The 140494-nt window shown below is 54.6% G+C and overlaps 2 protein-coding genes across 8 annotated transcripts; both read left to right on the plus strand.

Annotated features, from left to right (window-relative positions):
• Window positions 1-25404: 25404 nt before the first annotated feature.
• On the plus strand, window positions 25405-56220 carry TPCN2 (two pore segment channel 2). Of its 7 annotated transcripts, none has more exons than XM_057727887.1 (25): window positions 25405-25572; window positions 29969-30033; window positions 30767-30843; window positions 31209-31386; window positions 32754-32867; window positions 35656-35762; window positions 36329-36401; window positions 37825-37924; window positions 38812-38877; window positions 39697-39761; window positions 40254-40354; window positions 40971-41052; window positions 41218-41304; window positions 45657-45776; window positions 45876-45935; window positions 47768-47896; window positions 48638-48687; window positions 49995-50094; window positions 51689-51760; window positions 52995-53068; window positions 53452-53533; window positions 53887-53969; window positions 54304-54385; window positions 54756-54850; window positions 55416-56220. In XM_057727887.1, the coding sequence occupies exons 1-25, from the start codon at window positions 25458-25460 to the stop codon at window positions 55492-55494; spliced, it is 2256 nt and encodes a 751-aa protein (XP_057583870.1). In that variant the 5' UTR covers window positions 25405-25457; the 3' UTR covers window positions 55495-56220. The 7 variants fall into 7 exon arrangements, with proteins under 7 accessions (XP_057583870.1, XP_057583871.1, XP_057583872.1 ...); XM_057727888.1 differs by having other exon boundaries at window positions 45696-45776; XM_057727889.1 differs by having other exon boundaries at window positions 55374-55501.
• Window positions 56221-111581: 55361 nt separating this feature from the next.
• Window positions 111582-111737, plus strand: SMIM38 (small integral membrane protein 38). Its single transcript, XM_057725820.1, has one exon. It carries the CDS (start codon window positions 111582-111584, stop codon window positions 111735-111737), a length of 156 nt encoding a protein of 51 aa, XP_057581803.1.
• The last annotated feature ends 28757 nt before the right edge of the window (window positions 111738-140494 follow it).

Below are 140494 nucleotides of genomic sequence, written 5' to 3' on the forward strand. Positions count from 1 at the left end.
AAGAAAGCTCTTTGTGACCCCAGAAACACCGTGTCCTTCATGCCCTCCCTCCCTCAATGAGGCTTAGGGTGACGTGGAGGTGGCTGGCCCAGTGCTGGCCACGTGAGATACTGTCCCTGCACTTCTGACCCTCACATTCTGTCCTCATGCCCTGAACAGCCACCGCCCTGCCATCAGGGGTCCTCCTCCACCCCTCCCAGGAGAAGAGAACTTTATTTTTAGTGGTCCTGTGCCGTGGGCCTCACAGGTGGACTCTGGTTTCACAACCGCCCCAGGCCCCCTACAAGGGTGCAGGCCAGGACCCTCCTCTGTGGGGCCCAGCGGCTGCCTGGATGGTGGGTCGGCCTCTCTGAGCCAGCAGGGAGGGCGCAGAGCTTCCCAGGCAGGCCCGCACATACCACAGAGCGCCTGCTGGGTGCCAGGCACTGTGCTCCGGGATAATGAACAGGCAGACGAGGGCTCTGCCCTCTGGGAGCTGCCATCAGCTGGGAGGCAGACCACAATCAGATGACCTGGGCATGTGTAAAAACCACAGCTGAACAGAAGGCAGGCACCAGGGCTAGGCACGCCAGGGAGATCAGGACAGCTTCCTGGAGGAGGTGATGATGGAGTTTGTGGGGGAAACTTGGGCAGGAGCAACTCAGATGAAAAGGGGAAGGAAGGCATCCCCAGCAGAGGAAACTGCATGAGCAAAGGCCCTGAGGCAGCAGGCGTGCTTCACCAGTGAATGGGGAGCTGAATGAGGCCGGGGGGAGGCAGAGAGGGTAGAGGCATGGGTGAGGCCCCCAAGCGGGCAGCTCTGAACGGCCCTTCTCAGTCCAGCATCTTGCCCTCTGTGTCTTGTTCTCACCTTTCTGCTGCGCTTTGTCCCCTCTGCTCAGGGGATAAGTGCAGTGAGGGTGACTGACAATTATGGCTACCACTTACTGTGTCCTCTGAGCCAGGGCTGTGTAAATGGAATCATTTCATCCTCACAGCACTGCCCATTTTGCACTTTCATTCATTGCATGTTTACTGGGCACCTACTATGTGCCAGGACTGTTCTAGATCCTGGGAATCCACCGAAGAATAAAACAGATAAAGATGCCTGCGTGCAAGGTGCCCAGATTCTGGAAATGAGGAAACTCAGGCCTGAGGAGCATCTCTATGTGTTGGACTCCTCCCCCCTCCAATTGCAGGATCCGAGCTGGAGGGCTGGGACCTCTCTGTGTCTACGTCTCCAGCACTGGGCACGGAGGCGTGGAGATGGGAGGGGAGCTCTGGAGCCCCGGGTTCTGGTCCTGCTCTGCCTCTGACAAACCGAGAGAAACTGAGCCTCTTTCCTAGTTGTACCGTGGAGGAGGGCAGTGGGATTTGATACCTTTGCTCTGTGTTCTGTCCTTACCTTCTACTCCAACTCTGATAGGCTGGTGCTTCTCTTTTCTCCACAGGTCTATTGAGATATACTTCACATACCAAACAATTCACCTCTTTAAAGTGTATGATTTGGGACATCCCTGGCAGTGGTCCAGTGGTTAAGACTCTGTCCTCCAAAGGCAGGGGGCAGGGTTTCGATCCCTGGTCGGGGATCTAAGATCCTGCATACTGCATCCTGCATGCTGGCCAAAAAGAAAACAAAACAGTGTACAATTCAGTGGTTTCAGTGTATTCAGAGAGTTTGCAACCATAACCGCAATCTAATTGTAGAATGTTGTTTCACCCCCTACTCATTAGCTGCCTCTCCATCCCCCCCAACCCAGTCCCTGATCATCACTCATCTAATTTCTGTCTCTACAGATTTACCTGTTCTGGACATTTCACAGAAATGGAATCACACAGGTCTTTTGTGTCTTGATTCTCTCACTCAGCATAAAATTTCCAAGGTTCATACATGTGAATTCACATATCAGTGCTGCATTCCTTTTTATGGTGATAGGCTGGTTCTTTGGGGTCTAGGGCCCCTCTCTCTGCTGTTTGTCTAAGATCCTCCAGGAGACAGGGCAGATGTGTGGATGGTCTGGGTTTCCCAGGTGAATTCCTGAGGCCCTTGGCTTTCAACCCTTGAGATAAAAAAGTCTCTCCAAGGTCTAGCTGGCTTTTCTGATGGGGAAGAGTGAGTAGGACACCTCCTCCCTTCCCTCTCTCTTCCTCCAGCCAGGCTGGAGCATCTGTGATGGAATGTGCATCTTGGGAATCTCTGCAGAAGCCTACATTCTCCTTTGTTCTGCCTGTGGAAGACTATTCATTTGTTCATTTATGCATCCACCCACTGTCCATCCATCCATCATCCATCTTACACCCATTATCCATTCATCATCCATCTTACATCCATCCATCTTACATCCACCCATCCATCCATCCATCATCCATCCAATATCCATCCATTCATTATCCATTATCCATCCACCATCCATCCGTTCATCCACCCATCCATCATCTATCCATCCATCCATCCATCCATCCATCCACCATCCATTATCCATCATCATCCGTCTTACATCCGTTCATCCACCCATCCATCATCCATCCAACCTCCATCCACCCATCATCCATCCATCGATCCACCCATCCATTAGCCATCTATCCATCATCCACCTTACATCCATCCATCCATCCTTCCATCCATTCATCCATCCCTCCATCCATCCATCATCCATTACCCATCCATCATTCATCCATCCATTTATCATCCATCATCCACCCATCATCCATCCATCCATTCATCATACATCCATCCTCCATCCAAAATCCATCAATCCACCCATCCATTAGCCATCTATCCATCATCCACCTTACATCCATCCATCCATCCTTCTATCCATCCATCCATCCCTCCATCCATCCATCATCCATTACCCATCCATCATTCATCCATCCATTTATCATCCATCATCCACCCATCATCCATCCATTCATCATCCATCCATCCATCCACCCATCCATCCTTTCATTCAATACATATTTACTGAACAACAACAATATTGGTGCTGGGGAAAGAATTGTGGAGGAATCAGACATGAAGGGAGAGAACAAGTGATAAATAGAAACAAATGAACACAAGAATTCCAACTGGAATCAGTGCAGTGAGGATAACAAATAGGTGTGGTGATAGAAAATTACATGGTAGGAGAAGAGAAGCTGTGATGTAGGCTGAATAATGGCTTCCTAAAGGTGCTGATGTCCTAATCCCAAGATCCTGAGACTATAGGAACTTACATGGCAAAAGAGACTTTGCAGATGTGTTGAAGTTAGGGGTCCTGAGATGGGGAGACTATCCGGGGTTATCTGGGTGGGCCCTCTATAATCACAAGGGTCCTTACAAGAGGGAAGCAGGAGGGGCAGCGTGAAATGTGATGATGGAAGATGATCAGGAGATCAGGCAGGGGATGTGAGGAGTGAAGAAAGAGGTTGGAGGCATGTGACAAAGGGGCCATGGGCCAAGGATGCAGTATCCTCTAGAAGCTAAAAAAGACAGGGAAATGGGTTGTCCCATAGGGACTCCAGCCCTGCCCACACCTTGATTTTTGGCTTCTGAGCTCTAGAACTAGAAGAGAATAAGTGTGTAGGAACTTCCCTGGTGCTCCCATTGCAGGGGAGACATGTTTGACCCCTGGGTGGGGAACTAAGATCCCACATGCCGTGCCACAGCCAAAAAAAAAAAAAAAAGAGAGAGAGAGAGAGAATAAATGTGTGTTGTCTTAAGCCACCAAGTTTGTGGTCATTTGTTATAGCAGCAATAGAAAACTAAGACAGAATGGTAGATAGGCCTTTTCAGCAAGGCCAGGCTGGAAACCCTTTCTGCTTGAGCTGAGGCCTGAGGAGGGAAAGAAGCAGAGCCAGCTACTCACTGAGTCCACAGGAATAGTCCAGGATAAGGAACAGCAGGTGCAAAGGCCCTGGGGTAGGAAAGGATGTGGTGTGTTAGAAGAACAGAAAGAGAGGCGAGAGTGCAGGAGTGGGAGGGTGTGTGTGATGAAGCTGGGAAGGTGGGCAGGGGCTCCAGCCCCCGCAGGCCCAGGGCCAGAGCCGCCTCCTGGAGCCTGAGATGGGATGTCCCAAGAGCAAGGCCTTGGCTGGTTTCCCATCTTCCTAGTTTTAGGCTGTCTGCCCAGCTTCCAATCCCTCACTTGCCTGCTGCCCAGACATTTCCCAACTGTGTCCACTTCTCTCCCTTCCCATGGCCACTACCCTGGAGCAGGCCCATGGTACCTCCTGCCCCGACTCCTTGCTGGCACCATGACCACCACACTGTCCCACTGTGCGTTCTGCTCACTCATCAGACTCCTTAATGTGGGTTACTCAGCCCGTGGGACAACTAGCATCACTGGCCTGCTGCCCTGCCCACCTTAAACTCTGCGGCCAGCCTTGATGCCAGCTCTGGTCCACCTCTGCTCACCTACACCCTTGTTCCCTTCCCTCCATGGCTGTGTCCTGGGAACAAACCCCAGTCATCACATCATTTGATCTGTGGCCGTTTCAGCATGGGATTGAAAAATAAAGAAACTTTTCAAAGGCCACATTTTCATTTTAAAAGTCCACCACGATCATTTCCAAAAGCCATGAACAATAATTCCTTAAAATCAACAAATAGCCAGTGTCCACATTTATTTATTTGTTTACTTGTTTATTTACAAGATTGCGTGTGTGAATCAGGATCCCACCAGATGCACTGTTGATATGCTTCTTTCCCCCTATTGTAAGTTATAGGTTCCCCGCAGCACCTCTCTCTGTCTCTGTCTCTCCTCTCTCTGACTTGGATCAGGAAACAGACACATCACCCTACCACGGAAATAAAGGGTCTCATACAGGAATGTGAGTGGGGCTGGGCCATGGACCTCTGGAAGGCTGGAATCAGAGGGTGGGAGAGGTGGTCACTAGTCACCAGGGTACTGGCCACTCACCCAACGGTGTGGGTGCAGCAGCTGGGGAAGCGCTGACCCAGTATCTCTCAGGGAGCAGGCAGTGCAGGGGCAGACAGTCCAGCCTAGCAGACCCGCCACCCCTTTAACGCTTCTTAACTTCTTGAGGGGCTACACGTTATTTATTCGGGAACGGATCCCAGGAAGCCCTACACAGAGTTGGGGGAGTGAGACAGGGAAGGAAAAGAATCCTGTGAATTGGCACCTTCCTGGCTTTGAGAGGAGGTCTGGTCCTCAGCTCACCAGTGCCCCAGCCTCCATCAGTGGGTCATTGTGACAATTGCAAGATGTAGGCAGGTACCCCAGGGAGGGTGGCTTGAGGGGGAGGAGACAGGCTGGGACCAGCAGTCGGGGGTGGGGGGTGCTGGTGTAAACCCACCCCCGATTTGGGGGGAACAGGAGGGAGGTAGGCAAGGGATGACATTCCACTAAGTACCGAGGTCACATCTGTGTTTCCACTGGGCCCGCTATTGGCGCGTGTGGATGCATAAGATAAAAATATGCCTTGATCCCCACATTGCATTAGTCACAGTTTTCCATGAAACTAGTGCAAAATTGCAGAGTTGTTCTCCGGTCTGAGGGCTCTGTTGTCTCCTGTTTGTGGGAGGCCATGTGTCCTAAACTTTCTGGCAGAAGTAGCTGTTTTCCAGATAAAACTCGGAATTGTTTAGGTCCTTGTACAGCTATTTGATCTGGAATTTCCCCCCTGAGGCCTGGGCAAGCTGAACAGATTACGCTGATTGGTATGTGTGTATATTTCAAGTCATTTCAAAAAAAAATTTTTTTTTAAATTCCAGGATCTTTTCAAATAAATGGTGCTTAAATACACCTAACAGAAAACTTGCCATTTTAACCATTTTTAAGTGTACAGTTCTGTGGCATGAAGTACTTTCACATTGTTGTGCAACCATCATCTCTATCCATCTTCAAAACTCTTTTTGTCTAGTAAAACTGGAACTCTGTCCCCATTAAACACTCACTCCCCATCCCCTCCCCCAGCCCCTGGCCCCCACCATCCTACTTTCTGTCTCTATCAATGTGACGACTCTAGAGACCTCATATAAGTGGAATTATATGGTATTTGTCTTTCTGTGACTGGCTTATTTCACTTAGTATAATGCCCTCAAGGTTCATCTGTGTGGGAGCATGTGTCAGAATTTCCTTCCTTTTTAAGGCTGAATGATATTCTATTGTACGGATGGACCACATTTTGTTTATCCATTCATCCACTGATGGACACTGGGGTTGCTTCTGTGTTTGGGTTGCAAATACCTGTTTGAGACCTTGCTTTCAGATCTTTTGGGGATATACCCAGAATTAGAATTGCTGAATCAGGGGATTTCCCTGGTGGCGCAGTGGTTAAGAAACCGCCTGCCAGTCCAGGGGACACGGGTTCAATCCCTGGACTGGGAAGATCCCATATGCTGCGGAGTAACTAAGCCATTGTGCCACAACTACTGAGGCTATGTTCTAGAGCCCTCGAGCCACAACTACTGAGCCCAAAAGCTGCAACTACTGAAGCCCGAGCACCGAGAGCCTGTGCTCTGCAACAAGAGAAGCCACAGCAATGAGAAGCCCGTGAACGAAGACCCAATGCAGCCTAAATAAATAAATAAATAAATAAATAAGGAATTGCTGGATCATACGGTCATCTACCTCTAATTTTTTTGAGGAACCATCATACTGTTTTCCATAGCAACTGCCTCATTATTTTTATTGGAGTATAATTGCTTTACAACGTTGTGTTAGTTTCTGCTGTACAAAGAAGTGAATCAGCTACACGTATACATATATCCCATCTTTCTTGGACCTCCCTCCTTGCCATCCCACCCATCTAGGTCATCACAGAGCACCGAGCTGAGCTCCCTGCGCTATACAGCAGGTTTCCATTAGTTATCTATTTTACACATGGTAGTGTATTTATGTCAAACCTAATCTCCCAGTTCATCCCAACTCCCTTCCCCCACTGTGTCCACATGTCCATTCATCTACATCTGTGTTTCTATTCCTGCCCTGGATTTAGGCTCATCTGTACTATTTTTCTAGATTCCACATATATGCGTTAATATACGATATTTGTTTTTCTCTTTCTGACTTACTTCACTCTGTATGACAGACTGTAGGTCCATCCACATCTCTACAAATGACCCAATTTCATTCCTTTTTATGGCTGAGTAATATTCCATTGTATATATGTGCCACATCTTTATCCATTTCTCTGTTGATGGGCATTTAGGTTGCTTCCATGTCCTGGCTATTGTAAATAGTGCTGCAATGAACATTGTGGTACATGTGTCCTTTTGAATTATGTTTTTCTCAAGGTATATGCCCAGTAGTGGGAATACTGGGTCATAGGGTAGTTTTTTTTTAGTTTTTTAAGGAACCTCCATACTGTTCTCCACAGTGGCTGTATCAACTTACATTCCCACCAACAGTGTAAAAGGGTTCCCTTTTCTCCACACCCTCTCCAGCATTTACTGTTTGTAGATTTTTTTTTTACTTTTTTTTTTTCTTTTTGGGGGGTACACCAGGTTCAATCAACTGTTTTTATACACATATCCCCGTATTCCCTCCCTTCCTTGACGCCCCCCCCTCGAGTCCCCCCCAACCTCCCTGCCCCAGTCCTCTAAGGCATCTTCCATCCTCGAGTTGGACTCCCTTTGTTATACAACAACTTCCCACTGACTATTTTACAGTTGGTAGTATATATATGTCTGTGCTACTCTCTCACTTCTTCTCAGTTTCCCCTTCACCCCCCGCCCCCTCCCATACCCCGAGTTCTCCAGTCCATTCTCTGTATCTGCTTCCTTGTTCTTGTCACTGAGTTCATCAGTACCATTTTTAGATTCCGTATATGTGAGTTAGCATACAATATTTGTCCTTCTCTTTCTGACTTACTTCACTCTGTATGACAGATTGTAGTTCTATCCACCTCATTACATATAGCTCCATCTCATCCCTTTTTATAGCTGAGTAATATTCCATTGTATATATATGCCACATCTTCTGTATCCATTCATTTGTTGATGGGCATTTTGGTTGCTTCCATGTCCTGGCTATTGTAAATAGTGCTGCAATAAACATTATGGTACAAGTTTCTTTTGGGATTATGGTTTTCTTTGGGTATATGCCCAGGAGTGGGATTACTGGATCATATGGTAATTCTATTGTTTGTAGATTTTTTGATGCTGGCCATTCTGACTGGTGTGAGGTGATACCTCATTGTAGTTTTGATTTTCATTTCTCTAATAATTAGTGATGTTGAGCATCTTTCCATGTGCCTCTTGGCCATCTGTATATCTTCTTTGGAGAAATGTCTATTTAGGTCTTTTGCTCATTTTTTGATTGGGTTTTTGTTCTTTTTGATATTGAGCTGCATGAGATGTTTGTGTATTTTGGAGATTAATCCTTTGTCTGTTGCTTGGTTTGTAAATATTTTCTCCCATTCTGAGGGTTGTCTTTTCGTCTTGTTTATGGTTTCCTTTGCTGTGCAAAAGCTTTTGAGTTTCATCACTTCCCATTTGCTTATTTTTGTTTTTACTTTCACTACTCTAGGCGTTGGGTCAAAAAAAGACCTTCCTGTGATTTATGTCAAAGAGTGTTCTTCCTATGTTTTCCTCTAAGAATTTTATAGTGTCTGGCCTTACATTTAGGTCTTTAATCCATCTAGAGTTTATTTTTGTGTATGGTGTTAAGTAGTGTTCTAACTTCACTCTTTTACATGTAGCTGTCTGGTTTTCCCAGCACCATATATTGAAGAGGCTGTCTTTTTTCCATTGTATATTCTTGCCTCCTTTGTCATAGATTAGGTGACCTAAGGTGCATGGATTTATCTATGGGCTTTCTATCCTGTACCACTTGTCTATATTTCTGTTTTTGTGCCAGTACCATACTGTCTTGATTACTGTAGGCTTGTAGTATAGTCTGAATTTAGGGAGCCTGATTCTCTCAGCTCTATCTTTCTCAAGATTGCTTTGGCTATTCGATGGTCTTTTGTGTTTCCACACAAATTGTAAAATTTTTTGTTCTAATTCTGTGAAAAATGCCATTGGTACTTTGATGGGGATTGCATTGAATCTGTGAGACCTTGCTTTCAGTTCTTTTGGGGATATACTCAATCATTTTACATTCCTACCAGCAGTGCACAAAGTTTCCAATTTCTCCACATCCTCACCCACATGGGTTATTTTCTATATTCTTTTCACAGTAGCCATCCTAGTGGGTGTGAGGGGGTCCCTTAGCTTAACTTTCAAATAAAGGAAACCAAAATATCTTTCTACCTAACATAACCCAATTGTCCCCTGTACAACTAAAGACACACTAACCCTCTCTCCAAAAAAAGGAGACACAAAGTCCCATCTCTGGGTGGTGTTTTCTTTTCTAGCTGAGCTACAATCTCCTATATCTTGTGACTTGAATATTAGATATTGGTTGAACCACTATTAACACACTTTATAGTTGATGAAATAAGAATCGGATGGGGAGAAAACACACAATAACAATGGTCCTTACTCCTGCAATTCCAACTAAGTGAATAAACCTTCTTTTTCCTCTATGTATTCTACACCATTCCCTTTGCCCCTGGCACCCATCCCAGCTTGTCCTGGTTCTTTGCCTGGTGGGGTTATTTGTACTTCATTCCTGAAAGATCCATGCCCTTTGTGTTTCTACCTCTTTTGGGTCACTGCAGTTTCCCCCAGAGTTGTGCTGCAGGACATGGGGGTTCTAAGGGGTGCCCCAGAGAATCTTCTGGATTCCAGGCATAAGCTCTCCACTGCGTTTCCCCTCGGAACCAGGACAAGTCATACCAGCTGGTACAGTAACCCCCTTCTTGGTCTCTTGGTTCAGAGCCTAGACTGTACCGTTGAAACAACAAAAAGTTTCATCACCCAGCCATCGAAAGGCCACCCCTTCATTAGAGATGCTTAGGATGGTGGGGAACATGGTGAGACAGAGGTGCCAGTGGGCTCAAGCCTGGTGATGCACTTCGTTTATGGATAAATGAGTTCCTTGGTGAGAAGCAAGGTTGTGGGGATGTAATAATGGCCAAAGAGATTCCTTATGTCCATGGATGGTGGTTTTGGCATAAGCCTTGCAGGCAGAGAAGGCAAGTTCATGTTTAAAGCAAGTGATTACTCTAGGAAAATCAAATCACTGCCCCTTCCATGATGGAAGTGGTCCAGTGAAATCAACCCACCACCAGGTGGCTGGCTGTCCCCCGGGGAGTGGTGTCCCCTGGGGGTACCTGGGCAATGGCTGAGCTGGATTGGCTTTGGTGCGGGGAAGCTTGTGCTGCTGAGCCCAGGCAAAGCTGGGTGGCTGGGAACACAGGCTGGCTGATGCCATCAGACGGGCCATCTTGTCCATCTGATGACAGAGAGCTTCCTCTCTGAAGCTGGCCCCTGGTGAGTGTTTATATGGGACACAAATCTCAATCTGGGTACCTTGCACCCACCCCGAGAGGTTCTTCCCCAGGCCTCTTCTCCTGACCTCCTGTGACCAATCGTCCAATCCTGTTCCCCTGTTCCTTTCTTTTCTTTCCTTTCCTTCCTTCCTTCCTTTCTTTCTTTTTTTCTCTCTCTCTTTCTCTTCCTTCCTTCCTTTCTTTCTTTCTTTCTTTCCTTCCTTCCTTCTTTCTTTCTTTCTTTCTTTCTTTCTTTCTTTCTTTCTTTCTTTCTTTCTTTCTTTCTTTCTTTCTTTCTTCTTTCTTCTTTCTTTCTTCCTTCCTTCCTTTCTTTCTCTCTCTCTCTCTCTCTTCCTTCCTTCCTTCCTTCCTTCCTTCCTTCCTTTCTTTCTTTCTTTCTTTCTTTCTTTCTTTCTTTCTTTCTTTCTTTCTTTCTTTCTTTCTTTCTTTCTTTCTTTCTTTCTTTCTTTCTTTCTTTCTTTCTTTCTTTCTTTCTTTCTTCCTTCCTCACCGTGTGGCATGCATAGTCTTAATTCCCTGACCAGGGATTGAACCTGTGCCCCCTGCAGTGGAAGTGTGAAGTCTTAACCACTGGGCCACCAGAGAGTTCCCCCAATCTTGTTCCTTTTGTGTCCCTGACCATCCATTAGGCCCTGCTGATGTGTCAGCGTAGACCCATATCTCTGACCCTCTCTCCTTCCAAGTAAAAGGAAAAACCAGGCGCATGTCTGAAATTCTGTCCCCAGACCTTTCAGGACCACCTCCTGGAGCTGCAGAGTTTCAACTGTCCACCCTCAGGCGATGCCAGCCTGTTGTGCAGGCCTGAAGTTTTTCTTCCTGTCAGCTGGTTTTAAGGAACTCCCGTAAGATCATTTGTGTGGATGGAGGGAGAGGGGCTGACACAGCAAAGAAGGTACCATGCGAGTCTAACATCTGCTCCTGCAGTGACCTGTGCCTCCAGTCTGGTCTGCTGTGTCTCACTTCCCCTTGACCGTGGAGTGCTGTGGTCAGCATCTCAGTGTCTAGCTTGCTGGGTTGGGTAACACCTAGTTCAGGAAGGGCAGCTCGGGTCGAAGGTAACTTTGCCACCCGTGTTCACACATTTGGTCTCTATTAGGGCCCAGCGGGAAGCCAGGAGCTGTTTTTTCAAAAGGAGAAACGTTCTTTTTCAGAAGATAATGTGCTTTGCTCCAAAATTCGAATGGTCTGTGATACCCCAGCAGGAGCCTGTCGAAGGCTTTCCACAGAATCCCCACTTCCCCAGACACCTCACGCTCCGTCAGCTCTGCTAGGTCATTTGGCCTGAGCAGCAGCATAGCTTTCACTGCAACCTGGATGCATCTCAGAGCCGTCTCTCGTCCTGGCATCATCTCTTGACACCTGCCTTACAGGTCACAGGCAGCCTTACAGGTAGGTCAGTCAGATGAGCACACTTTATGAAATGTATGTTGCGTCCAAAATCTAAAGGGGTCCACCAGGTACTGTGGGGCTTTCCTAGCAGTAGGAGCTGGCTGGTCTAGTGACTCATACTTTCTTTGGGCAGGGCTATCTCAAAACACCCCAGACCGCTGTCCTTCTAGAAATTTCACTGCCTATTGTGGGGATCACTTCCCACCCCCTGACATGTGTGCGTCTGACCAAGATTTCAGGAGAGTTTATGCTTCTGGTTCAGTGGGTCCAATCTGCCCGCGTCATCAGTACAGTGGCTCAGTTTGCTGTCCTGTGAATCTGATCTAGAGGGTTTTTTTTGCTTATTCCAATCAAGTAAGAGTCCACTTGGCTGTTCCTTTATGAGTTTGAACCACATTAAATACTATTTCAGGTCAAAAATGGTTGCCTAGCAGCAATTTTATGGGGTTAAACCAAACATTTCAGTCCCAGGTACGTCCTCAGCAATTAGCCACAGCCGGCGAGCTTCTCCGGTTATTCATGTTTCCACGATGGTAACTACACCCTCCTTGTCTCCTTGTCCCCTGCCGTGTTGCGATTCCTTCATCCTCATGGAATTTAAGAAGCCCCTTTCAAGGGCAGCATCTCCCAAGGTCATTCCTGGCCCGGAGAGAACAGCCATGAAGCCTTCCACACTCTGTGTCCCCTTCCTGCTGTATTTCTCAAACCTTTGGTGAAGGGCCCTCCTGGGGGCAAGGGCGAGTGGGTCATATATAAAAAATCCACTCCAATATTCCTATTTCCCCATGTCTTTGGAGACCTTTCTCTGCAACAGTGGTTCTCAGCCACGAAGGCTTTTGCTCCCAGCCCCGCCCCCTCCTGGGGACACTCAGCAATGTCTGGAGACATTTTTTGATGGTTACCACTGGGAGGGGTGTGTTACTAGCACCTAGTGGACCAGAGATGCTGCTAAGTCCCCCCAAAAGCCTCCCCCGCAACAAAGAATTATCTCACTCCCAATATCAAAAGTGCCAAAGTTGAAAAACTGTGGTCCACAGTATAGCAAGGAAGACCCCAAATCTCATCTCCATCTCAAATGGGCCACTGCTGAAAGTAATGGGTGCAGCCACTGTGGAAAACAGTATGGAGGTTTCTCAAAAAAATAAGAAATAAAAAAAAACCTACCATATGGCCCAAAAGTTTCACTCCTGGGAATATATCTGAAAAATTCAAAAAGATACATGTACCCCAATGTTCACAGCAGCACTATTTACAATAGCCAAGGTATAGAAGCAACCTAAGTATGCATCAGCATGAATAGATAAAGAAGATGTGGTGTGTATACATACAATGTGTGCTACTCAGCCATTAAAAAAAACAAAAATCCCCCAAAAACCAAAAGATGAAATGTCGCCATTTGCAGCAACATGGATGGACTTGGAGGGCATTTTATTAAGTGAAAGAAACCAGACAGAGAAAGACAAATACTGTATGATAGCTCTTATATGTGGAATCTTAAAAAATAGAAAAAACTAGTGAATAAAACAAAAAAGAAGCAGACTCACAGCTAGTGGTTGCTGGTGGGGAGAGGGTTGGGGGGAGGGGCAAGGTAGGGGATGGGGAGGGAAAAGGTTATCATGGGATTATACGAAATCATGTGTGTGAAAATTTTTTTTCGATTTAAAAAAATTTTTATTTATTTATTTGGTTGCGCTGAGTCTTAGTTGCCGCACGTGGGCTCCTTAGTTGGAGCATGTGGGATCTAGTTCCCTGACCAGGGATCGAACCCGGGCCCCCTGCATCAGGAGCACGGAGTCTTAACCACTGCGCCACCAGGAAAGTCCCTCAATTTTTAAAATTGAAGTATAGTTGATTTGCAATGTTGTTTCAATCTCCGCTGTGCAACCAAAGTGACTCAGTTACACACGTATATGCATTCTTTTAAAATATTCTTTTCTAATATGGTTTATCCCAGGAGATTGGATATAGTTCCAATAGTACATTAGAACCTTGTTGTGTATCCATTCTAAATGTAATAGTTTGCATCTACCAACCCCAAACTCCCAGTCCATCCCTCTTCCTCCCCCCTTCCCCCTTGGCAAGCACAAGTCTGTTCTCTACGTCTGTGAATCTGTTTCTGTTTTGTAGGTAGGTTCATTAGTGCCATATTTCAGATTCCACATATAAGTGATATCACATGGTATGTGTCTTTCTCTTCCTGACTTACTTCACTTAGTATGATCATCTCTAGTTGCATCCAAGTTGCTACAAATGGCATCACTTCGTTCTTTTTTATGGCTGAGTGTGTGCGTGAAATTTTGGAAAATTGTAAAGCACTATAGACTTTAAAGAACCTTTCAATTAAAAAAAAAGTTAAATTTTGATTTTGGGAGACAAAAAAGAAAAGGACCACCGCTGGGTCCAGACTTCAGTCAATGAAATGGTCATTCTGTCAGAGCCACGCCCAGCTCTGGGTTAACACTCGGAGTCTGGGGCAGGTGACTGCATCCACAGCAGAAAACATTGCATTTCTGCAACCTTAACAAACTAAAATCCCTTAAAAAAATTACATTTCTTCCACGCTGCTCTGGCACCCTCAGGGCCATTGCCGTGCTTATTTCTGAGGTTTCTGCCACCGGAAACTGGAAATACCTGTCATTCCTTGTGTTGTGTGCAGTACATCTTCCTGGGTCAGATTTTTTTTTTTTAATTTTAATTTTTGGCTGTGCCACGCAGCTTGCGGGATCTTAGCGCGGAGTCCTAACCAGTGGACCACCAGGGAACTCCCCTGGGTCAGATTTTATTCCCCTGCTCCTGCGATTTGAGTTCAGATCCAGAAGCAAGAGGTGCTGGCGGGTTCTAGAGGAGGCGTCTCCCTTAGCAGTGTTGGAGGAGGGGACTCAGAGGCTTCTACGGGCAAGAGAGGGTCTGAGGAATTTGGAGGTCCAGCCGCATGGCAGTCTTTCTAAATGGGATCCATTCCGATGTTCGGGGTTCCCTTCTTTCCCCATCAATGCCCTAACTTCACCCCAAGCAATCTGTGTGGCCATGATTTCAAATGGCTGTGCAGACTCCACGGGGTCAGAGTTTGGGTTTGGTTTTCTAACCCACCTCGACTCTGTGGTTACAAGAGATGTGGGCTTTTTAAGGGTTGTCATGGAGGTTTTCTGGTACTTTAATAACCTGGTCATGGGTTCAAGGTCCAGACTGCCCCAGCACCGTGTGACCTCACTGCTGCCCCCATGCGGTCACCGCAGATGGAAGCCTGCACTTCAGTTACTGGTTACTGATCTCGGATGGGACCACCACGCTTTGCAGTAAGAACTGTTGGCAACTGAAAGGTGGAGGGTCCTCAGTTCTCAGGACCATCAGAGCCCTGTTGACTTGCCTCTTCTCCTGCAGATGCTAATACCACGTGGCTCTCGCAGCTGTCTGGGATTCGTCCCCATCTGCTTGCCTGCCTTGGCCGCCTGGCCGCCTAGTTCCATGCTGGCTTTTACCCCTGAGTTTTTTCCCCCCCTTGTTTCTCATTGTTTGTTTTATTTTATTTAAAAAAAAATTTTAAGAACTTTTATTGAGATATAATTGACATAGAGTAAGCTGCATATATTTAAAGTATACAATTTGATATTATTTTCTTATTAGTAACGTATGCATTGCAATCCCAATCTCCCAATTCTGAGTTTTGTGTTTTGCTATCCCAGGTGCTCTGCCCATTTTTATAGGGGAATTTGGGGAGATCAAAAAAGGTACATCACTGTTCCATCTTCCTTTTGCAAAACTGCCTTCCTTCTCCAAAACTGCCTTCCTTCCTCCAAACTGCCTTCAAGCCCACTTGAAATAACATGAAATAGCAGCAGAAGCATCTGTTCTGAAAGTCCCAGGGTTGATGGCAGTTCAGGGTGGGCTGTTCAACAGAAAAAGCAGTGCCAAAGAGCAGAGCATGACACCCACGGGAACCTGGGCCTTTCCAGGCCCCTGTCACCAGACCGCAAGGCCCAGTGGAGAGAGCTGCAGGCTGGGCCACTGTGCACAGTCCTCGGTGCACTTGGCTGAGAGGGTGAGTGGGGCTGAGTTCCAGCTCATGCATGAGCCCCGGGTCCTGTCCTGGGGCTGCAGCCTCCACCCCGAGGAGGCATCTTATGTGCTGGGGGCTTCCCTGACCATAGGGAGGGCATGACTGCCTGTCTTTGAGGCCTCTTTCTGTGATGGGATTCCCTACAAGGGGTCTGCAAAGTGGCATCTTCCTGAGGTGGGGGGAGCTGTTGCCAAGGTGACTGCACACCCTCCTGGCTCTGAACTGCACCGAATCCCTCCAGCGGAAGTGCAGGGTTCCCTCCCCCTCGAGCTGGGCTGACCTAGGGCCAGCGACTCCCTAGCTGGTTAGATTCCTTTGACTGTCCCAGCTTTTCTTATCAATCTGCGCCCCATCCCTATGGCCCTTCCCCAGGTGAGGCTGCAGGTGGCACAGGTGACCTCCCCATCCTAGGTCGGCCCAGCTCGAGGGGCTCTTGGCACAGAGATCTCAGAGCTATGACCCTCCAGGAGGATTCCCCCAACTTTACAACCCCCATCCCAGGCAAGGGCTGCTCAGTTCCCTGGTTGGCGCAGGCCCTTTCCAACCTCTACATCTGTGCTTCTCTTTTCTCTCTACCTGCTGTTCCTTGGCAAACTCCCACCATCCTTCAGGGCCCGGTTCAAATGTCACCTACTCCAGGAAGGCTTCCCCATGAAGCCCTGCCAGGACCTGGCACACAGGAGACGCTTGATGAGAGATGAATGAGTCCAGTGTGGCTTCCAGAGCCAGCTCTGAAGGGTAGCAAATTTCCCTTGGCATCGCTCTCTGAGAGTTCCAGCTACTGGGACGTTGCCGGCTCTCTGAGGAGCCCACGTGTCCCTGAGTCATATGGGGACCTCCCCTCCGCCCCCCACAACAGACCTTGATCGTGGCCTGCCAGGTCGGCTGGCCTGGTTTAGATCTCTGGCAGGACTCGCCCTCCCCAGCCTGGATGACTACCTCCCCATCAGGTTTCCTGGTCCTGGAGGCCTCTCCCCTTGGGCCAGTCCGTACACCCCCCACCCCCGCCCCCGAGGAGCCTGAGCAGCTGGCCAGGCAGCAAGCTCAAGGTCTAGGCTGTTTCCAGGTGGCCTGGGGTCTGCTTTCGTCCCTGTGCCGCTGTCTTGCTCTCACCTTCCCTGTGGCTGGAGGCCGCCACCGGCTCAGCCCCTTTTCTGTGCTGTGGCCTTTTCTCTCTCTCCCTGGGGTTCATCATCTCAGGGCAAGGGTACCTTTAAGATACTGCAGGATACAAATGGCTGCGCTGGACCAAGGTGACCCCACCCACAGCTGCTCTTAGGGCTTGGGGATGAGAACATCTTTGTACTGGGTAACCCGTCGTTCTAAGGGATTCCCAGGGGGCATCTGGTCTCCTGGGGTGGGGGTCTGCTTCCTGCCCCCTCTAATCCACCCCGTCCACCCACCACATTTTAAAAGCGTAAATCCCATCGTGTTTCTCTCCCAAGATTGAGACCCTCCAGCTGCCTTCCCATTGTTCTCAGAATGTGCTCCCTCTCAGCTTGGATGCCAAACCCTATGGGGTCTGCTCCTGCCCCCTCACTCCACCTCGGCCCCCTCCACTCACGGCCCTAAGCCCGCTGTCACTCCCCCTACATGCCACACCCCCTCCTGCCCTGCCCCGTGGCCAACTCATCCTCATCCTTCAGACCTCAGTTAAAATGTCACCTCCTCCCAGAGGCCCTCCCTGACCATCTTTTGTAACGAGGATCCCTCTGTGTATGTTATTTAGTTTTTAAAAATTTTATTTATTCATTTTTTTGCCACGCCCCACAGCATGTGGGATCTTAGTTTCCCAACCAGGGATCAAACTTGTGCCCCCTGCAGCGGAAGTCCCTGTGTGTTTTTTAGAATCAAGATTTAATGAATTTGCTTACCAGAAAATTCACCTCTTTAAAGTATACATTTCAGTGATTTTTAGTATATTCACCAGGTTGTGCAACCGTCACCATTCTCTAATTTCAGAACACGCTCATCACCCACAAAAGAAACCTGGTACCCATTAGCAGTTGCTCCCATCTTCCCCTCCCCCAGGCCCTGGCAACCACCAGTTGCCTTCTGTCTCCGTGGATTTACCTCTTCTAGACATTTCGTATTAATAGAATCCTACAACACATGGCCTTTGTATTTGATTCTTCCACTTAGCATAATTACTGTCACGATTCAGCACCTCGTTCTTTTCCATGGCTCAGTAACATGCCCTGCCCCGCTGTCTGCCTCTGATCTGCTACATTTTGTTTACTCGTCCCTCACTCCCTCCATGCACAGGTCCAGAGTGTGCTTTATATTTCCCCACCGTGCTCTTCTCCCTTTTGGTCTCTTTGATGAGACACCGCCTCCGAGAGGGAGGGCCTGACTGCGTGCCCCTGGCTGTGCCTTGGTGCATGGCCGGGGCTGGGTGCACTGGGGTGCTTGGTGAATAAGTATGCATGGGATGGTCCGAGCTCCGCCTAGCCTCGTTGCATGGATGCTTTCGGTGCCGGCTGGTACGCTGTGGACCCACTGATCCAGGCCGGGCCAGCGGGGCCTTCCCGCCAGGGCCTGTGCCTTTCTGTGCTGGGAAACTCACCCCCTAGGAGCGGCCCCAGCCAATGGCCGTGTTGCAAGAGAGTTGGGAGAATACAGCTTCCTCGCCCCTAGGCGGCGAGGACACCTTGGAGTTTGTTCTCTGAGGTCCCCACGAGGACTGAGCCCAGTTACTGCTGGCTGATGGGGCATCTTCTACAGCTTCCTTCCCTTCCCTGATCTGCCTCTGGGATGGCCATCCCAACACACCGCCCAAACCCAGTTTCAGGCTCCCAGCCCAGGAGGTCACAGATATGCTTGCCGGACCTGGAAAGGCCCCAGGTTCCTCCCCAGCCTGACACGGCCCCCGCCTCTCCCAGGCTCTCACTCCGGCTCCCCACGGGCCTTCTCACCAGCAGGCACCCCAACCCCCAAGGCATCTGGGCTCTGCTCTCCAGCCCCCGTCCTGCAGACCCTTGTCACCCACAGCCCTTCCCTTGGCCACCACCCAAGCAGCTCAGTTCCCCATGCGACAGGCGATCGGTTCTCCCCAGATTCCTGTTGCTTGTGTCATGTGTGGGAGAACTCAAAACAGCCAGTGCAGCCTGTGCCCAGCCTGGGAAGGAGCTGGCTTTCCCAGGGGCTGGTCCCTAGGGCACAGACAAGGTCTTGCTCACCAGCGCCCCTGCTTTTGGCCCCGTGCTCGTCGATGTGCTCTCTTCCCAGGCTTGGGCAGGCTTGATGTTCAGTGTCCCTCACTTGCTGTGTGACTATGGACAAAGTGCATGGCCTCTCTGAGCCTCAGTTTCCCCAAGTGGAACAGAAGGATCGTGGCTTCGCTAATCTTGGTGGTCATTTCAAGACTGAAGCATGACAAGGGAATTGAGAATTCTTGGTGCTCTGAAAACACTGCGTTATGTTTCTCCCAGAGATGGTGTAGAAGGGAGGGAAGGGAAGAGCAGGAACAGCGTCTGAGGTCCCCTTGTGTATCCTTTGTCGCTGCAGATGGCTGTTGCCGCCATCATTATCCCCATTTTATGGAGGTGGAGACTGAGGCTCAGCAAGGGGGTGGGGCTGCCCGACCTCAGGAGGGTGGTTGTGGGCAGCGGTATGAATTCAGATCTGAATGATTCAAGGCCCATAATTTCCCCTTGTAACCATGAGGACGGGTGATTTACAATTTTCCCCCCATGGGCTTTTAGAAATCATTTGGAACTGTTACAGGGAGCACATTTTGTCTTACTCAATAGCACCTAGGACAGTTCCTGGTATGCAGTAGGCGCTCAATAGGTGCGTGGGCGAATGAGTGGCTGAATGAATTATACCATAAAGCTACATTTAGAAAGACCTCCATGTGGTCACTGCCTCTGCAGGTGGCAGGGGAGACCCAGCCCCATGGTAGGAATTGGCCTGATGCATCCAGGAGGGAAATGGACATGACCAAGCAGCGTCAGGAGCAGGCCCAGGGTGCTCGACCTCTGATGGTCATGGCCCCAGGCTGGGAGGACGTTTGGGCCCCTCTGGGGTCTCCTCTGCACCCCGGCAGCCTCACCAGGGAGGTTCCCTTATTCCCCTTTAAAACAACGTGGGAACGTGCCAACGTGGTTGGCACGTTGCCCAAAATAACAGGGCCTTTGGGAGCAGAGGGGGCATTTCTGTCATTCAAACCAAGTTTGGTGCGTCCTGCGGGCAGGTGTCTTGGGAGAGAAAGCCCTCTGTTGATGGTGCGAACCTCCAGCAGTGGCTCTGGTGCGACATGAAGGATGCTCGGGCTGAGCCAGTGTCCCCACCAAGAGGACGCCTTCCTCCACTGCAGGTTCTGGGGGATGCAGACGACAGGAGCAACGCTGGAAAGGCAGCTGCGAGGCGGAGGGGTGGGGTGGGGGGATTCCTCCTTCATTTACGGTATGTGTGGGGGAGCGGGTGGCCGGAGACAGGAGGATACTGGACCCTTATGAATCTCAGGTCTGTTTTCTTGCCTGGGGGCAGGGCAGGGAACGGAGTTAGTGCCAAAGATGGCCTTTCTTCTCTGCTTTGCAAACCAGCAGCTCTGTGACTGCCCCGTGGCTTCCTCTGTGTGGGCCTTATTTGTAGAAGGAAGCTGCAGCTTTCTGGCTTTGGAGGGGAATCCAAGTCCACGCCAAGGCTCAGCTTGGCCCTTCCCCAGGCCTGGTCTGCTGTGGCCTGTCCTCATGGGTGGTTTGACTTTCCAGTCTGCATCCCACCCTGAGTGGGTCCTGTGCTCCTGGACTCACGTGTGCTGGATCTGGTGACTCGTTCTAACCAACAGAACACAGCAGGAGTGATGGATGTGGCTTCCAAGATTAGGTTCTAGAGGACTAATTGAATTAGTCCTCTTATTTTTCTCACTTTCTTTTTCTGTTGAAGCTGGCTGCTCTGTTGTGAGCTGCCCTATGGAGAGGCCATGAGGGGAACTGAGACCCTTGGTCCGTCAGCCCGTGAGGAACTGAGCCCAGCCCACAGCTGCTGAGTGAGCCTGGCCCTTGGAGATGCCTGCAGCCTCTGCTACACCCTGATTGCAGCCTGTGAGAGACGCAGCGAGGCATCCAGCTAAGCTGCACTCATTCGGATTCCAGTCTGGGCAAAACTGGGAGACAACAAATGTCATTTTTTTAAAATTTGTTTCTTTCTTTATTATTGGCTGCATTGGGTCTTCATTGCTGTGTAGGCTTTCTCTAGTTGTGGCAAGCGGGGGCTACTCTTTGTTGCAGTGCATGGGCTTCTTATTGCAGTGGCTTCTCTGTTGCAGAGCGTGGGCTTTAGCACTTGGGCTTCAATAGTTGTGGCGCATGGGCTTAGTTTCTCCATGGCATGTGGGATCTTCACAGACCAGGGAGCGAACCTGGGTCCCCTGCATTGGCAGGTGGATTCTTAACTACTGCACCACCAGGGAAGTCCCCAAATGTCTTTTTAAAGCATGACATTTTTGGGGTTATTTGTTACGCAGCCATATATAACCAATACACAGATTTCATTGAATGTGTCTTAGGAAAAACATAAGCAGCAAGTGAAATTGGATTTGGGACATTTATTGCTTCCAATGACACTAAGCAGGGAAAAAGTAATCCATTTAAATCAATTTGCAGAGACCTATAACATAAAAAAAGTACAGATGGGTGTTGGATGGCAGAAATTGGGAGGAGGCAGATGAGGACCGAAGTTTCGTGAGCACCAAGATATTGATGGGATGGTCATCAACGCCACAGCAGGTGTCTGCAGTGTGAGGGGTAATTCTGGGTTGTGTCTGGGGGCAGCTGTGTACAGGGTGCAGCAAGGGCTGCCTCTTCCCGGGCTGAGTTCTGCTCTGCTCAGGGGATGGGGCTGCACAGATCACCCAGGTTACCACCCCCTTCCTGCCACCGCTCCCTGCCCCTCCCTGGCTCCTCCCCACATCACAGCCTGCAGGGCACAGCATCCCCATCATGGGAGGAATGGCTCTATGGCCTCTCCGCTGTAGCCCAGTGTCCAGTGGGTTGAGGGGACCGAGGATCTGCGAACCCTGGTTTGAGGGCAGCTTTTTTTTCTTAAATTTAATTTTATTAAAAAACTTTTTTCAGCTGCACCGTGTGGCTGGTGGGATCTTAGTTCCCCAACCAGGGACTGAACTTGTACCCTCGGCAGTGAGCGCGCAGAGTCCTAACCACTGCACCGCCAGGGACGTCTCTAGGGCATCTTCTAACTGTGGCAGAGTCACCTCCCTTCTGTGGGCTGAGGAGGAAGGACAGTAGGTCCACGGGAGGAAGAAGAGAAGGAGATGGGGGTCACACCCACTGTCACAGCCCGGGTTTCCTGCAGGTCTGCTTCCCAGTCTGGGCCGCCAGAAAGACCCACGGACAGAGCTGGTAGGAGGCCCGGTGACCTCATCCAACCTCAGCCACAGACAACAGGAGACGTTGGCAGAGCCTTTGTCACCTCTGGCCTCAGTTTCCCCATTGCACGGCCTTTTGGGGGGTGTGGTCAGAGCCCACTGAGTCTGTGTCCCTTCCTCCAAAGCCTGGGAAATGCTGTCACAGCATCCTCTTTCCCAGGTCCATCTGTCTCCTCCACTGGACCAGACAGGGAGCCCCAAGGGCCAGCTGCACGCCTCCCCACCCCATCACTGAGTGCCTCTCTCTGCCCAGCATCTGACGTGTGTCGCCTTGCTTGTATCCTGCCAACAGCCATGTGAAGCTGGGGTGATTCTCTCCCCACTTTACAGATGGGGAAGCAGGCTCAGAGAGGGGCGTGGCATGCCCAGGGCCTCAGGGCTGGGCCAGCCTAGCAGCAGAGTCAGAATGCTGGCGTCCCAAAGCCCCTGTTCTGTTCACTGCTGTATCCCAGCACCCAGATTAGTGTCTGGTGCGAGGTAGGTACTCAGTAAACACTTGCTGGACAGGACCGGCTGAGTGACGGCTCCTGGTCAACCTCACAGAGCCGCTGGAGCTGGAAGAGACAGCTTGCCCAAAGGCTGGACCTCAGCTGAGGTTACATGGCCGCTGGGGGTGGGGGTGGTGTATGTGCTCAGAGATTCCTGCGGGCCAGTGTGATCCCCTTAATGCCTCACGGCCGTCTTGGGTTTGTTATGATCCCATTTCACAGAAGAGGAAACTGAGGCACGCAGAGGGGCTGTGACGTGCCTGAGGTCACATTGATGCTGGGCTGGGGACTCTCTGGTTTCACTCCCAGGACAGCCCTGCTCCCTTGGCCCTGCTCCACCTCAGCCAGTGTCCCAGGCCCCAGGAGATCCACACATGGGACTGCCAGGCTGCCGTGAAGACCTGGCTACCCAGGGGGCCCTCCGCCAGCCCTTTCTCTCCTCACAGGCATCTCCAAGCGCGAAGCTGACTGACTTACTGAAAGCTAGTACTGGGCACGGCCCAGAGGCCATCTGTCTGCACCCCAGAGACAGTTTGGTTGTACCAGGGACACACACAGGCATCAGAGAAACCTTGTTTCTGTCCCCCCTTTTGTGAGAGCTCCTTCCGTTAACCTCCACCTGCATCCAAACCCGCCTGGCTTGACAGCCTAAAGTCCCTGTAAACGCTTACAAGGCACTGCATTCCACTCAGGCCTCGCGAGTTTGTACAAACATCAAAGGAATTCTTTAATTGAAATAAAGACAAGTTCTTGGGGGATGGGCAAAGAGCTGTGTGCATCTATTATTTCCTTTTTCAGGATAAAAATATCTTTTTCCCAGGTTTTAAAATGCATGCTGATTGTTTAAGGAAAAAACAAACCAAACCCAGGAACACATCCTATGATTTCTCTCTACCCTCCTGGGATAACCGCACTCTTCCCCTCCAGAGCTGTATCATCTTTTAAATACTTGCCAAGTGATGGGCTCAATGATGTCATTGTTATTTTAATTTGCACGGCTGTATTGTCATGAGGTGGAGCTTTGCTTCAAGCATTCATGATTCATATTTCTTCTTTTGTGAACTTCTGGTTCTTGGCCTTTGCCCCTTTCCCACCTATGGGGAATTCAACCTTTTTTCTTACTGAATTTTAAGTGCTCTGTGGGAGGCAGAATTTTAGGCCCCATGACTTCTCCCTCCCCATCATGCTTGTGGTTAGGGTTGCTTAGATGGCAAAAGAGATTTTGCAGATGTAATTAAGGGTACTAATCAGCTGATCTTAAAATAAAGAGATTATCCTGGATTATCTGATGTCTCCAGTGTAATCACATGAGCCCTAAAAAGCAAAGCGATGCTGCAGAGGGGGAGGTCAGAGGGACTGGAAGTACCTTGCTGCATCTTAAAGCATCTCATTCAAAGCATAGGAAGGATTCAGTGCTCTCTTCCTGGCTCTGATGATGGGAGTGGGCCATGAGCAAAGGAATGCAGTAGCCTCCAGGAGCTGAGAATGACCTCCAGCCAACATCCAGTAAGAAATGTGTACCTCGGTCCTAGCCCTGTTAGGGAAAATTGAAACCGCCCACCCTGGCCAGGCACCACAGTTGCATGAGTTATTTCACGACAGGAGGTCCTGGTAAGGAACACAGAACTAACAAGCCACCACCAACTGGAAGAATTCAGGAAAGGTCAAAAGGAGATGCCAGTCTATACATCCTACCAGCCTTCCAGAAGCCCCCTCTGGAATCCATCTTGGCTGAGCGATGTGTGCACCACCAGGAAGGACCCTGAGTCAGAGTGATTGGCCAGAGACCAACCGGAAACCCACCCCATCACCATAAAACCTGAGACTGCGAGCCCCATGGCAGAGCAGTCCCCCTGGGCTCCCTCACCTTCCTGCTCTCCACTCTGGGGGGCCCCTTCCCGGTGAAGTCTCTTGCTTTGTCGGCACATGCGTCTCCTTGGACAATTCATTTTTCGAGTGTTAGACAAGAGCTCCCTCTCAGGCCCTGGAAGGGGTCTCCCTTCCTGAAACAGCCCCATGGCAGTGAATCTGCCGACCACCTGGATGAACCTGGCCCTGGGAGGCTGAAACCTTGACTTTGGCCTTGCGAGGCCTTCAGATGAGAACCCGGCCAAGCTGCTGGACTTCTGACCTCCAGGATTTAAAGATAGTAAGTGGGAGTTGTTTTAAGCTAAATTTGTGGTCATACGTCACTGCAGCAATAGAAGAAAGCTCTTTACATATTGATGTTGGAAACACCTTTTATATACAGTGTAAATATTTTTTCAAATGTGTCCTTTGTCTTTATAAACTTTACCCTCAATTATATTTAACCTTCCTAATTTCATTAGAGGGTAAACCTAAGTTCCATTTGGGGGGGTGACCTTCGGGGGGCGGGGGTCACCCCCCAGGTACCCAAAACTCACATGCAAAACACAGATTCCTGGGCTCTGCCCCAAGAGAGAGTTTCTGATTCAGCGGGCCTGAGGGGGCCCAAGAATGTGCATTTCTAACCCATGCCCATGTGATGCTGACGGAGCTGGCCAGGGACCACCCTGGGGGACGCATTCCTCCCAGCCCTAGGAGGGTTCGCAGGGCCCCAAGCTGATGGAAGAAAGCGGAGCCAACCATCAGGGGGCGTGGTCGGACAAGTCCCGCCTCCACGAGCAAGATCTCCGTCCTCACTGGCTGGTAGGAAGGGGCGTTCCCTATGTCCCAGGGCTGCCCAGCCTCCTCCTGAACCCCAGGGGCGGGACGTTGCGCCTGCGCAGTGGAGCTCGGCGCTCGCGTCTAACACGTCTGCGGGGTCCCGACGGCGGGCAGCGACTCCATGGCGGACCCCCGGGAGGAAGCGGAGCCCCTCCTGAGCCGGACCCGCGGCGGCAGTAGTGGCCGCAACTGCCCGGCGGGCGCATCTGCCTGTCACAGCGTCCAAGTCGGCCCTGGTGAGCCGCGGCCTGCGGAGGGGCAGGCCCGCGCCGGGGGCTGGGCGCGTGGGGGTCCCCGCGGGCGCTCGGGCGCGCCGCCTTGCCCCTGCCGGGGTCCGAGCACGCCCACCTTCCCCCGCCAGCCCACCACAGGCACAGGGGCCGCCGTCCGGAGGGCGGGGCGGCTGCGCCCTGCGGACCCCGGCCCCTTTCCGGGCGCCGGCGTCAGCCAGACTCTGCGGGGTCGCGCGCTGTCCCCGATCGGCCGGGCCGAGACGTCCCCCAGCGCAGCCCGCTCGGTGGGCCGGGGGCCGCGTGCTTTCCGAGGGTCGCCTTGGTGACTCCTAGGAGGAGGCGCTTCCGTGTTCCCTGCTTCTGATGCGGGGAGGGGAAAGGGAGGCACAGAGAGGAGCGTCTCCTTATCCAACGTCACACAGCCAGGAAGTGGCCGAGGTGGGATTCGAACCCCAGCTGAGGATGAATCGTGAGGCTCCTCCTCCAGCGTTGGCTTGGGGCCGCCCTCCCCTGGCCGGGGCGGCTTCCTTCCTTCGCCCTCTGCAGCTCCCTCCTGCCCTTCCTGTTTATCCGCAGAGAGATTGCTGAATCCCAAGGAGGGCGGGGAGGGTGGAGTCCTTCGTCCCCGTCCGACCCCAGGGGCATTGGGTGCTGCGTTAGGGATGGAAGGACCTCTGCCTCGTTTTACAGAGGGGGAAACTGAGGCCCAGAGTGTCCAGGACCTGTCCAAGAACATAGCCCTGGGATCTGTCACAGCCTGCTGCAGGGTGCCCACACTGGGTGCTCCTTCCGGGGCCATCTTCCCATTCTGGGCTCACTTTCATCCTTTGTTGGGGAGGGGTCCATAGTGTGTGCCCATCCATGGGCAGGTCCCTGGCAGGAGACAGAAAACATGCGCACCCACCCATCTCAGAGGCCGTCCTGGGAAAGTTCTCCATCCATCCAGTGCCAGACCTCCTGGGGCCCTGGACGAGGAACATAGGACATGGTGGCATTCAGGGGATGCAGACTTTTTGTTGGGGAGTCTGGATGCCTTTCCGGTGCTGCCACTTCTGGGCTGTGTGACCTTGGCAGGTTGCCTAACCTTTCTGGGTCCCAGTAAAAGGGAGGTGGTCCTAAGGGCTGCCCTGGGCGGCATTGTGAGGATTCAGAGAGAGTCCAGGTGCCTGGCCAGGTGGCAGAGCTGGTGCGCATCTGTGTCGGTTGCCATTCTGGGCAGAGTACCATGGTCATTGCAGGTCCAGCCTGGCAGAGCGCACGGCTAGGCAGATGAGACCTGCACTATAGAGACGGCAGCCGGGGCAGGCAGTGTGGCTGATGAGGGGGGACTCTGGGGAGGGCTCTTTGCCCCGACGCCATGGCCTTGGTGAGGGCTTCTGAGAACATGGACAGGACACTCTGTGTTCTGGCCAGCCTGCACAGCCAGGCTCTGCAGACCCCCATTCAGTTTCTGCCCAGCTCCCATGAGGGGCTCCTGGATGGGGCCGGAGCTCAGGGTCTGCCTGTCCCACAGCCGGACTCTTCTACCAACAAGGGTGGGGGAAGGGTGCTCCTGGGTGCCCTGCAGACCCCAGTGGGCCTGGTGGTCAGGTCCCAACTCAGCCCCACCTCATGGGCCACGACCACAGGGTGGGGATAGTCGTTTTCTCTTCCTGTTCCTGGTCAGGGAATTACCCTCTTACTGGTTATGGAAAAGGCAGAGGACCAGAGATTGCTCTGCTATAGAAGGGGCTTTGAGAATAATAATAGCAGACGTTTATGAAGGGCTTACTGTACATAGTGCTTTAGCTACAGTAACCCATTCAGGCAGCACATGAGTCCTGTTGTGAAGGGCCTGCAGGAACTGAGGCCCACAGAGGTTAAGGGGCTTGCCCAGGGTCACACAGGCAGCTGGTTAGGACTCCACCCAGGGAGTGTAGTGGGGGGGCGGGGGGGCTGGAGCCAGAGGGGGAGGGGGTTTATTCTGGGATGTTGGGGAGGGGAGGCTTGGGGCAGGGGGACCAGTGCAGGGCTGATGTGTTTGAGCCCCCGTGTCCTCTGTGCTCTGACATGCTACCCGGGTGTGCCCAGTGCGGGTGCCGACAGGCGATCGCCACCTGGGCCAATGAGTCCCTAGATGGCCAAGCTGGGGCCCAGTGCTCCTGGTAGGGCTGACAGCCTGGGTGGGGGCGTGGAGGCTTTGGAGAGCTTGGCCTTGGTGGGGCCAAGTTCAGGATGAGTGGCATGGAAGGCCCAGGGTGGAGGAAGCAGCAGGGGAGGAGGTGAGTGCCAGGTGGGGGGGCAGAGTGTGGCCATTCGCCTGGAGCAGTGTGGACCCACAGAAAGCTGTGGTATGCGACCTGAGGATCTGTGACACAATCCCTCCGGCTGCTGCAGGAAGGCAAAGGGAGTCTTTCCTGGGGCTACAGTGCAGGGTGGGATGGCTTTCCTGAAGTTTGCAGTCTCAAGGGCCTTGAGGGCCAGGTGGCAGGAGTGAGCCCCGTCAGCCGCACCCAGTGCTGGTCCTGGAGTGAGCTCGGGGGCTCTGGCTGCCTGTCTCTGCTTATCCAGGAAGCTTGGGTCTCCTTGGGTCTCTCCAGGTTGAGTCCCATCTCTCACCCTGGGATATGGTGACATGGGGCCTCTTGTGGTCCCTCAGACCCCACACCCCCAACCCTCCCAGGCTCCCCTCGGCTGTTCATTCCTTTAGCTTTGTGGGCTGCTGCGTGCCGAGCCCTGCTGTCCTGGGCTCTGCGGGTACAGCAGGGAACAAAACAGTGCCTTCAGATCACAGCGTTCCCGGGATGCTTCCAGGGGAAGCAGGCGGTCACCACCCTCAGGGCCTCCTGGGAGAATGTTTAGGCCCCTTACGTGATTGTGGAGGTTGTCCCGGGGGGAAGCCGAGGCCCAGACGGAGGACAGTGCTGGTTCTGGGTGACACCACAAGCTGGTGGTAGAAGACAGGACAGAGTCCAATCTGCTGTCTCTGTCCAGGGTCCTCCAAGTCCTCGATTGTTCCCCGGGTTCTGCTGCAGCGGCCCTGAGGACAGTGGCAGCTGTGTCCTGGGGACTGCAGGCAGAGGGTGTGTTGGCAGAGCTCTGCCCAGGTGCCCAGCCTCCCCCGCCTCTGGCCTTCGCACCTCTGCACCTCTTGGTACTGGTTGAGGGTGGTTTGGGCAGCTGCTGGCCTCAAGGGACCAGATGTGAAAGTACAATCTTCAGTGGGAATGGTGACACAGCTCTTCACCTCGTCTCCAAGCCCCGGTCGGTCTGGGAGCTGCTGGGGGCTGCGTGCCGGCTCTGCTCCCCCAGGGGCCTGGGCTGCTCCCTCTCCGGGGCCTCTCTGGGGGGTCGTCTGTCATGTGAGCTGCGGCACCTCATGCCTGTCTCATCCCTTTGCGTCAGGCTTCTGTGCAAAGCCGCAGAGGTGCATGTGCCCATGATGCGGTGGGCAGAACCCAAGGCCAAGGTGACCGACCAGGTGTGCAGCTTGTGCTCCTTGACAGGCAGGGGCTGGGCTGCTGGGCCGAGGTCCCAGCCACCTGGCTTGTCCTGGAGGGCCCTCTTAGTTGGGGAGCCTGCCCTGGCCCACGGGGACCCCATCCCAACTTCCCTGGCCCCGAGGACCCAAGTCTCTGGTTGGTGAAGGGTCCCTCGGCTCCTGCCCTCGGGGTGGCGTGGCTGTGGTCGCCAGGCCCTGTGGGCCCGTGACACGAGCAGGGGACACGATGCCCTCAGAGGGTCCTTCTCAGTCCTCAGTATTTGACGGAGGGCCGCAGAGTGCCTCAGGCGTCTAGAGGTCAGCCTTCTGTGTCAGTGTTAAACCTGTGATCTTGTTTGGTAGAGGGTATGCAGGTCCCGCTGCCCCATCTTACAGTCGAGGAAGCTGGGGTGCAGCGTCCTGACAAAGGCCACCCGGAGGCCGGCGGTGGGACAGGGCAGAGGGTGGCTGTGAGCACGCTCTGTGTGCTGGGCCGGCCTAGGGGACCCTGCACTTGCATTGGGGGCCAAGCTGAGTGGCTTAGCAACCCCCATTTGACAGGGGAAGACGGGCGCCGTGAGCTTAAGCCCACCGCCCTTGGCCTCCAGCAGGTGGGGAGCCGGGGTCTGAGCCCCCAGAGCCTGGTTCCGTCTCGCTGGCTGCTTCAGGCCCTCCCCCACTCCACCCTGGGGGGCCGGCACCATCGGAGCTGCTCCTCCTCTGGGCCAGGAGCCCGTGCTCAGACCCTGCCCACTTTAGGCACCGCCCACATGGGGTCCTGTCCTGTGGATGCGCGCACACGCTCTGCCGGGCAAAAGGCATCTCGTTCCAGAGCCTGGGAAAGAACGCGGCCAGGTTCTTGCCTTGCTCTCAGGGGTTCTGCAGCGGGTGAGCACCCCCCGACCCCCTCCTCACCCTGCACCTCCCCTCTGCCCACAGGCGCCGCGGCCAGGCGGGATCTGTGCTTGGACCAGGCTGTGGTCTTCATTGAAGACGCCATACAGGTGGGCGGACCCTGCTCCCGCTGGCCGGGCCTGGGCTGGTCCCTGGGGCTCGTGGGGACTGGGTGATGGCTGCTCCACTGGCCCCTTCACTCCTGCTGTCCTGGGGCCAGGGCTACGGTTGCTGGATCATTGTACCTGTGATGGCTGGGCTTTGGGGCATGGTCCCCTCGAGTCCTCCTTAAGAAGACGTACTGGGCGCTCTTCTGGGTCCCTCGCCCCTCATTTCACTGATTCACCACCTGCCGAGGGCCTGTCTTATGCTGCCCTGTTCTCGGTCCCATGAAAGACGCCCTAGGGTGGCAGGACCTTCCCCCGCGTGCAGACGACCCTCAGGCTTAATTAAGGAAATGGATGGTGGAAGCCACCAATGCCCTATGTGGGGGATGAGGCTGGGGGCATCCTGCAGGGTGACAACAGCTGAGGTGGGGTGGGGTCAGCCTCACGCAGAGAAGGGGAGAGCCTCACAGCCGGACAGAGGCCGCAGCTGTACATCCAGTGAACAGGTGTCTGTCCACTACCGGCCCTGGGGTCTGGCCCTCGGGCGCCCTCCCTCTGCCGGGAAACCTTGCAGCTTGGGAGGGTCTGACCCTGCTGGGTCCTGACGAGCCCCTGGTGCCGTGCTGAGTGGAAGCGGGCCCACCTCAGGCCTGTTGTGGGTGAGAGGGGTGCCCTGCACGGGGCCGTTGGGCACAGAGGGGACCCTCACGTGCCCCTGTGTGACCTTCACTTCCAGTATCGCTCCATCAACCACCGCGTGGACGCCAGGTCGCTGTGGCTGTACCGGTGGTACTACTCCAGCCCGAGCCAGTGGTGAGAGCGCACGCGCGGCGCGGGCCCCCGCAGCCCGGCCTGAGGAGGGGGCTGGGCTGGGGTGCAGGCAGGCTCCCCGCCCCCTGGTAGACAAGGAGCCGCTGTCCTCACTGAGCAGAGCCCAGCTGGTTGACAGAAGGGTCCTCCGTGACAACCTTCCGGCCGGCCATGACGATTGAGTTTTGACCCGATGTGTGTTATCTGACCACACACGAGTGGCCACAGAGCAGGAGGTGTGGACTCCGGCCTTTGGACCCCTGGAGTCTGCCCCACTGCCTTCCAGGCATCTCCACTGCTGATCTGCTTTTCTGGCCCCAGACTGTGGCTGGTTCTTGCATTTTGACCAATTTTGGTCCCTTTTCCAGGATTCTGAGCCTCACCATTTTCTTGATCCTGGCTTTGGCTTTTATTGAGACCCCATCCTCGCTCACGAGCACCTCGGATGTGCGCTACCGCCCGGCGCCCTGGGAGCCGCCCTGCGGCCTGACCGAGGGCGTCGAGGCGCTCTGCCTGCTGGTCTTCGCGGCTGATGTCTCCATGAAGGTGAGGGGGCCGCACAGGTGCTGAGGTCGGGACCGCCCCCTCCCTGGCGGGTTGCTGCTTCCCAGGTCTATTTTTTGCGCTCCCCGAGCAAGCTGCCTATCCCGACTGTGCACTTTGACCCGCGGAGCAGAGGCCTGAGCTCCCTCTGGGACAGCTCTTCCCCCTCCCAGACCGTCCACGGGGGTGGGGGGGTGGGATGGGTGAGCCACTGGGGGTGTGCAGCCACGTGGGACCCTGGGGCGAGGCGGTCGAGGGCCCGGCAGTGCTGCTGTGGGGCGGGACCCCCACTGAAGAAGAGGGGACCGGGGGTCTCTCCGTGGCCCATGCTTCCGCCCTGACAGAGACGCCCAGAGAGGAGGAACGGGCTTGGGGTGGAGGGGCTGCTGCCTTGTGGCCATGGTACAGCTCTGGCTCCTAGGACGCGGGTCCTTCCAGAAGCTGGAGGTGGGCCCTGCCGTGCTCGCGTGGGCTGAGCTGTGTCAGGGCATCAGAGCCGTAGCGGCTTCCCAGTGAGATGTAGAGGGGGCCGCGGGCCACGCCTTCTGTCACTTCTAACAAACAACAGCAATTCCACCGCACCAGCCCTGGACCCACCTGCATGTCCATGGCTGGGTCGCGCCGGCCGCACCCTGTCTGCAGGGTGCCCCCTGCGTGGGGGGGTCAGCCTCCGTGGCCTGACCCCGAGGGGCGTGGGTGAGTGTCAGCGCGTGTGTGTGTGTGTGTGTGTGTGTGTGTGTGTGTGTGTGTGTGTGTGTGTGACTGAGGGCCCCAGGCGGTTTCTTATTTCTTCCTCTTTAGCCTATAATGTGGTTAGGAGATCTGGGGGTTTTTAAACTGGAACTGAAACCGGTGAGACGTTCTCGTTAGCCTTTTTTGAATGGTCTGTCCTTTTAGGAAGTCTCGGAGGCAGGGAGAGAGCACGTGGTTTTATCTGCAAGCCGTGACCTCTGGGGGTCAGTGATGGGAAAGGGCGGTTAGGTGAGGGCTGAACGGGTGACAAAATCCGCCTTCCCCGGGCACATCCCCCGCGCATCTGCTCAGGTTGCTGGTCTTTTCCGGAACGATTCCCGTGCACAGGCTGCAGGGGTGGTTGTATTGGCAGGATGGGCAGGGACCCTACCCCTTTCCCATGGGGTTGGAGCGCATCGGTGCCGAGCCCGAGGTCATGCGCTGCCCAGGGTCACGAGCAGGCTGGCTGGGGGCGTCGGCTTCCTGACCGTCGCTCAGCTTCCTGCTTCAAGTCACGCGGGGACCGCGCTGCTCGCGGAGGCCTCCCAGCCTCGCCCACGTGGATCTCTGGCTTCAGACCGGCTGCCTGGCCGGGGTCTGTGTGGCCACCCTCCAGCTCAGCCGTGTCCTTCTTGCAGAGCTACCTGGTTGGGGCCCAGTTCCGGAAGAACCCCTGGCTGCTGGCCTACCTCGTGGTGCTGGTTGTGTCTCTCGTGGACTGGATCGTGTCGCTGAGCCTCGTGTGTCAGGAGGTAGGTGGCGAGGTGGCTCCGGGCGGGGGGGTTGGGGCGGGGAGCTCTGGGGAGGGTGGGGGGGCCCAGCTGCCCAGGTGAATTGTGGGCGGGAGCCCTGAGGCCCTGCATCTGTCGGGACCACCTGCCCAGCTCTGCCTGCCCTCCGGAGCACGTCACTCACCCACAGGCCGGGGAGCCTTGCCCCGTCTTACAGGTGAAGACTCTGAGGCCTAGGGAAGGTGCGGGGCCCTGGGGGTGAGTTCCAGGGGGTCCTGATTCCTGCCTAAGCTGAGCCACGGGCTCTGCGAGGCCTGACCGTCAGAAATCCCGCGTCAGCCAGCAGCCCCCAGCCTCACTGACGGCAGCATCTGTTTACCCCGCGAATACCCAGCAGCACCGCCTCGTGATCTGATAGAGCAGAGCTGGGAGACGTTGGCTTGGGGACATCAGGGCCGGTCAGGGGCACAGAAGCCCATCAGGTGCCTCAGTTGAGAGGTTTTAACGTAGGGGCTCAGACAGGGCTTGAGTAACCAAGGCCGCGAGAAGGGGACCTGGCAGACGCAGAACGGCAGGCAGCAGCCCCCCGCCCCCCTAAACTGGGGCTGGAGGAGTCAAGGAAAGAGATTGGGGTTTTGGAAGCTGGACGCTCAGGGGAGGGGCTCCGAGAGCGGAGACCCTGGCCTCTGGGGAGGGGGTGCTGGCCCCTCCACGTGGCGCATCGATGAGGCTGGTTCTGGGGGTGCCCGAGGCAGGGGCGGCTGGATGTCCTGGGTGCCGCTGGCGGGAACAGCAAGTGGACAGAGGCCAGCAGGTCCCCCCCGCCTCCCGCCTCCCTCCCACTAGACGGGGCAGCTGAAGAAGGAGAGATGTCAGGGGCGGGCCCTGGCCCCGCTCATAGCAGGGCTGCAGGGTGGGTGGAGGGTGCCGTGCCCCCTGCAGCCCCCACGCTGCCTCCACATCCCTGCGGGAGCGCGACAGCACCCGCGTCTCCGTGAGAAGGCGCTGCCTCCTTCCGGCCGAGCAGGAGGCTCTCACCCCCTCCCCGGAAAGGGGACGGAGACCAGCCTGACCACCGCCGGCTCCGTTTCTCAGTGACGGTCACTGTGTCCATCTCATGACAGCTGAACGTCCTGTCACTTCAAGGCTGAATTGTGAACCCCACCCCATCAAGGGTCCTTACGTGAAATTAGGAGGCAGGGGGAGGGGAGAGAGGGTCATTACTATATACCAACACGTGTCTGTAACTTGCCAGGAAGACCCGCGTGGCTCCACAGGCCTTGTTTGGTTAGGGGTTGAAGACCCTAACTGCCCCCTGCCCCAGCCCCACGTGCCCTGGGTCCCCTCATACAGGGACCGAGACCTTCATTCCTGAGGGGCCTGAGTCCCTGGTGGTCCTCCTTTCTATTACTGGAGTTTTATGGTAATTTTTCGTGTTGGACACAGAGCTCCCGGCCCCTCGGGGCAGCCGTACCCCAGTCCACCCTGGGTGGTTGGAGGTCTTCGCCCCACTGGCCCCCGACCCTCTTTTCATGAACAGAGCGGCCGGCCCAGGGCCCCAGCTGAGGATGGGTGCAGCCCGGGCAGGCTGACTGAGTTCTTGGGAGACTCACTCTGGAGACATGCTGAGGGCCTACTGTGTGCTGGTGCAGGCGGGGCCTTGTTCCGTTGTGGGAGGGGCTGACGGCACCAGGTAGCACCAGATGTGTAATAGGGTCCCAAGCGAGGTGGGTGCTGAGAAAGCAGGGCGCCGGTGGGATGGAAGGGCCGGGTGGGAGCAGCCCGCTGAGCTGAGGTGGGGCTGTGGGTGCCGAGGGCGGCGGCCCGTGGAACGGGGAGGGCTGGGTGGGTGCCCTGGGCCTCCAGGCAGCCCTGGGGGGCTTGGGCAGGGAGGTGACCCCGTCAGCCTTATGTTTGTGAGACAAGATGTCCAGTAGGACGTGAATCTGGGGTTGAGAGCTTGGGTTGGAGATCGAATGTGGGGCAACCCTTGAAATCGCAAGGGCGGACGTGTTCCCTGGGGCGTGAGGCCAGGGAGAGGCAAGGAGGGGGCCCAGGGTGTCCAGCACATGGTCAGGCACAGAGGAGGTGGCCGGGGCACTGATCGGGGGAGAGGCAGCTGCCAGTCCAGGCGGGAGGATGCAGGAGGATGGGAGGCGATCTTGGGCTCAGAGGCCTGGCGGTCACTGCGGTGGATCCAGCGCCCTCAGACTGGAAGATGGATTGGTGGGGGCAGGAGTTGGAAACGGGTGAACAAAGGTACAAAATGTGTGTGTCCATGTGGGGGAGGGAGGAAGGGCCCTGAGGGGAGCCTCTGAGGGGCTAAGGTCCTGAGCACAGGGAGGACGGCTGTTCTGTTGTGACAGGAAGGAGGAGAGCAGGACGGGTGTGTGTTCACGTGTGTGTGTGTGTAGAGGTGCAAGGTTCCTGCTGGGTTTCTGTCTGTCTGTGTGAGTGGAGGGGCTGGGGGCTGCGGAGAGGAGTCCTGGAACGGCCCCCAGAGGGCAGGACAGCCGGCTTCACGGACAGGTGCCAGCTGCGGCCAGGGCAGGAGCGGGGTGCTCGAGAGGCACGGTGGCCGTCCCCCTTCCCTGTGCTGGCGGGTCTGGGGGGCTGGGGTCCCGGGCTGGGCCCCAGGAGGGAGGGGGGAGGGGGTTGAGGGCCTGTGAAGTCAAGGCTGGGAGCGCTGGGAGCCTGGGGACAGCGGGGCCATGGCTGTCCTTGTGTAGCGCGTCAGGCCTGCGGCCCAGGTGCTGGGTGCCCACCCTCGGTGGCCACGCTCAGGGTCCCGGGTCCTGGTCTCTTCTAGCCTGTGCGGGTGCGCCGGCTCCTGCGCCCCTTCTTCCTGATGCAGAACTCCTCCATGATGAAGAAGACGCTCAAGTGCATCAGGTGGTCGCTGCCGGAGATGGCCAGGTGGGCTCTGGTGCTGGGGGGACCTGGTGCCGGGGGTTCTGGTACCAGGTGGGCTCTGGTGCCGGGGGGCTCCGGTGCCGGTGGCGTCTGGTGCCAGGGGGCTGGCAGGGCGGGGCAGGGCTCCTGCTTGCTGCTGGGCGGACGGGGCTCCCCTCCCCTGGCCTGGGAGAGGCTGGCACGTGGGCGTTTGGGGGTCTCTGTCTCGCGCTCAGGGCAGCCCCTTAAGTGGCCTCGCTTTGAGCCCCGCCCCCTGCTCCATCCTGCGGACACTTCCCGCCCTGGCTGTGACCGCTCCCCCCCTCCCGCCCCTGTGACTCACGTGGGTGACCCCTCCGCGTCCCGCCCAGGTTGATGGACGTGGCCTTTCCCCTCTGAGAGTCCAGGGGTCTTTGGACGCTGCCCCTGGGGTGGCGCGTTTACACGAGCCGGGCGCCCCTGGGCGAGCGGGCGGCAGGTCCGGGGCGGAGCCGGGACCTGGCCCGGGGCCCGCTGCAGGGAGCCCCTGCGCGGCCAGTCAGCTGGCGCGGAGCCCCGCCTGCCCGGTGCTGAGCGCGCTCTCCCCGCAGTGTCGGGCTGCTGCTGGCCGTGCACCTGTGCCTCTTCACCACGTTCGGGATGCTGCTCTTCACCGGCGAGAAGGTACGCGCTCTCCGCCCTCTGCCGTGTTCCCAGCTGGGCGGGCGCCCCCGCTTAATCGGAGGGGGGTTCTCGGGCCCGCAGAGACAGGGACCGGGTTAGGCCACCCGCCCACCTCGTCACCAGGAGGTCCGTGGTGGCCCACCTGGACTCCAGGCGTCTTTCTTCGAGCGGCCACATCTGCCACCGTGTCCCTGCCGGGGCATCTGGCCCGGGCCTCCTGGGCTCCAGCTTCTCGGCTCTGCCTGGCCGTCTCTTCCTCCCCCTCCCAAGTCTGCTCTCTTGGGCCGGTCACCGACCCACCTTCTCTGCAGCCCGCTTCGATGGAGGCCCCTCCGACCGGTCATCAGGATGGCCTGTCTCCCTGCCCCTGCCCGCCTCTGCAGAGGGGACCTCCCACCGCTTCCTGCCCTCCCTGGCGGGGCCCCTCCCCTCCCGCCCCTCACTGCTGCCCGGCCCCCACAGCGGGTTGCTGTACAGAAGTGTCAGCCTTGGGGCCGGCGCTGCATCTGCCGGCCCGCGTTCTTTCCTCATGTCCTCAGGGTGGGACCGTCCTGCGCCTCTGTCCTGGCGCCTGGCCAGGGCTGGCCTGCAGTGAGTTTGAGGCAACCCTTGGGGGTTGTGGCTGTGCTGCCCGTGAGGGAAGATGAAGACTGTCCCTCGGACCCCTTGGGAGGAGTCCCCCTTCGTGTGTGCGTGCGTGTGCCTGTGCATCTGTGTGTATGTGTGTGTGTGCACATGTGTACGTGTCTGGGTGGTGGGGGCAGCTAGGCTGTGACATGGGACCAGCTAACAGAATCTCAGGCCCCGCGTGTCTGTGCGTCGACGCTGCTGTTTGCGGCGCCCAGGACCGGTGGGGTGGGCGAGGGTGCACTGGGCGTGGGGGCTGGGGTGGGCCTCTGACCTGGGAGCACGGAGGACTCCAGGGTGCCCGCTGGAGGGCTGGCCTTTGGGTGGCAGCCGGGAAGGTGGCTTTGCAAGGCTGCCTAAGGGGTCAGGCGGTTTTGTGTGTCTGGGCGCCGCACCTCCCACCTGCCCTGTGTGCAAGGCCCACGGCACAGCATGTGGCCGAGTCTGGCTGAGAGCGGGCTGGTTGGCCCCCACGTGGGCCCTGGGGGTCTAGGTTGCGATGCTCTCCGCCCGGCTGGCTGAGAGCTGTTCACCACGGCTCCGAACAGGCCTGCTCAGTGGCCGGTGTCCATGTGGGTGTGTGGCATCTCCGAACGCTGGCTCTTGGGCCAGGAGGTCCTGAGTTAGGTCCTGTCCGGCCTCAAGCTCAGAGCCGCTGGGAGGTGGTGGGGAGGTGCGGGTCCAGGGCTGTCGCGCCTCGGTGGCCGATCCTGGCTTGCTGGGTCTGGGGCCTGGGCTGTGGTGGCCTTTGGTGGCTTTGGGTGGCTCCTCAGCGCCGCCACGTCTGCTTCTGCAGGACGGCGGGCAGGACAAGGAGCGGCTGACCTACTTCCGCAACCTGCCCCAGGCGCTGACCTCCCTCCTGGTGCTGCTGACCACGGCCAACAACCCCGACGGTGGGCCAGGCGGGAGGGCGGTCCTGGCGGAGCCTGAGAGCCCGGCTCGGGGGGCGGGAGCCCCTGAAGCCTTTCTGTCAAGAGCTGGGGAATAAAAGAGTGACGTCGGGGCCCTCCCTCCTGCCTTCCTTCTTTTCTTTTTCCCTTTTTCTAATTCCCCTTCTCTCTCCTACTTTTTTCCTTTTTCTTCCCTTTTCTTTCCAGTTTTCGTTTTCTGTTCCCTCCTCCACTTCCCCTTGTCTTCCGACCCCTGGGAAGCTAGAGATGGACGGTGTTCTTTGTGTGGTGCTGACCTGAGCTGGGCTCAGCAGGGCCCCTGGTGGCCTCCTCTTTGAGGCCGCACTGCGTGTGAGAGGCCCTGGGGTCTCCGGTGGCCACGACACTCACTGTGTCACTTGCTGACGGGGCCGCTGTCTGCTTGGGCCGGGCGTGCGGCCAGGAGAGGGTGGCCACAGTCCTCTGGGGCTCAGCTGTGGCCTGGCCACCCTGGCTGGTGCCTTTCAGCCTGGGCTTGGGATGGTCACTGACCCTTCCAGAAGGGCAGCCACAGGCTTTCATACCTGGGGCTAGCTGCACCCGGGACCCCTGAGCACAGTCCCCACACGTCCTGGGAGTCCTCGAGTCACCCGAGGGAGAGCTGAACTTTGTCTGTGGGGAGTGGTCACGGGGAAACATAGAGGATGAGCAGCGTTGGAAGGTAGTGAGTTCCCCGTCCCCACGGGTGTGCAAGCAGAGTTGTGAGGAACAGAGTTGGACAGGAAGGCCACCCAGCTCTTCTAACGCAGGGCCCTCCTTTCCGTTGAGAAGACAGTGGTGTGAGATGATGAAGGGGATCAGACTGGACGCTGGGGTTGTGAGTGCATTTTATTTTCTCTAATTTCTTGCAGTGATGATTCCTGCATATTCCAAAAACCGGGCCTACGCCATCTTCTTCATAGCCTTCACCCTGATAGGTGAGTCCAGGCGTGTCTGCCCAGGTTATGTGGGGCAAGGTGCTGCCCCACGTGACAGATCCCGGAAACTCAGGGCTGGGTGTGCTTCCCAGGTCCCGTGGCTTCACCTCAATGTGGCCCCTGTGACCACACCTCGGTGTGACCCCTGACCCTGTGACCACACCTCGGTGTGACCCTGACCCTGTGGCCACACCTCAGTGTGACCCCGACCCCCTGACCACACCTTGGTGTGACCCCTGACCCCGTGACCACACCTCGGTGTGACCCTGACCCTGTGACCACACCTCGGTGTGACCCTGACCCCGTGACCACACCTTGATGTGACCCCGACCCCTTGACCACACCTTGATGTGACCCCGACCCTGTGGCCACACCTCGGTGTGACCCCTGACCCCGTGACCACACCTCGATGTGACCCGACCCCATGACCACACCTTGATGTGACCCCGACCCCGTGACCACACCTCAGTGTAACCCCTGACTCTGTGACCACACCTCGGTGTGACCCCGACCCTGTGACCACACCTTGGTGTGACCTCCCCAATCCTGTGGCTTCACCTCTCTGTGGCCCCTCCGTGGTTTTCATCCGTGAGCACCGATGACCTGTCCTCAGTGCCCCTGCCGGGCAGGCCGGGGGTGCCCCACCCGGGGACGAGGCCCCAGGCTCCAGGCCCCGCCCTGCCCTCCGGGCCCTTGCTCCTCGCGTCTCGCCTTCCCGCCATGCCCGTGTCACTCTCCGGGCCCCCGACGCTGCTGCTCCTTCCAGACTCTGCCCCCGCCCCCGTGGTCCCCACTCACCGAGGCCTTCTCCTCTCCAAGGGAGCTTGTTTCTGATGAACCTGCTGACGGCCATCATCTACAACCAGTTCCGGGGCTACCTGATGGTGAGCCCGGCTGCCCACCCTGCCCGGCTGTGCGCGGAGCTGCCCCCGGAGGCCCGGCAGGGAGCTGGCCGGCGGTGGGGGGGCCCCGGGCTGTGCGGGTGTGGATGTGGGTGGGAGGGCAGGTCCTCTGGGGTCCCGGCACTGCCCCCGGCTCCCTCTTGTGGGTGAGGCGGACTGGGCCCATCCTCCCTCTCTGTCCCCTGGGGGTGCTGTCCCCACAGCCACCCCGGGGCCCCTCCCCTGCCCCGCCTCCTCTAGAGGGAGCTGCAGACTTCTCGCGGTGACCCCAAACCCGCCATGTGGAGGGGCTGGGAACATGTGCTTCAGTGAATTACACAGCACGTGGCTGTCGGCAGGACCGGCCCTCGTCATCTGGGACTGTTCCCCTGATGCCCAAAGGGCTAGGGCTGCTCCCCGGGCTGAGGGTGGCTGGGTGGGCGGGGCCGCCGGGAGGGGGCTGAGCCGAGCCCCTCACAGCCATCCTCGTTTCAGAAGTCTCTCCAGACCTCACTGTTGCGGAGGCGGCTGGGGACCCGGGCTGCCTACAAGGTCCTCTCGTCCATGACAGCAGAGGGAGAAGCCCACCCTGAGGGGTGAGTGCCGGGACTCTGGCCCTCTTCCCGCGTCTGCTCTGGGAGGGGGTTTTCACGGGGTGAGGGGGAATGTTTCCTGAGCGCCTGCTCTGTGCCGAGCTGCCTGCTGGCAGTGGGTTGCAAGGCTCATTCGGAATCACAACGCTGCCGCATCCCTGGGCCCCAGGGTTTCTTTCCTTGGTCCTTGGGTCTGAGTTAACCTGTGTGTCCTCGTGACCCGCCGGAGATCCTGGGCTGGTGAGGGGCTGTGCACTCTGGCCTGTCCCACTCCGGGGGCGCCCTTCCCACACCCCCACGCTGTGACTTGGGTGTCAGGACAGGAAGGGCCTGGGACATGCGTCCACTCTGTTCCCTGGCTTGGAGGCGGGGTCACTGGGGAAGCTCCAGTCCCCACTGCTCCTTAGCCACTGGGCCTCTGTCGGATCACACCCCTTCCCAGCTTCCGCTGCTCCTCTCTAAGGTGGGCGATGAGGTCTCAGGAGTTTGGAGACAGGAGGACCATGACGTACTCCCTTGTGGAGGCCTTGTCGTTGCCTGGGGCTGCTCAGTGCAGAGGTTGCAGTGCCCGAGGGCACTGAGCTGGTTGGGCTCACTGGGGGTGGCGTTTTCCCCACAGAGTCGGGGTGAAGCCTCAGGACTTCCTGCAGGTGCTTCAAAAAGTCCAGCTGGACAGTGACCACAAACAGGCCATCACGGAGGTACCAGTCCCCTGCCCCCTGCTGCCTGTGCCTCTGGGCTCCGGAGGTCACGTGGGTGTCATTTCAGATCAGCCAGGCTGGCCCAGTCCTGGTGGGGCCGAAGGCAGCTTCCCCTCCTGCCCTCAGCCTGGCTGCCTGGCTGACCTGTGCTTTCCTGCTTTGCAGAAGCTGCATTCCTGCAGTGGGGACCTGCTGTCAGCCGATGAGTTTCAGAAACTCTTCGAAGAGTTTGACAAAAGGGTGATTAAAGAGGTAACTGGGGCCAGACCAGAATCACCTGCCCAGCGCCACCTGCCCAGCGCCAGGGCCACCTAGGGTTAGCAGGGAAGTCCTTGGTGTCTGTTGGCATTGGTCATCTGGGTCATGCTTAGTGACCAGTGCCAGGACTCACCTTCCCAGGGATTCTGGCCCCTAAGATGGTTCGTGGGAGCAGAGATGGTGTGGCTCTTGGAAACGGGAGATTTTGTTGACCTCGTGAAATTCAGACCACAGGGACTGTTGTCTTGACCCAGGGGAACTTTCCAAACTTTTTTTTCCATCTCCATGATAGACTTTTACCCTCTTCCCACGCATCCTAATCTGGGAGGTTCCTGAGTTTGTCCACAATTTTTGTCTGTTGTCCTTGACACTGATTTTTAAAGTTACCAGGCGGGCCTGAGCCTCCAGCTCAGCGCTGTGTCCATAAGACCCTGGACCACCTGCATTTTACGTAGCAGGTTCCTGGGGGTGGGTGGGGGGGAGGGGGTGGTCGAGGTGGGTGGCAGAGGTGCTGGGGGGCAGTCGAGCCCTTCACAGGCAGATTGTGGGGCAGTGGAGGGGGCTGCCACTCCAGCGCCTTGGCCTTGAGAGGGCCAAGCCAGACTCACATGGGGATTGGAGTGAAGATGTGGAATCAGACGTCTCCTGCTGATCGGACCCCTAGCAGCTCTGTGTCACTGTTGAGTCAGTCAGCTCACCTGCTGTAACAGATACCATGGCCTGGAGGTGCTTAAGTAACAGGGCTTATTCTCTCCCAGTCCTGGAGGCTGGAATCTGAGAACCAGATGTGGATGGGGCTGGTCCCTCCCGAGGCCTCTCTCCTCGGCGTGTAGATGGCCGTCTCCTCCCTGTGTCCTCACAGGGTCGTCCTTCTGTGTGTGTCTGTGTCCTGACCTCCTCTTCTCATAAGGGCACCAGTCCTATGGGATTGGGACCCACCCCAGTGACCTCATTTTAACTTAATCACCTCTTGAAAGACCCTGTTTCTGAATATAGTCCTGTGTGAGGTCCTGGGGATTAAGATCTCAAAATACAAATTTTGGGGGATACATCTTAGCCCACAACAAATGTCAGCTTCTCCAGGTCTTGTTGTGGTCAGCCTTGGTGGCCTCAGGCCCCTGTCAGAGATGATTTTCCTAAGAGCATGTTTTCCTGAGGTCTTTGCAGGTCACCTGGAGGCAAGCCCTGCTGGGCCTGGAGCTTCGCGTGCTGCGTATGGGGCCTGTCTGTTGTCAGCAGAATCCTCATTGCAGCACCCTGGGGCACAGGCGATGGTTATAGGGACACACAGGCGGACACTCTGTATGTTAACGCGCGTTGCACCTCTGCTTGGGAGGTGCAACGTGCCTGCTTCCAGGTGACTCGAAGGAATTGGTACATGCCATCAGATGCAGATTTTGTAGAAACTGCGGCAACATTCCTCAAACGGTAGAAAGTCGGGAAGCACCTCTCTAGATCATGGTCCTGGGGCAGGAGGTTTGCCGGGCCCAGGAGGCAGCTCTTGGCAGCTGCCGTGGGCTTGATTGGCTGTGATCCGGCCCTTCTCTGGGTGCAGAGTGACCTGGGCGGGAAGATGTCCAGGAAGGTGGGCTTCCTTCTCAGGGTTTGCTCTGTGGGGTCCACTGGGCCAGCCAAGCTCTCCCTGGGCACTTGCCTGCTGGCCCGTAGGATGCTGCTGGGTCCAGGTCTAAAACCGACTCTCCCTCCTTCTGGTGTCAGGATCTGATAATACCGAAGAGGAGATGCTGTGACTCAGGGATGGTCTAACACGCACCTGCAGGCCATGCCCCTGCCTGGGTTACACCCCTGCCTGGGCCACGCCCCTGCCCTGGCCACACCCTGGCTCGGGCCAAGCCTTTCCTACTGTGGTCCCCGGGATGTTCTCTCTTTACACAGCACCCTGGGTCTAAAGTCTAGAACTGTGGTTTGAGGTGGGAGTTTGGGTCCTAGAGGTTTGGGGAGCTGTGGTGTCCTTGCCTTGGCTTTATGACATCCTCTTGCCCCTGCATGCTGACTGTAGGGAGGCAGGCAGGTGCTTCAAGGATTGTTAGCACGTGGGGGCTTGTCCCAGGTGCCCTGGCAGGCTGTGATTTTGAAATCACTGCTGAAGAGAGGTGTTCTCCAGGCAAGCTGATATCAGGAAAACATGAGCCTTCCACGAGAACCCTCCTGTGTGTGGTCATCCCCTGTCCATCTGCCTGGCCTTGGTCCAGTTAGTTCATGCTAATCGGTTGCAGAGAAGGTACCCCGCCAGCTTCTGAAAGTCTGTTTCTCTTTTAATAAGAAGTTTTTTGGGTTAAGAACATAACAGTCATTCATTATAGATAGAGAAAAATAGAAAAACGCACCCAACTGTCCCCCTTTCCAGAGACAACCAGTGAAATCATTTCAAAGTTTGTTACCTCTCGATAACCAGGTAATATATGAAATTCATTCTTCTCGTAACCATTTAAACATAATGAATATTGCTGGAATCTCTCTTGGCCAGTTTATCGGTCTGGGTGGAAGCAGGAGACAGAAACCACACAGTGGGTTTAACGGGGCGTTTAACATTGAGAGGCGTGAGCTGTGATGAAAGAGTAACTAGAGCGTGAGGACACTCCGAGGTACCTGAGGGGTGAGGGAGATGCCCAAGGAAGAACAGGCGTGGGAGGGGGCCCCTTCCCCAAGGCCAGGGTTCAGAGTCCTTTGGAGAAGTTGCGGTCCAGCCCACAGGGTGACAGAGGCGTTTGCTGGTTTGCCCGGCCTGGAGCTGGTCTGCAGTCACTGGGCAAGCAGGAAGCCACCCTTTGGGGTGCAGCAGGTGTGTGTGGGGGTGCAGAGGGAATTGGGTACTGGTGTGGGCAGGCGGCCTTGGTGCCAGTTTCCACGTGGAGGACAGTGGGAAGATTGGGAACGTTCTTTCCTGGTCAGCTGTGGCTGTTGGTCACCAAGAGATGGTGCGTCTGAGTGTGGGGCTGGGTCAGAGCCCCTCGGGTGTCCTCACCCCACGTGAGATGTGGCTGTTGTGATGGAGGAGCTGAGTGTTTAGTTCGTTCATGTTTAATTTAATTAATTAATTAATTTATTGGCTGCGTTGGGTCTTCGTTGCTGCACACAGGCTTTCCCTAGTTGCGGCGAGTGGGGGCTACTCTTCATTGTGGCGCGTGGCTCCTCATTTTGGTGGCTTCTCTTGTTGTGGACCACAGGCTCTAGGCTCGCATAGTTGTGGCACATAGGCTCAGTAGTTGTGGCTCACAGGCTCTAGAGCACAGGCTCAGTAGTTGTGGCTCATGGGCTTAGTTGCTCCACGGCATGTGGGATCTTCCTGGACCAGGAATCGAACCCGGGTCCCCTGCATTGGCCGGCGAATTCTTAACCACTGCACCACCAGGGAAGTCTGTGATTTTTTTTTTTAATTTATTCACTTATTGGCTGTGTTGGGTCTTTGTTGCTGCATGAGGGCTTTCTCTAGTTGTGGCGAGTAGAGGCTACTCTTCATTGTGTTGTGGAGAGTGTGCGGGCTTCTCAGTACGGTGGCTTCTCTTGTGGAGCACGGGCTCTAGGCATGCGGGCTTCAGTAGCTGTGGCACATGGCCTCAGTAGTTGTGGGTCGCAGGCTCTAGAGAGCAGGCTCAGTAGTTGCAGCACATGGGCTTAGTTGCTCCGCAGCATGTGGGATCTTCCCGGACCAGGGATTGAACCCGTGTCTCCTGCACTGGCAGGTGGATTCTTAAACACTGCGCCACTCAGATTTAAATTTAAATCAAGTGGCCGCAGGCAGTGAGTGGCCCCTGTGTGGGATGGCGCAGGTGTGGTCGATCCTGTGCTGCCGTGACCGCCCTGCGCCTCTGTCCTTGTGCACACATGGCGGTGTCTCTGCGGGCGCCGAGCACGGGAGTGCTGGGTCTGACCAGTGTCCTCACGTTGGTATTTGTTGCCCAACTGCCCTCCTTTGAGCTCCACTCCAGCCCGGTCACAGTGTGTGAGTTACCTTCATTCTGTGCTCAGTTTTCATAGTTACTAGCATGTAATTTATACATGTATTTTCACATGACGCTTTGCATACCGTGGTGAACACTTGGCGTACATTAAAGATGGCCACGTGATTGTCCATCATGGGTTCCTTACAGCATCAGTGTCCATCTGGGTTATTTCCGCCTCTCTCGGTGTTAGAAAGACTGTGATGAACACCTTCGTGCATAAAACCATTACTGTGTTTGAGATGGTTTCCTTAGGCTGGAGAGCCTGGGAGAGGAGGTAAGGTAGGAAGAACTCAAATCCCAGAATAAGGGGGTTCGGGCATCATTGGGCCCCCGTGGCCACGACCGCCTCTGGCACATTTCTGAGCCTGTGTGTCCCCCCAGCACCCGCCGCGGCCTGAGTACCAGTCTCCGTTTCTGCAGAGCGCCCAGTTCCTCTTCGGCCACCACTACTTTGACTACCTGGGCAACCTCATGGCCCTGGGAAACCTCGTGACCATCTGTGTGAGTGCGGGTTTGCCCTGGCATCTCTCGCCCCCTGGCTCTCTCAGCTGCCCTTCCTCCCGGCGTCGGGGCTGAGCTGCCGCCGCTCCGGCTCCACAGGTGTTCCTGGTGCTAGACGCAGACGTGCTGCCCGAGGACCGCGACGACTTCTTGCTGGGGGTGAGCTCTCCAGCCGCGCAGCTGTCAGGCGTCCTCCGGGATGATGGGGAGTTGACGGGTGGAAGGCACAGCCTCCCCACCTGGGGTCCCGGGTCCCTGGGAGGCCGCGCTGTTCTAGTGCATCACAGGGATGCCCCAGGGGTCGGGGTGCCGGCAGTGGGAGGGGAGCTGGGAGAGGGGGCCGGACGGTGGACGGGGAGTCGTATAGCGAGAGACCCAACAGGGCAGCCGGGGCCACAGTGGGTGTGACCGCGGGGCTCCCTGGCCTGTCTGGCCTTGGGATTTGAGCTCTCTTGTCGGCTGTCTGTCAGCCTTTTATGGAATTGTGAATTCCTTTCCTAACATTCTAAGTTCTTGTGAAACTCCTTAGGAACTTAAAAACAATTTTTCTGTTTTGGATTTTAAGCAAAACAGCAGTAACCCCCCCAATATTACTTAATGTCAGACCTTGACAAAGCATGCATTTTAAAGTTTATTTTAATGAAACGAATGATATTATGAAAACCATTGAATGTTCTCTATATAAGGAAAGCTTGATGTGTCTAGTTGAAAAATGACAGATTGTATACATGAAACGTAAAGTAAAACTTAGAGCATCAAAATTGAAAAAAATGGCTTTTTGACCTGCTATTTGAAATTTCTGTATTTTACACTTAAAATCAAATTTTCTACTTTCCTAACTTTCTCCCCTGTCCCTCCCCACCCCGAATGTGTCAGGAAGGGTTCCGGCTCCTCTGGGTGAATAACGTATTGCAGAGGAGCTGGTCTTTCCTCCTGACAGATGTCAAGTTGGATACAGTCGACCTGTATTTTATCTTTTTTAACAATAGTTTTTTAAGCACCCAAGTCAGCTTGATTGTTTATAAGAGACTTCTGGTCAGATCAGTGCCACGTAGAATTCTTGGGGTAACTTTGCAGAATTCCATCATTTTATGCCCCTGGATAACTGCCCAAAACACAGGGTTAGCAATGTTCATTGTTCTAGTACTGGCTAAGAATACAGAATTTAGACTGGACACCAGGCAAGGTGACCGCGGCACTCCGCTGACCCCACCCCCCCACCCCCCACGGAGCCCCCTTTAAGGGAAGAGCTGCTCGATATTTTACTTACTGGCTTCAAAAAAGACAGTGACACCATAGCCTGAGACCAGCTTTGGTGATGAAGCCCCATAAACACATCCCCCCAGCATCTGGGAGGATGCCACTGAGAACCAGGAGTGTCTATCAGGGAGGGACACTGCCCGGTGTCCATAGGAGGTTGGACCGGAGGGGCCAGGTTGGAGGTGGAGACCCCCGAGGAGGCCAGGGGAGAGAGGCCTGGGGCGGGCTCCGGCGGTGGCCGTGGGGAGGGGGCGACGTGGCAGACCTGGACGGGGTGGTCGGGGGACCCCTGCCAGCGCATAAATGCCGTGGGGTCGGGAGACGTAGGGTCTGGGGGGTTGAGGGCCTGTCGGGTGGCCGGGGGAGTGTGGATTGGGGGTGCAGGTGTGCGAATTGTCGTTGAAGCTGTGTGTGGGGTGTAGGTCACCTGAGGAGAGGGTATGGAGCAGGAAGGGGCCCTGCAGGTGCTCGTGTCTGGGGGTGGGGGCTCGGGAAGAGCAGCCCAGAGGGGCCGAGGAGCAGCAGAGAAGTGGGAGGAGAGGGTCCCGTGGCCCTGGCAGGGGAGGGGGTGTCTGTGCTCCACGGCCAGCTCCTGTGGTGGGTTTCGCCATGTGCTGCGGGCGGGATCCTAGGGGCCGCATGGATCCCGTCAGGGCCCCGTCGCGGGTGGGGGAGGCCGGGGAGCCAGGTGGCACCGGGACCCAACGCTGGGCGCCGCTTCTCCCTTTCAGATTCTCAACTGCATCTTCATCCTGTACTACCTGCTGGAGATGCTGCTCAAGGTGTTCGCCCTGGGCCCGCAGGGGTACCTGGCCTACTCCAGCAACGTGTTCGACGGGCTCCTCACCATCGTCCTGCTGGTAAAGTCTGAGACGGGCTGAGGCACAGCCTCTCTGGCGGGTGGCGTGCGCTTGGCCCCAGCTGTGCGCGGGGTCCCTCAGCTGCCTCTGGGTGCCGGGGGGCCACGGGCACTGGGGCTCCTGCCTCTGGTGACAGAGGGGCTGCCTTCCCCCGGCTGAGCTGCTTGGCGGGCGGCTACGGGTGGCTGGTTTCTGCTGCGTCTGCACGTCGTCGGGTGGGGGAGCAGGCCGCCTCTCCCAATCCCCCAGGGAGGCCTGGAAGGTCCCCGCGGCCCCCGCCGGCCAGCCCAGCCCCACCGAGCACCGTGGGGCCTTGATGTGGGGGAGGGAGGGGCAGGAGGTCTCAGGCACTGGGTGTCTTGGGAGATCTTTCCCCAGAGCCTGGGGGAGTGAGGGCTCGCACCCAGTGTGTGTCACAGCAGTGATATTGGCGCGACACGTATTTGTCTTTGACGGATTAGATTCGTGGGCCCCCAGGAGCAGGAGGGAGACAGCTGACCAGGTAGCTCCTCCCGCGCCCAGAACTCGGCGGGCCCTTCCCGAGCCCTGCCTTTCGTGTGTGCAGCCCGACTCCTGAGGCCAGGGTGACTTTCTCAGCTGCAGGATGTCCCCACGTGGCACCAACTGTGGGGACAGGACCCCCATGGTCCTGATTTCTCCCCAGAACCCCCTTCTGGGACAGCGTGTTAGAGCCGCCAGTGAGCCTTGCCGTAGTGAGCTTCTTTTCTTTTGTGATTAAAGGTTTTGGAGATCTCAACCCTGGCTGTGTACCGCTTCCCACACCCGGGCTGGTATGTGACTGGAGGACCCAGGGAGGCCTGGCTAGCGCCCCGGGGAAGGGTGTGCGCCCGGCCTCTGCCGCTGGCACAGGCAGCTCTAGGACCACAGGCCTGACTGTCAGGGAAGCAGCTGCGGCTCCTGCCCCGCTGAGGCCCGCGGGGACAGGCCCCTTCTCGTCGCTCTTGGGGACTCTTAGTAGCCGCCTTCAGGAGGATAGGGTCCCCAGAGCTGGGAAGGGAAGCTGTGGAGGTGCCCCCTGCAGTGCACGGGCTCAGTGCCCTCAGGATGGAACCCGGGGGCCCAGGTGTGCTGGGGGCCCGAAGCAGGGCGACCCTGGAGCCCTGGAATAGGGCTGGGCCCTCCTCTGGCGGGAGGCCCTGTGACCCGGGGTCATCATCTCCCACTCTGGGTGTCATTTCACCTCCCTGGAAGATGGTAGGGATGGCCTGGGGCTCACTGCACACACACTGACCCCAGTTCTGGCCACGCAGAGGGACGGACATCTGGCCAGGGATCCCAGGGCGCCTCGCAGTGTGGCCTGGATCTTGCTGCCTGGAGCACAGCCGCCCTGGCAAATGCGTGCCGACTTCGGGCGGCCTGGGTGTCTCGGTCCCTCTGCTGAGGCTGCCTTCATCTTAGCGGAGCAGCTGGGAATTGCCCGAGACGGGGCTGGGGCAGGAAGGTTCCTGCTCCTTAGGGTCCCAGGAAGGGTCTGTGTCGGGGAAGGCGGGGGCTGTGTGGTCCTCCGCGGGGAGCTGCACCCTGGGAGCAGTGGGGCTGCTGTGCAGCTTGGGGCTGGCTCACCGTGTTTCTCAAGTGCGCTAAGAACCCGCATTGCACTTTTGGCGGGAGGTGGGAGGTGCGGGGTGGGGGAACATGTTGGGTGAGAATGGGTTTAAATTGAAATAGAAACGAGAGCCCAGTAAGGCCGTGAGGGACACCAAGGGGATGGGGTCAGGGCCCAGGGGATGGGTTCAGAGGATAGGGCACGGGCCGGGGGCCAGGTCCCTCCCAGCTCTGCTGGGTCCGGAGCTGGGCGGCTGGAACCTCAGTGTTCTCCCGTGTGAGACAGGGGTCGGGTAGCCCTGCACCCCTGGGGGGGGCTGTGCCCTGGAAGGCGTTGCCGTGCCCGCCCGGGGGCTGCGGGCGTGGGTGGCTCAGGCGCTGCCCTCTGGTCACGGTGGCGCCTTTCCGGTTGGTGTCAGCTGCTGGCACCCCGGCACTCCTGCTGCGCTCCCTGCGTTGCTGTCTCTGGACCACACGCCTCCTGTCTGCTCCTCGCCGGCCCCCCCCAACCCGACCCCCTGTGTCTCGGCAGGAAGCCGGAGATGCGGGGCCTGCTGTCGCTGTGGGACATGACGCGGCTGGTGAACCTGCTCATCGTCTTCCGCTTCCTGCGCATCATCCCCAGCATGAAGGTGCTGCCCGCGCCCGCGCCCCGGGAGCGGGTGCGCCTGGGGGGGTACCCGGGCTGGGCGCCGTCCCCCTGTCCCCGCCCCCTCCCTCCGCCGCCGGGTGCCGCTTGGGCTGGGGGCCCTCGGGGTGCGGTCCTGCCCTGCAGCATGGCCAGGCGAGGCTGGGGGCGGTTCCACGTGTGAGGGTGTCCCGCCCAGCTTTGTGGGTGAGGACAGGGAGGGGTGGGGCGGGACCCGGGTGAGGCCCCTCGGCCAGTCGCAGGGGTGGCCTCGGGCTCCTTGGGGCCCCTGGCCTTAGGAGCCTCTGTGCTCCCGAGTTTCTGAAAGGTCTTAGGCCGGGCTGCCGGCAGCTACCGGTGCTCGCTTCCAGGGCCCCCAGCACCGGGGTGGGGTGGCCTGTGACCCTCTCTGAGCCTCGGCTTCTCTGAATGTTCCCCCTGGGAGTGACACCAGCCTTGAGGAGAGGGGAGGCGGGGGTGGGGTGTTCAGGTCCAGCTTCCGTCCAGCACGGGGGGCAGAGCAGGCCTCTCCCATCTGCTTTCCTGAGCACCTCTTAGGAGAAAAGGAACCAAGGACATCTGACCCCTTTCTGAGTGTCTGGGTCCTTCCCCTGTGCACGTCCATCCTTCTCACCGAGCGGTGCACCTGGCCTGGCCGGGGATGACCTGTCACCCAGTGGTGTTTCCCATCTGAAGGTGGCTCGGGGGTCCTGGGTGCAGAGAGGGGCTGCTGCCCTGAGGTCCTCATACAGATACCTCCACACACACCTGTGTCGTGAGGCACGTGCAAACACTGTACACAGGCGTGTGGGCACACGCGCAGTTATACACACACACGCCTGTACATGTGCACACACCAACGCGTGGGTATATGTGTAACCACGCACACAGTTGTACACACACGTGTAACCACACATACACCAGTGCACATGCAATATACACTCACACAAGCACAACTAGATACACGTATACAGATAATCACGCACGTGTACATGCTCACACCCGCGTGATCAGCCGTACACACGTGTACATGCACATGTACACACATGCACACAGTCATGTGTGCACACGCGTACAGCGTGGCCCCTGCCTGCTAGCGTCCAGCGCTGTGTTCTCCTAACTTACCAGGTGGGGTGACCGGGCTGCTTGGAAAGCCCTTCTCCGAGGCTCAGGGTGGCTGGTAGCTGGGTTCCCGGTGGGGCCTCTGAGGCCCCATCTCAAACCCCATCCCCCGGGGCTGACGGCCACCTCCAGGCATTTCTTGGGAGCCTCCAGGCCAGGGAGGAGCGGACCCAGCCTTAGCGGGTCGGCAGGCAGTGTGGGCCGAGGCCCTGCACACTGTGGCTTTACCAAGGGTCTCGGAGCCCAGACCCACCTGAGGCTGGGTGTGTGGAGGTGTCTGCGTGGGTGGGCGTGTACAAGTGCCCGTGTGTATGGGTGGGCATGGGGGTATAAGCGTGTGTGGAAGTGCATGGGCGGCTGTGGGTGTGTGTCCAGGTGTGTGGGTTAGGAGTCCAGATCAGGGTCGGGTGATGGGCGGGTTGGTGTCACCTCAGTGGGACCAGGATGAATCGGGTCTGTGCTTTCTCCTGTCTCAGCTGATGGCTGTGGTGGCCAGTACCATCCTGGACCTGATCAAAAACATGCGGGCTTTCGGCGGGATCCTGCTGGTGAGTCTGGCTGCCTGCTCTCGGCTCTTGCGGGACCGGGGCCGGGCCGTTGGACAGGGAGCTGGGGCGCCACGGGAGGCTGGTGGACCCTGGAAGGAGGGTCTCTGTGTTAGGGCGGCACCAGGTGACCAGGGCCCAGGAAGCACAGGGCAGGGCAGGAAGCTGGAGAGAGGAGCTCGGGGCTGCTCTGGCTGGAGGGCTGCCCGACACCATCACTTCCCGTCCCAGACATCCTCTTGGTCACTTTGAATCCCTCCTGTGTGCTGGGCCACGGGCCACCCTGAGAAGATGAAAGATGTGAAAGGCACTGGGGCCCACAGGGACCCCAGTGGTGTTGGGTCAGCTGTCCTGGCTCAGGGATTTCAGGAACTCAAAGCCACTTTTGCTGAGAGAGCCGTGAAGTGCCCCCAGCACGGGGCCAGCCTTCCCCGCGGGGTGCTGTTGGCTCTGCCCTGTGGCCCAGCCAGGGCAGGGGCCTGTGAGCTGGGTGCCCAGGTGCTGCTCCAGGCACGAGGCCTGGCGGGCAGGAGAGAAGCTTACAGAGCCCTGCTGCTTTGATGCTGCCACCTGTGGCATTTTTGTCTTTTGTTTTGGACACGATGGGGCTCCCGTGGTGCTCTGGGCTGGGAGGCTAGAGGTAGGGGGGGCACCTTCCTTCCGGCTCTGCCCCCCCAGACCCCTGTTTGCACAGCGGAGGAAGCGGAAGCCCAGAGAGGGGCTGGGTTAGCCTGGGGTGTGCGTCTGTTCCCTGCCACCCCCGCCCGCCCCACCCCGCCATGCGCCTGGTATGTTGGGGGCAGGTCGGGCGTGGCCAGCAGCCCCTCCTCTGACTGTGGCGCAAGGCTGCCCAGTGGTGCGCGCGGACGCTTCCCGATGGGTGTGGGGAGAGTGGTGGGACTTCTCCCAGAGTGACCTGGCCTGCTCCCGGCTGCCTTGCCCTGGGACGCCTTCCCCTGGCCCCTGCTGCCCTGTTCTCAGTGGAACCCTTCCCCTGCCACACGAGCCCTGGAGGGGCAGCCAGCCTCATGTCTTCCCCTGGGCCCCCGGTTTATCCTGGGGCTCCCCCAGCAGCGCTCCTCCCCCTTCCCTTTGGGGCAGGTGCCTGGGAGCAGAGTCCCTGTGTTCCTGGGGAGGCTGGCGGTTGGGAATCCCTGTGGGTACGCGGCCCTCGCGGGCCTCAGCCTGGGTTTGTGGGGTCCCTGCGGGGTGCTGACGGCCCGGCCTGCCTCCCCAGGTGGTCTACTACGTCTTCGCCGTCATCGGCATCATCCTTTTCCAAGGCGTGGTCGTGGCTCCTGGAAATAGCAGGTAAGGTGGGGCCTCGAGGTGCAGAGAGAGCGCCTCTGGGGCGCTGGAGCCGCGGTGAGGCCTCGGAGGTGGGGCGGGGCTCAGCTCCCCAGGAGGGGCCCCCCGGTTCCTCTTTCTTCCTTGGCCTTACCCCACTTCTCCTCCCTCCTCCTTCTCCCCCGCCCCCCACCCCCAAGCCCTCTCTGTAACGTGCACTGAGGGTGTTTCCCGGGCCTGCTCAGAGCCCCCATCCCGTGCCCCTTTCTGGACCTGCAGGCCAGCCTGCACGCGGGCAGAGGGGGTGCCCAGGGCCAGGGCTGACCTGCGGGGCCGAGGGCCTTCCCCGCCCCGGGTGCGTGTCCCACCCCCGCCCCCACCCTGACCCAGGTTGTCGGCCCTCCCAGCCTGGCCCCTGACAACGGCTCCGCGCCCTGCGGGAGCTTTGAGCAGCTGGAGTACTGGGCCAACAACTTCGATGACTTCGCGGTGAGCCCTGCGCGCCCCGCCCCTTGGCACCCCTGCACCCGCCCCCCGCGGCCTCCTGGACCCCGTGTCTGTCCCCTCCCGCCCCTCGGCACCCCCGCGTCCCCTGCCCCATGTCGCCCCTGTGCCCACCCCCTGCGGCCTCCTGGACCCCGTGTCTGCCCTCTGTCCCTGGCACCCCCGTGCCCCCCGCCCCACAGCATCCCCATGCCCGCCCCCCGCGGCCTCCTGGACCCCGTGTCTGCCCTCCGTCCCTGGCACCCCTGTGCCCCCCGCCCCACAGCATCCCCCTGCGCCACAGCATCCCCACGCCCGCCCCCCGCGGCCTCCTGGACCCCGTGTCTGCCCCCCTGCAGGCCGCCCTGGTCACGCTGTGGAACGTGATGGTCGTGAACAACTGGCAGGTGTTCCTGGACGCCTTCCGGCGCTACGCGGGCCCGTGAGTGACCCGTCCCGGCGGCCCCTCCGGGGTGCGCGTCTGGTCTATACCTCCTGGGGATCACGGGGCACGTGGAAGAGCAGGTGGCTTCTGGGGGCTGTGATCGCGGGGCTCCTGGGATGAAGGGGCTCGGCCTGGAGCTTGGAGAGCTCACCGTGGCCCCGGTGTCGGGCCCAGGTCCGAGTGCCAGCTACCCCTCTTGCCAGCCGAGGTGGTCGGGCAGCTGGCCGAGAGCTCCTCAAGGCCAGGCTGGGCCAGCTGGAGGGCAGGTTCAGGAAAGCAGCCGGCTCGGCTCACGGGCGGCCCCCTGCAGCCTCCTTCTTCCTCTCTGCAGGTGGTCAAAGGTCTATTTTGTGTTGTGGTGGCTGGTGTCATCCGTCATCTGGGTCAACCTGTTTCTGGCTCTGATTCTGGAGGTAACAGAGACCCCTGTCCGGCCTGTTCTCAATTAGTGTTTCTGAGTTGCTGATGGAGGCCCACTGGAACTTGGTCCAAAGAGGCCGTGCTGGGTTCAGGTGACCCTGGATTCAGGCTCTGTCTTCTCTTAGGGCTGCTCATCCTGGCTGCAGGGGGACTTTTTGGAATGCTCCTGACCTTTGACCTGTGGGGGCGGGGCTGGAGGAAGGTCAGGCCTCTGCTCCTGTAGGAGCTGGTGGCCTTGGATCCCTGTGTCCAGAACAGGCTTCTCCGCTAGGCTGGCACTGGAGGGGTCAGTGTTGGGGAACAAGGCTGGTTCCACACAGAGCCCGTGCCTACTGGCCGCCCGTGCCCCCTCCCTCTTGCCAGAACTTCCTCCACAAGTGGGACCGCCGCAGTCACCTGCAGTCCCTCACAGGGGACCTGGCGGCCACCTCTGAGATGACTGTGGAGCTCTTGTTCAGGTGCGTGGAGGGGGAGGCGGGCCTGGGGGGGAGGGGCAGGGAGGTGGCGGGTGGGCGCCAGCCCGGGCACCCTGCCCCCTGTTGCTGAGGACCAAGCTGGGCCTGGGGTTGGGGGCTGCCGCTGCTCCTGCTGTGGGCCCAGAACTCTGTCGTGCTCTCTGGTGAGCGTATCTAGGAAAGCATCTTGAGGTTCCATTGGTGTCCAGGTGATTCTGGTGGTGGGTGTACACAGGTGGCCCGAGGAAACCTCACCCCTTTCTCCATGGTAACCTGGAGATTGTGCCTCTGCTGGTTGAGAGAAGTGATAGTCATCCCAGAGTCAGCCTAGCCCCGGGCGGCCAAACTGCCCTCCCTGAGCGTCTGCTGTGTTACAGCCATGTGGAGAGGGGTTCTCCTGGGCTTTGAGGGACACCACGTAAACATTCCAGAGTTGGACCTGATTCTGGGGGGGTGGTTCCGAGGAGCCCCTCGTCGCCTGCACTGACGAGGCTTCTGCATCAGTTCTGCTCACCTGCTCCTCCAGAGGTGCCAAGGGCTCCCGTCCATCCTCTCCCTGATCCCGCAGGGATGTCCTGGAGGAACCCACGGAGGAGGAGCTGATGGAGAAGCTCAGCCACCACCCGCACATGCAGCTGTGCCGGTGACATCCAGATGCCTTCCTGGCCGGGCAGTCATGCGGCCTTGGGACGCTGCCGGTCGGGGAGGAGGCGGCTGTGGTCCAGGGGAGAGGCTTTTCCCTTGGACAGAAGCACTGCGTGCGCTGAGGCTGGCACAGACACAGGCCCTGGTTTGCAGCCGAGCAGGACCACCTCCGCAGCCCCTCCGGCGCTGTCCACGCCACTTTCTTTTATAAGCTGCTTCCATGAGACTTACTTTTCCAAATACGGAAAGAGGGTGACTCCACAGGGACCTTTGAGACAGTGTGAAAAGGAGATGCAGCGGCTCTCCCCTCGTGCCCTGTGATTTCCGTAGTGCCTTCACTGCTGGTGGCCTTCAGGGACCAGTGGCCCACGTGAAGGCCGCACAGGCCAACCGGCAGCTTTCCAGGGCGTTAAGCTGAGGGTCCTAGTTTTACACGATAAGAGTCTGGAGTGTGTTTTACCATTTTATGCTTGTATGAGTGTGATTGGGTGTTTCTTTATGGATGAGAAGGCCAGTCATCTTCATCAATAAGTCCTGCAGAGAATGATGTTGTCATCCCTACTGGGACAGGACTCTGCTTCTCTGGAACGAGGCCGCCAGGTCTCAGCCTATCAGAAGCCACTGCTGTGGTTGGACCAGCCCGTGTGGTTCTTACTGTGTTTGCAAGATGCCTTTCAGCAACAACCATCAGAAAACTTTGAAAAAATAAAGGTTTATTACTTATGAGACCTGGAAATTACATAGCATACTTGGGGCCACACAGTAAAGTCTCGGGGAGAGAGAGACAGAGAGAGCGAACCTGGGGTTATGCTTTTGTTGGTTCCAGGGTTTGGGGGGCTCACTCTTTATTGCTGAATTTAAAACACAAGAGCAGGAATTTAAAGCCAAGGAAGAAAAACAAGTGGCCCAAATGGTCAGTCATCAGAATCAACCAAGATTTCTAAAACAAGCCTCAGTGGAGGAAGGAGGTCTGGCTCTTTGTCTCATCGAGTGGCTGGATAACTCAGGGGTGGCCCTACCTTGTGTGTCCTCAGGGTGTGTGACAGAGAGGGCTGGGGTGGGGAGGAGGGGAATGTGAGCGGGCCACGTTGCCACTTGGTCTACCATAGATCCAGACTGATAAATGGATTACTCATTTCAGGGGTCATTTCAAGTGGTTGGTGGTAGCTCCTGGCGGTTCTGTTGAGGGAGATTGGAATCTCCATGGGAAGGAGTGCCGGGATCTATTAGTGATGTCTGCTGTGGGCACCAAAGGGGAAGTCAGGGCACAGATGCTGACTCCACTGCAGGAAGTGGTCTCAATCTTCCCCAGCTCGTCTGGGAGATGGGATTAGAGGAAAGTTTAACTAAAAGAACTTCTAAAGAGTCACGAAATCCTACTGCTTGAGGTTTTCTAATGGCTGGTAATGTTTTGTGCATCCTAGCACATTGTGGTTTCTGATCCCAGAGTTTATCTGAAATTTTGGGCATTCACCCTACATTCCTTGGGTTTGGGGACTTTTGTGGGTAGACAGGCTTGCCCCCTGTGCAGGCTGCCTTCCTGGAAGGCTGGTTTTGGGTGGGGGGGCCCTCATGGAGCGTGGTGTAGAAATCCTTACCCAGCTTGCCTCAGCACAGCCCTGCTCCTCTGGGGACAAGGGTGTGGCCCGTCTGGCCAGCGGCTGTGCCTGCGGGCTGTTTCCACTCCACCCCAAGGTCTGAGCGCCATCTAGTGGCGGATTCAAGTTCAGTCGACCTGACCATGTAAGCTGGACCCCGTGATCCCCAGGGGATAGCTCATTGCTTTTCCCAGGCCCCCTGGAGGCCTGCTTCCTTGATGACCCACTCGTGATCCGAGGCTGGGAGCCCGGCCCCACTGGGCTTCAAGCTTGTCCACCCGGAGTGAGCCTGGTTCTCATGGGTGATGTGTGCTCTGCCCTGCCCTTGTGCAGGTCCCAGCTCTGAGGATCCACCTCAGAGGGCCTGCGTTCTATGTCTTGCGTGCAAAGAGGCCCCCTCTGGTTATGCTGTCTTGCGGCAGATAATTCCAGACAACCCACGCTGGGCTCTGGGAGGCAGTGCTGCTCAGAGGGGCTGGCTCTGCCCTTGGTGGGGTGGGGGGGGGGGGGCGACTGGAACTGGTGTTGGTGCCTGCTGTGCTGGTACCTTCTGACCACAAGCTGGGGGCACCCGTCCCTACATCGGTTCCCTGTGTTAAGTGATGTCAGCCTCCAAGCCTTTGTCCGAATGAGAGCTGGGGCTTGGCTGCTCATTAAGGGGGGCAGGGCTGATAGGGGTCACCTGGTTTGCAGTGTTCCCGGCGTCCTCTGTCCCAAGCCAGGTGCTCTGTGGCACTCAGGAGGATTCCATAGTTAAACTGGAGAAGATGCATTTGACGAAGAACGTGTTTGCATCTCTAAATACACCCTGCAGCCCTGGTGGGATCTCTTGCTGTTTCCTGTATTGCAGTGGCTCTGGTCACCCTGCAGCACTCTGGCTGGGCTTGAAGTGCAGGGGGCTCAGCCCTGCAGGACCCCGGAGTCATCCAGCACAGTGGCAGAAATTGAGGACACCTGGAGCTGGTGTATCTGCCCTGATGGAGGCGGGAAGAAGCAGGTGGGAGGCGGCTGTGGCTGAAGGAGCCCTGAGGGTCTGGGTTGGGGTGCGAGGAGGGGCCTGTGTCTCCAGGGACTGGGGAGCCATGGCCTGGGTGCCAGCAGGAAGCAGGATGGAGGCAGCTGGCTCGGTGGAGGGGCCAGGCCCAGGGGGAGGGGGGAAGGCACCCCTCCGGGAGCATGGCCAGAGCGGGAAAGCAGGCAGCAAAGGGGCACTGATGGGGCAGGGTGGTGTGGGTGACCGTGGCCTGGACCGTTCTGGGCTGCCCACACCAGAGAGAAGCAGGTCTTGGGTCCATGACTCCAATGGGTCGGAAGAGGGCAAGGCAGGGACCTAGGAGGCACCAAAGCCCCCCATCCCCTGGGAAGCCTGAGTCCTGTCCAGCTGGTGCATGCAGCCCCGACGTGGGGAGGGTCTCATTTCCTACCCTGCCCAGCTCAGGGCCACCAGCTGCTTGGAGCTGCTGTTGTGAGCTGGTCCCCAGCCCTGGTGCCATCTTCTAGGAAGGGCAGGGGCTGGCAGGGTTGTATACACAAGTGGGTGAGGTTCCTGTGATCCCATCTTGCTGATGGAGGTGCTGAGGTCACATCTATAGTCTCCCGGGACAGATGACCTCGACACTTTTGAAGGCCAGTGAGTGGTGGTCCCTCCCTTCTTGTTTCCATCTGTGTGGATTGTGGTTTCTTTTATTCAGTGGATTATAGTCTGTCACTGGACTTTATTTCATGCTCAAATCATCCTCATTTGGCCAGTGGGAAGCACTTTGTCTAGCTTTTATGTCCATTGGCTATGTCTCTACCATCCTTGGCTGTTTCTCTGCTTTCTGGAGTGAAAAGATGTTCCAGGCTCATCTTGTACCTTCTCTGCCCCAGCCCTGGAATGAGCCATTTCTCCAAGGACCCCTGTTCCGTTAGGTGAGAAGAGCATTAGGAACCAAGATGCGGATGTGAGGTGTGCTCACGGCTATTGAGGTGCTGCTGCACCCAGATTCCCTTGGTGGACAGAGCTAGGGAATCCGTGCATGCATCTGTCTGTCTGTCTGTCTATCATCTATCTATCTATCTATCTATCTATCTATCTATCTATCTATCTATCTATCGTCTATCTATGTAATCATCTATCTGTCTTTAGTATTGACCATTGTAAGATTATACCAGTACCTCTTATTTCAACCAATACTTCTGATTTCTCTTTCCATAGCTATAAGCCCTTTTCTCTGAATGATTTCCATTCTCCTTAATCTATGCACTCACTTGATCAATTTCCCTGTAAATAATCAGTCTCCCATTGCCACTGCCACCCCGTACCCACAGAGATATCCTCCTCACTCCTCTCGGGTGCTCTGTGGATGTCCTCTGACCAAAAACCTCCAGGAAAGAGCTTTCCACATGGGGAGATGGTACTATCAGGCCTTTCCAAATTAGGAACGGCACAATCTACATTTTACTACAGAAGCTGGCCAGCTCATTAATACCAAATAAATAAGTAAACAACATTAGAAGTGTAACTCTTTTAAATTTTTTTTAAAATTAATTTTTATTGGCGTATAGTTGCTTTACAACGTTGTGTTAGTTTCTACTCTACAGCAAAGTGAATCAGCTATATGTAAGTGTAACTCTGTTCACAAATGATTGTCTATATAGAAAAGTGAAAATTATTAAACATGGTAGGAATCCAGAAAAATGGCTTATAAGATTAGTTTACTGAAATTAACTGCTTTATAAACACTAGCAAAAAACTGTCCAAAGTTTATTTTAAAAGACACCATAAAATACTATTTAAATAAGAGTAAAATCTTCAAGGTCTTTAAAGATAAATTGAACAAGAGATGTTCAAGGTCTGTATAAGAAAACTATAGAATTTCATTAAAATCCACAATTGTAGGCTTGAACAGAGAATGTGTTGGTTTTCTATTGCTGTGTGTCAAATTGTCACATAGCAGCTTAGAACACCCCCCACTTACCAGCTCACAGCTCTGCAGGACAAAAGTCCAGGCACGGCTTAGCTGGGCCCTTAGTTCAAGATGTTGGCCAGGCTGCGCTCCTTCTAAATTCTCTGGGGAAGACCCGACTTCCATGCTTGCTCAGGTTGTGGGCTGAATTCAGTTCCTTGTGGTTGTAGGACTGAGATCCCTGCTTCCTTGCTGGCTGTCTGCCAGGGGCTGCTCTTAGGAACTAGAGGCTACCTGTGTTCACTGCCACGTGGCCCCCAAAATTAACAACAGAGACTTGCCTCAAATCGAATGCCCCTCACTCTTTGAATCTCTCCTTCAGGAAGAGCCCCCAGCCTTTTACAGGGTCACCTGATTAGGTAAGGCCCACCAGGATAATCTCCCTTTTTTCAAGTCAGTGATGCCACAGTACATCACCCAACCCCAGAGTAACTGTTGTGTCATAGTCATGGGTTTGCCCACACCCAATGGGAGGAGAGTGAACAAAGATGAGGGTCACTGGGTCATCTTAGAATTCTGCCCACCCCAGTTTTCCTATTCATAAGTAGAGAAAGTAGATATTGTAAAAATCTTCCCCAAATTAATCCATAGATTTGTTGTAATTTTAAACATAGAGGTGTTTCTTCAACAAAATTTGATAAGCTGATTGAAAAACTGACATGAAACTTACATGCAAAAATAGCTAAGTTACTTCTGTAGATACAGATGTGGTAACCAGGACAACATGGTTCTTGTACAGGGACAAGGGATGGATGGAACAGAATGCAGAGCCCAGAAACAGCCCCGCATGTACATGGAACTTTGATATAAAGCAGAGAATCATGGGGAGGGAATGGGTTATCCAGTAAATGCTGCAGGAAATTCCAGGCCACATGGAAAAGAATGAAATTAGGTCCTGATCTCACACCTAACATGAAAGTACATCCCAACTGGGTTATGGCCTTAGGTGTAAGGGGCAAACTTTAAAACATTTAGAAGACAATGCAGAAAAGAAAATATTGGTAAACTGGATACATTTTAATCAAAAACTTCTTTCCTTAAAAGGTGCCTCAAGGTAGGCAAGGCACAACCTGAGAGAAGATATTTGTAACAGATACAACTGATTAAGGACTTGTATGTAGACCACGTAAACAGCTCATGCAAATTAGCAAGGAAAAGACAAACACACCAATAAAGAAAATGGGCTTGAACTGGGTTTTCACAGAAAAGCAAACTCCCAAGTCCAGCAGGTATATGAAAAGATGCTTGATCTCACCAGTAATTAGTGACACAGAGTAAAACCACATTGCAATAATTTCACTGTCACTAGAAGGTCAAAATTGAACAAGCCTAACCAATTGAATGGTTAGAACTTTTTTATATACGTGGAGGAAGTTTAAATGGACACACTCTCTTTGGAAAACAATTTGGCTTTATTTATTGTAGTTGAGTATGACATACCTTATTTTCCTGCTAGGAACACACCCAAGAGAACCCCCTGCCCACATGTGCCAGGTGGTAAAATGTCCAAAAGAGCAAAGTCAGCCCAGCAGAGAGCTGGTTGCAACCTAGATGTCCCCAACAGAATGCATACACACCGAGGTTTATTCACGCAGTGGAATATCACACAGCAGTGAACATGGATGATCTCCAGTCACAAACAGCTACGTGACCGAGTCTTAGAAACACAATGTCGAGTGCACAAAGCAAGTTCCAGAAGACTCCATGTGGGATCATGTTATTTATAAAATTCAAAACCACGGTTAAACCCTATAGTGTGGGCACGCACACTTTGGCAGTGAGATTACTTAAAAGTGAAACACGGGGCAGCCTGTAATCTAGCAGAGGGGTCAGCGCTGGGGAGACGGGGGCAGAGTGAGAAGGACAATCTGGGTGATATGGGTATGTAATTAAACTTTATAATGGACACACACTTACATATAGTAAGTCCCTACAAACGAACCTTCAAGTTGCGAGCTTTCAAAGATGCGAATGTGCATGTGCATGTCCAATCATGTGTTCGTTCACGTGTCTGGTGTATATTGTTACGTGTGTGCATCCTCTACAAGTGGTTGTGCTTTTGTGTGCTTTACTGTACACTACTGTATAGAGTACAGCAGTACAGTATCTTTATTTCGAGCCCAGGATGCCTGGAAGCAAATGTAAAAGCAGCAGTGATATAGCCGATTGTGTTAGTTGGGTACCTAGGCTAACTTTGTTGGACTTACGAACAAATTGGACTTAACGAGCATGCTCTTGGAACAGAACTCGTTTGTATGCAGGGGAGTTACTGTATATTCTTTTGTACACACCAAAATATAATATGTTAAAGTATAATAACGGAAGAGCACAAGAGGAGGGGAGTTCAAGACACAGGGTACGGGCAGCTCCCCTAGGAAGTTTGCTGCCAAGGGGAGCAGAGAAATGGGAGCGATGGTCAGAGGGCAGTGGGGTCAAAGGAACATTGGTGATTTACGTGGGAGAGATTGTGTGGACTGCCGGGGAGAGTCCAGGGACACAGGAGTGACAAGGGGAGTGGCTGCAGCCTTGGCTTTGAGTATGGGACAGGCGTGGACCCCTGGATGAGGGCCGTGGGCAGCGGTGGGGGAGTGTGCGGGCTGGGGGGTTCTGTGCACCCTAGAGGCCACTGGCAGCATCTGCACGTGGGTTTGCTGCCAGCCCCTCAGGCCCAGGGTCCTTGCGGGAGCTAGTAACGGCCACCAAGGTCCTCTCCCAGGCTCCCTCTCACACGCCCCCCCGCCAACCCTGGCAGCTGGATGGGGTCCAGGCCCGCGGCCTGATCTGTCGCTGGAACCTTGGAGAGGAGCCCCAGCAAGCGGGTTTGGGCCTTTCATGTGGTGGCCTCTGAATCTTGTCTTTCACCCAAACGGCCAGGGTTTGGTTTCCTGCCTCTCTGATAATTGGTGGTTCTTATTAAAACGTTAGAACCATTCCTTGCTTAAAACAAAACAGTGGAAGGCAGGCACCCCACGCTGCTCCTAAAAACCAAAGAAGGGGGCGTGGGGCTTGCAACGCCCCTCACATCAAAGTGGCCAGCAGACGCTGTGTCCTCCGGGCCCTCGGATCACATCAGGCCGAGCTATTCTTCTGGGAAACACAGTCGGAGCCGCACCGGGGCGGCTGGCCGGCCCACACCTGCGGGGCCCGGGGGGCCTGCCTGCAGCCCCGGGTCTGACAGCAGTTGGCTAATCCGCCGCTGGGCCCTGCAACACCTGTCGCCAGGTGAGCCAGACCTGCCTGACCTGTGCCCCCCACCCCCCCCCCCGGCCTTTACTTTTTCATGGCAGTTAACGGGCACAAGATGTGCGGGGAAACGGGCACCACTGAGACCAGAATCCTCGGCCCAGGCTGGTCTTCAGCCGCGCCCGTTCCCGAAGCCTGGTGCTGGCCGAGGGCTGAGCGATGGGCAGGAGTCTCGGCCACCAGCTCTGCCTGCGGGAGCCTCAGGGTCCCCTGGAGGAGCACTTGTTCACACCAGACCTGCAGACCCCGCCCCCCACCCCGGCATCCGGGGTCTGGGAACCTGCGTTTCTAGTAGCTCCCAGATGGTGCTGCTGCTGGTCCAGAGACCACACGGAGAGAACTTCCCTCTCCTCCTCTTGTTTGCTTTTTACAGCAGGTACATATCGAGCGCCCATAGCTGCTGTTGGTGAATTTTTAAAAAGCAACCTTTTGGGAGGGGGCTGTTCCAGAAAGGACCCCTTTCTGGGTGGTCAGAATTGCTCAAACGGTCCCCTCTGGGCAGAGGAGTCTGAGAAAGATACCAGCTCAACAGGACGTGCATCTTGGTCAGCAGGGTCCAGGCAGACGGTGCTGCCCATCCTTGGCTCAGAGGCTGGGGTAAACCCACGACCGGCCGTGGAGAGCCGGCTGGACCCTGAGGGCCCTGCACAGTCTCGGGTGGGGCGGGGTGGGGAGGTGCAGGGACACCACAAAGGGCCCCTGGACGTGAAGCAGGGAGAGATAGGGTCCAGCCGCCCGCCCCCAGCTCCACAGTCCTGCGTTCTCCTCACTGTTCCCCCGGGACTCCCCTGCCTACAGTGGGGTGTTTCCACTCCCTCCTCTGCCTCCTCTGCAGTGCCTGGTGTGTCGCTGGTGCGGAGGCCAGCTCTGAGCCTCCTGGCAGCCTCTGGGAAAAAGGTTTCTGCCGGAGGAGGCAGTGGGCTTCTTGCTGGTGAGCCGGGTCCCTGACCAGGCCCAGGGGTGGTGGGCTGGGTGGAGCTGGACTGGGTCGGGGAGCAGCCCAGTACCCACTGACTCCCAGCCTCAAGCCAGACCCGTCTCCTGGGACGTGAGCCCCTACCCACAGCAGCCTCCCCGGCCTTGGTGCTGTCATCCGTGTGTTTCAGGGCTCATCGTGGGGGGTCCCTCAAGGTGAGGATGTCAAAGCACCTCCTTTCAAGTCTGTGAAGCGGCGCACACAGAAGGTGTCAGCATTTTATTTCCCTTAAGGGCACGCTCAGGAGAACAATAGTAACTGGTGATTAGTCACAATAAAACCCGGGGTTTGAGGGCTTACTCTCTGCGGGTGCTTTTCTGAGCACTTTACCCTGGCGCGCTTAATCCTTAGATGTCCCCGGCTGCGGCACCCCTGACAGGTGGGGAAGCTGAGGCAACAGAGAGGTTGGGTACCTTGCTCATGGCCACACAGCTGGTGACGGCACTGCCTCCTCTCCTGGCCCATCCCTCTGTGCCTCAGGGGGAGAATTTGTACAGCGAATGCTGCAGCATCAGATGTAACTTGCAGGACTAGGAGGGTTGTTATGACCCCATTGGGCTCTGCGTGTCACCATAGGAGGTGGGAGGTGGCACGAGTGACGAGGCGTGCTCCAGGGCGGTGGGCTCCTTGTGACTTTCTCCTGTCTTAGCCGCTATCCAAGGTAGCCCAGGGCACCCGGAATCTCAGCCGGAGTCTGTGGCCCGCCTGCCGCATGCCGTGATGCGTGGCTGGCCTTCCTGGGCACTGGTTCCTTCACTGGAAAAGGACGTGGGTGGGTGGCTGGAAGAATGACATCCAGGAAGCCCTCGTGCTGGCTCGGGTGCAGTATTTGCACTTCAGATATGTGCAGATAGCACTGCTGAGCTCCTTGTAGGTGGGGGTCATTGTCTCCGTCTTATGAGCGGGGAAACCGAGGCACAAGAGCTTCAGGGGCCCATGCCCACAGGTGGCAAGGCAGAGTGCGAGCCCAGGGCTGTCTCGGAGGCCAGGTGCTCTCACTCCGCTGTCCTCATGGCTGTGGCCATGAATTTCTCAGGGCGCCTGGGTTTCCAGCCCTTGGCTCAGTGACGGTGACCGTGGGTCTTAGTGGACCACTGGCTTCTCTGCCCTCGTGTCCTCAGCTGTCAACAGGCCACTTGGTGAGCACCTTGTCACCCCGAGCATGGCGGTGGCTGAGGCATGGAGGGGCTCTGGGTGGGCTCCACCTGGAAGGGCTGAACCATCCCCTGGGGATCCCCTCCCCCACCCCTCCCCCTGCCCAGTGCTGAGCACCCAGTGATACCAGGTGTTCAGGAGCAGACTCGGAGGCCCCCTCAGCCCCACCTGCACCACCTGGGGGCACAGCCCAGACCCCTGGGGTGGGTCACCGAGGCCAGTGGGCTCCCTCTGTCTGAAGGTTTCACCTGTTCCACCCGTGAGGCACATGCGCTCCCTTTCTCGCTTAGGAGAAAGACGGGGTCCAGCCCTGGACACAGGAGGGGTCTTGAGGCACACCTGGCACATGGTCACGTCAGCCTCTCCAAAATTTCACAGGTCCCCAACTCAAAACAAAAAGAAAGAGGACTTCCCTGGCGGTCCGGTGGTTAAGATTCCGCACTCCCACTGGAGGCACGCAGGTTCGATCCCTGGCCGGGGAAGATCCCGCATGCCGTGTGGTGTGGCCAAAAAAAAAAAAAAAAAAAGAGAAAAAGAAATGAAAAAGGAACAACAAACGAACAAACCAAAAGGAAACTAAAGCTCTGGCTCTGACGTTTCTGAAGTCCTCGTGGGTGTCCCACCATTCGAGGGAGGGGGCACGAAGGACCCTGTGTCCAAGGATGTGGGTGAACACGGGCCCCTGCCCCCTCCTTTCTCCCGCCCCACAGCGTCCCCTGCGTAAAGTGCACAGCAGAGGGCAGGCGGAGGGAGGAGGCTGGGGTCCTTCCAGCACAGGAGGATGAGGCCCTGCGTCCACCGGACACGCCCTGCGGGCGTGGCCGCAGCGCTGGTACGTGGCCCCTGCTTTCTTCCTCCCTGGCTCTTCCTTTCTGATTTGCAGATGGAGGTCCGGCCCCGCAGTGGGTCCTGGGGAGAGGACGTTTGAGGTGAAGGGCACGGCTTCCCGGGTGGGTGAAGGGGGCACGCGTTCAAAGCGGACTCCGTGGGGCTCTGCTGGGTCCCTCGTACCCACCTAGTGCCTCCTGTGACAGGCCCCGTGCCCGTCCTCAGGTATGACACTCACTGCTGGAGACCCTTGTCTTCCCAGGGGTCCTTTTGGACAGGTCTTCAAACAACTTCATGCCAGCATGCTCTTGCCCTCCTGCATCACCCACACCTGGCCCCGGGAAGCCTCAGGGGTTCCTGACCCCATTGACTGGAGGCTGGGGGCGCTGCTGGGCTGCTTTGGCATCAGCGCACAGTCCCCAGTCGTGGGGTACAGCCCTCCAGGTGACCCTGAGACCCGGTACAGGCTGTGGAGTTGGCAGATGCGGGGAGGGGTGCAGCACAGCCGTGCAAATCCTACCTCCTCCCCCTCTGGGCGCTTTCTCGTCTCAAGTGGACAAGCAGGCTTAAGAATCGGGGAGCTGGTTTTTATCTATTTTCTTTGTCGATTCTTTTTACATCCAAAGGGCTCTGACCTTGGGGTGTCACGCCTCTTGGGTGCAGGTAGAACTGTCAACTGTAGCGTTGCCTGCAGGTGTGTCTGCACAGATGCAAACCCGGAAATTCTCGGGCTGGTGGGGCTTTCCTCCGGATGGCGGGGATGTGAGAGAGGTTTAAAGAAAGAGCTGAACGCCCACCCTTCCCCCCATATCCCACCCCGATTGTGGAAAAAGTAGGTGCACGCTGCTTTAAAATGAACTAGAAGGTACTAGATTGGGCAGACGGTTAAAGTCTATAGCCCTTGTGGCGCCAGGGGCCCTTGGGCCACCTGTCAAAAATATAATCTAAAAAACACAGGGGTGCAAGGAAATGAGATTGAAAAGTTGTCAACAAAACAGCAACAGACCCACACGCGAGACAGAGCAAACACACAGCCTATTTCGAGATGTGGGCAACGGCTGCGAAGGTGCCTGTGATTTCTGCTCAGGACCGGCCGGGGGTCGCACTGTCACCCTGGTTGTGGCCCGTGTTCGTGTAGAAGGAAATGCCACAGTGTGGTTTGGTTTTTCACACCCACGTTCACAGGCCAGAACCGTGGTGGGACTCTTCCCTGTGGTTGCTGAATTAGGATGATGAAAGCAGCTTAGTTCTGATTTCGGCTGTGGCTGGGGGGTTGGCCCAACCCCTTCTGCCAGGAGGCCTCTCTGGTGCCCCCATCGGGATGAACCCCCTTCCCAGCTCCTACTGCCTTTTCTCTCTGTTCCTCCACTGACCCCACCCCCAAGTCACAGGTGGGTGTGGGCCTAGGAGTGAGACGTCTCAGGTCTCCTCAATCCCAGTAAGTAAAATGAATCCCAGTAAACATGGCCCCCAGTGCAACCCCAAGTGAGACTCTTGTGCACAGGAGTCTATGAGGCAGGAAGGGATGTTTTCTGGTATCATTTAGGTGGTCCCCAAACTCGAGCATATCTCAGGATGCCTGGAAGGCTTACAGAACATGGCTTGCTGGGTCCCACCCTGGTGTTTCTGAAGCAGCAGGTGTGGGGAGACTGGCTTGGAAATTTGCATTTCTAACCAGCTCCTGGGGGATGCTCTTGCTGCCGGCTCGGGGCAGGACTCTGGGGACCACTGGGGGTGCTGCCTTCCCTGGCTCTACTGTCGCGAAATCAATGGTGACCCTCCAAAACCTATGTCCGAGTCCTTACCCCGGTACCTGTGAATGTGAGCTTGTATGGAAATAGTCTCTGCAGATGTGATTATGTCCAGGATCTTGAGATGAGATCACCCTGGACAGAATGAGGTGTCTGTACAAGAAGAGGAGAGGAGGCAGAGACACACAGAGGAGAGGTCATCTGGCCATGGAAGCAGATGCTGGAGGGATGTGGCCACAAGCCCAGGAATGCCTGGAGCCCCTGGAAGCTGGAGGGGGCAGGAAGGACCCTTCCCTAGAGCCTTTGGGAGGAGCACCCAAAGCTCACGACAGGAGGAGCACCTGTTCATGACACCTTGTCACGGCTGCCCCGGGACACTCACGCAGCCCCTGACAATGTGCGAAGCAGCTGCAGCTTTTCTTTTTTGCTGAGCTTGTGGAGACCTTAGATCACAAGCTCCAGGCAGCCAGACCCATCCAGTGGGGCCCATGCTTAAGGGAAAAAAGCAAAACAGATGATGCTGTGTCCTGTTTCCTGCTGTTCTTAGTGAGGTGACCCTAAATAACTCCTGGGACACAACCAGGTCCAAGCAGCCTGGGTCTGGGGGTCTCCTAAGTGGTGGCCCTAAGGGTGAGCCTGGGTGAGCCGGGAAAAGGATGCACGCAGTGGCTTTCATGGGTTCAGGGACTGGGGACAATCCAAGCAGCCTGCCCGGAGCCCAAGGGTGCGGGTCCACAGGTCAGGCATGCGGCCGTGTGGTGGGGGCGGGCGTTCCAGCCACCCGTGGGCTACCGGCCATCCTGGTGTGGCCCCGTAAGCCACAGCGGTCTGGGGTACCTCCCAGGGAGCCCCCTGAGTAGGAGGTGTGCTCGGCCACAGCAGAGCACACGTGAGGATCTGGCTTGGAGGTCACACAGGCTAGGGCTTGACCCCAGCCCTGCAGAACCCCGCTCCGTGCCCGGGCCCCTTCTCTCCTCTGCCCTTAGTTGCCCGGTGTGTGAGATGGGATGGAAGGGCTTCCTGTGAGCCTGGAGAGGGGACCTTGTCAATCCACCAGACGGCGGCTGAGCTAGCTCAGGTGACAGGAAGTGCAGGTTCTTCCTGCTGCCCGTGCTGGCAGTGGGCTGGAGGCCCCACCGGTGATTTGCATACAGGTGAGGGCTGGAGACACAGGCCCCGGGCGTCCAGAGGCAGGGCCAGGTAGAGGGCCAGGTAGGACACACCTGGAGACGCTGCCTGGCACATACACAGTACCAGAGCTGGCCAGCAGAGAGCAGCAGAGCTCCAGCCACAGGGGTCCCTGGAGGCCTGGCCCGGACCGCCCCCCACCCCCCACCCCCCAACTCCAGCCCCAGGCTCTGCTCAGCCCAGAGGCAGGTACCCCACTCTGGAACTTCTCCCCTCCCTCCTCTACAAAGGGTGTCCCCCTCCCTCAGCCTTCCTGGCCCCAAGGCAGGTGCTGGGAACTTCCTCTGGCTGCCACTACCTCCATCAGGGCTCACTTGTCACAATTTTAACCGACCTGAGGGACACGAGGGGACTAGTGTGGTGGCAGTGATGCATCAGGGCCCGCGATAAACACAGGCTGAATTGCAGGCTATGGGATGGAGGGAACCTGGCCTGAAAGTGGGCAGATGGGTGGGCCGTCTGGAGGGCAGGGTGGTGGCCCAGGCGTCTGGCTGCAGGCACCCCTCTGGCTGGGTCTGGAGCGACCCTGGTGCCCGCCCTGCCTGCCGGCCACTGTAGAGACAGCCTGGAGCCCCGTCGCCCCGGTGGGGGCCCCTGAGGAATCCGCCTCTGCCGCCTGCAGGGAGCGTCTGGGTGCTGGGGTGGGCAGTGTGGGTCCCTCTGTCGTGGCTGGAAAGACGGTGCGCTTCTATGGATGCTCGGTTCACACGGGTTTCCCCAGGAACCTGGGTTTCAGGTGGCTCTCCCCCACCCGCCCTGGTGTCCCCAGGTCTCTTGGGGGTGACCCCTCCCCGCGGCGCCTCGAGCGTGTGCCCCGGGCCTATACACAAGCATCCCTCCCCAGCCTTCCCGCAGTCAGCCCCTCCCCCACCTTGACTTTGTGCGGCATCTCTTGTCTTCTGGTATATCTTTGGGGGGTATCTGTCTGCTGTTTGCCTTCCTTACTAGACTGTAAACTCCAGGAGGGCAATGACTTTACTGTATCTGCTGCCCAGTCCCGGGTACCTTACCCAGAATGCTGCCTGGCAGGCAGCGGGGGCTCTGTAAGTTGAGTATCTATTGACTGAATGAACAGAGAAGGAAAGAAGGGATGCCTGACCCTGTGCCCCACCCCCAGGGCTGCCCCATCCCGCTTCTGAGCACCGTGGGGCTGGGTGTGGCGGGGGGAAGGTGAGGTGAGAGGATAAAGCTCCCTCTCTGCACCCCGTTGTCCTTCCTGGGTCCCCCACTGTGCGGGGTGCAGCCACCTGGCCCAGGCGGGGTCAGGCAGGGCCAGGCGAAGAAGGGTCCCTGGTCGTCTGCCAGGGCTGCGTGTCCTGTGCTCAGATGTGGGGTCTGCTCGGCCTCTCACAGGAGAGGCTTGTTGTGCCCTGGGCCCAGGACTCCAGTCTGGCTCCTCTGGCCAGAGGTGCCAGGTCACAGGCGGCCCAGAGACCCCGTGGGGACTGACTGTCTCTGGCTCAACTCCTGTTCTTGCCCCCTGGAGTGAGGGCAGGGGCCCCGCGGGGTGGGCTCAGGCCCTGGAGGCGTGGCTCAGTGGTACCTAGGAGGCACCAGGATGTAGCTAGGACGACGGGCCAGGAGGAAACACGGGGACAGACCCCACTTCTTCTCCGTCCAGGGCCAGCCCCTACCCCTGAGGCTGGGCGAGGTTCTGGTTCCAGGACATCACCGAGGAGGGGAGTGAGAGGAGTCTGAGCTTGCAACCTTGGAAAAACGGTTAAATAAGCCTCTGGGGGCGGGTCCAACCTCAGAGCAGACCTGTACCTGCTGGGGGCACCTTTTTGCCCCCAGAGGCTCCTGTGTTCTCATTTCTGTCTCGTAGAGGAGGGAACTGCGGCTGAGAACATTCCAGACGCCCATCCCCCTTCCCCCTCAGCATCAACACCCTCACCCCCTGTGCCTGCCTGTCCGGCTGCGTCTGAAAACCAAAGTCTTACCCGCTTATTTCGGGGATTGTCCAGGGTTAAAGTTCACCCCAGTGAGACCGATTTCAGCTCAGAGTGAGGGGATGTTGTCACAGTCAGAGGAGTCTGGAGGGGTCGTGGGGTGACGGGCTTGAGGGAAACAGGCCGATTCCCTTCCGGGGGGGGGCAGGAGACCGCCCAATGCCGGGGCCCTGAGGAAGGTTCCACAGGCCAGGGAGTCCCCGCTCTGGGAACAATCTCACTCCAATCAGATGCCTTTGGCATTTTCTCGAGATGTGAGGAATGTGTTTGGGGGCGCTTGGAACTGGATGGTCTCATTTTCCACCGGTACATAGTCTCACCGTATAACTAAAGGGAAGTGGCTGCCTGAGCACATGGCCATGCAGATATGCAGGACAGAGCTCTGCCCCGGCCCGCCGTGTGGACTCCAGCCGGGGAGGGGCCTCCGGGCCGGATGCTGGGGGTGCGGGGTGGGGGCGGGGGTGAGGCCGCCCAGGCTGGAGAAGGGTCCCTCCTGGCCCCTGGCGGGAGGAGTGGCCATCCTTCGTGTTCCGGGACGCATGCTCCTCGGTGGAGAGTTCTGTCCAACACAGGTTTTATTGGCATTATTAACGGCGAAGGCCAACAGGATGAACTTGGGTGATTTTATAATCATCACCCACCCCTGGAGCTGACTTGTCCTGGAAGGGTGGCACGGGTGACGTCGGAGTGGGAAGTGCAGGGTTTCCCGGCATCACCCACACCCCAGAGTCTTTCCTCAGATGCTGGGCTGCTAGGACAGGGGCCACGCGGTGTCCGGGCCCACAGAGTCACCATTGGAAGATGAATGTGGGCAGTGTGACCACCAGGCTGCCAGCGCCCCCACCACGTGGTGAAAAGCAGGCATCTGTTTGCACCCAGCCTTCTCGTTCAGACACGGGGCCCCGTGGAGAGGAATTCACTTTCTGTCGGTTTCACGGGACCCCCTCGTGCCCACGTGGCCATCTTTCCTTCTCCATGCTGTCGCCACGTCAGCTGGCAGGGCCCCCCTCCCCTCTGGCTTCATACCCGCTCGCTCCAGGCCTCTCTGTCAAACAGCTAATGATCCCAAACGGAGCGGGGTCCTGGGGGAGATCCTGTTTGAAGGGGTCCGACTGTGGAGCTGATGGGACAGGGGATTTTGTGGGTCCGCAGGGCCCCACCCCTGTGTGGTCATCTAGATCAGAGGACCCTGACCTCGCCGGCTCCCTGGTGCCCTGTGGCTCACTCACCTGGCTCAGAGAAGCCGGGACAAGCAAGAGAGGGGCTTTTGATCTCAGGACAGCTGGCGGTCTTGCCAAGAGCCCCCAGACGGCTTCGCCTGGCTGGAGCCCAAGCCAGCCTCTCAAAGGGCATCTCCTTCGAGAGACGTTTGGGAAACACCTTTGACAAATGGCTTTGTGCAGAGGCCTGGAGGGCTGTGGACCCCGCCCCAGGGCTCCTCCTTGGCTACCAGCCTGGGTCCCGGGACGCAAGGCCATCTGGCATGTTCGGAACATGCGCCAGGCCCCGACATTCCTGCATGGCGGCCCCAGGGCCCCCCACCGCCCGCAGCCTCCGCCCATCTAGGCCAGCCGGAGCCTTCTGGAGCTTTAGTGCACTTGGGGTGGGAGGGGGCAGGCCTCCCCAGCAGTGACACCCTGGAAACACGCGTGACAATCAGAAGCCACGCTGCGCACCTGCCCCACGGCCACCTGCTCCGGGGCAGCGAGGCTCCGGCGGGGCCACTTATGGGCTCTTGGTGTCTGGGCCGCGGATGGGGCCTTAATTTATCTGTGTCCCGTTCACCCAGGCTGGTGGTCGTTAATAAGGCCACGTCGAAGGTTTCCTTGTAAGCTGGCTCTAAGGAAGCGTTTGCGCACGGGGCGCTTTCCCACAGCCCAGGGACGATGTGCTATCCCCTGCCAAGGATCACTCCTGCCATCCCCGACTTTCCTGTGACTGGAGGTGGGCCTGGAGCCCCGCCAGGCTGGCTCTGCCAAGTTGCCTCCAGTGATCATCATTGGGGTGCATTTGTTGAATCCCTGACGTGGGGAGAGGCCGGCGCTTGGCTGGCGGGAGCGGCCCGTGGCTGAGGGGCTGGCGCTTGGAGGCCCTGCTCTGCGAGCAGGGTCTGGGGGGACCACCGGCTGGTGGGTGGCGCGAGTGACCGTGGCCTTGTGAACCAGCCGCCCGGCTCCTGCTCCCAGCCCTTTGAAGCATTTCCAGGTCGCCCGGCTCAGTATGCCCAGTGCGGGGCTGTGCATTTCCAGTCTGTCCAGATCCGTGAAGCAAAACCCAGCTGTCCAGTTCCCTCGAGGCCCGCGGCCCGGCCGCCCAGGGAGGCCTCTGTGGGAAGAGCCTCTTGGAGCCTCCTACCTGCTCCCCCCACCTCACCCCCCGCTGCACGTGAACTCAGACCTCTTTCGCAGCGTCGTCCAGCCTGAGGCCACTCGGAGGCCACAGGTCCCGGGCCGGCCCTTGCCCACGAATGGTCAGGAAGGGGACAGTGACGGCATCTGGCTTCGGGGTGCCCAGCCACGGAAAGCCAGAAGGGGGTAGCAGCCAGCGGTGATGGGGTTTCCAGGGATCAGGGCCCCTGGGTGGCAGAAGGAGGACCCCATGGGTGGTTCAAAGGGTGGGTTGAGGCGGAGGGGAAGGAGGGGGCATGTGGCTGGGGCGGGGGCACCAGGAGGCCTGGGGGCCTGAGGCCCAGGGGGTGAGCTGCCGTCTCAGTGAGCTGACGGGTGGTGGGTGATACCTCGAGTGAGTGGGTTTCCGGGCAGGCAAGCCCCACGCGGTCTTGGAGTCGGAGAACTTTGAAGCAGGAAGAGCCTTTGGGGACCTCCGCCTCGGACCCCCGGTGTTGGGGAAGCCGAGACCTGGGGAGGCCGCACTGCTTGGGGAGGACCCCCAGCCCCCACGCTGAGAGCTCCTTTGGGGAGGGTCCTCAGGCCCCTCGCAGCGCGTGCCCCAGAGCCTGGGATACTGTGTTTGTGCTGGAACGTCAAGGTGGGCCCTGCCATGGACGCTGCAAGTGTCTGCTGAGCCCGGGGTTTGCTAAGCCCTCCACATCAGCACCGCACCCGCCTGGAATGCCGTGGTGAACACGGCAGGCGGGACCCCTGCCCGGACGCTGCTCTGGGCAACTCAGCCTCTTCCATGTCAGGTCGCTTTCATGGGATGGGTTTCTTGCAGCCCCCACTCCTCAGTGCTGTGGGAGGGTCACACCTGGCCGTGCGCACCTTCTCCACTGAGGCTTTTGTCCAGGATGTTTGTAGAGACCCTAGAAAGATGTATCTGAGTCCCCCTGCCCCCCAGGAACCTGTGAATGTGACCTTATTTGGAAAAGGGTCTCTGCAAATGTAACCAAGTTAAGAGATCACAGTATCCTCATACGAGACAGAAGAGGAGAGAACGCAGAGAGCGAGGAGCCCTGTGAAGAAGAGGTCGAGGCTGGAGGGACATAGCCACAGCCCAGGGATGCCCAGAGCCCCCAGAAACCCCCAGAAGTGGGAAGAGGCAGGAAGGACCCTCCCCTGGAGGGTGCACGGTCCTGCCCACACCTTGATCTCAGACTCTGTTCTCCAGGCCATGAGAGAACTGGTTTCTGCTGTTTCGAGCCCTGGTTTGTGGCCACTTGTTACTGCCGCCCGAGGACATGCGCACACTCCTTCTGCCTGACACGTGCCCCCTCACACACCTTTCAGGCCACAGCCTCGCCCCACTTCCTGAGAGAGGGACGCCTGCTGCCCTCTGAGTGCCCACTTAGGAGCCCCACCGCAACCTGTGACCAGACACTTTCCGATCACCGATCCATGTGGAGTCACTTACTGATCACTATTATTAGTTTGATTATTATTAGATGAATGAGTGAATGAACAACTACCTCCTCATCCATCCATCCACCCATCCACTCATCCACCCATCCACCCATCCATCCACCCATCCATCCATTCACCCACCTGTCAGTTCATTTAAGCATCACTCCATCCGTCCATTCAAACATCCATCCATCCAACCACTCATCCACTCATCCATCCAACCATCCATTCATCCATCCATCCATCCATCCACCCATCCATCTATCCATCCATCCCTCCATCCCTCCATCCCTCCTTCCCTCCTTCCCTCTGCATTCTATGGCAAGCAATCTTCTAGACACTGGGGGTACAGGACAGACCTGGTCCCTGCTCTCACCACTGCATGGTAGCCACAGACACTGAACAAATTATAACACAATAATAGTCGCACTAGAAATGGGAGGCTTGCCAGGAGGGAAGGTGCAGCTCCCACTGAGTGTATAACCACGCCATTGCCCCCTCTGTAGTCAGGGTGGGCTTCTCTGAGGAAGAGACCTATAAGTGGGACGAGTCGGGGAAACTGGTCAAGAGAGTGGAGCCGGGGGAAGAGAATGTGCAAAGCCTCTGAAGAAGGAAAGCCTTGGGGAGGTGGGAAGAACAGAGAGAAAACCAGCATGTAGCGGGGAGGGAAGTAGGGGAGCACCCCAGCCTCAGAGGGTAGGGGGGCATCTCCCGCATCTCCTGCTGCCGCTGACCCTCTCCTCAGAGTCCATCAACTGCTCTGGGGGCGCAGGCCACTCCAGGTCTCTTTCGCAGTCTTTGCTTTCTCAGAAGGTTACTTTGAAAGGGGACCTCAAGGTCAAGATGGGCACTTGGAAGCTTCAGATGCCAAAGCAGTTTCATTTGGGCCAAGTCAGCTGAAGGAGCACGTGGGCCTAAGTTTAGGCAAGTCTGTGCTGAACCGGGTTCACACGCTCAGAGCTCCCCTGTCTGTTAATGGTACAATCTGTTCAGACCTTTGGAACATTCCTCAGCTTTTATTTAATGTAGGAAGAATCATTTCTGGAATTAGCATATAAATTGGCACAAGTCAGCAGCTCTGCCGAAAGCCCTCTCCCCAGGTGTCGGCAGCAGAACCCGAGGCCCGAGAGGATGCACGCTGTCCAAGCCCACCGCTTCCCTTCGAGGGGCCGACACATGCTCCGTTTAAACGACTCCAGGCTGTCTCCCCAAATGACAGCCTGGGAAAGGATACGTGTCCCCAGAGCAGTGGCCACAGGGGTTAGGGGGTCTCGGTCAGTGAGGGGAGGTGTGAGCAGAGGGCGTGAGGAATCTTCTCCAGATAAGAGGTCTGCCCCCAGGGATGGCGCCCCGCGGCCTGCTTCTAGAACAAGGTTATCGAAAGGGGAGACCAAGAAACGTCCATTCCTTAGCTGTCATGTCTAGTCTGGTCGGGGGCCGATATTTTACACATTTTATAGCCCTATTAGTGCTCGGTCTTTTGGAGAGGATTGACCAGTTGATCATTAACTGTTTGCTACGTGTGGCATTCCAAATTCTGGTCCGAGATAGCCCAGTCCAGCGTGCCGATTCCACCAACCCATTGGGCCATGGCTGGGCGGGCCGGCCTTCCTGCCGTGGGCGGGGCAAATTCCCCTGATGCCAGGGGCTGGGGCCTTGGCTGTACCCTCCCCAGCTCCTGCGGGCTCCAGCATAAATGCCTAATTGTCCTTTGTGACAGTCCAGCTGCCCCGTGAACCCTCTGCCCCCCGTTGTCTGCACAAGGCTGTGAGCACCCACCCCGGGAAGGCACAGACAACCTGGTTCTAGTGGTCCCCACTTCTGCCCATGGCGTCCTGGACCATGATGGGGCTGGTGCCCTCTCTGCCAAAACTCAGCCTCCGGGCCTGGCCTGGGATACCGCTCTATCTTCCTTGTAGGTCGTTTTCGATGTTGTCTCCCTACAAAATAATGCCTGTCAAAGGGCAGCTTTGGTCATGTTGAAAGTCTCCCAAATCGGCTTCTTGAATACCAAGGTCGGGCGGCTTGGGGGGCTGCGAGTTAGGGGACCACACTCGTAATCAGATGCCCATTTCTTGTATTCACTGAATCGTCTAACAACCTTTCGGAAACAGCCTTTTCTCGCAGAATCCAAAGGTACTGCGAGACATTAAAAAAACGCGCTATAGTGAGCGAGGCCCCGAAGGACGCCAGCTGGTCTGCCAGCCCCACCTCCTAAGACATGCGCCCCACTCAGCTCCCCACTCTACCTTCCCTCCGGGGCTTGGGCCCCCACCCCCACCTCGTCTCCTTCTGGGGGCACCGTGACCTCCAGGGACACTCCTATAGGGTGGATTTCATCACTTACCCTGTGCTGAGAACTGTCCATGTTTCCACAGAATGAAAGTCTAAGAAAAGTCTCAACTCCTGGTTTGATCCCCAAAGGTCCTGCACAGCCTGCCCCCTCTTTTCCCTGTCTCATCCCCAGGGTGGCTCCGAGGACATCCCTGGACGTGGCATTGCCGTCCCTCCTCTGTTCCCACCTGGCCAAGCCAGACGCCCCTTCTTGGGGACGTCTGCTCTGGTGCCACGTCCTCCCGGCCCTTCACACCTGCAGCCCTGGACTCACCACGCCTTTGGCTCTTTCCACAGATCTTCCTGTTGTTTGGGGTCCCTGGTGTCCTTCTACTTCTGTGAGTTTCAGGGCTAGAGGCGGCTCTGAGCACTGCTGTTGAGAAGGGGCGAGCACGTGCATGGGAGGGGGCGTGCAGGGCCCCGTCCTCAGGCTCACGGCACAGACGGTGTGGACGGCACACACCCCCCTCCCACGGGAAGATGACCCCAAAGGCAGTGGTGCTGGGAGCTGAGCGTGCGCAGGGAGAGGCGGGCTGCGGAGGCCGAGAGCAAGGGCAAGGGAGCAGCCAGACCTGGGCTGTGTGACCTCGAGCAAGTTACCTAGCCTCTCTGTGCCTGGCTTTTCCCTCGTGGAAGCAGGAGATACAATAGCACTCCCGGAGAGGCTGGCAAGTCACTGGCCTGCCTGGCACCTGGTGAGTGCTCGGTGAATGGAGTTTGAAAGTGGTGGCCTGGGGAGGTAGAGGTGGGGTCCCAGATCAGGAGTGAAAAGACAAACCTGACGACCAGCAGGGGTGTTACAGGAAGACGCTGTTGCACTCCTCCTCGGCCCTCACATGGGAGAGGGAGGGACCCGTGTCAGGTGTGGGGGTCCCGTTTGGGTCTCCTCCCTTCTTTCTGGGTGACTTGGGGCCAGAGTCTGGCCCCTCTGGGTCTCTGTCCTCACTTTGCACGTGGGGGGCTGCCTCTGAGCTCTTGGGGTCTCCCTAGGAACTGCCCTTGGTGATGCAGCAGGGCCTTCTAGGGCCTCAGGCCGGGCAGTCCTCGGGCCACGCCCCCTCGGCCGCTTTGTGGCCACAGTAAAATCTGTGGGCATCCCTCATGACCTCCAGCTTCACCAGAACCAACGGCTCCGGTTACAGAAGCCTCCCTACCTGGAAACGTGGTCTCGGTCAAGAACCAGGGGTGCCAAGACAGACCCCAAACATCATTCTTTTTGTTGGCACCAAACTTTGGTTAAGAGATAAAACACCCTAAACAAAAAGGCTCATGTCAGAAGGGCCCTCAAACAGGATTTCCCACAATGGATTCGTGGGGCTGCTTTTCTGGTTTCCAACCTCAAAACATTGCGTTTAGTTAGAAACACATATTAATTACACAACCAAAATTCATATCTTGATGATTTATTTTTTTCACATTCTCACTGACAAGTGGAGTATATTTGTGACTGAGGACTTGTGGTCAAGGACAGTTCTGTCAACATGCACATGCTTGGCTTTCTTTGGGGGTGATTCAATGTGGGGATCCCCAGACATGAGACCCTGCGAGACCGTGGCAAAAAAAAAGCCAAACCAGAACAGAATAGAACAAAGTACTCTGTACAAGGCCTGGCTGTAGGAAGCGCACCTCCAGGTAACACTGGACGAGACTGGGACCAGCCCCGCTCTTGACAGACTGGACCGAGGGGCAGCTGGGCAGGTAGCCACGATTTGGAGAAAGTAGCGCCCGTCGCCTGTGTTTATTGAGCTCTTTTATCGGGAGGCCGAGCTGAGGGTGTTATCTTATTTGTGTATGTTATCTTGTTGAATTTAGAGGCTGCCAAACAGCCAGTCTGCTCCACAGTCCCCATGGATGCCTGTCACCTGGAGTCATAGTGAGCTGTCCCCCTGAAAAGTGAAAACTCCAGAGTATCACTGTGTGGATAATAAAGACCGTGGTTTCATATGCGCGGTTTCCCCGTTTTGTGACCGTGCCCCCTGAGGGTCGGCAGGTGGAGGAATTTGCCCAAGGTCATCGGTTGACTTCTAGGATTTAGTCTCGGGGTGGGCTCTGAAGCTGGCTGGGGCTGACTGTCCTGCCTGCCCTGTAACCTTGGCCCTCAAGTCCTTCCCAAACAAGGTGGGGGGGGCCTCTGAGGGCCCTGCTGCAGGAAGACTGCCAGGTGGGGTCCCCGCAGAGGCCCCACCTGCCTGGGATCCCATCCAGCGGCCAGCAGCCGGGGTCCCTGGAAGAATTCTGCCGAGAGAGAGCTTTTTCCCCTTGAAGGAATAAAAAGCACACACACACACATTCCTCCGAATCAGAGGTATGCCAAGGGGAGAGGGAGGGCAGGGCCCCTTGACCGGCTGGCCGCCAGCAGCCCGGGCACATGACAGCCCCGAAAGCTGCTGGCACCAACCCAGGCTGGGCGTTTGCAGTGGGCGGCGGTGCCAGGGGCAGGAGGGTGGCCTTTCACCAGCTTGGCACCTCGGCCATGTGACAGCCCCTCCTTCGGGGCAGGTCGGTGCAGCCCCGGGGCCTGCACGCTTGCCATTTCTGGCCGAGGGAGCTGGCGGAGGTGGTGTGAGAGAGGCGCTCACGGGCTGCATCACACTTAGGAGACAGGGACCCAAGTGCCTTTCAATGACCCCCACTGCTTAACCAGGAAAGGCACTTTACAGTTTCCCAAGACGGGCCATTTCTAGCTGCCCTATAGCTGCCCTGCCGAGGAGGCGTGGTCACTGTCTCCATGAAACGGATACACAAGAGCAGAGGAGGCTTTGGGATTGAGCTACCTCTTGGAGTCGCACAGTTTACTCTCTGGGCTCCACCCCGGGGCTGCGGTCTGGAGTCCTGGCCTTGATGACCGGGCTTCCAGGGCCTGGCGGTGCTGAGGTGTGTGCTTTGGTCTTTTAGAAATAATAAAAAAAGAGCAATGAGGCCACACACACACACACACACACATATATATATATAAAAGTTGGGAGACGTATGACTCTCCTGGGGCAGCCATACCAAGTGACCACACACTAGGTGGCTTAAAATAACAGAAATTGAGTCTCCCTGAAGTCAGAAATCAAGGTGTCGGTGGGGCCGCGCTCGCTCCGGAGGCCCTGGCGGAGGCTTCTCCCTGCCTCTTCAGCCCCTGATGGCTGCAGGTGTTCCAGGCCTTGTGGCCGCATCCCTTTAATCCCTGCCACCATCATCATGTACCCTCCCTTCTTCCCACGTCTTTGCTTCTGTCTCACATAAGGACACCTGCCACCGGATTCAGGACCTTCCAGGATGGTCTCACCTCAAGACCCTTAACTTCATTACATCGGCTGAGACTTTTTTTCCAAATAAGGTTACATTCATAGGTTCTGGGGTTAGGTCTCAGACCTACCTTTTCGGGGGCCACCGTTCAATCCACCACTGGAGATTTCACAAAGTAGTCTAGATTTCTTATTTCTTTTGAAACGAATTGGGGGAACTGCCCGGTATTCCTTGGCAGTGGGGGGCTGCCGGACAGCAGAAGTGCATGCCCTTTAGATGGGGCACATGCACCACCATGGCCTCCCCTCTCCCCTGACCCTGCCTGGGGTCCCTGATCTGGTCTAAGCAGCCCACTTCACAGCCAGGTAAACTGCGGGGGAGAAGGGGACGCGGAGGGGTCCTGTTCAGGGGTGGGTTGCTGCCAGGTCCCGGGATAAACACTGTGTCCAGACCGAGGATGCTGATTCTTAACCACGGGAGGTGGGTGAGCTGCAGGGGCCTTTCTTGTCCCACAGAGCCACTGCAGGGTCCTGTGGCCCTCTCTCTTCTTCTGTCCCAAGGCCAGCTGGTGTTAGGCTGGTAACCCCTCAGAATGACCAAATATGGGCCCATGTCTTTTGGGACCAGCAGCGGTTTACACTTACACTTTCTGTCTGCAGAGCTGAGGGACGCTCGCCCGCAGTGTTTCTGAGCTGCCTTAATTCGAGGGCCACGTGAGAGCATGCAGAAAGGGTTCATAACTGGAAAGCAGCACATGGGGGAAGAAACTGCTAGTACTGTTAATAATGATGGAATGTCTTCCTCTTAAGTTGTGTTTGAAGCATCTTTAGAAGCTTCCACTGAGTTTCCCCAGTTTTCGTGCACCTGTTGTGCTTGACCTTGAGCTGGGCAACAGATGAGGGGAGGGAGGAGTCAGGAGGGGTCTCTGCCTCTGGGCCTCTGCGGCGTTAGGGGACCCTGGAGCTGGTTGGCATGCGCTGCCCGAGAAGTGGAGGCTGCCGGGGTGGGAATGCAGGGTGGGCAGGGGCGGGGGCTCAGGGAATTAGGGGCAGCTTGTGTGCAGGGGCCGGGCAGGCGTGGAGCCTCCGATGGACAGTGCCTTGTGCAGGGACCACAGGGTACCTGTGGACCAGCTGCTGCTCAACCAAATGCCCAGAGAGAGGCGGGGGAGGCCTCAGGGCCTCCTTCCTCATTACGGCCTTAGGTCTTAGGCCAGCCATGCCTGTCTTCTAGACTCCATGGATCAGGCTGGAGGAGGACCTGACCTCTGGGTGTGGTAGGGGCTCGCTGATGCCTGTCCCAATATCACCTCTCCCCTTCCTTTTATTTATTTATTTATTTATTTTTAATTTTTTTTTTTTAACAATGCATTACTTTTATTTTGTTTTCCAGTTTTCTTTCTTGATATACATATCACTAAGTTGTCCATTTAGGTCTCTCCTTCCTTTTAGATATAGAAATCTAGTGGGGGATTTTGTGGCTCAGTTAATAGACTACATTTCCCAGCCTCTATTGCAGTCTGAGAAATGTATCAGCTAGCTTTTGCTGCATAACAAGCCACCCAAAACTTTGTGGCCAGAATGCTGAGGATGATTGATGCTTCTCTCCACATGCGCTCACCACCCAGAGCACTAGCCTAGGCCTGTTCAGTGTGGCAGAGGATTCCCAACACCAAGAGAGCAAGCCGGATGCACAAGCACTTTTTAAGCCTCTGCTTGCATCCTCCCCCTTGTCCCTTTGGACAAAACAAGACCCAGGGCCAAGGCCAGGTTCAAGAGTGGAGAAATAAAGTCAAACTGTTGTGCATACAGGAAAGCATGAACAAATTGGAGGTCATTACTGCCATGGTCTATCACTGAGTACGCGACTCAGTTCTGGCCAAGGAGGTCTAAGCAGAGTGTGTCTTCCAGGAAGTGTCCTTAAAGGGAGCAGGAACACCTCCCCCCCTCCCTCCATACTGTTGCTTGGAATGTGGACGTGAGAGCTGGAGCTCCTGCAGCCATGTTAGACTATGAGGATGAGAGCCATACATGGAGGCGGTGAATCAGTAAGTTGGAAGAAAACTGGGCTCCTGCTGACTCCTTGGAGCCCTGGACTGCATATCCCTGGACTTCTTTTACATGATAGGAAAGTTCTATGTGGTCAAATTTCATCCTAATTGATACATTTGGCAAAGGCTTCTGTCTCAGAACATGAGGTTCTGGGCAGGCTCTCCACACCCTGTGGGCGGTATAGGGATGAGCTCAAAGCAAATGAAGAGAGCAGGTCAGGTGCTTCTAAGGGGCTGAAAGAGCTAACCAAGGACTTCCTGGCAGACAATCTGGGGGAACATCTGGGTTTGTGCACTAGAGACTGGACCTAGGGAAGACTGGTGTTGAAGGCTGAGGGTCAGATGGGGAGGGTGCAGCCAGCACCACTGTGTGTTTGCACATTTCACACCCCAGCAACCCTCTGCAGTAGCTCTGTCATTATTCTGATTTTATGTTTGGAGTTGCTGGGGCCCTAGGAGACTCATACAAGGTCATGCCACCCAGCCGTGGAGCTAAGATTCAAAAACACAGAGCAAGACCTCAGAGCCCTGGCTCTGAGACTCTAGGACCTGGCTGCAGGTTGTAGGGGGGTGGGGCAGCCCGTCTGGAGCCACTGCACCAGCCATTCATTCCCTCCATTCATTCATTCAATCTCTCAACCCTATACACATTCGTTCATTCATTTGAATGCCTCCCACGGGCCAGGCACTGCTTCTTGTGCTGGGACAGCATGCATGGGATAGACTGAGTTCTGTCCTTGTGGCTACATTCTCACGGGACTGGGGACACATCTGTTAGCAAAGCCCTCACAGGAGCACTCAGCCCAGAAGCAGGGCCGGGGGAGGGCAGCCTAGCTGGGAGGGTCTGGGGGTCCCCCAGGGGCAGCGTGTCCCTAGGGAAAGCACATGGGATGGCTTTGCATCCCAGCAGCACCTTGTTAGCTGTGTGACCTTGAGCAAGCTTGCTGGACCCTCCAGGCCTCACTTTCCTCATCTGTACAGTGGGGACACTGGCTTGGGGCTGGTGTGAGGATGGACTGACCCTCAGGGGGTCCCCAGTCTTGTCTTGGCTTTCTCCTTAGGGTGGCACTAATTGGCTTCCAGCCGAGGGAGGAGGCCAGGAAGTGGCTCTGGCCATGTCCCTGTCACTTTCCCAGGTCCTACTATTGCTTGGCCAGTGGGCAGGGGTGAGAAAGTCCAAGGCTGGGTGGAAAACGGGCTAGGTGCACTGGCCAGGACCCTGAGGCTGGCCATGAGTGTGGTTCAGGGTCCAGCAGACATGCTCAAGGCCCCTCTGCTGCAGGGCCCTTGGTTGGGTGGCCACACACTCTTGCCCACTAGGTCCCTGGCATGCCGGGTGGGGTGGGAGGGTGAGGTGGGAGCTCCCTGAGCTGGCGGGGCTGCCGGCCCACCTTGGGGTCTTCTGATGGCTGAGGCCTAGGTTCCTGGCTGGCACGGGGCTGTGGGCACTGGGCTGCCCTTTGGAGGGCAGCTGCCAGGGGTCCCCTTCTGGCTGGGCTAGCACCATGGAGGGGGGTTTGCCTCCTGTACCCTGTGCTGGTCTCCTCAGCTGCTCTAGCCAAGTTCCAACAGACATTCATTCTCCCCGTCCTGGAGGCTGGAATCAGACCCAGGTGTGGACAGGGCTGGTTCCTCCTGAGGCCTCTCCCCTCCGTGTGTAGACAGCCATCTCCTCCCTGTGTTCTCACAGGGTTGTCCCGCTGTGTGTGTCTGTGTCCTGACCTCCTCTTCTTATAAGGACACCAGTCGCATTGATTTAGGGCCCACCCTAGTGACCCCGTTTTACCTTAATGACCTCTTTAAAAGCCCCATCTCCAAATGCAGTCACTTCTGAGGTCCTGGATACGAGGATTCTAACATGCAAATTTGGGGGAGGGGCACAATTCAACGAACTTGCCTTTCGGAGGGAGAGTGTCAGGATGCAGAAAGGGAGACACTTGCCCTGGAAACGTGGCCTGGAAGGCCTCCACCGGCCTCGCAGGCTGGGGGGGTGAGCTGCGTGCGGCCACCGCCGCCTCCACGCGCCCAGCATCACAAGTGCCGCCCAAGCTGGAGCCCCTCTGGGGCTGTGGGTCCCATGTATGGAAGTAGAGGGGCTAAAGCCAAGAGCAGAGGATTTCTCACATTGTGTCACTCCCACGTGCGGACTCACCAGATATTCCTGGAGCCCCCGCCACGTGCTTCTGCCACGTGCTGGGGGTGTGCTCAGCGACCCGGCAGGGGTCAGACCCGAGAGTGGGGCAGGGCCTGCCTGCAGGCTGGGGGATGCACAGTGGGCAGGCGGGGCCTTGGGAGCCGTGACTCCAGGTTCAGTCCCGGGCGGCTGCTTGCTGGCTCTGCACAAATGACAAATTCCTTAAGTCCCTTTGCCTCGGTTTCCTCATCTGTCCAGTGAGCCTTGCAGGGTCGGGCGAGGTGATGTGCTGAGGTCTCAGGATGTGACCTGCCCTCTGGGAGCTCAGTGGTGCATGAAGTGGCCGTTATCCAGTCTCCAGACCGCTGTGTAATGACATGGGGTTTTACCCAGCAAAGAGGTCTTTCACACTTACCTTCCTGACCCTCAAAGGAACGCTGTGGATGGACACCACTGCTTCATCGGTGGGGAGCCTGAGGCCTGGACAGGTGAAGCGGCTGGTCCAGGGCTGTGGGGCCTCTTCTCCAGGAGGCCAGGGGCTCGGCTGGCCTCCCTGGCACCGGCCTCTGCTGCGTCCTTGGGCCACAGGCACCTCCACCCCCTCCCTGGCTCCTGGTCTTGCCCATCTTGAACCCAAAGTGTTTCCCCCAGAGTGGCCACCTCTGGGCTTCTCCCCCGAGGTGTGGTGGCCCGTCCTCACAAGCACATCTCTGTCCTCCTTGGGGACATTCAGGGACAGTTGTGTCTCAGGCCCCCGTGCCCTGATCTTTCCCAGACCCCTTCACCCCCCATCCCCCCGCCAGCTTCTATCCATGTCCTTGGCTTCTTGTTCCAGCTCTGCCTGCTTCCTGCCCTTGGCCTTTGCTGGTCTTGGCCTTTGTCCCAAGTGGGGCAAAGTAGGCTGAGAGAGGTGTGGCCATAGCAGGAACCAAGAGGCAACTGGTGAGAGGTGTGTCCCCGCCCCGCCCCATTCATCTCAACCAAATCACCAAAGACCCCAGGGCTGGGTGGTGGTGAGGATGGCTGGCAATGCTCAGAGGGACATCCTTGGATCTGATGGTCCTTGGACTGTTCTTTGAGAAGGTGATTCCAAGGGCAGGAGAACTTGGAGTCAAGTGCAATGTGCCCAGGACACCAGAGGACACAGCCTCTGATTCTGCCAGGGCTTATGTGAGGGCAGGAGATCAGGGAAGACTCCCTGGAAGAGAAGGCTTTGAGGCTTTGAAGAGTAAGTAGGAGTTCACCAGAGAGACTAGAGTTGGGTTTAGGGAGCAGATGGAGGGGTCATTCCAGGGCCCTCTTGGAGCCCTGCAGAGGCAAAAGGACCATCAACCTGGTCAGCCCTGGACACTGCCCTCCCCAAAGCAGCCAGTGACTGTTTCTTCCCATCCGCAACTCCCCTCTTTGGGCCCATCTTCTCACTGGAGGGTCAGGGGAGGAGGGACAGTCCTCGGCTGTCCTCGAGCAGCATTGAGACACCTGGTCTTGTGTGGACTTGGGCATCCCCAGGGTACCTGTCTGCCCCGGATGCCTCCTCCTCCTCCTCCTGTGGCCTCTGGGGCCTCCAGGTGGCCCATCTAGGAGCACATGTGAAAAGTGAAACTCGAGATTCAGACCACAGGCACACAGGTGGCGTGTCAGTGTGCGAGTGTGTGCTTGTGTGTATGCACATGAGTGTGTGTGATTTGGTACAGGTGTGTCATGCCTGTGTGAGCACGTGTGTGAGTTTCTTCACGTGCGTGCATGTGGGCAAGTGTGTGTGTTGCTCACATGAGAACGCTCTGTAAATTGTAACAACGCTTGGTGCATGTCACGTCTATTGTTGCCAAAGCAATGAGGGTGGTCACTTGGAGGGCCTCGTGTGTGCCAGGTGCGTGTCAGCTGTCCTTTGGAAGCCTCATCACAGCCCTGTGCTGGAGGCACCATCCCCACTTTACAGATGGGGACACTGAGGCCTGCAGAGGTGAAGGATCGCAGCTGGGATTCAAAGCCCTGACTCCAGAATCTGCAGGCACTACAACTCAGAGCCCGTCTCCCCTTTGGAAGGTGGGTCTCTGGTTCAGCTCTTCCCCAGCCCCCCGCACCCCAACCCATAGAGGAGACCCGCCCCCCTCTGCATATCTACTCTCCCACGTCCTATGCTGGCCCCGAGGGGCTCCGAGGGGCTCCCAGGTGTGTTGGTGGTCAGGTGGATCCACATGCCTGCCAGGCCCAGCTCGCAGGCTCTGGCTCTGTCACATCCCCCTGCCGTGGCCTCGGGTAAGCTGGCCAGTTTGCACATCCATCCCCTAGATATTGTCAGGTGACTCTGGCAAAGCCCCTACCTGGTGCTGGGCACACAGAGGGCACAGTAATTCTTATCTCCCTTGACCGTGGGCCCAGGAAAGATTACTCTCCCTTTTTCCAGGTGGGGATGCTGAGGTTCAGACAGGCTTCCTTCGGTCACAGAGCCAGGCCTTTTTTTAAAAAATTAATTTATTGGCTGTGCTGGGTCTTCATTGCTGTGCATGGGCTTTCTCTTGTTGTGGTGAGTGAGGGCTACTCTTTGTTGCTGTGCGTGGGCTTCTCACTGCAGTGGCTTCTCTTGTTGAGGAACATGGGCTCTAGGCGCATGGGCTTCAGTAGTTGCGACACATGGGCTCAGTAGTTGTGACTCGCGGGCTCTAGAGCGCAAGCTCAGTAGCTGTGGTGCACGGGCTTAGTTGCTCCTCGGTATGTGGGACCTTCCTGGACCGGGGCTCGAACCCGTGTCCCCTGCATTGGCAGGTGGATTCTTAACCATCGCACCACCAGGGAAGTCCCCAGAGCCAGGTCTTGAAGCGGGTTTATCTGACCCTACATCTGGTAGGCCTCGTTCCGCGGACCAACGCTGCCTCTGAGGAGCCGGGCCTCCCAGGCAGTTATGATGCTGTGGATGAACAAAGTTCAGTTTACGTCGGAGGATGGCCGAGCCCGGGTGGCACTCGGCTGCCGAGAGCACCGTGCAGGGAGCTAATCCCCAGCCCGAGCCTCTAGTGACCTTGGGCAGTGCTGTCCCCTCCCAGGAGCTCGCGTCCTCCTTTGTGGCAGCTCAGACCGTATCTGGCTGGGCCCGGACGATGACGCCCGAGGGCTGGTTCCAGGCTGCTGTTTACCCCGGTTCTGCATGGAGGGTTTGACCTCGCGCCCGCTCCCCACCCACTGGCCCGCTGAGCCCGCCTCCTCTCGGCTCTGGCTGACTCACGGCTCTGCTATGAGTCCTGCAAACACTCCGGAACCCTCACCCTGCAGCAGGGCTCTCTGAGTTCGCGGATGACAGGGCAGTGCTCTGTACCCTGAGTAGAAGGCTTTTGGGTCCCCAGAGAAGCATCCATCACTCTCCCTGTGTCTTTCCATGGCGACAGCAGGCTCCTGTGCTCGTGACCTCAGAAATGCTGCTACTGCCTCTGGGTGTTCCGAGGAAGCTCTCCTTTGATCTTACCCAGACCGGTGGTGGGGCCGAGACCCCTGATGGAGCCAGAACCCCTGGGTCCCGTCCTCTATCTGCTCCTGTTGGCTCAGTGGCCTGGAGTGAATCAAGTCACCTTGACATCAGTGGTTGACAGAAATGATGGCCACAGAGCCCCGCCTGCAGACAAACCCTTCTGCAGTTCCCTCATCTAGACAGGCAGAGGAGGTATGCTCTGGTTGAACTTGTGGGGGGTGGACAGCAGAGCTGGGGCCCCAGAGTCACCATCAGTGGGAAACGCCCAGAGTTCTTCGAGATCACTCCCCATGCTGACCTTCTGTGCCCTGATCTAGCCCAGGGTCAAGGTTGGGCTCCAATAGGAATTTGGACCCTGGCTTTCCTGATCTCAGATTCTGCAAGCATTCCACCTGAAACATGAGATTGGATTAGAGGTCCCGACGACGGCTTGCTGTGTGACCTAGGGCAATTTACTTAATGTCTCTGGGCCCTGAGAGGGGAGCAACGGGACCTATCTTGTCAGGGTGCTGGGAGCGTTCAGGAGAGCTGGTCAGCCGTGTGCACTGAGCCTGGTTCTGGGCAAGGGCTCTGCTATTGTCCAATATTATTGCCTTTATAGGCGTCCTCATAAGGGACAGACCAGTAAAGGCTGGAAAGGCTGTGCTGAGCTCAGCACCGGGCTCCCTGCCTCCTTCTGCCTGCACCCTTGTGGTTTCCAGCAGCTTCCTTTTCTTCTCTCTGGACCAGTCCTGCCCAACAGAAATAGATTACAAAACTCTTATGTAGGCAACTTAAAAATTTTTAGTTGCCTCATTAAAAAAAGTAGGACGGAAACAGGTGAAATGCATTTGAATAACAATTTATTTAACCCAATCTATCCCAAATATTACTTCAACATATAATCAATATCAAAATTATTAACAACATATTTTGCATTCTTTTGTATGCACTTAATTCTCCAAAATCCTGTGTTATTTTTACATTCACAGCACATCTCAATTCAGATGCTCCCTGTTCAACATCCTGACAAAGCAGTCAAGTTGTGTTTAACAGAAAACCACGTTACGTTGCTTCAGTTTTCAAATTTAAATTAATTGAAGTGAAATAAAATTTAAGAACACATTTTGTCGGTCTCACCAGTCACGTTGTGTCTAACGGCCACAGAGGCTGCTGTATTAGTGGCGCTGGTGTGGACAGCATTTGTGTCCTCCCCTTACCTGTCCGGGTCCCCTTCTCTATGACCTGGGTGGCTGCTGGCTCACCTGAGATGCTCATCTATTGGAGGATAGGGTTTAGGGGACATTCTGGGGGTGATAAGATGGGCCCTACGCTATGTGGAAGGCAGGCAGGGGAGGGAACTTTGCCCTTTGGAGCCTGACCCACCTGCTGTGGTGCTGAGAACGCGTGGCTGGGCTGGAGTCTGGGTCCTTGAGCTGGTTGCATCCCCTCTCTGGGGCTTGACATCCCCTCAAGCTCTGCCTTTCCATCACCGGAGCCTGCAAGTCAGGAACTGCAGCCCTTCCTGGGAGGTGCACATACAAACGGCACTTAATAATGGCTTGGTGCATGAACAATGCAGGTGCTGGTGTCACTGGTTGAGCCACCCGGCACTGCCTTTTCTTTTTCCTGCCACAGAGGCTGACTGGCCTTCCTCAGGGATCCCCCTGCATCCGGGGTTCTGCATCCCACTCGTGGGTGGCGCTGACCAGACGCTGGGGCCTGGCTCTCCTTGTTCACAGGTTACCTCCATCATGCTGATGGCTTCCCTGGGGAGCAGGTGCTGCGTGGCACATGCTTTGTGGGTGGGAAGACCAGGGCACAGAGAGGTGAAGCAACTTGCCCAGAGGTGCAGAGTTAGCAAGCGACAGAAATGGGATTTGACCCTAGCCTGGCTGGCTCCTACCCTCCTGAGAACCACTGAATTGACGTCTCCTTTGACAGCCAAAATCCGGGTTCCGGTCCTGGCTCTGCAATCTCCCGAGGCTCTGGCCTTGGTTTCCCCAACTATACCATGCGTGGGTGGGACCTTCCGACGGTCAAGTTCCTTCCAGCCCCCAGAGTCTCTGCCTCACTTCTTACGGTTAATTTCCTAAGCGATTTGGCTTTGGTGATGGGGCTGAGGGAGGGCGCGACCAGGTGGGTGCGAAAACACATCACACAGCCCAGCGCCTGTCGGGGGAGAGGCCCTGCACAAGGCCTCCTGAAGGCCAGGCGGGGTGGCCCACCCTGCTGGATCCTGGAGCCCGGAGAAGCCCGCTCTGCATCTTGGCACCGAGGATGCACAGCTGCTAGGGGCTGGCCGCGTGCGGTCACTGGGCTGGCGCGGGCGGGCGGGTGGGCGGGGTGGGGTGGGGGGTGTGTGCTGAGGGCCCGCATCCATCACTGCCAGCGGCTCTCGCGGGTCCTGCCAAGTCGTGGTGGAACCGGGCCCAGGTGCCAGTGTGCTTGGTAACTGGATTGCTATTTGAAAAATTAAAGCGGTGTCAAGACAATCTCACCTCCTCATTTCATATCAGGAGCCTGGAGCCGGGCGGGTGGAGGCCTGAGCGAGGCTGTTTGTGCAGGGTGGTCAGTGGGAAGGTGCCCCGGGACGGAACAGATTACAGCAAAGAATATTATCCTCCCGGCACTTGGGAGGAGGGGGAGGCAAATAACCGGAGAGAACAGAAAACTAGGGCCGGGCCTGACCCCGCTCCAGCTGCTGAGACCAGGCGGCCCGGCGGGGCGCTTGTCTGGAACCTATGATGTGCTGGGCGCTGGGATTGGGGGCGGGGGGCAGATACTAAGGTGACGTCTCTGGGGGCACAGTGCCAGGGTGCAGGAAAATCTTCCAATTTCTTTTAAAATCAGAATGTAAAAAATGAGCCTCTAGGTTGAAGAAAATGTTTTCATATAGGTACTGGGTTGAATAATGTCTTTACAAAATTTGTGTCCGCCCAGAATTTCAGAATGGGATGTTATTTGGAAACAGGGTCTTTGCGGAGGTAATGGGTGAAGATGAGGTTATACTGGAGTAGGGTGGGCCCTGATCCAATGACTGGTGTCTTTATAAGAGGAGAAAACACACAGAAACACAGGAGCCCATGTGAGGTGGATGGAAGGGGTATAGCCACAAGCTCAGGGACCCCTGGAGCCCCCAGAAGCTGGGAGAGACGGGAAGGGTCCTCCCCCAGAGCCTTCAGAGGAAGCGAGGCCCTGCTGACACCTTGACTTTGGACTTCTGCCTTCCAGGCTGTGAGAGGATAAATCTCAGGTTTGCAGTAATTCCTTGTGGCAGCCCTAGAAAAGTAACGCAGTGTGTAATATTAATTTGCTTCTAGTCCAATGAAGTTGTAAACATAAATTATTATTTTTTAATGAAAGAAGGAACCCTTGAAAGCAAACATCGCTAAGGCCTATGAAAGTCTTAATTCAAGGTGGTAAGACTTGCCCTTCTTCCAGGAACTGGGGGCCATGCTAGGTGGCCATGGGGGCTCCTTGATTGAATGGACAGACGCGGAGCAGCGGTGAGGTTGAGGGGCAGAGGTGGGGCCCTGGAGGGAGAATCTTGGGTTCCTCTCTGCCTCTGCTGTTTCCTGACTGTGTGACCGTAGGGCAGGGGCGGGGCAGGGTGTGTGACTTCCCTAAACCTGTGCCCTTGTCTGTTAGCACCTACTTCAGAGGGTAAGGAGCTGTCTGACCCCCCGTCGCCACAGCCCATGGTCATCCTTCTGCTGAGCAGGGGTTTCAGAGTCCGGGGTGGTGGGGCCTGTGGCCGTGTCCACCCCCTGACCGTGGGAAGGAGCCAGGCATCAAAGAAGGCACATTCCTGCCCGGGGGGAGTGTTCCATCCAGGTTTGGAAAGAGCTGGCTTCCCTCCGTCGTGGGTCTGAATGCATGTCCTTCTGTCGAGCTTGGAGTCCCCGTCTCTGCAGGTTCTCACCTTACAGTCAGCTCAGTATGAGGCTGGTCCTCGGTGGAGGCCCAGGAGGCCACTCCTCCAGGGTGCTGTGCCTCCAGGGTTGAGGCCCCACACCTGCTAGCGGTGGGACCCAAGCATGGGGGCAAAGGCTGGTTGGACCACGACATGGACTGCGTGAGGCTCCAGGACCATCCCAGCCCTCAGGGTGGTTCAGAAAGGTCCCTACCCTGGGGTAACTTGGCGTCTCGGCACAGGCTGCCCGGCCTTCAAAGGGAGATGTCGGCCAGTCCCAGAGCCACCGGCCGTCCAGGCAGTGGGCTCTGGGCACAGGTGCAATTGCCGCATGCCAGGCCTACGTCGCTGCACTTTGTATGCATCATCGCCATTAAGCCGCTTGGAGAGACTGGGGTGTAGACAGGATCTCAATCCTCACCTTACAGAGTGGGAAACGGAGGTACAGAATGGATGGCTGCAGGTGGCAGGGCCAGGATGTGACGTCTGGGTGGAGGCCACTCAGAGGGAGCAGGGAAGGAGCAGCCCTCTCCCGCAGGTGTCTGGACCTGCCTGGACGTTGTGGAGCCTGCAGTGGCCCTGGGGCTCAGGGCTGCATTCCTGCCTCTAGGGGGGGCATTCTGAACGTGCTGTTGCCACAGCGTGGAGCCCTGAGCTGGGTATGCACAGGCTGATGTGCTTGGTGCCCGAGCTTCCTGACTCCCAGTACAGTGGGTCAGAACGGGGTGGGTGCAAGGCTTTAGCTCCTTCCTGCAGGCCCTTCCCCCATACTGAAAAATGCACCGATTCTCCGGTTTGGGAACGCAGCACCTCTCTCCTCTCCTGTGCCCTCTCCCTGGGGCCAACTCCCTCCTGGACAGGCCTGAGATGTGGTCCTGAGTCTCCTCCTTCCCTCCCTCCTCTAAATCCTAGCCCCCTCAGGACAGGGGGAATGCTGGCCTCCATCACTCCTGCGGCCTGATGGGTGGTTCTCAGGAGGAACAAGGCAGCCACATGCCCTGGTCTAGGACATGACCTTGGGGCCAGGAGATGCTGTGAGCTTCCTGAGGGCAGAGCCCCGCTCAGCATGTCTGGTGCCCCCCCAGCCCCTGTTCGTGCTCATGTCCTGGGGCCTTTTCTATTCTCAGCGTTGTTGTAGGAGGGGTGAGTGTTGATCGATGAGGTCGGTTCCCTCCTGATTCTGCTCCTATCCTTGTGAGTCTGGGTGCGTCTGTTCCCCAGAGGCCTCCCTCTGGAAAGCAGATGAAGGTGGCAGAGGGATTGGCAATCCTTGGGGTTGGCCCCAGGACGGCCTAGGTGGTCTGGGGTGTGGATGCTGCAGTCAGGCCTGCATGGAAGTCCCAACTCCATCACATCTGTGCTGGGTGATGCTGGGTGACTTCATTTCTCCAGGCCTCAGTTTCCTCATCTGTAAAATGGAGAGAACACAGGACCCATTGGATACCTGACCAGTGGGGACACTGCACATCGATTGTAGCATCTGCTACATAGGACGGGCTCCTCCTCTTCTTCCCACTTTATTAATTGCAGTGAGAGGATGTTGATTTTGGGATCAGAAGTTGTTGAGCTATAATTATCTTGCAGGAAGTGTTGACAGTTTGATGCCTTTTGATAAAGGTATTCAGGGCCTGCAACCACTGCCACAGTTAAGGCATGGACCTGTCCCATCACCCCCAAAGGTCCTTCCTGCTGGCCCTTTTCAGGCCACATCTTCCCCCACCCCTGGCTTTGGAAACCACAGATCTCATTTTTGTCCCTATGGTTTTGCATTTCCCAAGGTGTTTAAGTGGAGTCACACAGCATGCAGCCTCTGTGTCCGGCTCCACCACTTAGCCTAATGCATTTGAGATTCACCCATGTTGACGTGTGTGTCTGCAGTTAGCTCCTTCTTATGGCTGAACATTACATGATCAGAGCATAAACGTTGAGTCGTATGAACAGACTACAATTTGCATGTCCATCCACCAGGTAATGGACATTGGAGTTGTCTCCATGTGTGGCTGATATGAATAGAGCGGCCCTAAACACTTGGATCCAAGTCTCTGTGTGGACGTGCTTTCATTTCTCTTGAGTACGCACTAGAAGTGGAATGACTGGATTGTATGTTGAGTGTATATTTAACTTTATGAGAAACTAGCAAACTCTTTTCCAACATGGTGTCACCATTTTGCATCCCCACCAGCAATGTTCAAGAGTTCCAGGTGCTCTGCATCTTTGTCAACACTTGGTGTTGTCTGTTTAAAATTGTAGCCATTTGACTAAGTGTATAATCTTGTCTAATGATGCTGAGTGTCTCTTCATTCTCCATTCACTTATCTGCTGTCTCGTTTCCTTTACTGGTGAAACATCTATTCAAATTTTGCTCATTTAAAAAATTGGGCTGTTTTATTATTAAGCTGTAAAAATTCTTTCTGTATTCTGGATGTAAGACCTTTATCAGATATATATTTTCCAAATATTTTCTCCCAGACTGTGGCTTGTCTTTCTATTTTATTAACAGTGTTTTTGGAGAAGCAGAAGTTTTTACTCCCATGAAGTTCAATGTATAATTTTTAAAATTAGCTTTGTGGGTGTTTTTTCATCCTAGGAACTCTTTGCCTAACCCAAGTCACAAAGAGTTTCTTCTCTGCTTTCTTCTAGATGTTTTATAGCTGTAGGTTCTATGTTTCGATCTATGATCCATTTTGAGTTGAGCTTTGCCTGAGTTGACCTTTGTCTCTGGTGCCTCCCAGTGCTCATCTCACGTGGCCACCCAGCAGCTGGCCTGGCCTTTCCTGTCCTGGTTGCTTTTATCCACCTGGGTGGCTGTGGGCCGAGGCTGCTCTGACACCTTGATCACTGGATGCAAAGCCCTTGGGTCTCCCTGGGGCTGGCAGAGCCGGTGCCAACCTCTGCCCAGCCTGTTTATCCTCTGGACTGGGGCGTGGCCTCTTCCAGGGGACCCCAAACTGGACTTCTGTCCACTGCCCAGAAGACATAACTGCTAGGACTCTGCCTTCCTCTGCAGCTTGGGGCAGCTGCTGCCTCTGTGGCCCCAGAGTACCTCCACCCTCCTCCCTGTGACACCAGGGGCACCTTTCTCATCAGCGTGGTGATCTCAGCCACCTGGCCCAGACGTTGACATCTTTATCACACTCCACCAACTCTCTTCACCCTCGAGGGGTTACTGGCCCCATTTCTCAGATGGAGAAACTGAGTTTAAGGGGATTATGTTATTTGTCTAGGCTAGTGAGCGGCCAAGCTGGGAACTGAAGCAGAACTTGGTGGTTTCCCTTGATGCCATATTGCTTCCCCAGGTCCGTCCTCTCCATGTCAGGCTGTTGTGAACTCATCCACGTGGGTACCTGGGAATGATTTATCCAGAGTGTTGGCACATGGTTTTTTCAGGGTGAGGGTGCTGCCTCCCCTATCGTGTAAGCTTCTTCTGCTCAAGGATTTCTCATATGTTGTGTCTCCTCCCACAAAACGTGGCCTCATACGCCAAGGAGAATTTCACAAAGAGACACCTGTGTGTGAGAATCGACCTGTACTTGAGTCTTAAACATGACATCAACTCCCCACAAAGATCCTCAAGGTGGTGGGAGACCAGCCAGGCCGCTGATGGATTTGGGAATCGCACAATCCCTGTGCACAGTGCCTGGTATACAGTAGACACTAAATGTTTGCAGTGCAAACAAATGTACTTGGAGTCATTTACCCAGTAAATATCATCAATTATAACAGAACCCAATGGATCATGAAAATCAAGGTCAAGGCTGAGTATCGAAGACCAGTCAAGACTTGAGTGGTGTGTTTTCTGGGCGGTCCACTTTCTTGGGTTGGGATCTAGATGGGGCAAGACAAGAGCTGTTGGGGCTGGGCCTGGAAGTTGGGGACCTTCTGCCCACAGAAATGTCTTGAAACCTAGGCTGGCTTGGCCAACCCCCCTGCTCCACGGGAAATGACCCCAGGCTGAGCGGGGGAGCGAGCTGGCTCAGGGCCGTGGCCAAGGCTCTCCTCAATTGAGAGGTTTTGTTACCTAAAGATGGGATTGTGCTGGGACAGGGCATGCTCTTGGCGGTGACAAGGGACCTCCAGCAGGAACCGGCCAGGGGAGCGGGGGGTGGGGTGGACATCCATCCTGGGGACAGGGCTGAGACAGGCAGGGACTTGGGACCCTTTGCTGCAATGCTTGCACCTGGACAAACGTCTCCTGGAGCAACAGGATACAAAGAAACTGGAAGGGACTAAAAATAATTGCATGCATGGTAGTTGGGACAAATTATGGACAAAAAGATATAAAAAGACCCAAAACGCAATTGCCTCTTAGAAACAGCCGGCAGAAAAAGCAGGGTCCTGTGCCTGCTCCCTGCACGCAGCACCACCAAAGGGGTGGACAGGCCACCCAAGCCACCCCTCTGGCACCACACCTAGACCCACCCCTACCCTCACCCCACATAAGGAACAAGCTCGCCTCTCCTTGGGGAGTAAGCAAGGGAACCCGTTACTTGTTCTCGCTCCCCCCTGCTGCAGCAGGAGCCGCAGCAAAGCCTTGCCTGAGTTTTCCGTCTGGCCTCTTATCAATTTCTCTTGATTCAGGAGGCCAGGAACCCTGGTGGGTAACAGGGCAGGAGAACTCTTGGCCTCAGGTCCACAGGCAGGAGGCCCGCTGGCACCACTGTGTCTAATGCTCTCTGCAGAAAAAGCACCTTGATGACCTGCTTTGCTTTCTCTCGTGTTGGGATCATACAAAGTACCAGAGTTGGGGCTCCTCGAGTTGTGCTGGGGTGTTTGTCAGCTGTGTCCCTGTTGCTCCCCTCCCACCCCAAACATGGCCAGTGACCCGTGTCAAGGCTGGAGTTGTTAAAATTCCCGGAGTAAGGAGGACCCCGTCCTGGAAGGGAGAACAATTGTCTCGGGCCACCCAGCTCCCCAGGGCAGACCCTGCCATCAGCTGGGAAGGCCAGGGAGGCATGCGTGGCCGTGACAGAGGAGCCCATACATGCCGGGTGAACGCAACCTCGGTGCGATCTGGGCAAAGAGAGACCTGTGAACGCTGGGCCGACAGGACTGAGGAGAGGCTTAGGCTGCTGGCCTTCTGCTCTGGGAACAGGTTGAACGTCTGGCAGTGACCTGTCCCTCCCCAGCCCTGGGCAACAGGCAGGAGGCTGGGACACATCAGTTGGGCCAGCTGCTGGGGTCCTGGAGGGTCTGGGGACCGCTGCTCACCACAGGAACCCCAAGAAGAGGAAGAGTAGGGGACGCACCCGTGCGTGGGCTGTCCACGTGCCTGGCCAGGTGCTGGGACCTTTGCACAGGCAGTCTCACCAAATCTTCGAAATTAGGGTTTCTCCACTGTGGCACTGTTGATATTTGGGGTGAATTATTCTTTGCAGAGTGGAGGTGCGGGCGAGACGTCCTGTACATGTAGAATGTTGACTGGCATCCCTGACCTCCACCCACCAGATGCCAGTTACGAACCCCCAACTCAGTGTGAAAACCAGGATTGTCTCCACATAGCACCAAATACCCTGGGTGGGCACGTCACCCTTGGGAGAGACCCACTGCTTCAAATCACCCCCACTTTACAGAGGAGGAAACTGAGGCCCAAGAGCGGCCAGTGCCTTAAGCGCGACTAAAAAGGCCATGGGTGAGCAGGGCTTGATTGGCTCCAAGCCTCTCCCAGCTGGACCTTAGGCCCCAAGAGGTTGTTGCATCAGCTGTGCCTGGCAGAGCAGGTGCTCAGGAAATATTAGCACATGAATGATGAACACAGGCTTAGATGCTGGCCTGGCCTCACTTCCCCAACTCTGCCCCGCTTCCTCCTCCTCTCGCCTTCCTGGTGGCTTAGGGTCCAGGGTAGATGACATGGCCCTTGTCTCCGATGTGCTGTGGGGTGATATGGTACCTTTTCCCAGTCCTGGGGGCCTGGGGACTTCTGAGGTCTGATGCGGGGGCCAGTGCGTGTGCCGAGTGTATGCTGGCCGTGTGCGAGAGGCCAGACTTGATCCTGTGGGCCCGAGGGAGACAGAGTGGCCAAGAGGGGTCGCACAGACCTGTGTTCTCCTCCTGGATTCACTGATTAGGGAGGTGGTGCCACGTACCAGCTGTGGGGCATCTGGGGAGTTACATAGTCTCTCTAAGCCTTGGTTTTCTCATCTGCAAAATGGGGATAGCAATGCTGTATGAGGTTGTCGGGGAGATTTGGTGCGATAATGTGAGTTAGGTGCTTTGCAAAAGAACTTAGAAAATGGACAGTGCTTAGGGTTATCCTCGAAGGGTTTGGAGAGAGAGAATGTGTGTGTGTGCGTGTGTGTGGTGGTTCGTGTGCGTGTGGTGGATCGTGTGCATGGTGTTTTGGGAAGATGAACATGGCAGCATCACACAAAGAGACCGTAGGGGGACGACCCACCCACCAGGTGCCCAGGTTGCAAGGGTCGGGAATGAAGAAGAATCAGATGTGCTTGGTGATTGTTTAAAAATCAGCAGCAGTAACAGCAGCTCCGCCTGTGCGAGGCTGTCCAGCACCGTGTCTCTCAACAAGCCCATCTGAAGGATGAGGGGATGGATGTCGAGCCCAGTCGGAGGTGGTTCTTAGAGTGGTGTGGAGAGGTGCCAGATGGACGGGACCTTAGCGGGGCAGGAAGCATCCCCGGTGGCAGGTCCTGCCCTCCCTCCACTGGGACCTGCAGGTCTAAGCCTTGGTCTGTCCTCAGCTGGCACGTCCTCCAAAGAAGTAGCTGGGGACGGAGGGTCACTGCTCTGCCCGACCCTCTCCCCGCCTGCTGTGGGCAGCTTTGGGGGTGCAATGTCGCCCAGACTCCTCAGGCCCCCGTGACCTCCTGCCCACTCTTCCTCAGGCCCAGTAGGTTTGGGGTCACGAGCCCTGGTAGGTTTTGGGCTGATGCACTTGTGGGAAGAGACTCTCAGGGCCAGGTCGCCACCCAGGTGTTTGCTCAGCAGGAAATATCATGGGAAAGATGGGTTGCCCTGTCGAGGGTTATCTTAATCCCTGGTTTCCTTTGCTTCTCCAACTGGCTCTCCTCCCGCTCCTGAAACAAATCTTAGTGCACACCCCCCACCCCCAAACACACACACACAGAAACAAAGAGATTTTCGGACCCAGAAGGACCCTGGGCTTCATAGACTTTCCATTGTGACCAAAGGGGTTCATTTCCTGATAAAGGAAAACCATCCTCTGGACCTTATGCAACGCGGCTTGGCTGGGGAGCCCTCATTGTCCCGCGCCCCCAGCCACGGACCAGCATCTCAATGCGCTGATTTACTCAGAAACACGAGACACCTCATCCAGGCTTAGCCTCGCCGACGACGCATGAGTTCAGATTACGTGGTGAGAAGTGTCGGAAATGAGGTGGGGGCTGGTAGGGGGTAGGTGGGGGGGAAGCAAAACTCCTCTTGGCCGGCATCCTCACCAGTGATGGCCAGGTTCCCAAACTACCCTGGTGACTTGTCTCACGAAGCGTTTGTTCACATTTGTGACTGTATTCGTGCGAGCAGCCTTCCTGCGGCATCGCCCGCAGTCACACTACGTTCTGGGGAAAGATTCAGGATTCCTGACCTCCTGGCTGTCTTGGAATCCAGGGCCACGCGACACCATGCTTGCCAAAGGGATGTAAGCAGAAGTCAGCTAGGGCTCTCCTGGTCAGCATTCGCTTTCCTTGTACAGGCATCACCGCCTCCTCCTGGGCTCTTTACTTCTCCTTGGAGTTTGGGTTAAAGCAGTGGTGCCCAACCTTTTTGGCACCAGGGAATGGTGCCAAGGACAGTTTTTCCATGGACCAGGGTAGGGGGGATGGCTCAGGTGGTGATGCGAGTGACGGGGAGTGATGGGGGGCGGCAGATGAAGCTTCACTCGATGGCCCGCTGCTCACCTCCTGCTGTGTGGCTCGGTTCCTAACAGGCCTCAGACTGGTACCAGTCCGTGGCCTGGGGGTTGGGAGCCCCTGAGTTAAAGGCTGGAGGTGCAGCAGCCATCTTGGGCCATGAGGATGAGACCGCATCCTCAAGATGTTGGAGTCAGAGGCATTTGGACACTGGTGGCATGCTGTTCCAACCCTTGGTGGTGGAGAAAATTAAACCCCTTGGGTTAAGCCTTTGTAGGCAGTTTCAGACTCCCTCTGACTGATACATACAGTGTTTGGCGCATAGTAGATTCTCAATAAAAGACAAAACCACTCTTACCCTTTTTCAGGTCACTGAAGCCCAGAGAGAGGAAGTCGCTTGCAGTAACATGTCCAATAAGGGGTGACTGGCTCTTAGACCCAGCATACTGGGCGCTCAGACCAGCGCCTTTTCCAATGCTTCCTGCCTAAAACAGGACCTGGGTTCCCGTGTCCAGGGTTCTGGAACCATAGGGTCTGAATGGGGATTCAGGAGCCCTTTTACTCATCTTTAGCAAGTGTCACTGAGCAGGAGTTCTGTCATATAAAGTCACTGTAGACACTGAATGAGTGGATACTGAACCACTGACCCTGGGAGAGATACAGGGTTGGGTTCCCAAGAGCTTCTGCTCACAGCATTTGCATCTACCAATCAATACACAACTTGTTTGAAGTGTGTTTCTGTTTAAAGGCACCTGCTTTAATAGGTACACTATTGTTGATCGGTTAGCATGAAACTCATGGCCAAACAGGGCTGTAGCCCATGCCTGAATGAGTTTTACCTACAGCGTATTTTCTCCCTAAGGCACCTCGCAGCCTCCCCGCACTCAGCATCTCAGCACCAAGCCTGGGGGCTGTTTTAAACAGTGACATCGCCAACAAAAAGCACAAAAAATGCAAAAATGGGACACTAAGTATCACGCGGATGCTCATTTACAGTGTGAGAATGGGAACCGGAAGGCCGATAGTGGCTTTGCTGGACTTGGGCTGGGAACGTGTGTGTTGGGCAGCTCAGATGCTTCAATGCTCTGTACATGTCTGCACGTGCCCGTGAAAGTACTGGTTTTGTTGAGCATTGATTTTGGGGACACGAGGAAACTTCAGAGAGTAGGTGAATTTGCAAATACAGAATCCGTGGATAGTGAAGATGGGCTATACTTATCCAACGGACCTCAGCAGTGAAGAGGAGGAAGAAGTGGCAGCGTGGAGGCCAACACTGGATAGGGAGGTCAGCGGAGGTCTCTCTGAGAAGGAGCTGTTAAAGCCGGAACCTGAAGGTGGAGGAGGATTCAGTCCATAAGATCTGTGCAGGGTTCAGCAGTGCCTTTTCTCAAGGTCAGATTCAGAGTGGACACTGTTGCATTCAGCATAACCTCGGGAAAGTGAGATTTCATCTCTGCCTTTTATTTATTTATTTTGGCTTCACCACGTGGTATGTGGGATCTTAGTTCCTTGACCAGGGATTGAACCTGTGCCCCCTGCAATGGAAGCACAGAGTCTTAACCACTGGACCGTCAGGGAAGTCCCCTTCTGCCCTTTATTTTGAGCTGCTATTTGGCTGGTCTTTTCTCTCTTTATGTACTTTCTTTTAGGTTATTTTTCTTCTCATTTTATTTTCTCTTCCTTGACTATTTTGAAACTTACAGACTCAATTTCTACTCATTTAGCAGTGACCCTGAAGACTTTTACCAGGTGTAGCAGACTTTGAAGTGTCTAAGTTAATCAATATTTTATACTCCTTCCAAATGAAACAAGGTCTCAGAATACATCACCTCCCTTCTTAGTTACCTGCGATTGTGTCATATTTTATTTCTAATTTCAACTTCCCCAAGTTAGACCTGGTTTTTCTTGTTTTATGCAGTCAATGTTTGTTTAGATTTACCCAAATAGTTCCCATACACTTCGTTCATGATTTCCTCCTGCGTTTTGAATCTTCCTTCAGCGATTGTTTTCCTTTGGCTGAAATATATCCTCTGGGATCGTTTTTACTGGCAGTCTATTCGTGGCAAACATCTACATTTTCACTTACCTAAAAATAAATTGATGAACCTTTTCTTTCACGGTTTGTACCTTTTGTGTGTTGTTAAGATGGCCCTGCCCCGTGGCTATGAAAATGTTACTCTATATTGTTCTCTGGAAATTTTATAGGTTTGCCTCTCACATTGAGTTGTTAATCCACCTGGAGCTGATTTTTGTGTGAGGTGTGAGGTAGGGGTCTGTGGTGATCATTCATCAGTGTTCTCCACCTAATATTTACGGGTCTGAATATTTCAGGCGCATGGTGGGACTGCAGGTTGCCCCTGAGATGTGTATCAGGTATCTATGCTGTGTAACAAATCACCACCAACATGGCTTCAAGCAGCACCTGCTTATAAACTTACAGTTCTTTTAGGCAGAAGTCCAGGTGGGTTTGGGTGGGTTCTCTGTTCATGTTTGCATAAGAGAACGTGATATGGTGTCACCTGGAGGCTCTAGGGAGGAATCCTCTTCTCAGCTCACATGGTTGTTGACAGAATTCAGTTCTTTGCAGTTGTAGGATTGCATTTGCCCTGTTTTCTTACTGGCCATCAGCCAAGGGCCACTGTCTTTCTTGGCTCCTAGAGGCTGCCCTCAGGTCCTAGCCATGTGCCCCCTCTTACTCCCCACAATGTGGCAGCTCACTTCTTCAAAGCCAGCAGGAGCATCTCACTCTTCTCTGCTCTGACAGTCTTCTGGGGCATAACCTACCTGATTGTGGGAGCGACTATCCCATGATATTTCTGTTGGTCACAAACACGTGGCTTGCCTTGGCCAGTGACATGTAGGGAGTGTGGCATCTCTCCCATTGTGTGCCACTTCCTTAGAGAAGCTTTAAGAGCCATCTGTGCCATGTCATGTGATCCTCCCTCTGCCTCTGTAATTGGGGAATACTAATAGCATTGTGTCTTCCTTCCTTTCTTTTTTTTTAAAAATTAATTAATTAGTTAATTTTATTTCTGGCTGCATTGGGTCTTTGTTGCTGCACGGGCTTTCTCTAGTTGCAGCAAGCTGTGGCTACTCTTCATTGTGGTGTGCAGGCTTCTCATCATAGTGGCTTCCCTTGTTGTGGAGCACAGGCTCTAGGCACGCAGGCTCAGTAGTTGTGGCGCAAGGGCTTAGTTGCTCCATGGCATATGGAATCTTCCCGGACCAGGGCTTGAACCTGTGTCCCCTGCATTGGCAGGGGGATTCTTAACCACTGCACCACCAGGGAAGTCCCATGTCTTCCTTTCTAATATTCATGCTTTTAACTTATTTTCTTCTCTCACTGTCCCTCAGGGACTTTAGTACAATTGATCAATTTGGCAGCATTACATTTAGAACTTATGTTCATCAAGACCATAAAAAGCAGGAAAACACAAACTGCAAACTTAAGGGAGATATTGCAATGCATGGAACTGACAAAGAATTTGTATGAAGAAAAGAAATGATTTAATGTAGGTTTAATTATGATTCAGGTGTGGCAAGGCCAACAGACCAGGAGATGACTGCCATTGGAAAGACAGTTTGTTGCTCACAGATCCCAAGACAAGGTAACTACCACCCCATGGGGACCACATGGGGAAGCACCAGTGCTGGTTAGGAGGGGATAATATGGGCAAGAATCTTTATTGTGGGTTCCATGGGAAGGAACAGGTGAAACAGGGGCAGCATGCTGAGGATTGGCTAGGTGGAATGATTTCAGTGGGCTCTGGGGCACAAGGACTGTCCCTAGTTCCCTGGTACCTACCCTGGGGTGATTAGGGCAGGGGACAGTGGCCCTGAGTGTGAGAGCCTGGTAAAGGAGGTGGTTAGGTTTTAGGCTTTGCATGGTTAGCTTGTGCTTGAGAAGTGTGCTCATGGGTGAGTCATTTGCCTTCCCTAGAAATTGGCTAACCCTGGGAGTGGCAGTCCCTCCAGAGTCAGGAATCCTCAGATGTCAACGCATCAGAATGCAGGAAACAAAAGACATGGTTAATAGGGCAAAGAACACTTAAAAAATCAACAAGAAAGAGAAACAGCCCAGTAGGCAAAAGACTCAACTGTAACTTCACAGGAGAGGAAATCCGGTATGAGAAATAGAAGAAAATGTGCAGACTAAAACTATGATAAGACAAAAAAACCTTATAAAACAACAAGACACCATTTCTCATCCATTAGATGGGTAAATATTAAAAAGCGACTGCTGGGGGCTGGAACTTGGTGCCATGACTTTGGAAAACAAATAGGCATTTTTATCATGAAGTTAAAGATACGTGTTTCCTCTAACCAAGCGTATGCATTCACAGATATAGTCCCCAAAGAAACCTCTTGCATATGTCTTTATTTTAAACGTCTTTGGTTGAATGCATAACTTTAGGTAGTCATTTTACTCCAACACCTCGAAGATGTGATTCTACCACATTCCGCTTCCTCACTTTTGCTGGGAAGTCAGCTGTGGGTCTCATGTCTCTGCACCCCCACTTTGCCTCTCCAGCAGCTTCTAAGACGTCCTCTTCTGTAAAAACCATTCCTGATGTTCTGTAATTGATGGTTTGGGTTCTTGAAATCGTGAGTGGATCTCATGGCCAAAGTTGCTAACATCCATACTATCCCTGTGTTTTTGTGGGTGAGTGAGAGTCACATTACAAACCCTCCACAAAGCCCAACATCTGTTCTGCTTCCTACCCAATAGGGGACACCCCACTTAACTTCCTACCATTATAGTAATGAAGGCTCTCACCCCTGCTTTCCCCTCCCTCCTCCTGCCTCCTCACCATCCCTGATCCCTCCCCACATGGCCCTACCTGGTGTGATACACCCTCTTCTCCTCCTCTTTGGGAACAATAAATAATAAATAAATTCTTCTTAGAGGCAGTATTCTCTGTGTCTGCCATCTTAACACACCCGATTAAAACAAAATCCAGGTACATTTGAGTTCACTTGTCCTACCTTGGATTCTTTGGGACATCTGAATCTGTGGATTGAGGTCTTTCATCAGCTCTGAAATGTCTCAGCTATTTTCCCTTCAGATGTAGTCTTTATTCTGTCCTCTCCTTCTATGGTCTGCATGTCACCTCCCACTCTCTTCCTCAGTTATCACAGGGCAGACCAAGCAGAGCAGAGGGGGGCCCGTGAGCAGGGAGAGAGAGGACGTGGAAGAAGCTGCACACAGAGGTGCCTCACCTTGGACACTGTGTGGCCTCAGGTGGAGGGGACACCCAGCAGCTGTGCGTCCTGGCAGAGTTCCAGCCCATTTTCCATGGGCCAGCCCATGGCCAGGGGACACACCTGAACTATCCTATGGCCAGGGGACATGCCCAGACTAGTCCAAGGGGGAGGGGACATGCCTGGGCAGCCTCCTGTCCCCGATAACTGACACTGTCACCCATGGGTGACAAGGGAGACTTGGGAGGCATGTGGACACTAGCCCCTTGGGGGCTTGTGAGAGTGTGGTGTTTCTGACAGGATGGGCGATCCTCCCTGAGGCCACACACTGGGTGACAATGGGGCACCTTCTCGCTGCTCAGCCTAACTTTGAGAGCCCATGAGTGTCTCAAAGTCCCCACGCCTGCCGCCTCCCCCAACACGAGGCCTGTCCTGAGGGCCACACACTCACGTTCAAAAATCATCTTGCACCGCGGGCCTCCCAGATCCTTGTTCCCCATTGTTTCCCTATTTTTTAAAATTTAGAATCGAGAGAGAGAATCTAGGCCAGGTCACCCTTGGGAAACTGCTGAGATTTTTTTCCCTCCTACTCAGTACAATTCTTTTATCTTAAAAAAAATTAATACCATTAGGTCATCTCCCTCCCCTCCCCCTTCCTTTTTTTTTTTTAAATTTCTGGGAAAAATCTTCATTTTGTGTACTTCTCAAGCATCTTGACAATCTGTCTGAGACTAACGGCCAGATCACTTCCTTCCAGTCCCTCTCAAAATTCCTGCTGGTTTCATCTCTTGCAAATGCCTTAGTGCCTCAAAGCAAATCCCTCCCCACACTCTGTCGGTCCACCCCCCTCTCTGTGAAAAAGAAAGGGCCCCCGGCTCTCAGTGAGGTCCTTGGGCAACAGAGATACATCCCCCAGCGCCTTCAAAGGTGCCTCCTCTGGGCCGCACCAACCTCTGCCTATTAACTCTTTCAAAGAGCATTTGTCGGCGTGTGAAAGCTGTCTGGGTTCATTGATAAAAAAGGTATTGTTTTTATATTCTTTTTTAGTATGGTTTATTACAGGATATTGAATAACAGCTCCCTGTGTGATACATTAGGACTTTGTTGTTTATCCATTCTAAATGTAATTAGTTTGCATCCACCCCAAAAAGAATGTCTGTATGGGTAAAACTGAGTCACTTTGCTGTACAGCAGAGATTGACATGACATTGTAAATCAACTATACTTCGATTAAAAAAAAAAGATATTGTTTTTAGGGCTGTTTGGTATTAACAGGTTGTATCAGGGGATGGTCAGTATTTGAAAAGGGCTGAGTTCCTGTTCACCTACTTGTTGCCTTAAAAGATGAAATGACTGGGTAGAGACCCCTCCTTCCCACCCCCTCGCCAGACACTCTTCATTGAAGAGGCCGGCTGGCAGGATGCTACTTCTTCACAAACCCCAAAGAGTTAAGCCCCAGTGGTTAATACTCCTCTCTTAGGCCCCCGTGTTCCTTATTCTAATGTATGAGCTTTCATTCAGACTTGAGCAAGGCGTATGTACGTCTGGGGCTTTGCGACAGCTTGCCTCCTCTGGGTGACACGGACGGTCTCTGCTGAAATGTTTGTAAAAGCACAATTTTATAAACACTCAGGGCTCACCCAGACATAAGCATCTAGCATGCAGACACGTCTCTGCAGCCCCCGATCCCAGAGGGGTTCACTTTGTCCCTCCCCGGCCAAGGACTGAGGTGAGAAAACGAAGTAAGGTTATTAAGAATTCTGACAAGGTACGCTGAATAAATTGTGTTTTCTTTGTGAGCCTTAATCCGGTGTTGTATTGGCTTCTCGGACATGGCTAATTTATTTGGAATTTCATTCTGTTCCTGACAGCGTCCTTGACTAGCTATTTGATCACCCGGAGCAAAGTTACATACCAGCTTTCAACTGCTGGAAGGGCAGTGGCGGGATTTTTCTCAAGTGCGTTCTCCTGGGCCCGGCTTTATGTTTGCAGGAGGACGTCTCAAACGGTGGGGGCCGTCCCTTGTTAGGGAGAAAACCCGGCCCGCGCAGGGGTCTCCCTCAATGAGGAAGCTTTCCACTTTTCCCCACTCGTCCCACTGTTTGGGATTCTAAGCTGCTTTTGTGGCTCAGGGAGAAAGAAAATTAATTTTCTCCCCGTCTCCGAGTAGGGAGCATTTCAGTGGAGACCCGATTTGAAATGCACGTCCTGTTGATTTCACCGGCCCGCACCGGCTGGGTTTTGAGATGTAATATTCTCAGGGGAACAAATAAATCGATCACAGACCTCGTTAGGGTGTTAACTCCGGGGTCTCCATTGAGCATAGGAGCCTCCTGGATCTTTTGCTCCATCTTGGAGAAAATAGGAGTTGACATTCACTCTCTAACTCACACATGTATGCAATGTTTGCTTTGTTATTTATTTATTATTTTTTTTGGTAATAGCCTGTGTCTTGCTTTTGCCAAAAGAAGAAATGAATGATGATTTTCAATAAGACTTCAACACTTCAGAGAATCCCACTCTCAGCACTGTCGTAGCTGGTGGTCTGACAATTTTGTCAGAATCCAGTCTAATAAAACATGGGCTTCCTGTCATTTCATTTCTTGACACCAGCCTTGAAGACATTTCTACTGAGGGCCTTCTAAGTGCAGGAACTGTGCTCAGTTCTGGCGGATGTGGTGAGAGCTCACATTCTGAAAACACATACAAGATTTCAGAGGATGTTAGGTCTGTGATAAAAGTAACAAACAAAACTAACCAACCAAACACCCGGGTGAGTTGCCGGGTGGTGTCTGGGTGTGAGGACTCAGCTTTGCTCAGCGGGCCCAGCCTCTGAGTCGGGGAAGTCCACTGGGTCTTTATGACGTTTGAGTGGTGATTTTACCTCCTGCAAAATGCTCTGATCCCCGGCCTTGCTTGCGGAACATGGGGGAGGGGCTATTGTCCCATTTTACAGATGAGAAAGCTGAGGCCCAGAGCACTGTCAGCACACCCTGATGGAGACACAGCTTGTTTAGGGCCAGCAACTTGAGTGGGGCCCTTGGGGCTTGTTCCAGGGCTGTCACCCCCAGTGAGAGTGGGTCCCCGCTGGAGACAGAGCTGTGCCTCCACCCCCCTCCTGCATGGACCTCATCTGTGGGCTGGGGTCATCTGCTGGGCATTTTGTTAAGGGGACAATAAGGGAGGACTTGCCGGTTGCTGCTTCAATGCTAGGACATTGGGTGTGGGGAGATTCCCTGGCCATTGGCAGTCCTGAAAATAACCCAGGTCCCCAGTCCATCCTCAGCGACCCAGGTAGAAGCCTCTACCTGCTGGGCTTCGGAGTCATGGCAAATTCCAGCTCCCAGAGATGGGACTCTCATCTCTCCATGGGTTGCATTCCCAAGCAGGTGATTTAAGAGGAGGTGCACCCTGGGGAGACGGGAGGGAGGAGCTGAGAGGTGTGAGGAGAGCGGGAGGAGCGAGGGCAGAAGCCAAGGAGAGCTGTGACTTCAGGTACGTGCTAAGCTCACGGTGATCTCCACGGGGACTTCTGGGGGCTGTGTGACTTTTGAGTTTGTCCTGACCCCTGGCAGGGGAGCTGAGCTTTCATCTCCCCATGGTCAGTCCTTGGTGAAGGGCAGCCTGGGGGGATGTAAGCCCCTGGGTGCTGGGGCAGCTCCTATAGCCAGAGATGTCCCTGGAGAAGAGTCGGGAGCAAAGGGACAGGGGAGCTGTAGGCAGGGTGCATGGAGACAGGGAAGGAGTCCTGGGGGGCAGAGTGGAGCCCACCATAACTGCCAATTGTGGGGTGACTCGGTTTCTTCCCTGTGAGTGGGGCTCCCTAGCACCCACTCTACGGGAGGCTGTGGGAGCTGCAAGTTTATTATCCCCTTGTTACCTCACCTTGTGGGTGACGCCTTGTCCATCTAAGATCCCTTGCACCTGTGTGAGGAAGACCTTTCCCAAGAGAAGGCAGCCCCGGGCCAGCCGCACACTGTCTAGGGGAGGGGGGCTGTTCGCTTCCTCTCCTGAAGGGTGCTCTGACCTTGGCCTCCCCAACTCCAAGGGCCCCGGGGATGTCTGAGCAGGAAGGGGAGGTCTCCGTGACCCCGGAGAGTCTCCGTGCGTGGATGCCACGTGACCGGGGTGATGTTGACTTTGTGTGTCGACTGTGTGCTTGCAAACAGAAACGTTTATCCAAGGCCACCTTGTCCCGGCTGCCAGGTCAGGGGCTGCGGGGTGGGAGGCTGAGGACGGGAGGACGGGCCCTGCCCGGCATGTACCCCTACCTCTGGCTGCCCCAGATGCCCACTGGGAGACGCAGACTTTCCAGGTAAGTGAAACGTTGAGGAATTGGCCTCTTCTCCCTCCCTGTGCTTGGCCGCTGCCCGCCTGGGACCTTCGCTCCCCATGCAGGTGGGTTGTCAGCAAGGGGGGCCTTGTGAACACCCCTGGGAAATTCCTGCAATGTTCCAGAAGCTCTTATCCAGTCGCCACGTCCTGGGGGACATCTGTTTGACGACTGACTCCAGGTCGGGCTCCTATGATCTAAATTCCCACGTGGGTTTGAAGTGGTCTTCAATCCTCTGCGCAGGAAAAACAAGCCCAGCGCTGAACACTACCTGAGAGTCTACAGGTAACAGACGCGCTGGACACCTGGGCGGGCCACTGGCTGGTGGCTTTCTCTGTGGATGGAGGTGGAAAGGGGTGTTTTCCACCCCGAGGGCACAGTAGGACGCTGAGCACTTTTGAGATGGTCTTTGTCCTTCAGGGTGATGCCCGAGCTCCAGGGGTGAGGGCCGGGGGAGGGTGCAGGCGGGGTGCTTACCGTGGGTCTGGCCCACGGAGGGGTCCACACACGTTCCCTGGATCATTGCTGGGAAACAGGAGCAAAAGCCATCATCCCACTCCACTATCCACCTTATGCTGGGCTCCCTGTCAAAGCCTTTGCATTTACTCTTTAGCAAGAACCTTCCAGAAAGGCTGGGTGGGAGCACATTCTCATTTTGTAGATGAAGGAGAAATTCAGGAACTGGCTTCAGGTGGCCCGCAGCCCCGGAGGCCCCTCAGCTTTCTCCCGGGCTCAGGTACCTGGGGGTGGACCGTTTTCTGGTGAGACATCGGCTGGACTCCCGGGACCCGGCATCCTGGGACCTGGGGGCCTCCTGACCTCCAGCTTGCACTCCTTTGTGCTATGGGACCAGGGAATTGGGGTTGGAGGAGGGGCCCAGGCCATCTCTTCACCCACGGGAATCTTGGCTGTGAAAGGCCAGAGGTGAATGTGGGGGTGGGCAGAGTCTGCAGAGGTGTGCGTACCGTGGTGTGTGTACACACGAGTGTGTTATATGTGCAGGCGTGTGTGTGTTTGTGTGTGTATGCATGTTGTGTGGGGCTGGGGGCGGGCAGGAGCTGTTGTTTGCCCAGTGCGGCGGGGGGACATTTCTGAGGGTGTCCTCTCTGGGACAGGAAGGCAGCCAGTGATTCCATGCCCAGGCACTGTGCTGGTCCCGTGTGGACACTGTCCCTTAGTCCTCACCAACCGCCCTTCAAAGAACTGTCACTTGCCTCTCTTTCCAATAAGATTTGTGGCCCCAAGGATGAGCCGTTTGCCCGGCCGCTCAGCGAGTCCTCTGTGAGGCCCTGGCTTGAGGCCATGAGGGGTGTGAGGGGATGCCTGCAGGACTGACCTGTCAAGCCTGGGCCGCGGGTGTCCTCCAAGGCCTCTTGGTGGGCTGCTGGGGGGTTGTGGCGATCTGGGGGTCCATGCAGGGCCCCGGCCTTTGCCGGGTGATTAAGCAGCTTCCCCTCCTGGGCCGCCTGTGCGGCCCCCGCCCCCCAGCCTGCGCTGCCCACCCCCGCGGGCGGTGTGGGCCTTTGAGATGCTGGCGGCCGTGTGCTAATTGAGCCGGGCTGGGGTCGCCTGTGGGCTTGGAGCAGGACTGATCTTACCTTCTCTCCCCTCTCCATCCCTTTCATCCGCACAGCTCCCGCCTGCCCTCCCGCCGGGCTCCCCGGGCCCCTCCCACGGGGCCGCGGCCGCTGGACAGCACCGGCCTCCAGAAGTGATAGCTAATTGGGCAGAGAAAGGGCCCGATTGTCTGGCGGGGCCGGAAGAGCGGGCGTGGGCGGCTGAAAGCGCCCGGAGAAGGTGGCCAGCTTCGCCCAGCAGCTGCTGCCGGAGACGTTTGGAGATTACGTCAGTGCTGGGCAGGGGAGCCTCCCGCCCGGCCCGGACAATGCGGCCCTTGTCGGCCCCGCGCGCCGCCCGCTCGGGGTGAATGGCGCGGGGCCTCTTCTCCAAGGAGGCCGCTCGCCGTACCCGATCTGTCCTCTCCCACCAGGGAGGCCTCTTCCCATCCCACGTTGGGGCTCGGAGGGAACGGGGTCGGCCCCTTAGAGTGGGAGACCCCCGCCTGGACGGAGATCGTGGCCCAGGCTCCTGGCAGATCCGGGCCTGGAACCCGGGACTTGGCTGGTGTGCACACGGATCTGCGGCCCTGGGGGGGTGCCCGCCCGGGGGGGTGCCCGCCCTCAGCATGGCCTCCTGGCTGGGGGGGAGCACAGGCTCCGACCCGCTCGTGGTCCTACTGGTCATCATCCTGCTGGCACGCTTCGTTCTGTGGTCCTGCCTCAGGACCTACATCGATTACAGACTGGCCCGGCCGCAGCCCCGCAAACCCAAGGATGACTAGGGTCTCTGCCAGCCAGGGGTCCCGAGCTCCAGGCACTGAAGGACTTTCCCTCCAGGAGGGCGCTGTCCCAGAGATGGCCTGTCCTGGGGCTGAGGGTGGGCATGGGGAGGGGGGAGCGAAGCAGGGAAACCACCACCCACATCCCACCCATGGGGCAGCGATGGACCAACCCCACTTGGACTGACCAGGGCTGACCTGGTCACGTCCTACATTGGGGGATGGAGGGGCCCCCCTTCCTGTCTGTCCACCAGGTCTGGGGTCCCGTGTCATCAAAGTGAGTGATCCTGGGGGTGGGTCTTGCTTTAATACTTTCCCTGCTTCCAATTCTTTATAAATATGTTTGCAGGAAGAGGTGGGGGTGAGCCAGCGGGGTTGGGTGGGGAGGCGCTGCAAGGCCATATGTGACCACGTCACAAGCCAGTCCTGCCACCAAAAGCCACCGCCTGACTCAGTCTCCTGCAGGGATAAGTAAGCAGACAGTGCCTTGGTTTCCCCACAGCAGACCCCTGGGAGGGTGTCTCTGAGTTCAAGTCCAGCTCTGGTTGACAACAGGCAAACTCTCTTTCCCCATCTCTTAAATGGATGCAATAGTCCCTGCCCCCAGGGTCCTGAAGGTTATCAGGAGGGTTGGGTAAGGGAGGGGTTGAGCCTCCCTCCACCCCCGCAGTATGCAAACTGCAGGCCCTATGGAGGAGAACTTCATGGAGAAGCCACAGGTCCCAGGGCCTTCTGTTGCTTTGTGCTTTTAAGTGTGTGTCTGAGACACCCCCGAGAAGACGGGCAGGCAGGGAAACGACTGGAGCCCAAGAATCTGACACCCTCTGCGGCCCCTCCCATCACACCGGCCGGTTCCCACCAGACTTAAGGGGCAGCACGTGGTGGCTCTGTGCTTCTCAACCTGCTGGCAGATCTGAGCCGCCTGGGAGATTTTGGGAACACCAATGGCCAACCCCCCCAGACCGAGAAGCCTCAGCTGATTCAAGACATTCTTGGAAGTCTGGAGCTGGGTGACACCGTGAATTCCAAAAGGACTTGGGTCAATGTGGAGACTTAGGTGGCCGTTAGGGGGCTGGAGTTGCTGAGCTGGGCCCCCTTAGCTGGGAGCTGTCCGCTGAGCAGCATCCTGGCAGAAGGGACCACGGGCGTGATTCTTCCAGGCCTGGTGTGTGGCTGTCCTCTGGGCAGTTGTAATAGCCAGTGGCCGAGCAGAGCTGGTGGCCCCCTGTGGACAATTGGCCATGGGATGCTGAGGGCTCTTGATCTCTGGGTTGGGGAGGGGGTGTTCTCATTCTCTTTAGGGAAAATGTCATCCAATTTTCTTTAAAATGATCACATATGATTTTGCTGATCTCTCTAAGGGAGAGGAGTCACATTCGTTGTCACGAGCATGTGTTAGTGGAGGGAAAGTCCCACGACCTGAGAAACCCCTCTGTCCTGGACAAAGCAGCCCCTTGGATGGAGGGAGAAGTCAGATGTTCACGTGACACACTCAGGTCTGGCCCATTGCTGAGTGTGGGTGACCTGAGTGTGGGTGATCTGAGTGTAGCCTGCATGTGACCTGCCTGTCCACATGGTCATGTAGATTTGAGGTTCACCATTTGGCCCACGAGTTAGAATCCTGGGGCTCTCGTTGGAACTTGGGAGGGGACACACTCTCCCTTTGGGGTTGTCTAGCAGAGGGGATGGAGCCTGTGGTGGCCAACCTGGAACCATGGGAAAAGACAGGGTTCTACCAACATTATTTGAACCCCTTTCCAGTTGTATTGACCCATAGATTTCTCTTTTCTTTTCCTTTAGCCAGTTTACATTGATTTCTGTTACTTGCAACTGATGAAATTACTCGTCAGAACTTTGTCAACATTACTCAACAGATTACGAGCGCTCTGCATCTACTGTCTACAGCCTGCTGACATGTTCCTGACTCAGTGTAGGCACTCAAAACGCTGTGGCTGAGTCAATGGAGGCTGTGTCCTGCCCTGCTTAGGCAGTGGTTGCATTCAGCTGCAAGTAATAGATATGTAGACAAACACTGACTTAAGAGAATTTTTTTTTCTTTTTTTCTCCCGTTTTTCTTTTACATGTGGCAAGAAGTCTGGCATTTGGCATTCCCAGGTTGTGGTGTGGCAGCTCCATGATATTGTCAAGGACCTGGGCCCTTCCATATTTCTGCTCTGCCATCCTTAGCATGAAGCTTTGGTCTTCATGGTTACAAGAAGGCTGCAGCTACTCCAGGCATCTTGAGTGAGTTCCAGGCAGGAAGAGAAAGAAAAGGGCAATAGAGAGGGAGAAGTATCTATATCAGGGAAGCAAAGCTTCCCAGAAACCCTTAGGCTTATATGCCATATAAATTATGTCACATGGCATCCTTAGATGCTGAGACATGGTTCCTTGGCCATTCTTTATCATTGCAGTCTTTATCCAGGACACTATTTTGGGTATTGGTGTGTCTTATGTGGCATCCTTATGTGCCAGCTTTTCCCTTGTCTGCCTTTGAGAAATATCAACTCTGCTCAGCTGTCCTCAGCAGCTCCACCCTGGAGTCAGAGGGTGGAACTTCTGATGGTTCCTTGAGACTCCTAAGAATTTGTTCCAATAAGAAGGTCTAAGGACGAAAGGGACGTATTCCTTCTTAGAGGTATATGGAGATGATTCTTTATTCACACCTGCTAGCAATGGACACAGATTGTAGCACATGGAAGGTAGGGTGTGAATAGCTGATGGATAAGTGAATGACAGATGAGCAACAAAATGGATAAATGGAGGGGTAGTGCTAGTCATTAACTCAACAAGTGTCACTGGGGCCCACAACCTCACAACGTGGGAGGCACCATGGATACGATGTCAAGAGCAAAGTGCCTGCCCTTCAGGTAGCTTGCAGTCTGGGAGGCAAGTAATGGGCAGCTAGACTAGAAATGAGAATTAGACCTGCACAAGGCACACGAGGCTATGAATCACTAAGACTGTGGCTGGTGTAAATTAAGTTGTGCTATAAGTGTAAGACACACACCAGATTTTGAAGGCTTGGCACAGAAAATAATGTAAAATCTAATTAATAATGGTTTTCTATTGATTACACATTGAAATAATATTTTGGGCACCTTGGATAAATAAAACATTACAGTTAATCTCACCTGTTTCTTTTAGTGCATTTTAGTGTGGCTACTAGAAAATTTTAAATTACATATGTAGCTCACAGTATTTTTTTTTATATCACACAGCACTGCAGCAGACCTTTATAATGCAGTGAAAGTGCTATAGTAGGTGAGTGGATTGTGTGTTACAGGAACACAGAAGGGAGCTTCCTAGAGGAGGGCGTCTTAAGTGATAATGTAAATACAGCACAGTAGAACCTATGAGATGCAGCTAAAGCAATTCTTAGAGGAAAAGTTATAGTCTTAAAAATGCCTTTATTAATAAACTTGAAAGAATAAAAATTGATGAATTAAGCATATGACTCAAATTTTAAAAAGAACAATAGAAAAAGCTAAGAAAAACAGAAGGCAGAAATAAAGATGAGAGGAAATTAATATATTAACAGTGATAGAATTAAGTAATGTATCCAAGTCCTATATTTCATTTTTTAAAATTAATTAATTAATTAATTTTATTGGCTGTGTTGGGTCTTTTTTTTGCTGTGCGCAGGCTTTCTTTTTTCAGTTGCAGTGCATAGGGGCTACTCTTCGTTGTGGTGCGCGGGCTCCTCATTGCCGTGGCTTCTCTTGTTGTAGAGCATGGGCTCTAGGCATGTGGGCTTCAGTAGGTGCAGCACATGGGCTCAATGGTTGTGGCTCATGGGGCTCTAAAGCACAGGCTCAATAGTTGTGGCACATGGGCTTAGTTGCTCCGTGGCATGTGGGATCTTCCTGGAGCAGGATCAAACCCGTGTCCCCTGCATCGGCAGGTGGATTCTCAACCACTGCACCACCTAGGAAGCCACTATATTTCATTTAAAAAAAATTTCTTCTGCATTCCTTTTCTTCTTCCCCTTCTCCTCCTCCTTCCCCTTCTCCTTCTCCTTCCCCTTCTTCTCCTTCTGCTCCTTCCCCTTCTCCTCTTCCTCCCTCTTCTTCTTCTCCTTCTCCTCTTCTTCTTCTTCTTCTTCTTTTCTTCTTCTTCATGTTAAAATACATATGACATAAAATTTACCATCTTAGCCACTTTTCAATGTACAGTTCAGTGGTATTTTTGAGGGGAAGAAACTCAACAATAAAAGGGACACTATTAAACAACCCAATCAAGAAAAAAGGAGAAGAAAACACACACAAAATTAAAAAGTCTGAGGGGTAGGGGTGGGGAAGCAACTACAGAGACATGGAAAACTCAATTCCCTACATGTTCTGGTGTATGTGAAGGATTTTGAGAATTTGAAAACATAGGGAACACAATTTATAGAAAAATGACCCCCAAAGAGATGTAAAATCTACACAAATGGATTACCCTTGGAGAAACAGGAAGTTGTCCAAGTCTACCCTCCTTCAAAAAAAAAAACATAAAGGCCCAGAATGTTTCAGCATAAAGGCCCCTTATCACATCAAAAAAGAACAGGTGATACAACACTACTTAAACTGCCCTAACACATAAAAGAAGGACAGTTCCCAATTCTTTTTTATGTAGTAAACATTCATTGATAACCAAATCTGCCAAAGGTAGTACAGAAAGAGAAAATGCATACAAGTGTCACTTAGGAATATTGATGAAAAAATATAAACCATTGAATTAAGCATCACGTTAAAGGGATAGAACATGCTGACAAAGTGGAGAGGGTTCCAGGAATGCAAGGGTGGTTGAACATCAGAAAATCAGTTAATGTAATTTGCCATATTAATAGCCCCAAAGAGAAAAATATTTTGATAACTTCCTTAGATATAGTTCCAAAGGTATTTGGATAACATTCACATCCAATCTCAAACTCCGAATAAAAAAGAAATAGATAATGTGTGGATATGGTTTTAACTTGAAAAATTAGTTCTCTCTTTTTAAAAAAATTAATTAATTGATTGATTGATTGGCTGCGCTGGGCTCCCTTTGTTGCTGCGTGTGGGCTTTCTCTAGTTGCAGCGAGTGGGGACTACTCTGCATCGTGGTGCATGGGCTCCTCATTGCAGTGTCTTCTCTTGTTGCAGAGCACGGGCTCAATAGTTGTGGCATGTGGGCTCAGTAGTTGTGGCTCGTGGGCTCTAAAGCACAGGCTCAGTAGTTGTGGTGCACGGGCTTAGTTGCTCCGCAGCATGTGGGAACCTTCCTGGGCCAGGGATCGAATCCCTGTCCCCTGCGTTGGCAGGTGGATTCTTAACCACTGCGCCACCAGGGAAGCCCGCTAGTTCTCTCTTAATAGGGAGGACAGCATCACGATTAACAGGGAAATCCGGCAGTGTCTCTTTCAAAGCCTGGAGTCAGGACGAAGATGTTCACGATTGTCCTAATTTGTTCTGGAGGCATAGCCAGCACAATTACAAAGAGGAAGAAATCAGAGGTATGAGCACTGGAAAGGAGAGGACACGTCGTTATTTATAGTGAGATGGATGACTTTCTTATAAAAGGAGGAAAATCAATGAAAACAATTGATAACAGAATTCAGTAAAGTGGATGGGTCTGAACCAATATGCAGAAATCACATATGCAGCAGTTTATTGGGACACGTGATGGCATGAAAGACCCCATTTATGAGAGTAACGTAAAAACAAAATATCTAGGAGCAAATTTCATGACGTGTTAGCTGCTGTGGTGGTTATTTCCTTTTGTCTGTTTTACACTCACCTTGGGTGCCCTAGGTGAGATTTACTGCGGGCATGAGACCTGAGGCTGGCCGTCGGGAAGGAAGTGGCCGGGGCAGAGGAAGCTCAGACCTGACCCTCCATGCCTGTCTCTCTTGCTTCCTACCTCGATGCCCAGTGACCTGCAGGAGAAGCTGGCACCTTTGCCATGTTGCTGTCCACGCTTGTGGCCTGGGGCTTAGAGAAGCCAGGACCACCATGGCACCTGGGGCTGCACGTGGACCTGCACGGCACGAAATCTGATGGGTCATCTGGAGTGACTGGACGTTGCTACAGCTTAGCCAAGATGGCACAGGACACAGCCACCACCTTTTCGGGGGAAGGAGGGGTGCTTACAGGCAGGGTGGCTAATTGTCATAGGACTAAGGGATCTGAGGGATCCAGGGCACATGGGATTTCAGTGCTAAAACCAGGAGGTCTTGGGCACACTGGGCTGGCTGCTCATCCTATTTCTAAGACCTTCTGGGTAGTAAAGAATTAACCTACCCAAAGAGAGTCCTGGTCTTTGCCTTCAGCTTCTGGGAAGGGATTTCCAGGCCCTTGGAATGTTCTGCCTGCTAAGAGCATCTTTTTATCTGGGACCTGGGGGCCACATCAGACAGTCTAAGAATGTGGCTTGTGATGGGGACTTTGGGCCATGTGGTGTCTGCTCTACCTCTGGAGGGACTGGAGACTGAAGACGAGACGTGTGTGTGTGGTCCAGTGTGTCTGGGGGGTGGAGCCCAATGAAAACTCTGCAGACCAAGGCTCAGGGGGCCTCCCTGGTTGGCGACACTCTGAGGGTGTTGCTGGGAGGAGCTGGCACCATCCTTAACTCCATGGGGAAGGATGACCAGAGCTCCATGTATGGAACTTTTTCTGGACGCTGCCCCATGCATCTCTGCCCGTGGCTGATTTTAATCTGTATCCTTTTGCTGTAATAAACCGTAACTGTGAGTGTAATGGCTTTCAGTGAGTTTAGAATCTTTCTAACAAATGATGGAAACTGAGAATCGGGGACTCTGCAGTTGGGGTCAGAGGTGAGGGTGGTCTTGGGGGCTCATCCTTGCTCTTACATCTTCCTTCTCCTCCCTCCTCCTTGAAAAGTGCAGAAGGGCATCCGGTGAAAAGCGAGTCTGCCTCTCACCTCTGCCCAGCCATCTGACCCCTCCCGAAATGTAGCCCCTGTACCGGTTTCTTGTGTCTGGTCTGGAGCTATTCTGAGTGCTTTCCAGAAAATACAAATGTCTCCTCTTGCCTGTCGCCCCCTCTTCTGCCATAACTGATAACACAGCCCTCATACTCTTCTTAGTGTCCTGCATCAGTTTGTGAATTTTCTATTTTTTTTTTCTATAATGGGCATGTATTTGTTAAGAAAGAAATGAAGAAATGGGTGGGTTATACATATTGGAAAAGTAAAGCAAGGGGACCCTATGAGATGAGGGTCTGGGGGGCATTTAGGGAGAAGATGTTGCCTTGTGTGTTTAAGGGCAGGGCCAGTAGGATGAGTAGGGAAGGGGCACCTGGAGGCGGGGAGGCAGGGCAAAGGGGATGTGGTCCCTCTGTCTGTGCACACATGGCATCGCTAGAAATGCCCTCCCTACCTCCCGAGCAAAGGGCCTGGCAGCCTGGGAAGCAGGTAGTTCTTCTGACTCCACAGACTAAGAGGCGGGTTACCTGGCTCTTTCCCCAGAGGAGGGTTAGTGAGGAGGACACAGCCAGGTCCGGGCAGGAGCAGCTGGGCAGCCCCCTACGGCCCGTCTGTGTGTGGGGGGAACAGGACAGGGCGCTGCGACCTCGAGAAACAACTCCTCCATCCCCTCCTCATTCCTCCCAGGTGGGACGTGGCAGGTGCCACCCTCTGTCCAGCTGCCTCTCCTGCGAGTGAGTTCTGGGCATCCTGAGACCCGTTATTCTGAAGGGGCAGGTGGGTGCAAGTGATGGCCTCACCCTCAGCCAGGTGTTGGCCCCCCGGGTGCAACACAGCAGCCCAGCCTCTGCCCCCTTGCCTGCCTGGCTTGGCCTGAGAGCAGGCGCTTGGCCTCAGCCTGCTCCCCTGAGAGCAGCCCGTGGAGCCCCCGTGGTGGAGATGAGTCACTGGTTCTAAAAATAAAAAGAGTTAAGTCATGAAACAGCGTATTTCCTTTTTAAGCCAGATGTGTCTGCTGGGGGATCCCCAGCAGTTTGGGGCAGCGGCAGGGAGGGCCAGGAGCCCTCAGCAATCAGGCCATCGGGGGCTCTCTCTCGCTCACACCCACCCACAAGTATTAGCACCTGCACAGGCTTGGCACGCAGGTGGGATGGATGGATGAGGTGGTCCCTGCCTCAGTGGCTCTCGGTTTAGTGGGGAACATAGATGATGTGTGAATTAATGCCCATATTGGGCAGATGGTCCTAAGGGCTGTAATCGTGGGGCAGAGTGTCCTGGAGATACACACACAGGAAGAGGTGTTAATTCTCTCTCAGGGTCTGGGGGAGGCTTCCTGGAGGAGGTGTTGCCGGAAGTAAGACTTGGAGGATTCTGAGAGGCAGATAGGGGAGGAAAGGTGTTCTAGGCAGAAGGAACAATGTGAGCAAGGACTGGGAGGCTGGAATGCTCATAGCATGTTTAGGACCCTGATCACGGCTACTCAGATCACCTGGTTACACAGGCAGATTCCTGGGTGCCGCGGACAAGCTGGATTTAAATCTCTGAGAGTGGGGCCCAGAAATAGGGTTCACAAGCTACCCCAGGTGATTCTCGTGCTCCTCAAGGTTGAGATCCACTGGTCTGGGTGCTGGATGTTTACAGGAGGGAGTGAAGATGTACAGTGGCAAGGCAGGTTGGGTCCAAATTGTGAGGGCTTTGATGTTCACCTAGGAGTTAGGACTTTAGCGTACAGGCAGGAGGGGGCTTTCAAAGAAATGACGCTCCTGGATCTTTGCTTGAGGATGGTTCCTGGGAGCAATGAGGGGGATGGATTAAGGGGGTAGGAGGTCTGGGGAATGGGGAGGGGACAGAAGCTTGGACAGAGGTTAGGGGGTCCAGATCACCGAAGTGATATGGGAGGAAGGGTTGGGGGTCTGAGACACAGCAGGGGCAGGACTTGGGTCACTTTCCTCAGCCCTGGGGGGTTCAGGGAAAGCCCTATGATGGTCACCGGGGAAGCAGGTGAAGAGTTAGCAGTTATGGGGGATTATGTGCTTGCCATCATCCGAGGAGGAAGAGGAGAGGAAGGAGGAGGAGGAGGAAGAGGAGAAGGAAGAGGAGGAGGAGGAGGAGAGCTGAGTGTTGGACCACAGAAGTTAAGGGCAGAGGGTTTCTGGAGATGCCCAGTAGTCAAGGGCAAAGAACGGGGAAGGAAGACTGATGGGCGTTTGGGGAAATCCTTGGAGAAAACATCTGCCCCTGACACTGGAGCTGCCAGGAGGGATCAGAGGGCAGAGGTGTGGGAGGGAGCCTTGCACGGACCTGCCTGTAGGGAGACTATCATCCAGGGGTACATTCCAAGCCAGCGGTCGCCTGGGTTTGAATCCCGTATCTTCTCCTCTCCCCATGTGACCTGGGCACATGTTTTACCAGGACTAGGTTCCTATCTGCAAATTGGGGACAGGATAACCGTCTTCTGCAAAGCTCTCAGAGCAGAGCCCGTGCAGAGCCTGTCCACATCAGGTTGCAGGAGAGCCCAGAAGCTTCCCTGGGGCTGCAGGTATCAGTGTGTCAGATGGGACTTCTCTGGTTGTCTCAAGAATTTGGCTGAAGCCACCAAAGTTGATAAGGAGATAAGAGCCCTGCATTCTTGAGAGGCTCCTGGTCCTGTCTGAGTGGAAGAGCAGAGTGTCCCCAGCTGCCAACCCCGCTGCACACCTCCAGCCTAAGTGGGGCTGGAAAACGGGTGCCTGGGGGGTCATCAGTTAGTGGGGGCCACAGCATGGCAGATGATTCTGTCTCTCCTGGCCAAGCCAAGGTTGGGAGGTCCCCATAAAACTACTCAGAGCCTGGGGCGCCTGCGGGGAGCAAGGGGTGATGCTTTCTGTGACGTGAATCGTGGCTGAGGGTTGCTGGGGGCTCAGAACGTGGTGGGAGGGAGATGGCTTGGGGAGATTGGCCGGGATTCCCTGGACCTGGGGGGTCCCACATGAACGTAATCACTGGTTCCTGCCCCTCTCCTGTGAATTCAGGGGGTGGAGGCTGGCTGGAGCTGCCCCCAGGGCAGAATGAAGAGGGAGGCAGTGGGGTCACGTGCACAGACCCACTTAGGTATGGGTAAGTGCTGCAGAGACTGAATTTTCCCATAGGGTCCCAATCATTGCCCCCGTTGTCCTTACTGATAGGATCGCTGGTGCTCAGCTGAGCAGGGTCACCAGCTAGAGGCCACTTCCCCAGCTCTGCTTGTGGTAGGTGTGCCATGGGGTTGGGTTGTGGTCAACAGGATATGCGAGGAAGGGATGGATGTAGCCGTCAGCTACACCCTTGAAAAGGAAGCGATTCCCTTGGGTGTGGATGAGCAACGCGATGGAATGAACCCAGTTCCTTGGGCAGCCTCATGGCGTGGAGCCCCTGGCCCGCCTTGGACCACCCTCAAACTCTAGATTGTCACGAGAGAGATGAAAGTCTCTCTTGTGTGTGCTGTTGTACTTTGGGGCTCTCTGTTACAGCAGCTTTGCCTGTGCCTTGACTAATACAGCAGGGATGGCAACTTCCTCGTGGACCAGGGTAAAATGAAGAAGGCAGCGGGTAGAAGGCTGGAGCCATCCTGTGGGGACACGGCTCCTGCAAGCAGCCTTCCAGGGGAGATGACCCCCAGGACTTAGAGCCTGGGGGTGGAGATTTGGCAGGAGATGAGGAGGGCTGGGAGGTCACAAGAGGCCAGTGAGCCAGCATTCACTTGGGTCCCCAAAGAACCCACAGACAGTTCCAAGACGGTAGGCCAGCATCTTGTTCTTGCCACGTGGGGTGGATTATAATTGCCCCAACCAGGTGGAGATGTCTCTTCTGCCCCAGTCCTTCCTCCTAGACCCCAACACCTGGGGGCGGGGGGTGGAAGGGAGAGAAAAGGGACAGACTGAGGTCTGCCCGCCACCACTACCTGAGCCATGGGGCAGGGCTGAATTTGGGGGAGACAAGGTAAAAAAGTGTTGAACTAGTTGTGAGAACACAGAGTTGATCTGGACTTGACTGAATTCATTGATACCCCCAAGGTGAGTCTTTTTTTTTTAAGATTTTTATTGGGATATAATTGCTTTACACTGTTGTGTCAGTTTTTGCTGTACAACAAAATGAATCAGCTATATTTATACATATATCCCCATACCCCCTCCCTCCCACGACTCCTTCTCACTCTCCCTATCCCAGCCCTCTAAATCCTCACCCGTCATCAAATTGATCTCCCTGTGCTTTGTAGCAGCTTCCCATTAGCTATCTATTTTACATTTGGCAGTGTATATATGTCAATTCTACTCTGTCACTTCGTCCCAGCTTCCCTTTGGCCACCACTGCCCCCTCACCCCGTGTCCTCAAGTCCATTCTCTACACCTGCATCTTTATTCTTGCCCTGTCACTGGGTTCATCAGTACCATTTTTTTAGATTCCATATATATGAGTTAGCACATGATATTTGTTTTTCTCTTTCTGGCTTACTTCACTCTGTATGACAGACTCTAGGTCCATCCACCTCACTACAAATAACTCAATTTCATTCCTTTTTATGACTGAGTAATATTCCATTGTATATATGTGCCACATCTTCTTTATCCATTCATCTGTTGATGGGCATTTAGGTTGCTTCCATGTCCTGGCTATTGCAAACAGTGCTGCAGTGAACATTATGGTACATGTTTCTTTTTGGATTATGGTTTTCTCAGGGTGTATGCCCAGTAGTGGGATTGCTGGGTCATATGGTAGTTCTGTTTTTAGTTTTTTAAGGAACATCCATACTGTTTTCCTTAGTGGCTGTACCAATTTACATTCCCATCAACAGGGCAGGAGAGTTCCCTTTTCTCTGTACCCTCTCCCGCATTTATTGTTTTTAGATTTCCAAAGTGAGTCTTGATAACAAAATGAATCATAATTATGTTCTCATACAGGAAAATGACTGACAAGCTCTGGGGATCATACTCAAAACATCAGGAAGGGATGGCGAAGGAGACTCCACTGGGCATGTGTCAAGGTGTGGATAGAGGGAGACAAAGCTATTGCCTGTTCTGGGGCTCTTTGTTACATAGCTTGGCCCATATACTAACTGGTACACCCTTTCAGTAAACCTGCTACATTCAACCTCCTCATTCGTAAAATAGAGCTTGACTGCCTGGCCTAAAGCAAAGAGAGTCAGGAAGGGCCAGGATACACAGAAACCCTTTGTGCTGCCCTTTTCTCTAAGGCTTGCCTTCTCTTCACTCCCCTGTAAGCCTTCGAAGGCAGAACCCATGATGATGGCCTAACACATGCCCCATTTTCCTCCTCCTAAGAAGCATCTGCTGCCTGTCAGGAGAACAAACCCTTTGGACATCAGCTGTTCTTGTCATGACCTCAGAGGGACAGAAATTAGCAGGAGAATCAGAGAGAGACAGCCACCCTCTCCCACCCACTTCTTCCTCTCACCACTGATAGTGGGTGGGGGTAGCCTTGGCAGAAATACATGCTGGGATCTTCCGGATTTGGTGTGTGGGTGGGCAGCCTCACATTTTGGAATCTGTTTGGCAAAGCCTTGTGCTTTAGAGTTAGAAGCCAGCTGAGGTGGGCTTGTCCATTCCTGGAACCGCTGTGGGCTGGGGACAGGGGAGGACATTTCCTTAGAGCCCTGAGGTCTTGGATTGAGTGAGCTGTCTCTAGCTGATCCTACAGACGGCAGGCAGATGGACAATCCTAACATAGCCAATGGCAGGTTCTGCAAGATGCCTGTGGGAGCTGTCCCCCCCACTGGCTGTCTTCACCTACATCCCCGGGCCCCCCAAGGTATCTGGTGAGCACTCACCACGGCGGTGTGGACAGCTGTCTGATTGTGGTCTCACCCCACCCTGAGCATGTGCCTGACAGCCCACTCCCTCCCAGAGGATTGGCCAGGGCCCAGAAGAGAGGGGAAGAAAACACTTTGGTCCATCCCCAGCTCCCCGCACTTTGCTGGAAGAACATGCAATAGAGGAGTAACACACACCACAAACGAGAAATCAGGATCATGGGAAAATAGATGTTAAACAAGGAAGGTGAATCCAGGGACGAGGTGGGGGTAGGAAGCAGGCTGCCTCTGTGGTTGCTGTGGCCAAGCTACAAATTCCTGGCAGCCAAAGGGAGCAGGGAAAGAATTACAGGTTTAGAACTTGATGGCCCTTGGAGAAAACATACCACTTCTCAGGGACAGTAAATGTTCCCTAGCACTTATTTGTAAAAGAAATTTGTCACAAGGGTCTTCACCTAAAAATTACTGGGAGATTTGGTGATTGTATTAGCCAAGATTTTCCAGAGAAACAGAACCAACAGGGTGTGCATATGTGTAAAGAGATTTATTCTAAGGAACTGGCTCACATGATTACAGAGGCTGACAAGTACAAGCTTTCCAGGCTGGTGACCCAGAAGGCCTGATGTTCAGTTAGAGTCTGAAAACAGTCTGCTGTAGAACCAGGAAGAGCTGATGTTGTGGATGAAGTCTGAAGGCCGTCTGCTGGAGAAGGCTCTCTTGTTAAGAAGAGGGTGGACTTTTTGTTCTTGCCAGTGCTTCAACTGATTAGACGAGGCCCACCACACAGGGAGTGCAACTACAATTGAGTCTACCGACTTACATGTTAACCCCATCTAAAAACACCCTCCCAGAAACAACTGGAATAATGTTTGGCCAAATATCTGAACACCTGTGGTCCAGCCAAGTTGACACATAAAATTAACCATCCCGGTGACGGTCCGTGTTGCCCCATCTCTACAACAAGTGCAGCCATGGACTGATTAGGCAGGCCCACCGGATGCAACTCAAGAAAGCACTTGAGGGACTTCCCTGGTGGTCCAGTGGTTGAGAATCCACCTTCCAATGCGGGGGATGTGGGTTCGATCCCTGGTCAGGGAATCCCACATGCTGTGGGGCAATTAAGCCCACGCACCACAACTAAAGAGCCTGCGTGCTGCAACTAGCAAGGAGCCCACACACCTCAATTAAGACCTCATGCAGCCAAAATAAATAAATAAATAGATAGAGAGATAAATAAGAAAGCACTCGAGTGGGTCGTGCTGCGGTTCTCATGGAGGAGGGTTAAGCCCACTGCCCCTCGGCCACAGTCTGTCTCCAGGGCTAGTGTGCCTCTCGGGGACATCTGAGGTTCTCCTACTAGACTGTTGACCACACAGATGTGTGGCATTGCCATGGACTTATTGTTTTAACCGGGGTGTCAACTTTGGAAAAGAAGAAAACGAGGATGTCAGATGCTTGAAGACCTGGTAATGAGTGATTTGAAGGGCACAGCTTCGGGCCAGTGCCGATGGGGAAATGTCAGCTTCTCTGATCAGCCAAGAAGCTGCTTCTCACTTAAAGGAGCAAAGGGGGCAAAGGAGGTGGAATCTTGGGAAAAAAAAAAACAAAACACCCAGATTTGGGAAGGAGAGAAGAGAAGAAATAGCCAAGGAGAAATGGTAGTTCGCTTTCCCTTAGAGCACTTGTGCTATGGTTATGGGGGAAACACTCTCCTGTCACTGTTGCTGGCCTCCAGGGAGCTGGTGTCCCCAGGGCTGGAGGGACACAGGCAGGAGGCCGTGTCACCAGAGCACAGAGGTGCAGGTGTCCAGCAGAAACCAAGCTGATTTGGGGCTCCCTGGGAACAGGGAGGAGGGAGAGAGGGAAGAAGTACCTCAGCCTCTCACTCATCCTGCCCTCTACTTCTCACTGGGGTCTCCATTGGCTGAGCCCGCTGAGACCCTGAGGTCAAAGGGCTCTGGGAAATGTAGTCCTGTTGCCCTGGGGGAAGGGACCCAATGGATCTGAAAGCAAACCGCTCAGAAACCCATATGGCAGCTTGCTCATTTCATGCGAGTGTCTGCTGAAATGTCACATGCTGAGAAAGCCTCCCCGGACACCCCACCCCCAGCCCACTCCGTGTCCTATCCCCTCCTTACCTGCCTTTATTTTCTGCCATAGAACTTGGTACCAGCTGATGCTGCCTTATGTGTTAATTGCCTTCTCTGAATGGGCTTTTTATTTAATGGTTTCTTTGGAGTGCAAGCCCAGAAGGGCAAGGGGTTGTTGGTCACGGTCTTGCTCACTTGAGGAAGGTGCCTGGTGCCTGGTAGGGGCTTGACCCCCTTTTCTGGGTTGACTGACTCTTCTGAGTCTTCTGTCCTCTGGCCACACGTCCCCATTCCTTCAGCCGTCCCCTGGGGTCTGGCTTCTGGCTGGTCCCTGTGCCGGCACCTCTCCTAGTCCAGCCGACAGGGGAGGCTGGACCAATGGCAGGGCTAGTGTCAAGGGCTTCCTGCCTCTAGCCTTGCAGCTTCCGTCAGCGGACGTGGCTTCAGCTCAGCTCCTCGGTTGCTGGACAAGCCCTCAGGCCTCTCCCCGTGGCCCATCGGGTTATTTACTGGCAAGGAGGGTGTGAGTGTTGCCCTTGAGGGGTTAAGGGGCCATCGTGGGAGCCGGACGCGGATGCAGCCTCTATGTCAGGGCTGAGGCTTATTGAATGACCCCCCCCCCCGCCCCAGTCACCTTCCTAACGACATTCTGTGCACCCTTTCAGGTATTTTTCACAACCCCCCCACCCCCAGCCCAGGCAGGTGCTATCACCATCCCTGGGCATCAAAGCAATTTGCCCCCCATCCCTAGCTGACAAGTGAGCATCTGGACTGTGGGCACATGTGGTTTGACTGCAGCGGGCCTGAGCCCCTTACCCTCGGCATGCTATCCTCTGGGCACTCTGGGTGGGCAAATGCCACTGCAGAGAGTCGAAGCCCTGGAGAGACATGGAAGGGGTGAGGAATCCTGGCCTAGGGACACCTGGACTCAGCCTTGAAGGCTGTAGTGGATGTTTGGAAGGGGTGCTTTCCAAGGGGAGGCAGGACTACAAGGCTTGTGTGTGGGGGTGGGTGGGGGGCAGGGGAGGGTAGGTTTGGAGAGCCAGGTTGCTGGAAGGGGGATACCCGGTGGCTGGATCCTCCCTGCTTGGAGGAGAAATGAGCTCTTGCTTGCAAAGAAACATCTGCCTGGAGAGTTGTGCACGCAGATGTTTTTACGCGTGCTGTATATAACGTGGGAGAGGCTGGCCCCACATTCCCTACATGTTTATTACAAAACAATCTTATCCTAAGAGTAATAGGAAAAATGTCACCCACATCCCCACCACCTCAACAAATCAGCTGTAAACTTTTCATACTCCCCCTGGGCTGCATGCCTGTGCAGACAGGACGCAGAGACCACCCATCAGAGAGCAGGCTTCTTGTTCATTGATTTGTTCAGCAAAAGTTTACTAAGTTGCTACCTACTTTGCGTTAGAATCGGTGCTCCTATAAAACTTTCTTAGATTTTTCTCTCCAGTTTTACCACCTATGTACATGTCCCTCATTAATCAGGGTATGTTAATTGCTGTAACACCAACCCCCAATTGCAGGGTGTTAATTGAAACAATGTGTGTTTCTTATTTATGACACTGGGCAGGTTAGGTGGGGGCTTTGCTCCGTGTGGTCATGCAGGGACCCAGGACCCTCCCTCCCAGCGGTTCCACCATACCCCAGAGCCTGGGAGGCCTCCATGGTGCCCTGTGTCGGGCTGGCAGAGGATGAAGAGAGAGAAAGGGCAGGAGACGTTTAAGTGCCGTACATCACGTCCACCACGTTCTGTTGGGTGGAGCTCAGTCATGTACCAGAACCTACCTGTGAGGGATGCTGGGTGATCTGGTCTAGCTGGGCCTCCAAAAGGAAGAAGAAACAGGTGTGGTGACCATCTGCCTAGGATCTGCCACAATCCCTCAATAGTAGATTGTTTAGTACTGAAAAATGGAGTAGGAGACACAAACCAAACAGTGGAAGGAAAAGGCAATATTGTCACCAAGCGTTGAAGGCTCCCAGGAAAATATACAACATGACAGCAAGCTTTAGGGAAGCTCTGGGCCAGAGCCTGCTTGCTGGTCCGAGTTTGCCCAAATCCTTTCTGACCTTGAGAGTGGACTGAGACATGGGTGAATAGGGGCTGGCATAGGGCTCCCTGTGGCTGGGATGTCTGGTCACTGTAGAAGGATGGCAGAGAGAGTGGATTGCTTTGCACCATCTGCTGCTATGCTCGCTGTGGCCAACTTCCCTTTCCTGGGCATAGGTCAGAGTTGAACACTTCTCAGGGGTGAAATATGAGTTCTCAACTTACAGAGGCTGTGGAGCAGGAGAAAGAGCAGGAATGTCATCAGTATCTGGTCAAGATAAGCCAGTGGATAAGATTCTCACTCCAGCATCCTGCCTCGGGTGAAAGTGGTACAGTGGCAGCAGAAATCTTGAGTCACTTGACTGTCACCTGGACTGGCAGTACTCTGAGTGCATCACTGCCATCCTGGGATGTCCCTTCATAGGACTCCTGGGACCTCCTTCACCCCTCACCCATAGTAGATGAACTACTTCTTCATCTCCACGCTCCTTCTTGGTTTATTTTCTCACATTGGGGTAACACATCTTTCAGTAGCTTCTTGAGAAAGTGTTAATTCATAGGCAAAATTTTTTGAGACCTTGTATGTTTGAAGTGGTTTTTATTCCATCCTTATATTTGATCGGTACATTAGGCTGGCCATAGGATTTTGGATAGGAAATAATTTTCCTTTAGAATTTTAGGCAGCTCCACTGTTTCCTTGCATCCAAGAAATTCTGTTGAGAATTTTGAAGCCACTTCAAGAACTGAACTTTTGTATGTAATTGTTTTTTTTCCCCCAAAGCTTGTAGATAACTCTTCTTGTCCCAAGTGTACTAAAATTTCACAATGATGCACCATGGTGCAGGTCTATATTAATTTTCTGTGCTGGGTATTTAATGAGGCTCTTCAATCTGGAAACAAAAGCCCCTCAGTGCTGGGAACTGTCTTTTTTTTTTTTTAAGAACTTTTATTGAGATACAGTTAACAGACAATAAACAGCATACATTTAGAGTGTACAATTTGGTATCCCAATCTCCCAATTCATCCCCCCCCCCAACCCTCCCTGCTTTCCCTACTTGGTGTCCATGTGTTTCTTCTCTACATCTGTGTCTCTATTTCTGCCTTGCATTTCCTCTTTCATAGTTGTTAGCATTTGCCTTGTGTATTGAGGTGCTCCTATATTGGGTGCATATATATTTATAATTGTTATCTCCTCTTCTTGGATGGATCCCTTGGTCTTTATGTAATGTCCTTTCTTGTCTCTTGTAACATTTATTTTGAAGTCTATTTTGTCTGATATGACTATTGCTACTCCAGCTTTCTTTTGATTTCCATTTGCATGGAATGTCTTTTTCCATCCCCTCACTTTCCGTCTGTATGTGTTCCTAGGTCTGAAGTGGGACTCTTGTACACAGCATATATATGGGTCTTGTTTTTGTATCCATTCAGCCAGTCTGTGTCTTTTGGTTGGTGCATTTAGTCCATTTACCGTCAAGGTAATTACTGATATGTATGTTCCTATTACCATTTTCTTAATTGTTTTGTTGTTGTTTCTGTAGGTCCTTTTTTTCTCTTATGTTTCCCACTTAGAGAAGTTCCTTTAGCATTTGTTGTAGGGCTGGTTTGGTGGTGCTGAATTCTCTTAGCTGTTGCTTGTCTGTAAAGCTTTTGATTTCTCCATCGAATCTGAATGAGATCCTTGCTGGGTAGAGTAGTCTTGGTTGTAGGTTCTTCCCTTTCATCACTTGAAACATATCGTGCCACTCCCTTCTGGCTTGCAGAGTTTCTGCTGAGAAATCAGCTGTTACCCTTATGGGAGTTCCCTTGTATGTTATTTGTCGTTTTTCCCTTGTTGCTTTTAAGAACTTTTCTCTGTCTTTAATTTTTGTCCACTTGACTACTATATGTCTTGGCATGTTTCTCCTTGGGTTTATCCTGCCTGGGACTCTCTGCGCTTCCTGGACTTGGGTAGCTATTTCCTTTCCCATGTTAGGGAATTTTCAACTATAATCTCTTCCAATATTTTCTCGGGTCCTTTCTCTCTCTCGTCTCCTTCTGGGACCCCTATAATGGGAATGTTGGCACGTTCAGCATTGTCCCAGAGGTATCTTAGGCTGTCTTCAGTTCTTTTCATTCTTTTTTCCTTATTTTTTTCTGCATCAGTGACTATCACTATTCTGTCTTCCAGGTCACTTATTCGCCCTACTGCCTCAGTTAATCTGCTATTGGTTCCTTCTAGTGTATTTTTCATTTCAGTTATTGTGTTGCATATCTCTGTTTGTTTGCTCTTTAATTCTTCTAGGTCTTTGGTAAACTTTTCAATCTTTGCATCCAGTCTTTTTTCAAAATCCTGGATCATCTTCACCATCATTATTCTGAATTCTTTTTCTGGAAGGGTGCCTATCTCCTCTTCATTTAGTTGTTTTTCTGGGGTTTTATCCTGTTCCTTCATCTGGTACAAAGTCCTCTGCTTTTTCATTTTCTCTATCTTTCTGTGGCTGTGATTTTCAGTTCCACAAGATGAAATACTGCTGATACTGCTTGATACTGCTGTCTGCCCTCTTGTGGGAACTGTCTTGAATGATTTCATTGATGGTATTTTCTGTTCTTCCTCTCAGAAACCTCTGTAGTGCCTGTTATTTGGATGTTGGATCTTCTATATTCTTCTCCTTCTTCTTATCCTCTCTCTCCTTTTCTTTTCTCTCCTTCTCTTTTTATTTTACTTCCTAGGATATTTTCTCTGTTTTATTTTCTAACTCTTCTATTGAGTTTATCACTTCTGCTATGATTTTTATTTTTAAATATGGGGGCTCTTTCCTTTTTGTCCTCTGAATGTTCCTTTTTGATAGCACCTGTTCTTGTTCTTTGGTGTGATATCATACCTCTCCTAGGATGTTGATGACAACTTCTTGTTGTTGATACAGTTGTGAAAGCTTTCTTTCCCTTGAACAGTCTCTGTATCCTCTGAGTTGCATTTTCCTGTTGGTTGTTTTGGTTTATATCTTCCATGTAAGAGACTGTTCACAGATGTCTGATAGCCCTTGGCTGTCAACTCATGACTAAGTGGGGTAGCCACAGATCCTAACTGATGACCACATGGGGCGGCCACAAATCCCATTCAAGAGTGGAGCCTGACCACTCTTGAAGCCACATAAGCTTCACTGTGGTTTTTGAGGGTCCCTTGATGTCAGAAGCCTTAGACCTTTCCTCTTGGGCTGGATCAGGTCTCACAGGGGGACACGGTCTGATTGCTGGTGTTCTGGGAACCTAGTTGGTGAAGGCAGAGGATGCAAAGGGTGGCCATTCAACCTGCCTTCCTGGTCTTGGCAAGGTACCCAGGCCCTCAACTGGTCTGGCATCCCCCAGCCCAGAAGCCTCCTGTGTTAATTTGCCCAGAAAATAAGCTTATTCTTCCAAGATGGGGGGAGTGTCCCCCCAGTGGTGGGGGCTAAGAAGGGGTCTGGGTCTCCAACTGCATCTCAAAATCTTTCACCTAGTCCTCTTCATCATGTCAGCCTCTTCATCCCAGTTCCAGAGGGGATTTTGGGAGGATTCTGCTGTGTAAATCAGCTCTTCCCCTACTCCTTGACTTTCCCAGGGGCCACCCATGGCACCCGACTTTTAAAAGTCATCCTGCTAAGTCAGCATTCACCCCCTTGTTTTCTGTCCTCCTTCTAAAACTTGATTGCTGCAGTGCCTTTTGCATTCTCTGCATCTTTGTGGGTTTATGTCTTTAAAATCCCTTTACTGTAGCATTGGTCAGGTACTGGGAAGGAGCAGAATCAGATACCAATCAGTCACCTGCCTTCAGGAGCTTCTTTTCTGTTCCCCCTTTAACCTTGTCTTCTTGTCTCATTGCCTGGTTCTCACATTGATGATTTTCATGGCGATGCAACAAAGAAGACTTTTCTTTCCAAAAGTGAGTTCCGTGAAATGTTGCCTGAGAATGAAAGGTGTTCTGGGGTCAACTAGTTTGGGATGTTTTGGGATTTATGAGGGTAACTGCAGTCAGTCCTAGGCCTGGGTGCAAATACTCACAGCCCTCCAGGCCACAGTGCTTCTGGAACAATTCTGGCCTTACCTCCATCTCCTGAAGAGCAGTGACGAGGATGCTATTTGGGATCTATGGTTGGCCCCCGGCTGGGTTAGATGGGTGGGCTCCCATGGCCCTTGTGCCTCCCCCAGTCACATCACCTGGTGTGCTCTGTGATTGCCTGCTTGAGTCTTCCTCTGGCCTGGGAGCTACCTGGGCTGAAATGGAGTCTTATTAACTGTTAAAATCCTGTTGCATAGCACAGGTCTGGGGCAGAAAAGGCACCCAAATATCTGTTGGAAGAAAAAAAGGAAGAAAGGAAGGAAGGGAGAAAGGGAGGAGGGAGGCAGGGAGGAAGGTGGGCACCGTGAGAGCTGAGTGCAGCCCTCTCACCACCTGTGCACACAGACACACGATCCCGTGGGAGCCAGCGTGCAGCACTGCTGTGTGTAAACAGAGCCTGGCCCCTCTGGTGTGGCCCTGTCTCCCGACACGGGCCTTCGCCTCCCCATGGAAACCCAAGATCCAGACTGGGACGAGGGTTGGCAGATGTCTGTGAAAGGGCCGTCTGCCTTGGCCGATAAGAATCCTCTAAACAAAGGGCTGGCCTGGACCAGGAATTCCCATCGGGCTCTGGGTCAGGAGACTCTGACAGGCCCAGGTCACAGCTCCCCTGCCTCTCAGGGCCATCCCTGTGGGCCTGGGGTTCCCCTCGCATCCAAACCCATGGCCATTTTGGGACTTCTCTGAAAGGAAGATTTTTCTCCCAAGGCCCCGAGTTGGGTGTTGGTACCTTTGGCTCAGCCTGAACCATCTTTCCCTAAATCACCAGAGTTTGTGGAGCTGAGGCCCAGGGGGCTTGGTGTGGGGTGGGGGGCATGCAGCGACAATGGGTGGGTCATTAGGAATCAACATGTTGGGGGTTGACCAGATGCCCGTGTGATGGTCCCTCTGATGCCCAAGTTGAAAGGTGGCCACGAGAAGCCAAGGAGGCCAACAAGGGTGCCCAAGGCAACAGCGTGCCTGGGGTGAGGGCCACTTGTGGCCACTGGTGTGAGCCCATGACCCTTCCTCATTACTGTGCATACTCTGAAAGAATGAAGAAGGGTGCAGGGCTGTGGCGGCCAAGGCATGCCAAGAGAGCCCATGCCTGCACCCTCACTTGCACTTGGAGTTGGTTCCCCCTGGAAATGGAGAAGGGCAATGCTAACAGGGTGAGCACCCATGGACCAGCACATCCAGCCTTCACTGGTGCTGAAGTATCACCCCATCACCCCCATTTTTGAGTGAAAATCTCTGGCTCATAGGAGAAGCATCTTGCCGAGTGCCAGGAGGTTGCAGCGTGGAGCTGGGTCTGCCTGATGGCAGGGTCCTGACTTTCTCCCTTGGTGTCTGGACCTGTGGAAAGAGTCCCTTCCAGGGGAAGAAGGAGAGGCAGAAGGATTCCAGGGGTTTCTGTCCTGTTCTCTTCACACTTTCCCATCATGCCTCCAATTAGACCAACAACGAAGGCCAGCCAGCTCTGACAGCTCCTGCAGCTGCACTGGTAACTGCATGTCTGGCTCAGGGCTGCTGCTTCCACAGAGGGTGTATCAGAAGGGCCCCTGACTCATGCCCTCTCTGGCCCAACTTCTTCTGCTTCTCTTCCTCTGCCAGCGCCTGTGAAAACCCAGCCTCAGGCTCTGAAACAGATTGACACGATACTCAAAGAAGAAGAGGATTTTTTTTCCACTGGTGATATTTTCACCCAGTTGTTTCCCCCAAACTCTCCCCCAACCCCCTAAAAGCTTCATGCTCAGAGGCACAAGTACACACCAGATTGGAAGAAGAGAAGATATATTTCTCGTGTCATTGAGCTGATTTTAAAAAGTGAGTGTGAAATGAGAGGTGAGGACTCCCCAATACCATCTCTGTATTAGTCAGCTATTGCCCCAATAATGCCATGTAACAAACATTCCTCAAACTCAGTGGCACAGAACCACCAGACTTTATCTCTTGACTGAATGTCTGGTTGGCAGGGTGGCTCTGTTCCAAGGGGCTGGGCTGTGGATTAGCTGGGGTTTGGCTGACAAGGAACCAGCAGGCCCCCATGGGCATGGCCTTCTCACAGAACTGGTGGAAGTGTAGGGGATGCCCAGTTCCCAAAGCATCTTTCAAACTTTGGTTTGCCTCTGTCAGCTAATGTTCTCTTGTTCAAAGTGAGTCACGTAGCCAAGCCCATGTTAATGGGGAGGATATCCTTTCCCTGGGTCCTGTGGTGAGGGGCATGGATACAGGACAGAGTGGAGAATGGACACCATGCTGCTGTTTACTGTGGTCCTCTTGGAGGACCTCTTGGAGCTGAACTCTGCCCTGATTGAAGGATGCTTGTCAGTGGGGGTGGGGTAGGGCTTTGGAAGCTGGAAATGGTGGATTTGGGTTCAAGCCCATGTGATCACTTACAAGCTGTGACCTTGGGTGAAGCTTGACTGAGCTCCCGTTTCCTCCTGCATAAAACAGGGGGTGATATTCATCCACAACCAAGCTTGTGGTGATAACTGAGTGAGCTGGACACACCACAGCACAGCCAGCCACACGACAGCCATCATGAGTGTCACGGCAAGGTCTCAGCAGTGAAGTCCCCTGGACGTTAGCATGCAGAGGGATGGATGGCCTCCCCAGTCAGTTCTGGAAGCTCCCCTGTGACCTGACAGAGCCTCCTTCTACCGTCTTGTTGACTTTACACAGAGCTGGGGAAGAAAGTTCTGCTCATCAGGAGGCTCAAGTGACTCCAGAACTTCCATTGTATGCAAAATGTGTTCTCGTTTGTGACTCGGAGGGGGCTGGAACACGTGGACAGGTCCACCCAAGTATCTGTCCCAGAGTCTTTTTGTCTTTTGGGGGAGCCCACAATGCCTTGGAGAATCTGATGGAAGCTATTGGACCTTCACCCATCACAAAACACACAGACGTAACCATATGGGTATAATTTTAAGCAGCTCACAGGCTCCCTGAAGACCACTTATACAGGAGAGGTGAAGAACCCCATCTAGGGCACATCGAGGTACAGGCGTCACTTGAAGGGCTCCCATCTGTCAGACAAGGCTGGGGCATTTGAGGATTGTGCTGTGTGTAATGCCAGTGATGGAGCCAGTCCTCAAAATGTGAGTCCATGGGTCCACACTGATAGTGAATTCATAGATAGATAGATGGATAGTTAGATGGATAGATGATAGATAGATAGATAGATAGATAGATAGATAGATGGATAGATAGATGGATAGACAGATAAACGACGGAGAAGAGAAAGCTCTTTACAGTGGAATGCCAACTAACAAATGCTGATGGAAAGATAGGCTTAGAAAATTGCAATTTTGCAACCATCAGTGTGAATGATAAATGATAGAGTCGCACATCACACTTACGGATGGATGTGAAGATGACTGGGTGAAAGTTTAATGCGAAATAGGTTATTTATGCTGTCTTAAAATATCTTTCCATAGATGATTTATTACATTCAAAGGGACAAATGGAGAAGCTGTCAACATCACCAATATGGGGACCAAGTGACATCATGTGCCCCCTGATGTCATGTCCTAAGAAGGACACAGCCTCCATTCCATGTGACCCCTGCCAAAACCTGAAGCCCAGGAAACACCAGACAGACACAAACAGAGGAATGACCTGTCCTCTTCAGAATGCTAACCTCGTGAAGGCAAAGAACAGAAGAATCATCTAGAATAAGGGAACTTAAGAGGACATGATGCTAAATGCAATGATGCTTCCTATTTGGAAACAAAAATATTATGAACATTATGGGGACAATTGCAAAAATTGGAGTAAAGATCACGCAGTATTGTTCCAATGGTAAATTTTCTGAATGAAATAATTATGCTGTAATAAACCTCATTAAAAATCCTATTCATTCTTTAAAAATAATTGTACTGTGGTTACATAAGAAAATGTTCTTCTTATTAAAAAATACACCCTGGAATATTTAAGGGTTGCCCTGGACTGAATTGTGACATCTGAAAATTCCTCTCTTGAAGCCTCAGGTGCAGTGTTTTTGCATCTGGCGTAAGAGAATAATTAAGATAAGATGAGGTCGTGATCCGATGGGATTTGTGTCCTTATGAGAAGAGACACTAGTCTTCTTGAGCCAGGACTCAGGGGTCCTGGTGGCAGGGTCAGAATCAGGGCCCCTCTCCTTCCCCTTTGTCCTCTCAGCGGCCACCCCACCATCAGGGCAGGCCCTGGGGACATTGGACTTGACCGAGCCACGTTCCTCATCTGTCAAGCCTGACTCCTCATGGCTCCCCCAGTAGTCAGGTCCTTCCTGGCCTCTGCTTATCTCCTCTTCTTCCTCTACCACAGCCACCCCTTCCACGTCCCACCTACACCCCTTCTCCATCGCAGGGTAGCCTGGTTCCCCCGTGTCCTGACGTACAGCCCAAAGGGTTTCTGTGTAGTCCACAAAGAGCCTGCAGGTCAGTCTTTGCTCTGCTCACTGTGGTGGGGATAGTCACCTCTGTGCACAGAGCCACATGCCATTACACAAAGAAGCAACACCCTGAAAGCATCTTGGGTGTTTTTCCTTTCTTCACGAGACCGCATGACAGACACCCCAACCCTGCAGGTGCCAATTGGGGCAACCAAAGCCCTCAGCTTGTGCTTCTTCAAAGTCATTAAAACACCAGTGAACCTTTCAGTCTGTTGAGCAGCGTCGCCGTTTCTCTGACAGTGGCCTTTACCCAACCCAGATCTCAAATTTCAAACCGCAGGGTTCCTAGTTTGCTGCAGGTGGATTTTCTCGAAACCCTCAGCAAGTGGGTCCCGTCCTCCCCACAGCCTCCAAGCGAGCCAGGAGGGAGTTGGAGTTGGCCGTGCAGACGTCTTCCGAGAGCATCTCACCACCCAGACCGACAGCTGGTCTCCGATTGCATTATCGGCGGGCTCATTACCTATTACCATCGGAGCCGGGGACACATCATGTCATCTGTGATGTCCTGCAACATCTCAATCTTTGTTAGTCCATGACTTCATTGCAAAGCTCTGCATTTTTGCAGGAATCAGCTGGTGAACTCATATGTGGAAATCTGTCTTCCCTTTTATCTTTCCCTCCGATACCCAGGATCTCCCCAAATTGCCTTTATTCACAGACAGAGCAGACCATTTCCCCCTTTTAACACTGAACAGTGTTTGCTAAGAAATGAAATATTTTTGACTCTGAATTTCAGCTATTTTCCATTTTCCTCGACCTAATTGAATGAGCAGATGCTTTATCTGCCACGGCTCATGGCAAAGTGGACGCTCACTCCCAAATTGCAGCAACGCCAAATGCATTTTGCTTCTTTAATGTTTTCTGATCGTTTCCAGAGCTTCTTTGGTCATGAGAAGCTCCGTGGATTGCAGACGACTCTTCCCGATAACTGAATTTTTGTTCCCAGGATGATGGGCTGCAGTGACAGGAAGGGGTGTCCTTTCTTTATAAAGTCATCTTTCAACCATCAAAAATGAAAGAAAAGGCTTCCCAAGGCCGGAATTCCACCTTGAACTTTTTGCCCGTGGAGGGGAAATGGTGGTGGTCTTGGTCCACCACATTTTTGCTGAAATTTCAAATTAAGTTTCGTTCTAATCAAAATGGTATCATTCTCTGAATCTGTGTTGACCCCAGGTAAACCCCGATGAATTATTGATGATACAGAAGCTGGTGGTGGTTTTACAGTTAGCTCCTGGGCCGGGCTGGGCTCTGCAGGAAAACTTGAAGGTGGGGACACAGTGGTTTGAACGGGATCACTGGAGGCTCAAGGCCGGCTGAGTTGGACCCAACGTCATGGCTTTACTTCTGTCTCAATGTCTCTCAGTGAAGAATCCTCTATTTTCACACCGCCACCGAACAAAGAGAAACTTGGCCCGAGTTTTGTAACTCTGGGGCTGATGTAAAGTGATTTTTGATGGTTTTATCATGTTTCCAACAATTTGGGGGGTGGAGGAAACGGGTTTCCTCCGGGGACTGGTTGGGGGTACAGCACAGCTCTCACCCCTTCTCCTCCCAGCTGCTCAGCTGGGAGTCGCAGGCAACCAGGAAGAAGAGTGACAGCGAGGGCTGCATCATCGATGGCCGCATCATCGATGGCCGCATCATCGATGGCCAGAAGGTGTGGGCAATGTGAAGCCATGGAGAAGTCTGAGGGGGCCCTTTGGTGACTTTTCTGGCTCAAGCTGTTTAAGACCCTGGGACAGCCGAGGGGAAGAGGGCTTTTGAGCCGGGACAGGTGAAGCTGAGTTGAGGCATCTGGGGTGATCTTGAATTTTGGCAGCAGGCTTGGTGGGAGTGGGGGGCTGCCACACACTTTTCCTCACCAGGGCTGACCTCTCAGGAGTCTGGTCCACGGCCACCGAAAGGCTTGGGTTGGGGACCTGCCATCACTGTGGTATCTCCTGGCCTCTCAGCAGACCCACTTAGTTCACTAAAAGAGACCCAGGATTCAGCCAGATGGAATCCACCTTGGACCTGGGGTGCTTTTGACCTTGGTGGTTCATCTTGAGACTCCAGGGCCCCCGCTGTGAGACCTGCTCAGGTACTCACACACTGGTGCATAGCTCTTTATATTTGCAAAAGAGATATTGCAGCAATAGCTGCTCAAGCCACTGTCCCTTCCCTCTGACCTGCCCTCGCCTTGGGGACAGGTGGGGGGGTGCTAGGGAGGCTGCCGACATCACCGGGGTCCAGGTGAGGGACAGTGGGTTTGGTGGGAGGGTTTGTGTGGTTCTGGTCACTTCCATATTGAGTCCAGTTGTCACTGGCCCCAGGCACAGGGTGGCTTCCAGGGATACACCTGCATCTGCTGGGATGACCCCCTGTTGTCTGGTAAAAGGGTGGGGCTAAGCCCACCTTCTGGCCTCTGGCCCCGCATGTGTGCGGGCAGGAGAGATGAAATGTGACGGGTCTGCAGAAAATTCATCCAGTCGCCCTAAGTGTCATGTTGTGAGTGGGGGATTCACTTCTTATCAAATCCAGTCCACATGAAAAGTCTCTTCTTTCAGGAACTGACTTGATACTACAAGGCAGATCATTATAAATAGATACTATGACCATGTACACATTTTGTCCTTTTTTTTGGGTGGGAATCACGGCAAATCCTTAGCTGGATTCCTGGGTGTGCAGAGCCCAGCATACAAACAGCCGGAACACAGATCTCTGCATGAATAAAGGGGTTTTATTGCTACCAGATGACTTCTTAGAGTGTGAGATGCATCTTGTCCTGACAAAATCTGGTGACTCCAGATAACGGGGTACAGAGAATGCCCCAGGGCAGGGCAATGACCTGAAGACACCAGGATGGAACTTCTGCCCAGATCCATGGGAACTGAGTGCATTGTGCAGAAGATAAACTCGCTTACTATGCAGCTCAGGACAACGTAGCAACACGTTGAAAAATGCATTTGAGTCATCAGGGAAATGTAAATCAAAATCACAGTGAGAAACCATCTCATACCTGCTATCACGGCTACCACCAAGAAAACAGAAAACAAGTGGTGGTGATGATGTAGAGAAATTGGAACCGTTGTGCACTGTTGGTGGAAATGTAAAATGGGGCAGCCACTGTGGAAAATAGTAGGGAGAATCCTTGGAAAATTAAACATAGAATTACCCTGTGATCCCACAATTCCACCTCTGGCTATTTTCCCCCAAAGAATTGAAAGCAGGGTCTGGAAGAGATGTTTGTACACCTGTGTTCACAGCAACATTATTCCTAGCGGCTAAAATGTGGAAGCAAACTAAGTGGCCTTCAATGGATAGATGAATAAGCAGAATGTGGTCCATCCACTCAGTGGAATATTAGTCAGCCTTAGGAAGGAAGGGGATTCTGACACAGGCTACAGTGTGGATGAACTTTGAGGATATGATGCTCACTGAAATAAACCAGA

Source organism: Hippopotamus amphibius, chromosome 3, assembly GCF_030028045.1.
Source record: "Hippopotamus amphibius kiboko isolate mHipAmp2 chromosome 3, mHipAmp2.hap2, whole genome shotgun sequence".
Taxonomy (NCBI): Eukaryota; Metazoa; Chordata; class Mammalia; order Artiodactyla; family Hippopotamidae; genus Hippopotamus; species Hippopotamus amphibius.

What these genes read in the sequence shown, in the direction of transcription:
- TPCN2 (XM_057727887.1), top strand. Translation starts at nt 25,458, where the DNA reads ATGGCGGACCCCCGGGAGGAAGCGGAGCCCCTCCTGAGCCGGACCCGC. An exon ending in ACAACTTCGATGACTTCGCG is followed by an intron (nt 53,534 to 53,886) that starts GTGAGCCCTGCG and finishes GCCCCCCTGCAG; the next exon opens with GCCGCCCTGGTCACGCTGTG. An exon ending in ACTGTGGAGCTCTTGTTCAG is followed by an intron (nt 54,851 to 55,415) that starts GTGCGTGGAGGG and finishes CTGATCCCGCAG; the next exon opens with GGATGTCCTGGAGGAACCCA.
- SMIM38 (XM_057725820.1), top strand. Translation starts at nt 111,582, where the DNA reads ATGGCCTCCTGGCTGGGGGGGAGCACAGGCTCCGACCCGCTCGTGGTC.